This window comes from Lissotriton helveticus, chromosome 8 (assembly GCF_964261635.1).
Source record: "Lissotriton helveticus chromosome 8, aLisHel1.1, whole genome shotgun sequence".
In the NCBI taxonomy this organism is placed as follows: domain Eukaryota; kingdom Metazoa; phylum Chordata; class Amphibia; order Caudata; family Salamandridae; genus Lissotriton; species Lissotriton helveticus.
The window spans coordinates 956,654,843-956,799,021 of record NC_136069.1 but is presented as its reverse complement, the minus strand read 5'-3'; positions in this window follow the sequence as shown (position 1 = coordinate 956,799,021).

The following is a 144,179-nucleotide window of genomic DNA, read 5'->3' as shown; positions in this document are numbered from 1 at the left end:
GGGTCAGCCGAGAGGCAAATTTCTACTTAACCACCTGCTATCATGAGAGACCTCAGGGCTGCATGTTTTGAGCCCAGTACTGAGCCTGAAAAGCGTTTCCAACCCCACTTACAAGTAAAACTTGCTAGAATGTGCCTGGCTGCTCTTCACTGAAAAGCTGGTTCTGTGTACATTTTTGGCATACGTTTGCTCCTGTTGGGTCAGCCGAGCGGCGAATTTCTACTTAACCACCTGCTATCTTGAGAGATCAGGGCTGCTTCTTTTGAGCCCAGTACTGAGCCTGAAAAGCGTTTCCAATCCCACTTACAAGTAAAACTTGCTAGAATGTGCCTGGCTGCTCTTCACTGAAAAGCTCATTCTGCGTACATTTTTGGCATTCGTTTGCTCCTGCCGGGTCAGCCGAGCGTCAAATTTCTACGTACCCACCTCCTATCAAGAGAGAATTCAGGACTGCATCTTTTGAGCCCAGTACTGAGCCTGAAAAGCATTTCCAACCCAACTTACAAGTAAAACTTGCTAAAATGTCCCTGGCTGCTCATCACTGAAAAGCTGGTTCTGCGTACATTTTTGGCATTCGTTTGCTCCTGCCGAGTCAGCCGAGCGGCGAATTTCTACTTACCCACCGGCTATCATGAGAGAGCTCAGGGCTGCATGTTTTGAGCCCAGTACTGAGCCTGAAAAGCGTTTCCAACCCCACTTACAAGTAAAACTTGCTAGAATGTGCCTGGCTGCTCTTCACTGAAAAGCTCATTCTGCGTACATTTTTGGCATACATTTGCTTCTGCCGGGTAAGCCGAGAGGCAAATTTCTACTTAACCACCCGCTATCATGAGAGACCTCAGGGCTGCACGTTTTGAGCCCAGTACTGAGCCTGAAACGCGTTTCCAAACCCACTTACAAATAAAACTTGCTAGAATGTGCCTGGCTGATCTTCACTAAAAAGCTGGTACTGCGTACATTTTTGGCATACGTTTGCTCCTGCCGGGTCAGCCGAACGGCGAATTTCTACTTAACCACCTGCTATCTTGAGAGACCTCAGGGCTGCATCTTTTGAGCCAAGTACTGCTCCTGAAAAGCGTTTCCAACCCCACTTACAAGTAAAACTTGCTAGAATGTGCGATGCTGCTCTTCACTGAAAAGCTGTTTCTGCGTACATTTTTGGCATACGTTTGCTCCTGCTGGGTCAGCCGAGCATCGAATTTCTACTTACTTACCTGCTATCATGAGAGACCTCAGGGCTGCATGTTTTGAGCCCAGTACTGAGCCTGAAAAGCCTTTCCAACCCCACTTACAAGTAAAACTTGCTAGAATGTGCCTGGCTTCTCTTCACTGAAAAGCTGGTTCTGCGTACATTTTTGGAATACGTTTGCTCCTGCTGGGTCAGCCGAGCAGCAAATTTCTACTTAACCTCCTGCTATCATTAGAGACCTCAGGGCTGCATCTTTTGAGCCCAGTACTAAGCCTGAAAAGCCTTTCCAACCCCACTTACAAGTAAAACTTGCTAGAATGTGCCTGGCTTCTCTTCACTGAAAAGCTGGTTCTGCGTACATTTTTGGAATACGTTTGCTCCTGCTGGGTCAGCCGAGCAGCAAATTTCTACTTAACCTCCTGCTATCATTAGAGACCTCAGGGCTGCATCTTTTGAGCCCAGTACTAAGCCTGAAAAGTGTTTCCAACCCCATTTACAAGTAAAACTTGGCAGAATGTGCCTGGCTACTCTTCACTGAAAAGCTGGTTCTGCAAAAATTTTTGTCATACGTTTGCTCCTGCTGGGTCAGACGAGCGGCGAATTTCTACTTAACCACCTGCTATCTTGAGAGACCACAGGGCTGCATCTTTTGAGCCAAGTACTAAGCCTGAAAAGCGTTTCCAAACCCACTTACAAGTAAAACTTGCTAGAATGTGCCTGGCTGCTCTTCACTGAAAAGCTCATTCTGCGTACATTTTTGGCATACGTTTGCTCCTGCCGGGTCAGCCGAGAGGCAAATTTCTACTTAACCACCTGCTATCATGAGAGACCTCAGGGCTGCATGTTTTGAGCCCAGTACTGAGCCTGAAACGCGTTTCCAACCCCACTTATGAATAAAACTTGCTAGAATGTGCCTGGCTGATCTTCACTAAAAAGCTGGTTCTGCGTACATTTTTGGCATACGTTTGCTCCTGCTGGGTCAGCCGAGCGGCGAATGTCTACTTTCCCCCTTCTATCATGAGAGACCTCAGGGCTGAATCTTTTGAGCCCAGTACTGAGCCTGAAAAGCATTTCCAACCCCACTTACAAGTAAAACTTCTTAGAATGTCCCTGGCTGCTATTCATGAAAAGCTCATTCTGCGTACATTTTTGGCATAGTTTGCTCCTGCCGGGTCAGCCGAACGGCGAATTTCTACTTAACCACCTGCTATCTTGAGAGACATCAGGGCTGCATCTTTTGAGCCAAGTACTGATCCTGAAAAGCATTTCCAACCCCACTTACAAGTAAAACTTGCTAGAATGTGCGATGCTGCTCTTCACTGAAAAGCTGGTTCTGCGTACATTTTTGGCATACGTTTGCTCCTGCTGGGTCAGCCGAGTGTCGAATTTCTACTTACCCACCTGCTATCATGAGAGACCTCAGGGCTGCATGTTTTGAGCCCAGTACTGAGCCTGAAAAGCCTTTCCAACCCCACTTACAAGTAAAACTTGCTAGAATGTGCCTGGCTGTTCTTCACTGAAAAACTGGTTCTGCGTTCATTTTTGGCTTACGTTTGCTCCTGCTGGGTCAGCCGAGCAGCGAATTTCTACTTACCCACCTCCTATCATGAGAGACCTCAGGGCTGCATGTTTTGAGCCCAGTACCGAGCCTGAAAAGCCTTTCCAACCCCACTTACAAGTAAAACTTGCTAGAATGTGCCTGGCTTCTCTTCACTGAAAAGCTGGTTCTGCGTACATTTTTGGCATACGTTTGCTCCTGCTGGGTCAGCCGAGCGGCGAATTTCCACTTACCCGCCTCCTATCATGAGAGACCTCAGGGCTGTATGTTTTGAGCCCAGTACTGAGCCTGAACAGCGTGTCCAACCCCACTTACAAGTAAAACTTGCTAGAATGTGTCTGGCTGCTCTTCACTGAAAAGCTGGTTCTGCGTACATTTTTGACATATGTTTGCTCCTGCTGGGTCAGCCGAGCGTCGAATTTCTACTTACCCACCTCCTATCATGAGAGAATTCAGGACTGCATGTTTTGAGCCCAGTGCTGAGCCTGAAAAGCGTTTCCAAAATAACTTACAAGTAAAACTAGCTAGAATGTGCCTGGCTGCTCTTCACTGAAAAACTGGTAATGCGTACATTTTTGGCATACGTTTGCACCTGCTGGGTCAGCCAAGCGGCAAATTTCTACTTAACCACCTGCTATCTTGAGAGACCTCGGGGCTGCATCGTTTGAGCCCAGTACTGAGCATGAAAAGCGTTTCCAACCCCACTTACAAGTAAAACTTGCTAAAATGTGCCTGGCTGCTCTTCACTGAAAAGCTGGTTCTGCGTACATTTTTGGCATACGTTTGCTCCTGCTGGGTCAGCCGAGCGTCGAATTTCAACTTACCCACCTCCTATCATGAGAGAATTCAGGACTGCATGTTTTGATCCCACTACTGAGCCTGAAAAGCGTTTCCAACCCCACTTACAAGTAAAACTTGCTAGAATGTGCCTGGCTGCTCTTCACTGAAAAACTTGTTCTGCGTACATTTTTGGTATACGTTTGCACCTGCTGGGTCAGCTGAGCGGCGAATTTCTACTTACCAACCGGCTATCATGAGAGACCTCAGGGCTGCATGTTTTGAGCCCAGTACTGAGCCTGAAAAGCGTTTCCAACCCCACTTACAAGTAAAACTTGCTAGAATGTGCCTGGCTGCTCTTCACTGAAAAGCTGGCTCTGCGTACATTTTTGGCATACGTTTGCTCCTGCTGGGTCAGCCAAGCGTCGAATTTCTACTTACCCACCGGCTATCATGAGAGACCTCAGGGCTGCATGTTTTGAGGCCAGTACTGAGCCTGAAAAGCGTTTCCAACCCCACTTACAAGTAAAACTTGCTAGAATGTGCCTGGCTGCTCTTCACTGAAAAGCTGGTTATGTGTACATTTTTGGCATACGTTTGCTCCTGCTGGGTCAGCCAATCGGCAAATTTCTATTTAACCACCTGCTATCTTGAGAGACCTCAGAGATGCATCCTTTGAGCCAAGTACTGAGCATGAAAAGCGTTTCCAACCCCACTTACAAGTAAAACTTGCTATAATGTGCCTGGCTGCTCTTCACTGAAAAGTTCATTCTGCGTACAATTTTGGCATACGTTTGCTCCTGCCGGGTCAGCATGTAGTGTAGTTCCTATCTTCCCAATAGGCTCTGCGCATTGGAATAATACCTACAGCAGTAAAGGCCTAGGCCAGACGTTAACTAGGTCTACTACTGTCGATACTAGACTTAAGTTTTGGGTTTGCCAGCGTAGCTCAGAGTTCGCTAGAAACTTTCTCGAATGTTCAGGAAAGAATTAACTCCCCTGATTAGACAAGAAGGGATTTAGTTTCTGACAACCATAGAACATGACAACTTTGCTCTCCCCTAATCAAGAGTGTATCTCCAGAGTCGTGTGAGCACAAGGCAATTATTTTACTCAGTCAGTACGTGCATTCTTAGTCTCATCAGATTGTAGAGAAAAGGAAGAGACGGGCGTGTTCAATAAAAAGGTGTTATTTATTGATCAGTCTCTTTTCTCGTACAAGAGAAATGGATCGATATTATTGCAATACTTATAGTTAAGTAAAGTGCATACATTAAAAGCAATAGTATAAAATAATACTGTAAAAACATTGATATGGTTTCTGAGCCATATGATGTTTAAAATGATTAAAATATATTTACATACACATATACATTTGACTAAACGTACTCAACTGGTGTTTCTAAATACGCCTACCCCGTGTACCTGACCTAAGTCTAATGCGTGGGCGGGAATAGAAAGTTACAGTTTAAGTTAAGTTTGTTTTTGCCAAGTGAATAACTAAAGAATTCTCTGTGAGGGGTTATTCAGTTCTGTACCTGGAAGTTAGGATGAATGAGGAATGGTATCTCTTTCTTTGCTCTCGATATTCCAGGCTGCCTGCGAGGGCTGCCCGAAAGCGCCGGTGCTGGGTCTCTCGGTAGGAGATAGCAGCGCGTCTCTCAGCGTGTCAGGAAGGCGGGGCTGCTGCCAGCGGGGTCTGCTCTGCTTCTGGGCTTCGGCAAGTATGGCTGCTCCGTCTCGTCACCACGCGTGTGTTTGCATAGGGCAAGATCGGCAATATTTATACCTTAAAGGTGCCGAGATTGACGTAAGGATGGACATAGATACGTCAAAAAAGATGTCATACGACTTGCTCGTTAGCACATTCTTTTACTGAAGTTCTCTGTGAAATCAAAACAATGGCCGCACGGATTTTCCAGGTTGTCATAGGTTTGATTTGTTATGAGAACGTCGTATGCCTTATCAGGGGCTGGAGGAATGTCGCTTGTCTAATTAGATCTCAAGCGTTATGACCTAATCAGATAACACGTTCCTGTGCCGTAGTGTGACTGCGTCAGATAACGGTATCTGCATCATGGGGGCTTTTCTTGCCTCATGGGCTGACTGTTAGTTAACTTGATAGTTAGTTTACCAGAATAGGGTCAGGAATAGGGGGATCGATTCAGAACTTATAGGAATACATGACAAGCAGAGCGGCGAATTTCTACTTAACCACCTGCAATCTTGAGAGACCGCAGGGCTGCATCTTTTGAGCCAAGTACTGAGCCTGAAAAGCGTTTCCAACCCCACTTGCAAGTAAAACTTGCTAGAATGTGCCAGGCTGCTCTTCACTGAAAAGCTGGTTCTGCGTACATTTTTGGCATACATTTGCTCCTGTTGGGTCAGCCGAGCGTCGAATTTCTACTTACCCACCTCCTATCTTCAGAGACCTCAGGGCTGCATCTTTTGAGCCCAGTACTGAGCCTGAAAAGCGTTTCCAACCCCACTTACAAGTAAAACTTGCTAAAATGTGCCCGCCTGCTCTTCACTGAAAAGCTGCTTCTGTGTTCATTTTTGGCATATGTTTGTCCTGCTGGGTCAGCCGAGCGTCAAATTTCTTCTTACCCACCTCCTATCAAGAGAGAATTAAGGACTGCATCTTTTGAGCCCAGTACTGAGCCTGAAAAGCGTTTCCAACCCCACTTACAAGTAAAACTTGCTAAAATGTCCCTGGCTGCTCATCACTGAAAAGCTGGTTCTGCGTACATTTTTGGCATACGTTTGCTCCTGCCGGGTCAGCCTAGCGGCGAATTTCTACTTACCCACCGGCTATCATGAGAGACCTCAGGGCTGCATGTTTTGAGCCCAGTACTGTGCCTGAAAAGCGTTTCCAACCCCACATACAAGTAAAACTTGCTAGAATGTGCCTGGCTGCTCTTCACTGAAAAGCTGGCTCTGCGTACATTTTTGGCATACGTTTACTCCTGCTGGGTCTGCCGAGCGTCAAATTGCTACTTACCCACCGGCTATCATGAGAGACCTCAGGGCTGCATGTTTTGAGCCCAGTACTGAGCCTGAAAAGCGTTTCCAACCCCACTTACAAGTAAAACTTGCTAGAATGTGCGATGCTGCTCTTCACTGAAAAGCTGGTTCTGCGTACATTTTTGGCATATGTTTGCTCCTGCTGGGTCAGCCGAGCAGCGAATTTCTACTTAACCACCTGCTATCTTGAGAGATCAGGGCTGCATCTTTTGAGCCCAGTACTGAGCCTGAAAAGCGTTTCCAACCCCACTTACAAGTAAAACTTGCTAGAATGTCCCTGGCTGCTCTTCATGAAAAGCTGGTTCTGCGTACATTTTTGGCATACGTTTGCTCCTGCCGTGTCAGCCGAGCGGTGAATTTCTACATACCCACCTGCTATCATGAGAGACCTCAGGGCTGCATCTTTTGAGCCCAGTACTGAGCCTGAAAAGCGTTTCCAACCCCACTTACAAGTAAAACTTGCTAGAATGTTCCAGCCTGCTCTTCACTGAAAAGCTGGTTCTGCGTTCATTTTTGGCATACGTTTGCTCCTGCTGGGTCAGCAGAGCGTCGAATTTCTACTTACCCACCTCCTATCATGAGAGAATTCAGGACTGCATGTTTTGAGCCCAGTACTGAGCCTGAAAAGCGTTTCCAACCCCACTTGCAAGTAAAACTTGCTAGAATGTGCCTGGCTGCTCTTCACTGAAAAGCTGGCTCTGCGTACATTTTTGGCATACGTTTGCTCCTGCCGGGTCAGCCTAGCGGCAAATTTCTACTTACCCACCGGCTATCATGAGAGACCTCAGGGCTGCATGTTTTGAGCCCAGTACTGTGCCTGAAAAGCGTTTCCAACCCCACATACAAGTAAAACTTGCTAGAATGTGCGATGCTGCTCTTCACTGAAAAGCTGGTTCTGCGTACATTTTTGGCATACGTTTACTCCTGCTGGGTCTGCCGAGCGTCGAATTTCTACTTACCCACCTGCTATCATGAGAGACCTCAGGGCTGCATGTTTTGAGCCCAGTACTGAGCCTGAAAAGCATTTCCAACCCAACTTACAAGGAAAACTTGCTAAAATGTCCCTGGCTGCTCTTCACTGAAAAGCTGGTTCTGCGTTCATTTTTGGCATTCGTTTGCTCCTGCCGGGTCAGCCGAGCGGCAAATTTCTACTTACCCACCTGCTATCATGAGAGACCTCAGGGCTGCATGTTTTGAGCCCAGTACTGAGCCTGAAAAGCCTTTCCAACCCCACTTACAAGTAAAACTTGCTAGAATGTTCCTTGCTTCTCTTCACTGAAAAGCTGGTTCTGCGTACATTTTTGGCATACGTTTGCTCCTGCCGGGTCAGCCGAGAGGCAAATTTCTACTTAACCACCTGCTATCATGAGAGACCTCAGGGCTGCATGTTTTGAGCCCAGTACTGAGCCTGAAAAGCGTTTCCAACCCCACTTACAAGTAAAACTTGCTAGAATGTGCCTGGCTGCTCTTCACTGAAAAGCTGGTTCTGTGTACATTTTTGGCATACGTTTGCTCCTGTTGGGTCAGCCGAGCGGCGAATTTCTACTTAACCACCTGCTATCTTGAGAGATCAGGGCTGCTTCTTTTGAGCCCAGTACTGAGCCTGAAAAGCGTTTCCAATCCCACTTACAAGTAAAACTTGCTAGAATGTGCCTGGCTGCTCTTCACTGAAAAGCTCATTCTGCGTACATTTTTGGCATTCGTTTGCTCCTGCCGGGTCAGCCGAGCGTCAAATTTCTACGTACCCACCTCCTATCAAGAGAGAATTCAGGACTGCATCTTTTGAGCCCAGTACTGAGCCTGAAAAGCATTTCCAACCCAACTTACAAGTAAAACTTGCTAAAATGTCCCTGGCTGCTCATCACTGAAAAGCTGGTTCTGCGTACATTTTTGGCATTCGTTTGCTCCTGCCGAGTCAGCCGAGCGGCGAATTTCTACTTACCCACCGGCTATCATGAGAGAGCTCAGGGCTGCATGTTTTGAGCCCAGTACTGAGCCTGAAAAGCGTTTCCAACCCCACTTACAAGTAAAACTTGCTAGAATGTGCCTGGCTGCTCTTCACTGAAAAGCTCATTCTGCGTACATTTTTGGCATACATTTGCTTCTGCCGGGTAAGCCGAGAGGCAAATTTCTACTTAACCACCCGCTATCATGAGAGACCTCAGGGCTGCACGTTTTGAGCCCAGTACTGAGCCTGAAACGCGTTTCCAAACCCACTTACAAATAAAACTTGCTAGAATGTGCCTGGCTGATCTTCACTAAAAAGCTGGTACTGCGTACATTTTTGGCATACGTTTGCTCCTGCCGGGTCAGCCGAACGGCGAATTTCTACTTAACCACCTGCTATCTTGAGAGACCTCAGGGCTGCATCTTTTGAGCCAAGTACTGCTCCTGAAAAGCGTTTCCAACCCCACTTACAAGTAAAACTTGCTAGAATGTGCGATGCTGCTCTTCACTGAAAAGCTGTTTCTGCGTACATTTTTGGCATACGTTTGCTCCTGCTGGGTCAGCCGAGCATCGAATTTCTACTTACTTACCTGCTATCATGAGAGACCTCAGGGCTGCATGTTTTGAGCCCAGTACTGAGCCTGAAAAGCCTTTCCAACCCCACTTACAAGTAAAACTTGCTAGAATGTGCCTGGCTTCTCTTCACTGAAAAGCTGGTTCTGCGTACATTTTTGGAATACGTTTGCTCCTGCTGGGTCAGCCGAGCAGCAAATTTCTACTTAACCTCCTGCTATCATTAGAGACCTCAGGGCTGCATCTTTTGAGCCCAGTACTAAGCCTGAAAAGCCTTTCCAACCCCACTTACAAGTAAAACTTGCTAGAATGTGCCTGGCTTCTCTTCACTGAAAAGCTGGTTCTGCGTACATTTTTGGAATACGTTTGCTCCTGCTGGGTCAGCCGAGCAGCAAATTTCTACTTAACCTCCTGCTATCATTAGAGACCTCAGGGCTGCATCTTTTGAGCCCAGTACTAAGCCTGAAAAGTGTTTCCAACCCCATTTACAAGTAAAACTTGGCAGAATGTGCCTGGCTACTCTTCACTGAAAAGCTGGTTCTGCAAAAATTTTTGTCATACGTTTGCTCCTGCTGGGTCAGACGAGCGGCGAATTTCTACTTAACCACCTGCTATCTTGAGAGACCACAGGGCTGCATCTTTTGAGCCAAGTACTAAGCCTGAAAAGCGTTTCCAAACCCACTTACAAGTAAAACTTGCTAGAATGTGCCTGGCTGCTCTTCACTGAAAAGCTCATTCTGCGTACATTTTTGGCATACGTTTGCTCCTGCCGGGTCAGCCGAGAGGCAAATTTCTACTTAACCACCTGCTATCATGAGAGACCTCAGGGCTGCATGTTTTGAGCCCAGTACTGAGCCTGAAACGCGTTTCCAACCCCACTTATGAATAAAACTTGCTAGAATGTGCCTGGCTGATCTTCACTAAAAAGCTGGTTCTGCGTACATTTTTGGCATACGTTTGCTCCTGCTGGGTCAGCCGAGCGGCGAATGTCTACTTTCCCCCTTCTATCATGAGAGACCTCAGGGCTGAATCTTTTGAGCCCAGTACTGAGCCTGAAAAGCATTTCCAACCCCACTTACAAGTAAAACTTCTTAGAATGTCCCTGGCTGCTATTCATGAAAAGCTCATTCTGCGTACATTTTTGGCATAGTTTGCTCCTGCCGGGTCAGCCGAACGGCGAATTTCTACTTAACCACCTGCTATCTTGAGAGACATCAGGGCTGCATCTTTTGAGCCAAGTACTGATCCTGAAAAGCATTTCCAACCCCACTTACAAGTAAAACTTGCTAGAATGTGCGATGCTGCTCTTCACTGAAAAGCTGGTTCTGCGTACATTTTTGGCATACGTTTGCTCCTGCTGGGTCAGCCGAGTGTCGAATTTCTACTTACCCACCTGCTATCATGAGAGACCTCAGGGCTGCATGTTTTGAGCCCAGTACTGAGCCTGAAAAGCCTTTCCAACCCCACTTACAAGTAAAACTTGCTAGAATGTGCCTGGCTGTTCTTCACTGAAAAACTGGTTCTGCGTTCATTTTTGGCTTACGTTTGCTCCTGCTGGGTCAGCCGAGCAGCGAATTTCTACTTACCCACCTCCTATCATGAGAGACCTCAGGGCTGCATGTTTTGAGCCCAGTACCGAGCCTGAAAAGCCTTTCCAACCCCACTTACAAGTAAAACTTGCTAGAATGTGCCTGGCTTCTCTTCACTGAAAAGCTGGTTCTGCGTACATTTTTGGCATACGTTTGCTCCTGCTGGGTCAGCCGAGCAGCGAATTTCTACTTAACCACCTGCTATCTTGAGAGATCAGGGCTGCATCTTTTGAGCCCAGTACTGAGCCTGAAAAGCGTTTCCAACCCCACTTACAAGTAAAACTTGCTAGAATGTCCCTGGCTGCTCTTCATGAAAAGCTGGTTCTGCGTACATTTTTGGCATACGTTTGCTCCTGCCGTGTCAGCCGAGCGGTGAATTTCTACATACCCACCTGCTATCATGAGAGACCTCAGGGCTGCATCTTTTGAGCCCAGTACTGAGCCTGAAAAGCATTTCCAACCCCACTTACAAAAAAAATTTGCTAAAATGTGCCTGGCTGCTCTTCACTGAATAGCTGGTTCTGCGTACATTTTTGGAATACGTTTGCTCCTGCTGGGTCAGCCGAGCGGCGAATTTCTACTTAACCTCCTGCTATCAAGAGAGACCTCAGGGCTACATGTTTTAAGCCCAGTACTGAGCCTGAAAAGCATTTCCAACCCCACTTACAAGTAAAACTTGCTAAAATGTCCCTGGCTGCTCATCACTGAAAAGCTGGCTCTGCGTACATTTTTGGCATACGTTTGCTCCTGCCGGGTCAGCCTAGCGGCGAATTTCTACTTACCCACCGGCTATCATGAGAGACCTCAGGGCTGCATGTTTTGAGGCCAGTACTGAGCCTGAAAATCGTTTCCAACCCCACTTACAAGTAAAACTTGCTAGAATGTGCCTGGCTGCTCTTCACTGAAAAGCTGGCTCTGCGTACATTTTTGGCATACGTTTGCTCCTGCTGGGTCAGCCAAGCGTCGAATTTCTACTTAACCACCTGCTATCTTGAGAGACCTCAGGGCTGCATGTTTTGAGCCCAGTACTAAGCCTGAAAAGTGTTTCCAACCCCATTTGCAAGTAAAACTTCGCAGAATGTGCCTGGCTGCTCTTCACTGAAAAGCTGGTTCTGCAGACATTTCTGTCATACGTTTACTCCTGCTGGGTCAGCCGAGCGGCGAATTTCTACTTAACCTCCTGCTATCATGAGAGACCTCAGGGCTACATGTTTTAAGCCCAGTAATGAGCCTGAAAAGCGTTTCCAACCCCACTTACAAGTAAAACTTGCTAAAATGTGCCTGGCTGCTCTTCACTGAAAAGCTGGTTCTGTGTTCATTTTTGGCATACGTTTGCTCCTGCTGGGTCAGCCGAGCGTCAAATTTCTTCTTACCCACCTCCTATCAAGAGAGAATTCAGGACTGCATCTTTTGAGCCCAGTACTGAGCCTGAAAAGCATTTCCAACCCCACTTACAAGTAAAACTTGCTAAAATGTCCCTGGCTGCTCATCACTGAAAAGCTGGTTCTGCGTACATTTTTGGCATACGTTTGCTCCTGCCGGGTCAGCCTAGCGGCGAATTTCTACTTACCCACCGGCTATTATGAGAGACCTCAGGGCTGCATGTTTTGAGCCCAGTACTGAGCCTGAAAAGTGTTTCCAACCCCATTTACAAGTACAACTTGGCAGAATGTGCCTGGCTGCTCTTCAATGAAAAGCTGGTTCTGCAGAAATTGTTGTCATACGTTTGCTCCTGCTGGGTCAGCCGAGCGGCGAATTTCTACTTAACCACCTGCTATCTTGAGAGATCAGGGCTGCATCTTTTGAGCCCAGTACTGAGCCTGAAAAGCGTTTCCAACCCCACTTACAAGTAAAACTTGCTAGAATGTGCCTGGCTGCTCTTCATGAAAAGCTGGTTCTGCGTACATTTTTGGCATACGTTTGCTCCTGCCGTGTCAGCCGAGCGGTGAATTTCTACATACCCACCTGCTATCATGAGAGACCTCAGGGCTGCATCTCTTTTGAGCCCAGTACTGAGCCTGAAAAGCATTTCCAACCCCACTTACAAGTAAAACTTGCTAAAATGTGCCTGGCTGCTCTTCACTGAATAGCTGGTTCTGCGTACATTTTTGGAATACGTTTGCTCCTGCTGGGTCAGCCGAGCGGCGAATTTCTACTTAACCTCCTGCTATCATGAGAGACCTCAGGGCTACATGTTTTAAGCCCAGTAATGAGCCTGAAAAGCGTTTCCAACCCCACTTACAAGTAAAATTTGCTAAAATGTGCCTGGCTGCTCTTCACTGAAAAGCTGGTTCTGCGTACATTTTTGGCATACGTTTTCTCCTGCTGGGTCAGACGAGCGGCGAATTTCTACTTAACCACCTGCTATCTTGAGAGACCGCAGGGCTGCATCTTTTGAGCCAAGTTCTGAGCCTGAAAAGCGTTGACAACCCCACTTACAAGTAAAACTTGCTAGAATGTGCCTGGCTGCTCTTCACTGAAAAGCTGGTTCTGCGTTCATTTTCGGCATACGTTTGCTCCTGCTGGGTCAGCAGAGCGTCAAATTTCTACTTACCCACCTCCTATCAAGAGAAAATTCAGAACTGCATCTTTTGAGCCAGTACTGAGCCCGAAAAGCATTTCCAACCCGACTTACAAGTAAAACTTGCTAAAATGTCCCTGGCTGCTCATCGCTGAAAAGCTGGTTCTGCGTACATTTTTGGCATTCGTTTGCTCCTGCCGGGTCAGCTGAGCGGCGAATTTCTACTTACCAACCGGCTATCATGAGAGACCTCAGGGCTGCATGTTTTGAGCCCAGTACTGAGCCTGAAAAGCGTTTCCAACCCCACTTACAAGTAAAACTTGCTAGAATGTGCCTGGCTGCTCTTCACTGAAAAGCTGGCTCTGCGTACATTTTTGGCATACGTTTGCTCCTGCTGGGTCAGCCAAGCGTCGAATTTCTACTTACCCACCGGCTATCATGAGAGACCTCAGGGCTGCATGTTTTGAGGCCAGTACTGAGCCTGAAAAGCGTTTCCAACCCCACTTACAAGTAAAACTTGCTAGAATGTGCCTGGCTGCTCTTCACTGAAAAGCTGGTTATGTGTACATTTTTGGCATACGTTTGCTCCTGCTGGGTCAGCCAATCGGCAAATTTCTATTTAACCACCTGCTATCTTGAGAGACCTCAGAGATGCATCCTTTGAGCCAAGTACTGAGCATGAAAAGCGTTTCCAACCCCACTTACAAGTAAAACTTGCTATAATGTGCCTGGCTGCTCTTCACTGAAAAGTTCATTCTGCGTACAATTTTGGCATACGTTTGCTCCTGCCGGGTCAGCATGTAGTGTAGTTCCTATCTTCCCAATAGGCTCTGCGCATTGGAATAATACCTACAGCAGTAAAGGCCTAGGCCAGACGTTAACTAGGTCTACTACTGTCGATACTAGACTTAAGTTTTGGGTTTGCCAGCGTAGCTCAGAGTTCGCTAGAAACTTTCTCGAATGTTCAGGAAAGAATTAACTCCCCTGATTAGACAAGAAGGGATTTAGTTTCTGACAACCATAGAACATGACAACTTTGCTCTCCCCTAATCAAGAGTGTATCTCCAGAGTCGTGTGAGCACAAGGCAATTATTTTACTCAGTCAGTACGTGCATTCTTAGTCTCATCAGATTGTAGAGAAAAGGAAGAGACGGGCGTGTTCAATAAAAAGGTGTTATTTATTGATCAGTCTCTTTTCTCGTACAAGAGAAATGGATCGATATTATTGCAATACTTATAGTTAAGTAAAGTGCATACATTAAAAGCAATAGTATAAAATAATACTGTAAAAACATTGATATGGTTTCTGAGCCATATGATGTTTAAAATGATTAAAATATATTTACATACACATATACATTTGACTAAACGTACTCAACTGGTGTTTCTAAATACGCCTACCCCGTGTACCTGACCTAAGTCTAATGCGTGGGCGGGAATAGAAAGTTACAGTTTAAGTTAAGTTTGTTTTTGCCAAGTGAATAACTAAAGAATTCTCTGTGAGGGGTTATTCAGTTCTGTACCTGGAAGTTAGGATGAATGAGGAATGGTATCTCTTTCTTTGCTCTCGATATTCCAGGCTGCCTGCGAGGGCTGCCCGAAAGCGCCGGTGCTGGGTCTCTCGGTAGGAGATAGCAGCGCGTCTCTCAGCGTGTCAGGAAGGCGGGGCTGCTGCCAGCGGGGTCTGCTCTGCTTCTGGGCTTCGGCAAGTATGGCTGCTCCGTCTCGTCACCACGCGTGTGTTTGCATAGGGCAAGATCGGCAATATTTATACCTTAAAGGTGCCGAGATTGACGTAAGGATGGACATAGATACGTCAAAAAAGATGTCATACGACTTGCTCGTTAGCACATTCTTTTACTGAAGTTCTCTGTGAAATCAAAACAATGGCCGCACGGATTTTCCAGGTTGTCATAGGTTTGATTTGTTATGAGAACGTCGTATGCCTTATCAGGGGCTGGAGGAATGTCGCTTGTCTAATTAGATCTCAAGCGTTATGACCTAATCAGATAACACGTTCCTGTGCCGTAGTGTGACTGCGTCAGATAACGGTATCTGCATCATGGGGGCTTTTCTTGCCTCATGGGCTGACTGTTAGTTAACTTGATAGTTAGTTTACCAGAATAGGGTCAGGAATAGGGGGATCGATTCAGAACTTATAGGAATACATGACAAGCAGAGCGGCGAATTTCTACTTAACCACCTGCAATCTTGAGAGACCGCAGGGCTGCATCTTTTGAGCCAAGTACTGAGCCTGAAAAGCGTTTCCAACCCCACTTGCAAGTAAAACTTGCTAGAATGTGCCAGGCTGCTCTTCACTGAAAAGCTGGTTCTGCGTACATTTTTGGCATACATTTGCTCCTGTTGGGTCAGCCGAGCGTCGAATTTCTACTTACCCACCTCCTATCTTCAGAGACCTCAGGGCTGCATCTTTTGAGCCCAGTACTGAGCCTGAAAAGCGTTTCCAACCCCACTTACAAGTAAAACTTGCTAAAATGTGCCCGCCTGCTCTTCACTGAAAAGCTGCTTCTGTGTTCATTTTTGGCATATGTTTGTCCTGCTGGGTCAGCCGAGCGTCAAATTTCTTCTTACCCACCTCCTATCAAGAGAGAATTAAGGACTGCATCTTTTGAGCCCAGTACTGAGCCTGAAAAGCGTTTCCAACCCCACTTACAAGTAAAACTTGCTAAAATGTCCCTGGCTGCTCATCACTGAAAAGCTGGTTCTGCGTACATTTTTGGCATACGTTTGCTCCTGCCGGGTCAGCCTAGCGGCGAATTTCTACTTACCCACCGGCTATCATGAGAGACCTCAGGGCTGCATGTTTTGAGCCCAGTACTGTGCCTGAAAAGCGTTTCCAACCCCACATACAAGTAAAACTTGCTAGAATGTGCCTGGCTGCTCTTCACTGAAAAGCTGGCTCTGCGTACATTTTTGGCATACGTTTACTCCTGCTGGGTCTGCCGAGCGTCAAATTGCTACTTACCCACCGGCTATCATGAGAGACCTCAGGGCTGCATGTTTTGAGCCCAGTACTGAGCCTGAAAAGCGTTTCCAACCCCACTTACAAGTAAAACTTGCTAGAATGTGCGATGCTGCTCTTCACTGAAAAGCTGGTTCTGCGTACATTTTTGGCATATGTTTGCTCCTGCTGGGTCAGCCGAGCAGCGAATTTCTACTTAACCACCTGCTATCTTGAGAGATCAGGGCTGCATCTTTTGAGCCCAGTACTGAGCCTGAAAAGCGTTTCCAACCCCACTTACAAGTAAAACTTGCTAGAATGTCCCTGGCTGCTCTTCATGAAAAGCTGGTTCTGCGTACATTTTTGGCATACGTTTGCTCCTGCCGTGTCAGCCGAGCGGTGAATTTCTACATACCCACCTGCTATCATGAGAGACCTCAGGGCTGCATCTTTTGAGCCCAGTACTGAGCCTGAAAAGCGTTTCCAACCCCACTTACAAGTAAAACTTGCTAGAATGTTCCAGCCTGCTCTTCACTGAAAAGCTGGTTCTGCGTTCATTTTTGGCATACGTTTGCTCCTGCTGGGTCAGCAGAGCGTCGAATTTCTACTTACCCACCTCCTATCATGAGAGAATTCAGGACTGCATGTTTTGAGCCCAGTACTGAGCCTGAAAAGCGTTTCCAACCCCACTTGCAAGTAAAACTTGCTAGAATGTGCCTGGCTGCTCTTCACTGAAAAGCTGGCTCTGCGTACATTTTTGGCATACGTTTGCTCCTGCTGGGTCAGCCAAGCGTCGAATTTCTACTTACCCACCGGCTATCATGAGAGACCTCAGGGCTGCATGTTTTGAGGCCAGTACTGAGCCTGAAAAGCGTTTCCAACCCCACTTACAAGTAAAACTTGCTAGAATGTGCCTGGCTGCTCTTCACTGAAAAGCTGGTTCTGTGTACATTTTTGGCATACGTTTGCTCCTGCCGGGTCAGCCGAGCGGCGAATTTCTACCTAACCACCTGCTATCTTGAGAGACCTCAGGGCTGCATGTTTTGAGCCCAGTACTAAGCCTGAAAAGTGTTTCCAACCCCATTTGCAAGTAAAACTTCGCAGAATGTGCCTGGCTGCTCTTCACTGAAAAGCTCATTCTGCGTACATTTTTGGCATACATTTGCTTCTGCTGGGTAAGCCGAGAGGCAAATTTCTACTTAACCACCCGCTATCATGAGAGACCTCAGGGCTGCACGTTTTGAGCCCAGTACTGAGCCTGAAACGCGTTTCCAAACCCACTTACAAATAAAACTTGCTAGAATGTGCCTGGCTGATCTTCACTAAAAAGCTGGTACTGCGTACATTTTTGGCATACGTTTGCTCCTGCCGGGTCAGCCGAACGGCGAATTTCTACTTAACCACCTGCTATCTTGAGAGACCTCAGGGCTGCATCTTTTGAGCCAAGTACTGCTCCTGAAAAGCGTTTCCAACCCCACTACAAGTAAAACTTGCTAGAATGTGCGATGCTGCTCTTCACTGAAAAGCTGTTTCTGCGTACATTTTTGGCATACGTTTGCTCCTGCTGGGTCAGCCGAGCATCGAATTTCTACTTACTTACCTGCTATCATGAGAGACCTCAGGGCTGCATGTTTTGAGCCCAGTACTGAGCCTGAAAAGCCTTTCCAACCCCACTTACAAGTAAAACTTGCTAGAATGTGCCTGGCTTCTCTTCACTGAAAAGCTGGTTCTGCGTACATTTTTGGAATACGTTTGCTCCTGCTGGGTCAGCCGAGCAGCAAATTTCTACTTAACCTCCTGCTATCATTAGAGACCTCAGGGCTGCATCTTTTGAGGCCAGTACTGAGCCTGAAAAGCCTTTCCAACCCCACTTACAAGTAAAACTTGCTAAAATGTGCCTGGCTGCTCTTCACTGAATAGCTGGTTCTGCGTACATTTTTGGAATACGTTTGCTCCTGCTGGGTCAGCCGAGCGGCGAATTTCTACTTACCCACCTCCTATCAAGAGAGAATTCAGGACTGCATCTTTTGAGCCCAGTACTGAGCCTGAAAAGCATTTCCAACCCCACTTACAGTAAAACTTGCTAAAATGTCCCAGGCTGCTCATCACTGAAAAGCTGGTTCTGCGTACATTTTTGGCATACGTTTGCTCCTGCCGGGTCAGCCTAGCGGCGAATTTCTACTTACCCACCGGCTATCATGAGAGACCTCAGGGCTGCATGTTTTGAGCCCAGTACTGAGCCTGAAAAGCGTTTCCAACCCCATTTACAAGTAAAACTTGGCAGAATGTGCCTGGCTGCTCTTCAATGAAAAGCTGGTTCTGCAGAAATTGTTGTCATACGTTTGCTCCTGCTGGGTCAGACGAGCGGCGAATTTCTACTTAACCACCTGCTATCTTGAGAGACCGCAGGGCTGCATCTTTTGAGCCAAGTACTGGGCCTGAAAAGCGTTTCCAACCCCACTTACAAGTAAAACTTGCTAGAATGTGCCAGCCTGCTCTTCACTGAAAAGCTGGTTCTGCGTACAATTTTAGCATACGTTTGCTCCTGCTGGGTCAGCAGAGCGTCGAATTTCTACTTACCCACCTCCTATCATGAGAGAATTCAGGACTGCATGTTTTGAGCCCAGTACTGAGCCTGAAAAGCGTTTCCAACCCCACTTACAAGTAAAACTTGCTAGAATGTGCCTGGCTGCTCTTCACTGAAAAGCTGGCTCTGCGTACATTTTTGGCATACGTTTGCTCCTGCTGGGTCAGCCAAGCGGCAAATTTCTACTTACCCACCGGCTATCATGAGAGACCTCAGGGCTGCATGTTTTGAGGCCAGTACTGAGCCTGAAAAGTGTTTCCAACCCCACTTACAAGTAAAACTTGCTAGAATGTGCCTGGCTGCTCTTCACTGAAAAGCTGGTTCTGTGTACATTTTTGGCATACGTTTGCTCCTGCTGGGTCAGCCAAGCGGCAAATTTCTACTTAACCACCTGCTATCTTGAGAGACCTCAGAGCTGCATCCTTTGAGCCAAGTACTGAGCATGAAAAGCGTTTCCAACCCCACTTACAAGTAAAACTTGCTGGAATGTGCGATGCTGCTCTTCACTGAAAAGCTGGTTCTGCGTACATTTTTGGCATACGTTTGCTCCTGCTGGGTCAGCCGAGCGTCGAATTTCTACTTACCCACCTGCTATCATGAGAGACCTCAGGGCTGCATGTTTTGAGCCCAGTACTGAGCCTGAAAAGCCTTTCCAACCCCACTTACAAGTAAAACTTGCTAGAATGTGCCTGGCTGCTCTTCACTGAAAAGCTGGTTCTGTGTAAATTTTTGGCATACGTTTGCTCCTGCTGGGTCAGCCGAGCGTCGAATTTCTACTTACCCACCTCCTATCATGAGAGAATTCAGGACTGCATGTTTTGAGCCCAGTACTGAGCCTGAAAAGCGTTTCCAACCCCACTTACAAGTAAAACTTGCTAGAATGTGCCAGGCTGCTCTTCACTGAAAAGCTCATTCTGCGTACATTTTTGGCATACGTTTGCTCCTGCCGGGTCAGCCGAACGGCGAATTTCTACTTAACCACCTGCTATCATGAGAGACCTCAGGGCTGCATGTTTTGAGGCCAGTACTGAGCCTGAAAAGCCTTTCCAACCCCACTTACAAGTAAAACTTGCTAGAATGTGCCTGGCTTCTCTTCACTGAAAAGCTGGTTCTGCGTACATTTTTGGCATACGTTTGCTCATGCTGGGTCAGCCGAGCAGCGAATTTCTACTTAACCACCTGCTATCTTGAGAGACCTCAGGGCTGCATCTTTTGAGCCCAGTACTGAGCCTGAAAAGCGTTTCCAACCCCACTTACAAGTAAAACTTGCTAGAATGTCCCTGGCTGCTCTTCATGAAAAGCTGGTTCTGCGTACATTTTTGGCATACGTTTGCTCCTGCCGTGTCAGCCGAGCGGTGAATTTCTACATACCCACCTGCTATCATGAGAGACCTCAGGGCTGCATCTTTTGAGCCCAGTACTGAGCCTGAAAAGCATTTCCAACCCCACTTACAAGTAAAACTTGCTAAAATGTGCCTGGCTGCTCTTCACTGAATAGCTGGTTCTGCGTACATTTTTGGAATACGTTTGCTCCTGCTGGGTCAGCCGAGCGGCGAATTTCTACTTACCCACCTCCTATCAAGAGAGAATTCAGGACTGCATCTTTTGAGCCCAGTACTGAGCCTGAAAAGCATTTCCAACCCCACTTACAAGTAAAACTTGCTAAAATGTCCCAGGCTGCTCATCACTGAAAAGCTGGTTCTGCGTACATTTTTGGCATACGTTTGCTCCTGCCGGGTCAGCCTAGCGGCGAATTTCTACTTACCCACCGGCTATCATGAGAGACCTCAGGGCTGCATGTTTTGAGCCCAGTACTGAGCCTGAAAAGCGTTTCCAACCCCATTTACAAGTAAAACTTGGCAGAATGTGCCTGGCTGCTCTTCAATGAAAAGCTGGTTCTGCAGAAATTGTTGTCATACGTTTGCTCCTGCTGGGTCAGACGAGCGGCGAATTTCTACTTAACCACCTGCTATCTTGAGAGACATCAGGGCTGCATCTTTTGAGCCAAGTACTGATCCTGAAAAGCATTTCCAACCCCACTTACAAGTAAAACTTGCTAGAATGTGCAATGCTGCTCTTCACTGAAAAGCTGGTTCTGCGTACATTTTTGGCATACGTTTGCTCCTGCTGGGTCAGCCGAGCGTCGAATTTCTACTTACCCACCTGCTATCATGAGAGACCTCAGGGCTGCATGTTTTGAGCCCAGTACTGAGCCTGAAAAGCCTTTCCAACCCCACTTACAAGTAAAACTTGCTAGAATGTGCCTGGCTGTTCTTCACTGAAAAACTGGTTCTGCGTTCATTTTTGGCTTACGTTTGCTCCTGCTGGGTCAGCCGAGCGGCGAATTTCTACTTACCCACCTCCTATCATGAGAGACCTCAGGGCTGCATGTTTTGAGCCCAGTACTGAGCCTGAAAAGCCTTTCCAACCCCACTTACAAGTAAAACTTGCTACAATGTGCCTGGCTTCTCTTCACTGAAAAGCTGGTTCTGCGTACATTTTTGGCATACGTTTGCTCCTGCTGGGTCAGCCGAGCAGCGAATTTCTACTTACCACCTGCTATCTTGAGAGATCAGGGCTGCATCTTTTGAGCCCAGTACTGAGCCTGAAAAGCGTTTCCAACCCCACTTACAAGTAAAACTTGCTAGAATGTCCCTGGCTGCTCTTCATGAAAAGCTGGTTCTGCGTACATTTTTGGCATACGTTTGCTCCTGCCGTGTCAGCCGAGCGGTGAATTTCTACATACACACCTGCTATCATGAGAGACCTCAGGGCTGCATGTTTTGAGCCCAGTACTGAGCCTGAAAAGCCTTTCCAACCCCACTTACAAGTAAAACTTGCTAGAATGTGCCTGGCTGCTCTTCACTGAATAGCTGGTTCTGCGTTCATTTTTGGAATACGTTTGCTCCTGCTGGGTCAGCCGAGCGGCGAATTTCTACTTACCCACCTCCTATCAAGAGAGAATTCAGGACTGCATCTTTTGAGCCCAGTACTGAGCCTGAAAAGCATTTCCAACCCTACTTACAAGTAAAACTTGCTAAAATGTCCCAGGCTGCTCATCACTGAAAAGCTGGTTCTGCGTACATTTTTGGCATACGTTTGCTCCTGCTGGGTCAGCCAAGCGGCGAATTTCTACTTAACCACCTGCTATCTTGAGAGACCTCAGAGCTGCATCCTTTGAGCCAAGTACTGAGCATGAAAAGCGTTTCCAACCCCACTTACAAGTAAAACTTGCTATAATGTGCCTGGCTGCTCTTCACTGAAAAGTTCATTCTGCGTACAATTTTGGCATATGTTTGCTCCTGCCGGGTCAGCCGAGCGGCGAATTTCTACTTAACCACCTGCTATCTTGAGAGACCTCAGGGCTGCATGTTTTGAGGCCAGTACTGAGCCTGAAAAGCGTTTCCAACCCCACTTACAAGTAAAACTTGCTAGAATGTGCCTGGCTGCTCTTCACTGAAAAGCTGGTTATGTGTACATTTTTGGCATACGTTTGCTCCTGCTGGGTCAGCCAATCGGCAAATTTCTATTTAACCACCTGCTATCTTGAGAGACCTCAGAGATGCATCCTTTGAGCCAAGTACTGAGCATGAAAAGCGTTTCCAACCCCACTTACAAGTAAAACTTGCTATAATGTGCCTGGCTGCTCTTCACTGAAAAGTTCATTCTGCGTACAATTTTGGCATACGTTTGCTCCTGCCGGGTCAGCATGTAGTGTAGTTCCTATCTTCCCAATAGGCTCTGCGCATTGGAATAATACCTACAGCAGTAAAGGCCTAGGCCAGACGTTAACTAGGTCTACTACTGTCGATACTAGACTTAAGTTTTGGGTTTGCCAGCGTAGCTCAGAGTTCGCTAGAAACTTTCTCGAATGTTCAGGAAAGAATTAACTCCCCTGATTAGACAAGAAGGGATTTAGTTTCTGACAACCATAGAACATGACAACTTTGCTCTCCCCTAATCAAGAGTGTATCTCCAGAGTCGTGTGAGCACAAGGCAATTATTTTACTCAGTCAGTACGTGCATTCTTAGTCTCATCAGATTGTAGAGAAAAGGAAGAGACGGGCGTGTTCAATAAAAAGGTGTTATTTATTGATCAGTCTCTTTTCTCGTACAAGAGAAATGGATCGATATTATTGCAATACTTATAGTTAAGTAAAGTGCATACATTAAAAGCAATAGTATAAAATAATACTGTAAAAACATTGATATGGTTTCTGAGCCATATGATGTTTAAAATGATTAAAATATATTTACATACACATATACATTTGACTAAACGTACTCAACTGGTGTTTCTAAATACGCCTACCCCGTGTACCTGACCTAAGTCTAATGCGTGGGCGGGAATAGAAAGTTACAGTTTAAGTTAAGTTTGTTTTTGCCAAGTGAATAACTAAAGAATTCTCTGTGAGGGGTTATTCAGTTCTGTACCTGGAAGTTAGGATGAATGAGGAATGGTATCTCTTTCTTTGCTCTCGATATTCCAGGCTGCCTGCGAGGGCTGCCCGAAAGCGCCGGTGCTGGGTCTCTCGGTAGGAGATAGCAGCGCGTCTCTCAGCGTGTCAGGAAGGCGGGGCTGCTGCCAGCGGGGTCTGCTCTGCTTCTGGGCTTCGGCAAGTATGGCTGCTCCGTCTCGTCACCACGCGTGTGTTTGCATAGGGCAAGATCGGCAATATTTATACCTTAAAGGTGCCGAGATTGACGTAAGGATGGACATAGATACGTCAAAAAAGATGTCATACGACTTGCTCGTTAGCACATTCTTTTACTGAAGTTCTCTGTGAAATCAAAACAATGGCCGCACGGATTTTCCAGGTTGTCATAGGTTTGATTTGTTATGAGAACGTCGTATGCCTTATCAGGGGCTGGAGGAATGTCGCTTGTCTAATTAGATCTCAAGCGTTATGACCTAATCAGATAACACGTTCCTGTGCCGTAGTGTGACTGCGTCAGATAACGGTATCTGCATCATGGGGGCTTTTCTTGCCTCATGGGCTGACTGTTAGTTAACTTGATAGTTAGTTTACCAGAATAGGGTCAGGAATAGGGGGATCGATTCAGAACTTATAGGAATACATGACAAGCAGAGCGGCGAATTTCTACTTAACCACCTGCAATCTTGAGAGACCGCAGGGCTGCATCTTTTGAGCCAAGTACTGAGCCTGAAAAGCGTTTCCAACCCCACTTGCAAGTAAAACTTGCTAGAATGTGCCAGGCTGCTCTTCACTGAAAAGCTGGTTCTGCGTACATTTTTGGCATACATTTGCTCCTGTTGGGTCAGCCGAGCGTCGAATTTCTACTTACCCACCTCCTATCTTCAGAGACCTCAGGGCTGCATCTTTTGAGCCCAGTACTGAGCCTGAAAAGCGTTTCCAACCCCACTTACAAGTAAAACTTGCTAAAATGTGCCCGCCTGCTCTTCACTGAAAAGCTGCTTCTGTGTTCATTTTTGGCATATGTTTGTCCTGCTGGGTCAGCCGAGCGTCAAATTTCTTCTTACCCACCTCCTATCAAGAGAGAATTAAGGACTGCATCTTTTGAGCCCAGTACTGAGCCTGAAAAGCGTTTCCAACCCCACTTACAAGTAAAACTTGCTAAAATGTCCCTGGCTGCTCATCACTGAAAAGCTGGTTCTGCGTACATTTTTGGCATACGTTTGCTCCTGCCGGGTCAGCCTAGCGGCGAATTTCTACTTACCCACCGGCTATCATGAGAGACCTCAGGGCTGCATGTTTTGAGCCCAGTACTGTGCCTGAAAAGCGTTTCCAACCCCACATACAAGTAAAACTTGCTAGAATGTGCCTGGCTGCTCTTCACTGAAAAGCTGGCTCTGCGTACATTTTTGGCATACGTTTACTCCTGCTGGGTCTGCCGAGCGTCAAATTGCTACTTACCCACCGGCTATCATGAGAGACCTCAGGGCTGCATGTTTTGAGCCCAGTACTGAGCCTGAAAAGCGTTTCCAACCCCACTTACAAGTAAAACTTGCTAGAATGTGCGATGCTGCTCTTCACTGAAAAGCTGGTTCTGCGTACATTTTTGGCATATGTTTGCTCCTGCTGGGTCAGCCGAGCAGCGAATTTCTACTTAACCACCTGCTATCTTGAGAGATCAGGGCTGCATCTTTTGAGCCCAGTACTGAGCCTGAAAAGCGTTTCCAACCCCACTTACAAGTAAAACTTGCTAGAATGTCCCTGGCTGCTCTTCATGAAAAGCTGGTTCTGCGTACATTTTTGGCATACGTTTGCTCCTGCCGTGTCAGCCGAGCGGTGAATTTCTACATACCCACCTGCTATCATGAGAGACCTCAGGGCTGCATCTTTTGAGCCCAGTACTGAGCCTGAAAAGCGTTTCCAACCCCACTTACAAGTAAAACTTGCTAGAATGTTCCAGCCTGCTCTTCACTGAAAAGCTGGTTCTGCGTTCATTTTTGGCATACGTTTGCTCCTGCTGGGTCAGCAGAGCGTCGAATTTCTACTTACCCACCTCCTATCATGAGAGAATTCAGGACTGCATGTTTTGAGCCCAGTACTGAGCCTGAAAAGCGTTTCCAACCCCACTTGCAAGTAAAACTTGCTAGAATGTGCCTGGCTGCTCTTCACTGAAAAGCTGGCTCTGCGTACATTTTTGGCATACGTTTGCTCCTGCTGGGTCAGCCAAGCGTCGAATTTCTACTTACCCACCGGCTATCATGAGAGACCTCAGGGCTGCATGTTTTGAGGCCAGTACTGAGCCTGAAAAGCGTTTCCAACCCCACTTACAAGTAAAACTTGCTAGAATGTGCCTGGCTGCTCTTCACTGAAAAGCTGGTTCTGTGTACATTTTTGGCATACGTTTGCTCCTGCCGGGTCAGCCGAGCGGCGAATTTCTACCTAACCACCTGCTATCTTGAGAGACCTCAGGGCTGCATGTTTTGAGCCCAGTACTAAGCCTGAAAAGTGTTTCCAACCCCATTTGCAAGTAAAACTTCGCAGAATGTGCCTGGCTGCTCTTCACTGAAAAGCTCATTCTGCGTACATTTTTGGCATACATTTGCTTCTGCTGGGTAAGCCGAGAGGCAAATTTCTACTTAACCACCCGCTATCATGAGAGACCTCAGGGCTGCACGTTTTGAGCCCAGTACTGAGCCTGAAACGCGTTTCCAAACCCACTTACAAATAAAACTTGCTAGAATGTGCCTGGCTGATCTTCACTAAAAAGCTGGTACTGCGTACATTTTTGGCATACGTTTGCTCCTGCCGGGTCAGCCGAACGGCGAATTTCTACTTAACCACCTGCTATCTTGAGAGACCTCAGGGCTGCATCTTTTGAGCCAAGTACTGCTCCTGAAAAGCGTTTCCAACCCCACTACAAGTAAAACTTGCTAGAATGTGCGATGCTGCTCTTCACTGAAAAGCTGTTTCTGCGTACATTTTTGGCATACGTTTGCTCCTGCTGGGTCAGCCGAGCATCGAATTTCTACTTACTTACCTGCTATCATGAGAGACCTCAGGGCTGCATGTTTTGAGCCCAGTACTGAGCCTGAAAAGCCTTTCCAACCCCACTTACAAGTAAAACTTGCTAGAATGTGCCTGGCTTCTCTTCACTGAAAAGCTGGTTCTGCGTACATTTTTGGAATACGTTTGCTCCTGCTGGGTCAGCCGAGCAGCAAATTTCTACTTAACCTCCTGCTATCATTAGAGACCTCAGGGCTGCATCTTTTGAGGCCAGTACTGAGCCTGAAAAGCCTTTCCAACCCCACTTACAAGTAAAACTTGCTAAAATGTGCCTGGCTGCTCTTCACTGAATAGCTGGTTCTGCGTACATTTTTGGAATACGTTTGCTCCTGCTGGGTCAGCCGAGCGGCGAATTTCTACTTACCCACCTCCTATCAAGAGAGAATTCAGGACTGCATCTTTTGAGCCCAGTACTGAGCCTGAAAAGCATTTCCAACCCCACTTACAGTAAAACTTGCTAAAATGTCCCAGGCTGCTCATCACTGAAAAGCTGGTTCTGCGTACATTTTTGGCATACGTTTGCTCCTGCCGGGTCAGCCTAGCGGCGAATTTCTACTTACCCACCGGCTATCATGAGAGACCTCAGGGCTGCATGTTTTGAGCCCAGTACTGAGCCTGAAAAGCGTTTCCAACCCCATTTACAAGTAAAACTTGGCAGAATGTGCCTGGCTGCTCTTCAATGAAAAGCTGGTTCTGCAGAAATTGTTGTCATACGTTTGCTCCTGCTGGGTCAGACGAGCGGCGAATTTCTACTTAACCACCTGCTATCTTGAGAGACCGCAGGGCTGCATCTTTTGAGCCAAGTACTGGGCCTGAAAAGCGTTTCCAACCCCACTTACAAGTAAAACTTGCTAGAATGTGCCAGCCTGCTCTTCACTGAAAAGCTGGTTCTGCGTACAATTTTAGCATACGTTTGCTCCTGCTGGGTCAGCAGAGCGTCGAATTTCTACTTACCCACCTCCTATCATGAGAGAATTCAGGACTGCATGTTTTGAGCCCAGTACTGAGCCTGAAAAGCGTTTCCAACCCCACTTACAAGTAAAACTTGCTAGAATGTGCCTGGCTGCTCTTCACTGAAAAGCTGGCTCTGCGTACATTTTTGGCATACGTTTGCTCCTGCTGGGTCAGCCAAGCGGCAAATTTCTACTTACCCACCGGCTATCATGAGAGACCTCAGGGCTGCATGTTTTGAGGCCAGTACTGAGCCTGAAAAGTGTTTCCAACCCCACTTACAAGTAAAACTTGCTAGAATGTGCCTGGCTGCTCTTCACTGAAAAGCTGGTTCTGTGTACATTTTTGGCATACGTTTGCTCCTGCTGGGTCAGCCAAGCGGCAAATTTCTACTTAACCACCTGCTATCTTGAGAGACCTCAGAGCTGCATCCTTTGAGCCAAGTACTGAGCATGAAAAGCGTTTCCAACCCCACTTACAAGTAAAACTTGCTGGAATGTGCGATGCTGCTCTTCACTGAAAAGCTGGTTCTGCGTACATTTTTGGCATACGTTTGCTCCTGCTGGGTCAGCCGAGCGTCGAATTTCTACTTACCCACCTGCTATCATGAGAGACCTCAGGGCTGCATGTTTTGAGCCCAGTACTGAGCCTGAAAAGCCTTTCCAACCCCACTTACAAGTAAAACTTGCTAGAATGTGCCTGGCTGCTCTTCACTGAAAAGCTGGTTCTGTGTAAATTTTTGGCATACGTTTGCTCCTGCTGGGTCAGCCGAGCGTCGAATTTCTACTTACCCACCTCCTATCATGAGAGAATTCAGGACTGCATGTTTTGAGCCCAGTACTGAGCCTGAAAAGCGTTTCCAACCCCACTTACAAGTAAAACTTGCTAGAATGTGCCAGGCTGCTCTTCACTGAAAAGCTCATTCTGCGTACATTTTTGGCATACGTTTGCTCCTGCCGGGTCAGCCGAACGGCGAATTTCTACTTAACCACCTGCTATCATGAGAGACCTCAGGGCTGCATGTTTTGAGGCCAGTACTGAGCCTGAAAAGCCTTTCCAACCCCACTTACAAGTAAAACTTGCTAGAATGTGCCTGGCTTCTCTTCACTGAAAAGCTGGTTCTGCGTACATTTTTGGCATACGTTTGCTCATGCTGGGTCAGCCGAGCAGCGAATTTCTACTTAACCACCTGCTATCTTGAGAGACCTCAGGGCTGCATCTTTTGAGCCCAGTACTGAGCCTGAAAAGCGTTTCCAACCCCACTTACAAGTAAAACTTGCTAGAATGTCCCTGGCTGCTCTTCATGAAAAGCTGGTTCTGCGTACATTTTTGGCATACGTTTGCTCCTGCCGTGTCAGCCGAGCGGTGAATTTCTACATACCCACCTGCTATCATGAGAGACCTCAGGGCTGCATCTTTTGAGCCCAGTACTGAGCCTGAAAAGCATTTCCAACCCCACTTACAAGTAAAACTTGCTAAAATGTGCCTGGCTGCTCTTCACTGAATAGCTGGTTCTGCGTACATTTTTGGAATACGTTTGCTCCTGCTGGGTCAGCCGAGCGGCGAATTTCTACTTACCCACCTCCTATCAAGAGAGAATTCAGGACTGCATCTTTTGAGCCCAGTACTGAGCCTGAAAAGCATTTCCAACCCCACTTACAAGTAAAACTTGCTAAAATGTCCCAGGCTGCTCATCACTGAAAAGCTGGTTCTGCGTACATTTTTGGCATACGTTTGCTCCTGCCGGGTCAGCCTAGCGGCGAATTTCTACTTACCCACCGGCTATCATGAGAGACCTCAGGGCTGCATGTTTTGAGCCCAGTACTGAGCCTGAAAAGCGTTTCCAACCCCATTTACAAGTAAAACTTGGCAGAATGTGCCTGGCTGCTCTTCAATGAAAAGCTGGTTCTGCAGAAATTGTTGTCATACGTTTGCTCCTGCTGGGTCAGACGAGCGGCGAATTTCTACTTAACCACCTGCTATCTTGAGAGACATCAGGGCTGCATCTTTTGAGCCAAGTACTGATCCTGAAAAGCATTTCCAACCCCACTTACAAGTAAAACTTGCTAGAATGTGCAATGCTGCTCTTCACTGAAAAGCTGGTTCTGCGTACATTTTTGGCATACGTTTGCTCCTGCTGGGTCAGCCGAGCGTCGAATTTCTACTTACCCACCTGCTATCATGAGAGACCTCAGGGCTGCATGTTTTGAGCCCAGTACTGAGCCTGAAAAGCCTTTCCAACCCCACTTACAAGTAAAACTTGCTAGAATGTGCCTGGCTGTTCTTCACTGAAAAACTGGTTCTGCGTTCATTTTTGGCTTACGTTTGCTCCTGCTGGGTCAGCCGAGCGGCGAATTTCTACTTACCCACCTCCTATCATGAGAGACCTCAGGGCTGCATGTTTTGAGCCCAGTACTGAGCCTGAAAAGCCTTTCCAACCCCACTTACAAGTAAAACTTGCTACAATGTGCCTGGCTTCTCTTCACTGAAAAGCTGGTTCTGCGTACATTTTTGGCATACGTTTGCTCCTGCTGGGTCAGCCGAGCAGCGAATTTCTACTTACCACCTGCTATCTTGAGAGATCAGGGCTGCATCTTTTGAGCCCAGTACTGAGCCTGAAAAGCGTTTCCAACCCCACTTACAAGTAAAACTTGCTAGAATGTCCCTGGCTGCTCTTCATGAAAAGCTGGTTCTGCGTACATTTTTGGCATACGTTTGCTCCTGCCGTGTCAGCCGAGCGGTGAATTTCTACATACACACCTGCTATCATGAGAGACCTCAGGGCTGCATGTTTTGAGCCCAGTACTGAGCCTGAAAAGCCTTTCCAACCCCACTTACAAGTAAAACTTGCTAGAATGTGCCTGGCTGCTCTTCACTGAATAGCTGGTTCTGCGTTCATTTTTGGAATACGTTTGCTCCTGCTGGGTCAGCCGAGCGGCGAATTTCTACTTACCCACCTCCTATCAAGAGAGAATTCAGGACTGCATCTTTTGAGCCCAGTACTGAGCCTGAAAAGCATTTCCAACCCTACTTACAAGTAAAACTTGCTAAAATGTCCCAGGCTGCTCATCACTGAAAAGCTGGTTCTGCGTACATTTTTGGCATACGTTTGCTCCTGCTGGGTCAGCCAAGCGGCGAATTTCTACTTAACCACCTGCTATCTTGAGAGACCTCAGAGCTGCATCCTTTGAGCCAAGTACTGAGCATGAAAAGCGTTTCCAACCCCACTTACAAGTAAAACTTGCTATAATGTGCCTGGCTGCTCTTCACTGAAAAGTTCATTCTGCGTACAATTTTGGCATATGTTTGCTCCTGCCGGGTCAGCCGAGCGGCGAATTTCTACTTAACCACCTGCTATCTTGAGAGACCTCAGGGCTGCATGTTTTGAGCCCAGTACTAAGCCTGAAAAGTGTTTCCAACCCCATTTGCAAGTAAAACTTGCTAGAATGTGCCTGGCTGTTCTTCACTGAAAAACTGGTTCTGCGTTCATTTTTGGCTTACGTTTGCTCCTGCTGGGTCAGCCGAGCGGCTAATTTCTACTTACCCACCTCCTATCATGAGAGACCTCAGGGCTGCATGTTTTGAGCCCAGTACTGAGCCTGGAAAGCCTTTCCAACCCCACTTACAAGTAAAACTTGCTAGAATGTGCCTGGCTGCTCTTCACTGAAAAGCTGGCTCTGCGTACATTTTTGGCATACGTTTGCTCCTGCTGGGTCAGCCAAGCGTCGAATTTCTACTTACCCACCGGCTATCATGAGAGACCTCAACCTCAGGGCTGCATGTTTTGAGGCCAGTACTGAGCCTGAAAAGCCTTTCCAACCCCACTTACAAGTAAAACTTGCTAGAATGTGCCTGGCTTCTCTTCACTGAAAAGCTGGTTCTGCGTACATTTTTGGCATACGTTTGCTCATGCTGGGTCAGCCGAGCAGCGAATTTCTACAACCACCTGCTATCTTGAGAGACCTCAGGGCTGCATCTTTTGAGCCCAGTACTGAGCCTGAAAAGCGTTTCCAACCCCACTTACAAGTAAAACTTGCTAGAATGTCCCTGGCTGCTCTTCATGAAAAGCTGGTTCTGCGTACATTTTTGGCATACGTTTGCTCCTGCCGTGTCAGCCGAGCGGTGAATTTCTACATACCCACCTGCTATCATGAGAGACCTCAGGGCTGCATCTTTTGAGCCCAGTACTGAGCCTGAAAAGCATTTCCAACCCCACTTACAAGTAAAACTTGCTAAAATGTGCCTGGCTGCTCTTCACTGAATAGCTGGTTCTGCGTACATTTTTGGAATACGTTTGCTCCTGCTGGGTCAGCCGAGCGGCGAATTTCTACTTACCCACCTCCTATCAAGAGAGAATTCAGGACTGCATCTTTTGAGCCCAGTACTGAGCCTGAAAAGCATTTCCAACCCCACTTACAAGTAAAACTTGCTAAAATGTCCCAGGCTGCTCATCACTGAAAAGCTGGTTCTGCGTACATTTTTGGCATACGTTTGCTCCTGCCGGGTCAGCCTAGCGGCGAATTTCTACTTACCCACCGGCTATCATGAGAGACCTCAGGGCTGCATGTTTTGAGCCCAGTACTGAGCCTGAAAAGCGTTTCCAACCCCATTTACAAGTAAAACTTGGCAGAATGTGCCTGGCTGCTCTTCAATGAAAAGCTGGTTCTGCAGAAATTGTTGTCATACGTTTGCTCCTGCTGGGTCAGACGAGCGGCGAATTTCTACTTAACCACCTGCTATCTTGAGAGACATCAGGGCTGCATCTTTTGAGCCAAGTACTGATCCTGAAAAGCATTTCCAACCCCACTTACAAGTAAAACTTGCTAGAATGTGCCAGGCTGCTCTTCACTGAAAAGCTCATTCTGCGTACATTTTTGGCATACGTTTGCTCCTGCCGGGTCAGACGAGCGGCGAATTTCTACTTAACCACCTGCTATCTTGAGAGAATTCAGGACTGCATCTTTTGAGCCCAGTACTGAGCCTGAAAAGCATTTCCAACCCCACTTACAAGTAAAACTTGCTAAAATGTCCCAGGCTGCTCTTCACTGAAAAGCTGGTTCTGCGTAAATTTTTGGCATACGTTTGCTCCTGCCGGGTCAGCCTAGCGGCGAATTTCTACTTACCCACCGGCTATCATGAGAGACCTCAGGGCTGCATGTTTTGAGCCCAGTACTGAGCCTGAAAAGCGTTTCCAACCCCATTTACAAGTAAAACTTGGCAGAATGTGCCTGGCTGCTCTTCAATGAAAAGCTGGTTTTGCAGAAATTGTTGTCATACGTTTGCTCCTGCTGGGTCAGACGAGCGGCGAATTTCTACTTAACCACCAGCTATCTTGAGAGACCGCAGGGCTGCATCTTTTGAGCCAAGTACTGAGCCTGAAAACCATTTCCAACCCCACTTACAAGTAAAACTTGCTAGAATGTGCCAGGCTGCTCTTCACTGAAAAGCTCATTCTGCGTACATTTTTGGCATACGTTTGCTCCTGCCGGGTCAGCCGAACGGCGAATTTCTACTTAACCACCTGCTATCTTGAGAGACATCAGGGCTGCATCTTTTGAGCCAAGTACTGATCCTGAAAAGCATTTCCAACCCCACTTACAAGTAAAACTTGCTAGAATGTGCGATGCTGCTCTTCACTGAAAAGCTGGTTCTGCGTACATTTTTGGCATACGTTTGCTCCTGCTGGGTCAGCCGAGCGTCGAATTTCTACTTACCCACCTCCTATCATGAGAGAATTCAGGACTGCATGTTTTGAGCCCAGTACTGAGCCTGAAAAGCGTTTCCAACCCCACTTACAAGTAAAACTTGCTAGAATGTGCCTGGCTGCTCTTCACTGAAAAGCTGGCTCTGCGTACATTTTTGGCATACGTTTGCTCCTGCTGGGTCAGCCAAGCGTCGAATTTCTACTTACCCACCGGCTATCATGAGAGACCTCAGGGCTGCATGTTTTGAGGCCAGTACTGAGCCTGAAAAGCCTTTCCAACCCCACTTACAAGTAAAACTTGCTAGAATGTGCCTGGCTTCTCTTCACTGAAAAGCTGGTTCTGCGTACATTTTTGGCATACGTTTGCTCATGCTGGGTCAGCCGAGCAGCGAATTTCTACTTAACCACCTGCTATCTTGAGAGACCTCAGGGCTGCATCTTTTGAGCCCAGTACTGAGCCTGAAAAGCGTTTCCAGCCCCACTTACAAGCAAAACTTGCTAGAATGTCCCTGGCTGCTCTTCATGAAAAGCTGGTTCTGCGTACATTTTTGGCATACGTTTGCTCCTGCCGTGTCAGCCGAGCGGTGAATTTCTACATACCCACCTGCTATCATGAGAGACCTCAGGGCTGCATCTTTTGAGCCCAGTACTGAGCCTGAAAAGCATTTCCAACCCCACTTACAAGTAAAACTTGCTAAAATGTGCCTGGCTGCTCTTCACTGAATAGCTGGTTCTGCGTACATTTTTGGAATACGTTTGCTCCTGCTGGGTCAGCCGAGCGGCGAATTTCTACTTACCCACCTCCTATCAAGAGAGAATTCAGGACTGCATCTTTTGAGCCCAGTACTGAGCCTGAAAAGCATTTCCAACCCCACTTACAAGTAAAACTTGCTAAAATGTCCCAGGCTGCTCATCACTGAAAAGCTGGTTCTGCGTACATTTTTGGCATACGTTTGCTCCTGCCGGGTCAGCCTAGCGGCGAATTTCTACTTACCCACCGGCTATCATGAGAGACCTCAGGGCTGCATGTTTTGAGCCCAGTACTGAGCCTGAAAAGCGTTTCCAACCCCATTTACAAGTAAAACTTGGCAGAATGTGCCTGGCTGCTCTTCAATGAAAAGCTGGTTCTGCAGAAATTGTTGTCATACGTTTGCTCCTGCTGGGTCAGACGAGCGGCGAATTTCTACTTAACCACCTGCTATCTTGAGAGACATCAGGGCTGCATCTTTTGAGCCAAGTACTGATCCTGAAAAGCATTTCCAACCCCACTTACAAGTAAAACTTGCTAAAATGTCCCAGGCTGCTCATCACTGAAAAGCTGGTTCTGCGTACATTTTTGGCATACGTTTGCTCCTGCCGGGTCAGCCTAGCGGCGAATTTCTACTTACCCACCGGCTATCATGAGAGACCTCAGGGCTGCATGTTTTGAGCCCAGTACTGAGCCTGAAAAGCGTTTCCAACCCCATTTACAAGTAAAACTTGGCAGAATGTGCCTGGCTTCTCTTCACTGAAAAGCTGGTTCTGCGTACATTTTTGGCATACGTTTGCTCCTGCTGGGTCAGCCGAGCAGCGAATTTCTACTTAACCACCTGCTATCTTGAGAGATCAGGGCTGCATCTTTTGAGCCCAGTACTGAGCCTGAAAAGCGTTTCCAACCCCACTTACAAGTAAAACTTGCTAGAATGTCCCTGGCTGCTCTTCATGAAAAGCTGGTTCTGCGTACATTTTTGGCATACGTTTGCTCCTGCCGTGTCAGCCGAGCGGTGAATTTCTACATACACACCTGCTATCATGAGAGACCTCAGGGCTGCATCTTTTGAGCCCAGTACTGAGCCTGAAAAGCATTTCCAACCCCAGTAAAACTTGCTAAAATGTGCCTGGCTGCTCTTCACTGAATAGCTGGTTCTGCGTACATTTTTGGAATACGTTTGCTCCTGCTGGGTCAGCCGAGCGGCGAATTTCTACTTACCCACCTCCTATCAAGAGAGAATTCAGGGCTGCATCTTTTGAGCCCAGTACTGAGCCTGAAAAGCATTTCCAACCCCACTTACAAGTAAAACTTGCTAAAATGTGCCTGGCTGCTCTTCACTGAAAAGCTGGTTCTGCAGAAATTGTTGTCATACGTTTGCTCCTGCTGGGTCAGACGAGCGGCGAATTTCTACTTAACCACCTGCTATCTTGAGAGACCGCAGGGCTGCATCTTTTGAGCCAAGTACTGATCCTGAAAAGCATTTCCAACCCCACTTACAAGTAAAACTTGCTAGAATGTGCGATGCTGCTCTTCACTGAAAAGCTGGTTCTGCGTACATTTTTGGCATACGTTTGCTCCTGCTGGGTCAGCCGAGCGTCGAATTTCTACTTACCCACCTCCTATCATGAGAGAATTCAGGACTGCATGTTTTGAGCCCAGTACTGAGCCTGAAAAGCGTTTCCAACCCCACTTACAAGTAAAACTTGCTAGAATGTGCCTGGCTGCTCTTCACTGAAAAGCTGGCTCTGCGTACATTTTTGGCATACGTTTGCTCCTCCAGCCAAGCGTCGAATTTCTACTTACCCACCGGCTATCATGAGAGACCTCAGGGCTGCATCTTTTGAGCCCAGTACTGAGCCTGAAAAGCGTTTCCAACCCCACTTACAAGTAAAACTTGCTAAAATGTGCCTGGCTGCTCTTCACTGAATAGCTGGTTCTGCGTACATTTTTGGAATACGTTTGCTCCTGCTGGGTCAGCCGAGCGGCGAATTTCTACTTACCCACCTCCTATCAAGAGAGAATTCAGGACTGCATCTTTTGAGCCCAGTACTGAGCCTGAAAAGCATTTCCACCCCACTTACAAGTAAAACTTGCTAAAATGTCCCAGGCTGCTCATCACTGAAAAGCTGGTTCTGCGTACATTTTTGGCATACGTTTGCTCCTGCCGGGTCAGCCTAGCGGCGAATTTCTACTTACCCACCGGCTATCATGAGAGACCTCAGGGCTGCATGTTTTGAGCCCAGTACTGAGCCTGAAAAGCGTTTCCAACCCCATTTACAAGTAAAACTTGGCAGAATGTGCCTGGCTGCTCTTCAATGAAAAGCTGGTTCTGCAGAAATTGTTGTCATGTGTTTGCTCCTGCTGGGTCAGACGAGCGGCGAATTTCTACTTAACCACCTGCTATCTTGAGAGACATCAGGGCTGCATCTTTTGAGCCCAGTACTGAGCCTGAAAAGCGTTTCCAACCCCACTTACAAGTAAAACTTGCTAGAATGTCCCTGGCTGCTCTTCATGAAAAGCTGGTTCTGCGTACATTTTTGGCATACGTTTGCTCCTGCCGTGTCAGCCGAGCGGTGAATTTCTACATACTCACCTGCTATCATGAGAGACCTCAGGGCTGCATCTTTTGAGCCCAGTACTGAGCCTGAAAAGCATTTCCAACCCCACTTACAAGTAAAACTTGCTAAAATGTGCCTGGCTGCTCTTCACTGAATAGCTGGTTCTGCGTTCATTTTTGGCTTACGTTTGCTCCTGCTGGGTCAGCCGAGCGGCGAATTTCTACTTACCCACCTCCTATCATGAGAGACCTCAGGGCTGCATGTTTTGAGCCCAGTACTGAGCCTGAAAAGCCTTTCCAACCCCACTTACAAGTAAAACTTGCTAGAATGTGCCTGGCTTCTCTTCACTGAAAAGCTGGTTCTGCGTACATTTTTGGCATACGTTTGCTCCTGCTGGGTCAGCCGAGCGGTGAATTTCTACATACTCACCTGCTATCTTGAGAGATCAGGGCTGCATCTTTTGAGCCCAGTACTGAGCCTGAAAAGCATTTCCAACCCCACTTACAAGTAAAACTTGCTAAAATGTGCCTGGCTGCTCTTCACTGAATAGCTGGTTCTGCGTTCATTTTTGGCTTACGTTTGCTCCTGCTGGGTCAGCCGAGCGGCGAATTTCTACTTACCCACCTCCTATCATGAGAGACCTCAGGGCTGCATGTTTTGAGCCCAGTACTGAGCCTGAAAAGCCTTTCCAACCCCACTTACAAGTAAAACTTGCTAGAATGTGCCTGGCTTCTCTTCACTGAAAAGCTGGTTCTGCGTACATTTTTGGCATACGTTTGCTCCTGCTGGGTCAGCCGAGCAGCGAATTTCTACTTAACCACCTGCTATCTTGAGAGATCAGGGCTGCATCTTTTGAGCCCAGTACTGAGCCTGAAAAGCGTTTCCAACCCCACTTACAAGTAAAACTTGCTAGAATGTCCCTGGCTGCTGCTCTTCATGAAAAGCTGGTTCTGCGTACATTTTTGGCATACGTTTGCTCCTGCCGTGTCAGCCGAGCGGTGAATTTCTACATACACACCTGCTATCATGAGAGACCTCAGGGCTGCATCTTTTGAGCCCAGTACTGAGCCTGAAAAGCATTTCCAACCCCACTTACAAGTAAAACTTGCTAAAATGTGCCTGGCTGCTCTTCACTGAATAGCTGGTTCTGCGTACATTTTTGGAATACGTTTGCTCCTGCTGGGTCAGCCGAGCGGCGAATTTCTACTTACCCACCTCCTATCAAGAGAGAATTCAGGACTGCATCTTTTGAGCCCAGTACTGAGCCTGAAAAGCATTTCCAACCCCACTTACAAGTAAAACTTGCTAAAATGTCCCAGGCTGCTCATCACTGAAAAGCTGGTTCTGCGTACATTTTTGGCATACGTTTGCTCCTGCCGGGTCAGCCTAGGGCGAATTTCTACTTACCCACCGGCTATCATGAGAGACCTCAGGGCTGCATGTTTTGAGCCCAGTACTGAGCCTGAAAAGCGTTTCCAACCCCATTTACAAGTAAAACTTGGCAGAATGTGCCTGGCTGCTCTTCAATGAAAAGCTGGTTCTGCAGAAATTGTTGTCATACGTTTGCTCCTGCTGGGTCAGACGAGCGGCGAATTTCTACTTAACCACCTGCTATCTTGAGAGACCGCAGGGCTGCATCTTTTGAGCCAAGTACTGAGCCTGAAAACCATTTCCAACCCCACTTACAAGTAAAACTTGCTAGAATGTGCCAGGCTGCTCTTCACTGAAAAGCTGATTCTGCGTACATTTTTGGCATACGTTTGCTCCTGCTGGGTCAGCCGAGCGGCGAATTTCTACTTAACCACCTGCTATCTTGAGAGATCAGGGCTGCATCTTTTGAGCCCAGTAGTGAGCCTGAAAAGCGTTTCCAATCCCACTTACAAGTAAAAGTTGCTAGAATGTACCTGGCTGCTCTTCACTGAAAAGCTAATTCTGCGTACATTTTTGGGATACGTTTGCTCCTGCCGGGTCAGCCGAGCGGCGAATTTCTACTTAACCACCTGCTATCTTGAGAGACCTCAGGGCTGCATATTTTGAGCCCAGTACTAAGCCTGAAAAGCAATTCCAACCCCACTTACAAGTAAACCTTGCTAAAATGTGCCTGGCTGCTCTTCACTGAAAAGCTGGTTCTGCGTTCATTTTTGGCATACGTTTGCTCCTGCTGGGTCAGCCGAGCGTCAAATTTCTACTTACCCACCTCCTATCAAGAGAGAATTCAGGACTGCATCTTTTGAGCCCAGTACTGAGCCTGAAAAGCCTTTCCAACCCCACTTACAAGTAAAACTTGCTAGAATGTACCTGGCTGCTCTTCACTGAAAAGCTAATTCTGCGTACATTTTTGGGATACGTTTGCTCCTGCCGGGTCAGCCGAGCGGCGAATTTCTACTTAACCACCTGCTATCTTGAGAGACCTCAGGGCTGCATATTTTGAGCCCAGTACTAAGCCTGAAAAGCAATTCCAACCCCACTTACAAGTAAACCTTGCTAAAATGTGCCTGGCTGCTCTTCACTGAAAAGCTGGTTCTGCGTTCATTTTTGGCATACGTTTGCTCCTGCTGGGTCAGCCGAGCGTCAAATTTCTACTTACCCACCTCCTATCAAGAGAGAATTCAGGACTGCATCTTTTGAGCCCAGTACTGAGCCTGAAAAGCCTTTCCAACCCCACTTACAAGTAAAACTTGCTAGAATGTGCCTGGCTGCTCTTCACTGAAAAGCTCATTCTGTGTACATTTTTGGCATACGTTTGCTCCTGCCGGGTCAGCCGAACGGCGAATTTCTACTTAACCACCTGCTATCTTGAGAGACATCAGGGCTGCATCTTTTGAGCCAAGTACTGATCCTGAAAAGCATTTCCAACCCCACTTACAAGTAAAACTTGCTAGAATGTGCGATGCTGCTCTTCACTGAAAAGCTGGTTCTGCGTACATTTTTGGCATACGTTTGCTCCTGCTGGGTCAGCCGAGCGTCGAATTTCTACTTACCCACCTCCTATCATGAGAGAATTCAGGACTGCATGTTTTGAGCCCAGTACTGAGCCTGAAAAGCGTTTCCAACCCCACTTACAAGTAAAACTTGCTAGAATGTGCCTGGCTGCTCTTCACTGAAAAGCTGGCTCTGCGTACATTTTTGGCATACGTTTGCTCCTCCAGCCAAGCGTCGAATTTCTACTTACCCACCGGCTATCATGAGAGACCTCAGGGCTGCATCTTTTGAGCCCAGTACTGAGCCTGAAAAGCGTTTCCAACCCCACTTACAAGTAAAACTTGCTAAAATGTGCCTGGCTGCTCTTCACTGAATAGCTGGTTCTGCGTACATTTTTGGAATACGTTTGCTCCTGCTGGGTCAGCCGAGCGGCGAATTTCTACTTACCCACCTCCTATCAAGAGAGAATTCAGGACTGCATCTTTTGAGCCCAGTACTGAGCCTGAAAAGCATTTCCACCCCACTTACAAGTAAAACTTGCTAAAATGTCCCAGGCTGCTCATCACTGAAAAGCTGGTTCTGCGTACATTTTTGGCATACGTTTGCTCCTGCCGGGTCAGCCTAGCGGCGAATTTCTACTTACCCACCGGCTATCATGAGAGACCTCAGGGCTGCATGTTTTGAGCCCAGTACTGAGCCTGAAAAGCGTTTCCAACCCCATTTACAAGTAAAACTTGGCAGAATGTGCCTGGCTGCTCTTCAATGAAAAGCTGGTTCTGCAGAAATTGTTGTCATACGTTTGCTCCTGCTGGGTCAGACGAGCGGCGAATTTCTACTTAACCACCTGCTATCTTGAGAGACATCAGGGCTGCATCTTTTGAGCCAAGTACTGATCCTGAAAAGCATTTCCAACCCCACTTACAAGTAAAACTTGCTAGAATGTGCGATGCTGCTCTTCACTGAAAAGCTGGTTCTGCGTACATTTTTGGCATACGTTTGCTCCTGCTGGGTCAGCCGAGCGTCGAATTTCTACTTACCCACCTGCTATCATGAGAGACCTCAGGGCTGCATGTTTTGAGCCCAGTACTGAGCCTGAAAAGCCTTTCCAACCCCACTTACAAGTAAAACTTGCTAGAATGTGCCTGGCTGTTCTTCACTGAAAAACTGGTTCTGCGTTCATTTTTGGCTTACGTTTGCTCCTGCTGGGTCAGCCGAGCGGCGAATTTCTACTTACCCACCTCCTATCATGAGAGACCTCAGGGCTGCATGTTTTGAGCCCAGTACTGAGCCTGAAAAGCCTTTCCAACCCCACTTACAAGTAAAACTTGCTAGAATGTGCCTGGCTTCTCTTCACTGAAAAGCTGGTTCTGCGTACATTTTTGGCATACGTTTGCTCCTGCTGGGTCAGCCGAGCAGCGAATTTCTACTTAACCACCTGCTATCTTGAGAGATCAGGGCTGCATCTTTTGAGCCCAGTACTGAGCCTGAAAAGCGTTTCCAACCCCACTTACAAGTAAAACTTGCTAGAATGTGCCTGGCTGCTCTTCACTGAATAGCTGGTTCTGCGTACATTTTTGGAATACGTTTGCTCCTGCCGGGTCAGCCTAGCGGCGAATTTCTACTTACCCACCGGCTATCATGAGAGACCTCAGGGCTGCATGTTTTGAGCCCAGTACTGAGCCTGAAAAGCGTTTCCAACCCCATTTACAAGTAAAACTTGGCAGAATGTGCCTGGCTGCTCTTCAATGAAAAGCTGGTTCTGCAGAAATTGTTGTCATACGTTTGCTCCTGCTGGGTCAGACGAGCGGCGAATTTCTACTTAACCACCTGCTATCTTGAGAGACATCAGGGCTGCATCTTTTGAGCCAAGTACTGATCCTGAAAAGCATTTCCAACCCCACTTACAAGTAAAACTTGCTAGAATGTGCGATGCTGCTCTTCACTGAAAAGCTGGTTCTGCGTACATTTTTGGCATACGTTTGCTCCTGCTGGGTCAGCCGAGCGTCGAATTTCTACTTACCCACCTGCTATCATGAGAGACCTCAGGGCTGCATGTTTTGAGCCCAGTACTGAGCCTGAAAAGCCTTTCCAACCCCACTTACAAGTAAAACTTGCTAGAATGTGCCTGGCTGTTCTTCACTGAAAAACTGGTTCTGCGTTCATTTTTGGCTTACGTTTGCTCCTGCTGGGTCAGCCGAGCGGCGAATTTCTACTTACCCACCTCCTATCATGAGAGACCTCAGGGCTGCATGTTTTGAGCCCAGTACTGAGCCTGAAAAGCCTTTCCAACCCCACTTACAAGTAAAACTTGCTAGAATGTGCCTGGCTTCTCTTCACTGAAAAGCTGGTTCTGCGTACATTTTTGGCATACGTTTGCTCCTGCTGGGTCAGCCGAGCAGCGAATTTCTACTTAACCACCTGCTATCTTGAGAGATCAGGGCTGCATCTTTTGAGCCCAGTACTGAGCCTGAAAAGCGTTTCCAACCCCACTTACAAGTAAAACTTGCTAGAATGTGCCTGGCTGCTCTTCACTGATAGCTGGTTCTGCGTACATTTTTGGAATACGTTTGCTCCTGCTGGGTCAGCCGAGCGGCGAATTTCTACTTACCCACCTCCTATCAAGAGAGAATTCAGGACTGCATCTTTTGAGCCCAGTACTGAGCCTGAAAAGCATTTCCAACCCCACTTACAAGTAAAACTTGCTAAAATGTCCCAGGCTGCTCATCACTGAAAAGCTGGTTCTGCGTACATTTTTGGCATACGTTTGCTCCTGCCGGGTCAGCCTAGCGGCGAATTTCTACTTACCCACCGGCTATCATGAGAGACCTCAGGGCTGCATGTTTTGAGCCCACTACTGAGCCTGAAAAGCGTTTCCAACCCCATTTACAAGTAAAACTTGGCAGAATGTGCCTGGCTGCTCTTCAATGAAAAGCTGGTTCTGCAGAAATTGTTGTCATACGTTTGCTCCTGCTGGGTCAGACGAGCGGCGAATTTCTACTTAACCACCTGCTATCTTGAGAGACCGCAGGGCTGCATCTTTTGAGCCAAGTACTGAGCCTGAAAAGCGTTTCCAACCCCACTTACAAGTAAAACTTGCTAGAATGTGCCAGCCTGCTCTTCACTGAAAAGCTGGTTCTGCGTACAATTTTAGCATACGTTTGCTCCTGCTGGGTCAGCAGAGCGTCGAATTTCTACTTACCCACCTCCTATCATGAGAGAATTCAGGACTGCATGTTTTGAGCCCAGTACTGAGCCTGAAAAGCGTTTCCAACCCCACTTACAAGTAAAACTTGCTAGAATGTGCCTGGCTGCTCTTCACTGAAAAGCTGGCTCTGCGTACATTTTTGGCATACGTTTGCTCCTGCTGGGTCAGCCAAGCGTCGAATTTCTACTTACCCACCGGCTATCATGAGAGACCTCAGGGCTGCATGTTTTGAGGCCAGTACTGAGCCTGAAAAGCGTTTCCAACCCCATTTACAAGTAAAACTTGGCAGAATGTGCCTGGCTGCTCTTCAATGAAAAGCTGGTTCTGCAGAAATTGTTGTCATACGTTTGCTCCTGCTGGGTCAGACGAGCGGCGAATTTCTACTTAACCACCTGCTATCTTGAGAGACCGCAGGGCTGCATCTTTTGAGCCAAGTACTGAGCCTGAAAACCATTTCCAACCCCACTTACAAGTAAAACTTGCTAGAATGTGCCAGGCTGCTCTTCACTGAAAAGCTGATTCTGCGTACATTTTTGGCATACGTTTGCTCCTGCTGGGTCAGCCGAGCGGCGAATTTCTACTTAACCACCTGCTATCTTGAGAGATCAGGGCTGCATCTTTTGAGCCCAGTAGTGAGCCTGAAAAGCGTTTCCAATCCCACTTACAAGTAAAAGTTGCTAGAATGTACCTGGCTGCTCTTCACTGAAAAGCTAATTCTGCGTACATTTTTGGGATACGTTTGCTCCTGCCGGGTCAGCCGAGCGGCGAATTTCTACTTAACCACCTGCTATCTTGAGAGACCTCAGGGCTGCATATTTTGAGCCCAGTACTAAGCCTGAAAAGCAATTCCAACCCCACTTACAAGTAAACATTGCTAAAATGTGCCTGGCTGCTCTTCACTGAAAAGCTGGTTCTGCGTTCATTTTTGGCATACGTTTGCTCCTGCTGGGTCAGCCGAGCGTCAAATTTCTACTTACCCACCTCCTATCAAGAGAGAATTCAGGACTGCATCTTTTGAGCCCAGTACTGAGCCTGAAAAGCCTTTCCAACCCCACTTACAAGTAAAACTTGCTAGAATGTACCTGGCTGCTCTTCACTGAAAAGCTAATTCTGCGTACATTTTTGGGATACGTTTGCTCCTGCCGGGTCAGCCGAGCGGCGAATTTCTACTTAACCACCTGCTATCTTGAGAGACCTCAGGGCTGCATATTTTGAGCCCAGTACTAAGCCTGAAAAGCAATTCCAACCCCACTTACAAGTAAACCTTGCTAAAATGTGCCTGGCTGCTCTTCACTGAAAAGCTGGTTCTGCGTTCATTTTTGGCATACGTTTGCTCCTGCTGGGTCAGCCGAGCGTCAAATTTCTACTTACCCACCTCCTATCAAGAGAGAATTCAGGACTGCATCTTTTGAGCCCAGTACTGAGCCTGAAAAGCCTTTCCAACCCCACTTACAAGTAAAACTTGCTAGAATGTGCCTGGCTGCTCTTCACTGAAAAGCTCATTCTGTGTACATTTTTGGCATACGTTTGCTCCTGCCGGGTCAGCCGAACGGCGAATTTCTACTTAACCACCTGCTATCTTGAGAGACATCAGGGCTGCATCTTTTGAGCCAAGTACTGATCCTGAAAAGCATTTCCAACCCCACTTACAAGTAAAACTTGCTAGAATGTGCGATGCTGCTCTTCACTGAAAAGCTGGTTCTGCGTACATTTTTGGCATACGTTTGCTCCTGCTGGGTCAGCCGAGCGTCGAATTTCTACTTACCCACCTCCTATCATGGAGAATTCAGGACTGCATGTTTTGAGCCCAGTACTGAGCCTGAAAAGCGTTTCCAACCCCACTTACAAGTAAAACTTGCTAGAATGTGCCTGGCTGCTCTTCACTGAAAAGCTGGCTCTGCGTACATTTTTGGCATACGTTTGCTCCTCCAGCCAAGCGTCGAATTTCTACTTACCCACCGGCTATCATGAGAGACCTCAGGGCTGCATCTTTTGAGCCCAGTACTGAGCCTGAAAAGCGTTTCCAACCCCACTTACAAGTAAAACTTGCTAAAATGTGCCTGGCTGCTCTTCACTGAATAGCTGGTTCTGCGTACATTTTTGGAATACGTTTGCTCCTGCTGGGTCAGCCGAGCGGCGAATTTCTACTTACCCACCTCCTATCAAGAGAGAATTCAGGACTGCATCTTTTGAGCCCAGTACTGAGCCTGAAAAGCATTTCCACCCCACTTACAAGTAAAACTTGCTAAAATGTCCCAGGCTGCTCATCACTGAAAAGCTGGTTCTGCGTACATTTTTGGCATACGTTTGCTCCTGCCGGGTCAGCCTAGCGGCGAATTTCTACTTACCCACCGGCTATCATGAGAGACCTCAGGGCTGCATGTTTTGAGCCCAGTACTGAGCCTGAAAAGCATTTCCAACCCCATTTACAAGTAAAACTTGGCAGAATGTGCCTGGCTGCTCTTCAATGAAAAGCTGGTTCTGCAGAAATTGTTGTCATACGTTTGCTCCTGCTGGGTCAGACGAGCGGCGAATTTCTACTTAACCACCTGCTATCTTGAGAGACATCAGGGCTGCATCTTTTGAGCCAAGTACTGATCCTGAAAAGCATTTCCAACCCCACTAACAAGTAAAACTTGCTAGAATGTGCGATGCTGCTCTTCACTGAAAAGCTGGTTCTGCGTACATTTTTGGCATACCTTTGCTCCTGCTGGGTCAGCAGAGCGTCGAATTTCTACTTACCCACCGGCTATCATGAGAGACCTCAGGGCTGCATGTTTTGGGGCCAGTACTGAGCCTGAAAAGCGTTTCCAACCCCACTTACAAGTAAAACTTGCTAGAATGTGCCTGGCTGCTCTTCACTGAAAAGCTGGTTCTGTGTACATTTTTGGCATACGTTTGCTCCTGCTGGGTCAGCCGAGCAGCGAATTTCTACTTAACCACCTGCTATCTTGAGAGATCAGGGCTGCATCTTTTGAGCCCAGTACTGAGCCTGAAAAGCGTTTCCAACCCCACTTACAAGTAAAACTTGCTAGAATGTGCCTGGCTGCTCTTCACTGAATAGCTGGTTCTGCGTACATTTTTGGAATACGTTTGCTCCTGCTGGGTCAGCCGAGCGGCGAATTTCTACTTACCCACCTCCTATCAAGAGAGAATTCAGGACTGCATCTTTTGAGCCCAGTACTGAGCCTGAAAAGCATTTCCAACCCCACTTACAAGTAAAACTTGCTAAAATGTCCCAGGCTGCTCATCACTGAAAAGCTGGTTCTGCGTACATTTTTGGCATACGTTTGCTACTGCCGAGTCAGCCTAGCGGCGAATTTCTACTTACCCACCGGCTATCATGAGAGACCTCAGGGCTGCATGTTTTGAGCCCAGTACTGAGCCTGAAAAGCGTTTCCAACCCCATTTACAAGTACAACTTGGCAGAATGTGCCTGGCTGCTCTTCAATGAAAAGCTGGTTCTGCAGAAATTGTTGTCATACGTTTGCTCCTGCTGGGTCAGACGAGCGGCGAATTTCTACTTAACCACCTGCTATCTTGAGAGACCGCAGGGCTGCATCTTTTGAGCCAAGTACTGAGCCTGAAAAGCGTTTCCAACCCCACTTACAAGTAAAACTTGCTAGAATGTGCCAGCCTGCTCTTCACTGAAAAGCTGGTTCTGCGTACAATTTTAGCATACGTTTGCTCCTGCTGGGTCAGCCGAGCGTCGAATTTCTACTTACCCACCTGCTATCATGAGAGACCTCAGGGCTGCATGTTTTGAGCCCAGTACTTAGCCTGAAAAGCCTTTCCAACCCCACTTACAAGTAAAACTTGCTAGAATGTGCCTGGCTGCTCTTCACTGAAAAGCTGGTTCTGTGTACATTTTTGGCATACGTTTGCTCCTGCTGGGTCAGCCAAGCGGCAAATTTCTACTTAACCACCTGCTATCTTGAGAGACCTCAGAGCTGCATCCTTTGAGCCAAGTACTGAGCATGAAAAGCGTTTCCAACCCCACTTACAAGTAAAACTTGCTATAATGTGCCTGGCTGCTCTTCACTGAAAAGTTCATTCTGCGTACAATTTTGGCATATGTTTGCTCCTGCCGGGTCAGCCGAGCGGCGAATTTCTACTTAACCACCTGCTATCTTGAGAGACCTCAGGGCTGCATGTTTTGAGCCCAGTACTAAGCCTGAAAAGTGTTTCCAACCCCATTTGCAAGTAAAACTTGCTAGAATGTGCCTGGCTGTTCTTCACTGAAAAACTGGTTCTGCGTTCATTTTTGGCTTACGTTTGCTCCTGCTGGGTCAGACGAGCGGCGAATTTCTACTTAACCACCTGCTATCTTGAGAGACCGCAGGGCTGCATCTTTTGAGCCAAGTACTGAGCCTGAAAAGCGTTTCCAACTCCACTTACAAGTAAAACTTGCTAGAATGTGCCAGCCTGCTCTTCACTGAAAAGCTGGTTCTGCGTACAATTTTAGCATACGTTTGCTCCTGCTGGGTCAGCCAAGCGTCGAATTTCTACTTACCCACCTCCTATCATGAGAGAATTCAGGACTGCATGTTTTGAGCCCAGTACTGAGCCTGAAAAGCGTTTCCAACCCCACTTACAAGTAAAACTTGCTAGAATGTGCCTGGCTGCTCTTCACGGAAAAGCTGGCTCTGCGTACATTTTTGGCATACGTTTGCTCCTGCTGGGTCAGCCAAGCGTCGAATTTCTACTTACCCACCGGCTATCATGAGAGACCTCAGGGCTGCATGTTTTGAGGCCAGTACTGAGCCTGAAAAGCCTTTCCAACCCCACTTACAAGTAAAACTTGCTAGAATGTGCCTGGCTTCTTTTCACTGAAAAGCTGGTTCTGCGTACATTTTTGGCATACGTTTGCTCATGCCGGGTCAGCCGAGCAGCGAATTTCTACTTAACCACCTGCTATCTTGAGAGACCAGGGCTGCATCTTTTGAGCCCAGTACTGAGCCTGAAAAGCGTTTCCAACCCCACTTACAAGTAAAACTTGCTAAAATGTGCCTGGCTGCTCTTCACTGAATAGCTGGTTCTGCGTACATTTTTGGAATACGTTTGCTCCTGCTGGGTCAGCCGAGCGGCGAATTTCTACTTACCCACCTCCTATCCAGAGAGAATTCAGGACTGCATCTTTTGAGCCCAGTACTGAGCCTGAAAAGCATTTCCAACCCCACTTACAAGTAAAACTTGCTAAAATGTCCCAGGCTGCTCATCACTGAAAAGCTGGTTCTGCGTACATTTTTGGCATACGTTTGCTCCTGCCGGGTCAGCCTAGCGGCGAATTTCTACTTACCCACCGGCTATCATGAGAGACCTCAGGGCTGCATGTTTTGAGCCCAGTACTGAGCCTGAAAAGCGTTTCCAACCCCATTTACAAGTAAAACTTGGCAGAATGTGCCTGGCTGCTCTTCAATGAAAAACTGGTTCTGCGTACATTTTTGGCATACGTTTGCTCCTGCTGGGTCAGCCGAGCGTCAAATTTCTACTTACCCACCTCCTATCAAGAGAGAATTCAGGACTGCATCTTTTGAGCCCAGTACTGGGCCTGAAAAGCCTTTCCAACCCCACTTACAAGTAAAACTTGCTAGAATGTGCCTGGCTGCTCTTCACTGAAAAGCTCATTCTGTGTACATTTTTGGCATACGTTTGCTCCTGCCGGGTCAGCCGAACGGCGAATTTCTACTTAACCACCTGCTATCTTGAGAGACATCAGGGCTGCATCTTTTGAGCCAAGTACTGATCCTGAAAAGCATTTCCAACCCCACTTACAAGTAAAACTTGCTAGAATGTGCGATGCTGCTCTTCACTGAAAAGCTGGTTCTGCGTACATTTTTGGCATACGTTTGCTCCTGCTGGGTCAGCCGAGCGTCGAATTTCTACTTACCCACCTCCTATCATGAGAGAATTCAGGACTGCATGTTTTGAGCCCAGTACTGAGCCTGAAAAGCGTTTCCAACCCCACTTACAAGTAAAACTTGCTAGAATGTGCCTGGCTGCTCTTCACTGAAAAGCTGGCTCTGCGTACATTTTTGGCATACGTTTGCTCCTCCAGCCAAGCGTCGAATTTCTACTTACCCACCGGCTATCATGAGAGACCTCAGGGCTGCATCTTTTGAGCCCAGTACTGAGCCTGAAAAGCGTTTCCAACCCCACTTACAAGTAAAACTTGCTAAAATGTCCCAGGCTGCTCATCACTGAAAAGCTGGTTCTGCGTACATTTTTGGCATACGTTTGCTCCTGCCGGGTCAGCCTAGCGGCGAATTTCTACTTACCCACCGGCTATCATGAGAGACCTCAGGGCTGCATGTTTTGAGCCCAGTACTGAGCCTGAAAAGCGTTTCCAACCCCATTTACAAGTAAAACTTGGCAGAATGTGCCTGGCTGCTCTTCAATGAAAAGCTGGTTCTGCAGAAATTGTTGTCATACGTTTGCTCCTGCTGGGTCAGACGAGCGGCGAATTTCTACTTAACCACCTGCTATCTTGAGAGACATCAGGGCTGCATCTTTTGAGCCAAGTACTGATCCTGAAAAGCATTTCCAACCCCACTTACAAGTAAAACTTGCTAGAATGTGCGATGCTGCTCTTCACTGAAAAGCTGGTTCTGCGTACATTTTTGGCATACGTTTGCTCCTGCTGGGTCAGCCGAGCGTCGAATTTCTACTTACCCACCTGCTATCATGAGAGACCTCAGGGCTGCATGTTTTGAGCCCAGTACTGGGCCTGAAAAGCCTTTCCAACCCCACTTACAAGTAAAACTTGCTAGAATGTGCCTGGCTGTTCTTCACTGAAAAACTGGTTCTGCGTTCATTTTTGGCTTACGTTTGCTCCTGCTGGGTCAGCCGAGCGGCGAATTTCTACTTACCCACCTGCTATCTTGAGAGATCAGGGCTGCATGTTTTGAGCCCAGTACTGAGCCTGAAAAGCGTTTCCAACCCCACTTACAAGTAAAACTTGCTAGAATGTGCCTGGCTGCTCTTCACTGAATAGCTGGTTCTGCGTACATTTTTGGAATACGTTTGCTCCTGCTGGGTCAGCCGAGCGGCGAATTTCTACTTACCCACCTCCTATCAAGAGAGAATTCAGGACTGCATCTTTTGAGCCCAGTACTGAGCCTGAAAAGCATTTCCAACCCCACTTACAAGTAAAACTTGCTAAAATGTCCCAGGCTGCTCATCACTGAAAAGCTGGTTCTGCGTACATTTTTGGCATACGTTTGCTCCTGCCGGGTCAGCCTAGCGGCGAATTTCTACTTACCCACCGGCTATCATGAGAGACCTCAGGGCTGCATGTTTTGAGCCCAGTACTGAGCCTGAAAAGCGTTTCCAACCCCATTTACAAGTAAAACTTGGCAGAATGTGCCTGGCTGCTCTTCAATGAAAAGCTGGTTCTGCAGAAATTGTTGTCATACGTTTGCTCCTGCTGGGTCAGACGAGCGGCGAATTTCTACTTAACCACCTGCTATCTTGAGAGACATCAGGGCTGCATCTTTTGAGCCAAGTACTGATCCTGAAAAGCATTTCCAACCCCACTTACAAGTAAAACTTGCTAGAATGTGCGATGCTGCTCTTCACTGAAAAGCTGGTTCTGGGTACATTTTTGGCATACGTTTGCTCCTGCTGGGTCAGCCGAGCGGCGAATTTCTACTTAACCACCTGCTATCTTGAGAGACCTCAGGGCTGCATGTTTTGAGCCCAGTACTAAGCCTGAAAAGTGTTTCCAACCCCATTTGCAAGTAAAACTTGCTAGAATGTGCCTGGCTGTTCTTCACTGAAAAACTGGTTCTGCGTTCATTTTTGGCTTACGTTTGCTCCTGCTGGGTCAGCCGAGCGGCTAATTTCTACTTACCCACCTCCTATCATGAGAGACCTCAGGGCTGCATGTTTTGAGCCCAGTACTGAGCCTGAAAAGCCTTTCCAACCCCACTTACAAGTAAAACTTGCTAGAATGTGCCTGGCTTCTCTTCACTGAAAAGCTGGTTCTGCGTACATTTTTGGCATACGTTTGCTCCTGCCGGGTCAGCCGAGCAGCGAATTTCTACATACCCACCTGCTATCATGAGAGACCTCAGGGCTGCATCTTTTGAGCCCAGTACTGAGCCTGAAAAGCATTTCCAACCCCACTTACAATAAAACTTGCTAAAATGTGCCTGGCTGCTCTTCACTGAATAGCTGGTTCTGCGTACATTTTTGGAATACGTTTGCTCCTGCTGGGTCAGCCGAGCGGCGAATTTCGACTTACCCACCTCCTATCAAGAGAGAATTCAGGACTGCATCTTTTGAGCCCAGTACTGAGCCTGAAAAGCATTTCCAACCCCACTTACAAGTAAAACTTGCTAAAATGTCCCAGGCTGCTCATCACTGAAAAGCTGGTTCTGCGTACATTTTTGGCATACGTTTGCTACTGCCGGGTCAGCCTAGCGGCGAATTTCTACTTACCCACCGGCTATAATGAGAGACCTCAGGGCTGCATGTTTTGAGCCCAGTACTGAGCCTGAAAAGCGTTTCCAACCCCATTTACAAGTACAACTTGGCAGAATGTGCCTGGCTGCTCTTCAATGAAAAGCTGGTTCTGCAGAAATTGTTGTCATACGTTTGCTCCTGCTGGGTCAGACGAGCGGCGAATTTCTACTTAACCACCTGCTATTTTGAGAGACCGCAGGGCTGCATCTTTTGAGCCAAGTACTGAGCCTGAAAAGCGTTTCCAACCCCACTTACAAGTAAAACTTGCTAGAATGTGCCAGCCTGCTCTTCACTGAAAAGCTGGTTCTGCGTACAATTTTAGCATACCTTTGCTCCTGCTGGGTCAGCAGAGCGTCGAATTTCTACTTACCCACCTCCTATCATGAGAGAATTCAGGACTGCATGTTTTGAGCCCAGTACTGAGCCTGAAAAGCGTTTCCAACCCCACTTACAAGTAAAACTTGCTAGAATGTGCCTGGCTGCTCTTCACGGAAAAGCTGGCTCTGCGTACATTTTTGGCATACGTTTGCTCCTGCTGGATCAGCCAAGCGTCGAATTTCTACTTACCCACCGGCTATCATGAGAGACCTCAGGGCTGCATGTTTTGAGGCCAGTACTGAGCCTGAAAAGCCTTTCCAACCCCACTTACAAGTAAAACTTGCTAGAATGTGCCTGGCTTCTTTTCACTGAAAAGCTGGTTCTGCGTACATTTTTGGCATACGTTTGCTCATGCCGGGTCAGCCGAGCAGCGAATTTCTACTTAACCACCTGCTATCTTGAGAGACCTCAGGGCTGCATCTTTTGAGCCCAGTACTGAGCCTGAAAAGCGTTTCCAACCCCACTTACAAGTAAAACTTGCTAAAATGTGCCTGGCTGCTCTTCACTGAATAGCTGGTTCTGCGTACATTTTTGGAATACGTTTGCTCCTGCTGGGTCAGCCGAGCGGCGAATTTCTACTTACCCACCTCCTATCAAGAGAGAATTCAGGACTGCATCTTTTGAGCCAAGTACTGATCCTGAAAAGCATTTCCAACCCCACTTACAAGTAAAACTTGCTAGAATGTGCGATGCTGCTCTTCACTGAAAAGCTGGTTCTGCAGAAATTGTTGTCATGCGTTTGCTCCTGCTGGGTCAGACGAGCGGCGAATTTCTACTTACCCACCTGCTATCATGAGAGACCTCAGGGCTGCATGTTTTGAGCCCAGTACTGAGCCTGAAAAGCCTTTCCAACCCCACTTACAAGTAAAACTTGCTAGAATGTGCCTGGCTGTTCTTCACTGAAAAACTGGTTCTGCGTTCATTTTTGGCTTACGTTTGCTCCTGCTGGGTCAGCCGAGCGGCGAATTTCTACTTACCCACCTCCTATCATGAGAGACCTCAGGGCTGCATGTTTTGAGCCCAGTACTGAGCCTGAAAAGCCTTTCCAACCCCACTTACAAGTAAAACTTGCTAGAATGTGCCTGGCTTCTCTTCACTGAAAAGCTGGTTCTGCGTACATTTTTGGCATACGTTTGCTCCTGCTGGGTCAGCCGAGCAGCGAATTTCTACTTAACCACCTGCTATCTTGAGAGATCAGGGCTGCATCTTTTGAGCCCAGTACTGAGCCTGAAAAGCGTTTCCAACCCCACTTACAAGTAAAACTTGCTAGAATGTCCCTGGCTGCTCTTCATGAAAAGCTGGTTCTGCGTACATTTTTGGCATACGTTTGCTCCTGCCGTGTCAGCCGAGCGGTGAATTTCTACATACTCACCTGCTATCATGAGAGACCTCAGGGCTGCATCTTTTGAGCCCAGTACTGAGCCTGAAAAGCATTTCCAACCCCACTTACAAGTAAAACTTGCTAAAATGTGCCTGGCTGCTCTTCACTGAATAGCTGGTTCTGCGTTCATTTTTGGCTTACGTTTGCTCTTGCTGGGTCAGCCGAGCGGCGAATTTCTACATACACACCTGCTATCATGAGAGACCTCAGGGCTGCATCTTTTGAGCCCAGTACTGAGCCTGAAAAGCATTTCCAACCCCACTTACAAGTAAAACTTGCTAAAATGTGCCTGGCTGCTCTTCACTGAATAGCTGGTTCTGCGTTCATTTTTGGCTTACGTTTGCTCCTGCTGGGTCAGCCGAGCGGCGAATTTCTACATACACACCTGCTATCATGAGAGACCTCAGGGCTGCATCTTTTGAGCCCAGTACTGAGCCTGAAAAGCATTTCCAACCCCACTTACAAGTAAAACTTGCTAAAATGTGCCTGGCTGCTCTTCACTGAATAGCTGGTTCTGCGTACATTTTTGGAATACGTTTGCTCCTGCTGGGTCAGCCGAGCGGCGAATTTCTACTTACCCACCTCCTATCAAGAGAGAATTCAGGACTGCATCTTTTGAGCCCAGTACTGAGCCTGAAAAGCATTTCCAACCCCACTTACAAGTAAAACTTGCTAAAATGTCCCAGGCTGCTCATCACTGAAAAGCTGGTTCTGCGTACATTTTTGGCATACGTTTGCTCCTGCCGGGTCAGCCTAGGGCGAATTTCTACTTACCCACCGGCTATCATGAGAGACCTCAGGGCTGCATGTTTTGAGCCCAGTACTGAGCCTGAAAAGCGTTTCCAACCCCATTTACAAGTAAAACTTGGCAGAATGTGCCTGGCTGCTCTTCAATGAAAAGCTGGTTCTGCAGAAATTGTTGTCATACGTTTGCTCCTGCTGGGTCAGACGAGCGGCGAATTTCTACTTAACCACCTGCTATCTTGAGAGACCGCAGGGCTGCATCTTTTGAGCCAAGTACTGAGCCTGAAAACCATTTCCAACCCCACTTACAAGTAAAACTTGCTAGAATGTGCCAGGCTGCTCTTCACTGAAAAGCTGATTCTGCGTACATTTTTGGCATACGTTTGCTCCTGCTGGGTCAGCCGAGCGTCAAATTTCTACTTACCCACCTCCTATCAAGAGAGAATTCAGGACTGCATCTTTTGAGCCCAGTACTGAGCCTGAAAAGCCTTTCCAACCCCACTTACAAGTAAAACTTGCTAGAATGTACCTGGCTGCTCTTCACTGAAAAGCTAATTCTGCGTACATTTTTGGGATACGTTTGCTCCTGCCGGGTCAGCCGAGCGGCGAATTTCTACTTAACCACCTGCTATCTTGAGAGACCTCAGGGCTGCATATTTTGAGCCCAGTACTAAGCCTGAAAAGCAATTCCAACCCCACTTACAAGTAAACCTTGCTAAAATGTGCCTGGCTGCTCTTCACTGAAAAGCTGGTTCTGCGTTCATTTTTGGCATACGTTTGCTCCTGCTGGGTCAGCCGAGCGTCAAATTTCTACTTACCCACCTCCTATCAAGAGAGAATTCAGGACTGCATCTTTTGAGCCCAGTACTGAGCCTGAAAAGCCTTTCCAACCCCACTTACAAGTAAAACTTGCTAGAATGTACCTGGCTGCTCTTCACTGAAAAGCTAATTCTGCGTACATTTTTGGGATACGTTTGCTCCTGCCGGGTCAGCCGAGCGGCGAATTTCTACTTAACCACCTGCTATCTTGAGAGACCTCAGGGCTGCATATTTTGAGCCCAGTACTAAGCCTGAAAAGCAATTCCAACCCCAGTAAACCTTGCTAAAATGTGCCTGGCTGCTCTTCACTGAAAAGCTGGTTCTGCGTTCATTTTTGGCATACGTTTGCTCCTGCTGGGTCAGCCGAGCGTCAAATTTCTACTTACCCACCTCCTATCAAGAGAGAATTCAGGACTGCATCTTTTGAGCCCAGTACTGAGCCTGAAAAGCCTTTCCAACCCCACTTACAAGTAAAACTTGCTAGAATGTGCCTGGCTGCTCTTCACTGAAAAGCTCATTCTGTGTACATTTTTGGCATACGTTTGCTCCTGCCGGGTCAGCCGAACGGCGAATTTCTACTTAACCACCTGCTATCTTGAGAGACATCAGGGCTGCATCTTTTGAGCCAAGTACTGATCCTGAAAAGCATTTCCAACCCCACTTACAAGTAAAACTTGCTAGAATGTGCGATGCTGCTCTTCACTGAAAAGCTGGTTCTGCGTACATTTTTGGCATACGTTTGCTCCTGCTGGGTCAGCCGAGCGTCGAATTTCTACTTACCCACCTCCTATCATGAGAGAATTCAGGACTGCATGTTTTGAGCCCAGTACTGAGCCTGAAAAGCGTTTCCAACCCCACTTACAAGTAAAACTTGCTAAAATGTGCCTGGCTGCTCTTCACTGAATAGCTGGTTCTGCGTACATTTTTGGAATACGTTTGCTCCTGCTGGGTCAGCCGAGCGGCGAATTTCTACTTACCCACCTCCTATCAAGAGAGAATTCAGGACTGCATCTTTTGAGCCCAGTACTGAGCCTGAAAAGCATTTCCACCCCACTTACAAGTAAAACTTGCTAAAATGTCCCAGGCTGCTCATCACTGAAAAGCTGGTTCTGCGTACATTTTTGGCATACGTTTGCTCCTGCCGGGTCAGCCTAGCGGCGAATTTCTACTTACCCACCGGCTATCATGAGAGACCTCAGGGCTGCATGTTTTGAGCCCAGTACTGAGCCTGAAAAGCGTTTCCAACCCCATTTACAAGTAAAACTTGGCAGAATGTGCCTGGCTGCTCTTCAATGAAAAGCTGGTTCTGCAGAAATTGTTGTCATACGTTTGCTCCTGCTGGGTCAGACGAGCGGCGAATTTCTACTTAACCACCTGCTATCTTGAGAGACATCAGGGCTGCATCTTTTGAGCCAAGTACTGATCCTGAAAAGCATTTCCAACCCCACTTACAAGTAAAACTTGCTAGAATGTGCGATGCTGCTCTTCACTGAAAAGCTGGTTCTGCGTACATTTTTGGCATACGTTTGCTCCTGCTGGGTCAGCCGAGCGTCGAATTTCTACTTACCCACCTGCTATCATGAGAGACCTCAGGGCTGCATGTTTTGAGCCCAGTACTGAGCCTGAAAAGCCTTTCCAACCCCACTTACAAGTAAAACTTGCTAGAATGTGCCTGGCTGTTCTTCACTGAAAAACTGGTTCTGCGTTCATTTTTGGCTTACGTTTGCTCCTGCTGGGTCAGCCGAGCGGCGAATTTCTACTTACCCACCTCCTATCATGAGAGACCTCAGGGCTGCATGTTTTGAGCCCAGTACTGAGCCTGAAAAGCCTTTCCAACCCCACTTACAAGTAAAACTTGCTAGAATGTGCCTGGCTTCTCTTCACTGAAAAGCTGGTTCTGCGTACATTTTTGGCATACGTTTGCTCCTGCTGGGTCAGCCGAGCAGCGAATTTCTACTTAACCACCTGCTATCTTGAGAGATCAGGGCTGCATCTTTTGAGCCCAGTACTGAGCCTGAAAAGCGTTTCCAACCCCACTTACAAGTAAAACTTGCTAGAATGTCCCTGGCTGCTCTTCATGAAAAGCTGGTTCTGCGTACATTTTTGGCATACGTTTGCTCCTGCCGTGTCAGCCGAGCGGTGAATTTCTACATACTCACCTGCTATCATGAGAGACCTCAGGGCTGCATCTTTTGAGCCCAGTACTGAGCCTGAAAAGCATTTCCAACCCCACTTACAAGTAAAACTTGCTAAAATGTGCCTGGCTGCTCTTCACTGAATAGCTGGTTCTGCGTTCATTTTTGGCTTACGTTTGCTCCTGCTGGGTCAGCCGAGCGGCGAATTTCTACATACACACCTGCTATCATGAGAGACCTCAGGGCTGCATCTTTTGAGCCCAGTACTGAGCCTGAAAAGCATTTCCAACCCCACTTACAAGTAAAACTTGCTAAAATGTGCCTGGCTGCTCTTCACTGAATAGCTGGTTCTGCGTACATTTTTGGAATACGTTTGCTCCTGCTGGGTCAGCCGAGCGGCGAATTTCTACTTACCCACCTCCTATCAAGAGAGAATTCAGGACTGCATCTTTTGAGCCCAGTACTGAGCCTGAAAAGCATTTCCAACCCCACTTACAAGTAAAACTTGCTAAAATGTCCCAGGCTGCTCATCACTGAAAAGCTGGTTCTGCGTACATTTTTGGCATACGTTTGCTCCTGCCGGGTCAGCCTAGGGCGAATTTCTACTTACCCACCGGCTATCATGAGAGACCTCAGGGCTGCATGTTTTGAGCCCATTACTGAGCCTGAAAAGCGTTTCCAACCCCATTTACAAGTAAAACTTGGCAGAATGTGCCTGGCTGCTCTTCAATGAAAAGCTGGTTCTGCAGAAATTGTTGTCATACGTTTGCTCCTGCTGGGTCAGACGAGCGGCGAATTTCTACTTAACCACCTGCTATCTTGAGAGACCGCAGGGCTGCATCTTTTGAGCCAAGTACTGAGCCTGAAAACCATTTCCAACCCCACTTACAAGTAAAACTTGCTAGAATGTGCCAGGCTGCTCTTCACTGAAAAGCTGATTCTGCGTACATTTTTGGCATACGTTTGCTCCTGCTGGGTCAGCCGAGCGGCGAATTTCTACTTAACCACCTGCTATCTTGAGAGATCAGGGCTGCATCTTTTGAGCCCAGTAGTGAGCCTGAAAAGCGTTTCCAATCCCACTTACAAGTAAAAGTTGCTAGAATGTACCTGGCTGCTCTTCACTGAAAAGCTAATTCTGCGTACATTTTTGGGATACGTTTGCTCCTGCCGGGTCAGCCGAGCGGCGAATTTCTACTTAACCACCTGCTATCTTGAGAGACCTCAGGGCTGCATATTTTGAGCCCAGTACTAAGCCTGAAAAGCAATTCCAACCCCACTTACAAGTAAACCTTGCTAAAATGTGCCTGGCTGCTCTTCACTGAAAAGCTGGTTCTGCGTTCATTTTTGGCATACGTTTGCTCCTGCTGGGTCAGCCGAGCGTCAAATTTCTACTTACCCACCTCCTATCAAGAGAGAATTCAGGACTGCATCTTTTGAGCCCAGTACTGAGCCTGAAAAGCCTTTCCAACCCCACTTACAAGTAAAACTTGCTAGAATGTACCTGGCTGCTCTTCACTGAAAAGCTAATTCTGCGTACATTTTTGGGATACGTTTGCTCCTGCCGGGTCAGCCGAGCGGCGAATTTCTACTTAACCACCTGCTATCTTGAGAGACCTCAGGGCTGCATATTTTGAGCCCAGTACTAAGCCTGAAAAGCAATTCCAACCCCAGTAAACCTTGCTAAAATGTGCCTGGCTGCTCTTCACTGAAAAGCTGGTTCTGCGTTCATTTTTGGCATACGTTTGCTCCTGCTGGGTCAGCCGAGCGTCAAATTTCTACTTACCCACCTCCTATCAAGAGAGAATTCAGGACTGCATCTTTTGAGCCCAGTACTGAGCCTGAAAAGCCTTTCCAACCCCACTTACAAGTAAAACTTGCTAGAATGTGCCTGGCTGCTCTTCACTGAAAAGCTCATTCTGTGTACATTTTTGGCATACGTTTGCTCCTGCCGGGTCAGCCGAACGGCGAATTTCTACTTAACCACCTGCTATCTTGAGAGACATCAGGGCTGCATCTTTTGAGCCAAGTACTGATCCTGAAAAGCATTTCCAACCCCACTTACAAGTAAAACTTGCTAGAATGTGCGATGCTGCTCTTCACTGAAAAGCTGGTTCTGCGTACATTTTTGGCATACGTTTGCTCCTGCTGGGTCAGCCGAGCGTCGAATTTCTACTTACCCACCTCCTATCATGAGAGAATTCAGGACTGCATGTTTTGAGCCCAGTACTGAGCCTGAAAAGCGTTTCCAACCCCACTTACAAGTAAAACTTGCTAGAATGTGCCTGGCTGCTCTTCACTGAAAAGCTGGCTCTGCGTACATTTTTGGCATACGTTTGCTCCTCCAGCCAAGCGTCGAATTTCTACTTACCCACCGGCTATCATGAGAGACCTCAGGGCTGCATCTTTTGAGCCCAGTACTGAGCCTGAAAAGCGTTTCCAACCCCACTTACAAGTAAAACTTGCTAAAATGTGCCTGGCTGCTCTTCACTGAATAGCTGGTTCTGCGTACATTTTTGGAATACGTTTGCTCCTGCTGGGTCAGCCGAGCGGCGAATTTCTACTTACCCACCTCCTATCAAGAGAGAATTCAGGACTGCATCTTTTGAGCCCAGTACTGAGCCTGAAAAGCATTTCCACCCCACTTACAAGTAAAACTTGCTAAAATGTCCCAGGCTGCTCATCACTGAAAAGCTGGTTCTGCGTACATTTTTGGCATACGTTTGCTCCTGCCGGGTCAGCCTAGCGGCGAATTTCTACTTACCCACCGGCTATCATGAGAGACCTCAGGGCTGCATGTTTTGAGCCCAGTACTGAGCCTGAAAAGCGTTTCCAACCCCATTTACAAGTAAAACTTGGCAGAATGTGCCTGGCTGCTCTTCAATGAAAAGCTGGTTCTGCAGAAATTGTTGTCATACGTTTGCTCCTGCTGGGTCAGACGAGCGGCGAATTTCTACTTAACCACCTGCTATCTTGAGAGACATCAGGGCTGCATCTTTTGAGCCAAGTACTGATCCTGAAAAGCATTTCCAACCCCACTTACAAGTAAAACTTGCTAGAATGTGCGATGCTGCTCTTCACTGAAAAGCTGGTTCTGCGTACATTTTTGGCATACGTTTGCTCCTGCTGGGTCAGCCGAGCGTCGAATTTCTACTTACCCACCTGCTATCATGAGAGACCTCAGGGCTGCATGTTTTGAGCCCAGTACTGAGCCTGAAAAGCCTTTCCAACCCCACTTACAAGTAAAACTTGCTAGAATGTGCCTGGCTGTTCTTCACTGAAAAACTGGTTCTGCGTTCATTTTTGGCTTACGTTTGCTCCTGCTGGGTCAGCCGAGCGGCGAATTTCTACTTACCCACCTCCTATCATGAGAGACCTCAGGGCTGCATGTTTTGAGCCCAGTACTGAGCCTGAAAAGCCTTTCCAACCCCACTTACAAGTAAAACTTGCTAGAATGTGCCTGGCTTCTCTTCACTGAAAAGCTGGTTCTGCGTACATTTTTGGCATACGTTTGCTCCTGCTGGGTCAGCCGAGCAGCGAATTTCTACTTAACCACCTGCTATCTTGAGAGATCAGGGCTGCATCTTTTGAGCCCAGTACTGAGCCTGAAAAGCGTTTCCAACCCCACTTACAAGTAAAACTTGCTAGAATGTGCCTGGCTGCTCTTCACTGAATAGCTGGTTCTGCGTACATTTTTGGAATACGTTTGCTCCTGCTGGGTCAGCCGAGCGGCGAATTTCTACTTACCCACCTCCTATCAAGAGAGAATTCAGGACTGCATCTTTTGAGCCCAGTACTGAGCCTGAAAAGCATTTCCAACCCCACTTACAAGTAAAACTTGCTAAAATGTCCCAGGCTGCTCATCACTGAAAAGCTGGTTCTGCGTACATTTTTGGCATACGTTTGCTCCTGCCGGGTCAGCCTAGCGGCGAATTTCTACTTACCCACCGGCTATCATGAGAGACCTCAGGGCTGCATGTTTTGAGCCCAGTACTGAGCCTGAAAAGCGTTTCCAACCCCATTTACAAGTAAAACTTGGCAGAATGTGCCTGGCTGCTCTTCAATGAAAAGCTGGTTCTGCAGAAATTGTTGTCATACGTTTGCTCCTGCTGGGTCAGACGAGCGGCGAATTTCTACTTAACCACCTCCTATCATGAGAGAATTCAGGACTGCATGTTTTGAGCCCAGTACTGAGCCTGAAAAGCGTTTCCAACCCCACTTACAAGTAAAACTTGCTAGAATGTGCCTGGCTGCTCTTCACTGAAAAGCTGGCTCTGCGTACATTTTTGGCATACGTTTGCTCCTGCTGGGTCAGCCAAGCGGCGAATTTCTACTTAACCACCTGCTATCTTGAGAGACCGCAGGGCTGCATCTTTTGAGCCAAGTACTGAGCCTGAAAACCATTTCCAACCCCACTTACAAGTAAAACTTGCTAGAATGTGCCAGGCTGCTCTTCACTGAAAAGCTGATTCTGCGTACATTTTTGGCATACGTTTGCTCCTGCTGGGTCAGCCGAGCGGCGAATTTCTACTTAACCACCTGCTATCTTGAGAGATCAGGGCTGCATCTTTTGAGCCCAGTAGTGAGCCTGAAAAGCGTTTCCAATCCCACTTACAAGTAAAAGTTGCTAGAATGTACCTGGCTGCTCTTCACTGAAAAGCTAATTCTGCGTACATTTTTGGGATACGTTTGCTCCTGCCGGGTCAGCCGAGCGGCGAATTTCTACTTAACCACCTGCTATCTTGAGAGACCTCAGGGCTGCATATTTTGAGCCCAGTACTAAGCCTGAAAAGCAATTCCAACCCCACTTACAAGTAAACCTTGCTAAAATGTGCCTGGCTGCTCTTCACTGAAAAGCTGGTTCTGCGTTCATTTTTGGCATACGTTTGCTCCTGCTGGGTCAGCCGAGCGTCAAATTTCTACTTACCCACCTCCTATCAAGAGAGAATTCAGGGCTGCATCTTTTGAGCCAAGTACTGAGCCTGAAAACCATTTCCAACCCCACTTACAAGTAAAACTTGCTAGAATGTGCCAGGCTGCTCTTCACTGAAAAGCTGATTCTGCGTACATTTTTGGCATACGTTTGCTCCTGCTGGGTCAGCCGAGCGGCGAATTTCTACTTAACCACCTGCTATCTTGAGAGATCAGGGCTGCATCTTTTGAGCCCAGTAGTGAGCCTGAAAAGCGTTTCCAATCCCACTTACAAGTAAAAGTTGCTAGAATGTACCTGGCTGCTCTTCACTGAAAAGCTAATTCTGCGTACATTTTTGGGATACGTTTGCTCCTGCCGGGTCAGCCGAGCGGCGAATTTCTACTTAACCACCTGCTATCTTGAGAGACCTCAGGGCTGCATATTTTGAGCCCAGTACTAAGCCTGAAAAGCAATTCCAACCCCACTTACAAGTAAACCTTGCTAAAATGTGCCTGGCTGCTCTTCACTGAAAAGCTGGTTCTGCGTTCATTTTTGGCATACGTTTGCTACTGCTGGGTCAGCCGAGCGTCAAATTTCTACTTACCCACCTCCTATCAAGAGAGAATTCAGGACTGCATCTTTTGAGTCCAGTACTGAGCCTGAAAAGCCTTTCCAACCCCACTTACAAGTAAAACTTGCTAGAATGTACCTGGCTGCTCTTCACTGAAAAGCTAATTCTGCGTACATTTTTGGGATACGTTTGCTCCTGCCGGGTCAGCCGAGCGGCGAATTTCTACTTAACCACCTGCTATCTTGAGAGACCTCAGGGCTGCATATTTTGAGCCCAGTACTAAGCCTGAAAAGCAATTCCAACCCCACTTACAAGTAAACCTTGCTAAAATGTGCCTGGCTGCTCTTCACTGAAAAGCTGGTTCTGCGTTCATTTTTGGCATACGTTTGCTCCTGCTGGGTCAGCCGAGCGTCAAATTTCTACTTACCCACCTCCTATCAAGAGAGAATTCAGGACTGCATCTTTTGAGCCCAGTACTGAGCCTGAAAAGCCTTTCCAACCCCACTTACAAGTAAAACTTGCTAGAATGTGCCTGGCTGCTCTTCACTGAAAAGCTCATTCTGTGTACATTTTTGGCATACGTTTGCTCCTGCCGGGTCAGCCGAACGGCGAATTTCTACTTAACCACCTGCTATCTTGAGAGACATCAGGGCTGCATCTTTTGAGCCAAGTACTGATCCTGAAAAGCATTTCCAACCCCACTTACAAGTAAAACTTGCTAGAATGTGCGATGCTGCTCTTCACTGAAAAGCTGGTTCTGCGTACATTTTTGGCATACGTTTGCTCCTGCTGGGTCAGCCGAGCGTCGAATTTCTACTTACCCACCTCCTATCATGAGAGAATTCAGGACTGCATGTTTTGAGCCCAGTACTGAGCCTGAAAAGCGTTTCCAACCCCACTTACAAGTAAAACTTGCTAGAATGTGCCTGGCTGCTCTTCACTGAAAAGCTGGCTCTGCGTACATTTTTGGCATACGTTTGCTCCTCCAGCCAAGCGTCGAATTTCTACTTACCCACCGGCTATCATGAGAGACCTCAGGGCTGCATCTTTTGAGCCCAGTACTGAGCCTGAAAAGCGTTTCCAACCCCACTTACAAGTAAAACTTGCTAAAATGTGCCTGGCTGCTCTTCACTGAATAGCTGGTTCTGCGTACATTTTTGGAATACGTTTGCTCCTGCTGGGTCAGCCGAGCGGCGAATTTCTACTTACCCACCTCCTATCAAGAGAGAATTCAGGACTGCATCTTTTGAGCCCAGTACTGAGCCTGAAAAGCATTTCCACCCCACTTACAAGTAAAACTTGCTAAAATGTCCCAGGCCGCTCATCACTGAAAAGCTGGTTCTGCGTACATTTTTGGCATACGTTTGCTCCTGCCGGGTCAGCCTAGCGGCGAATTTCTACTTACCCACCGGCTATCATGAGAGACCTCAGGGCTGCATGTTTTGAGCCCAGTACTGAGCCTGAAAAGCGTTTCCAACCCCATTTACAAGTAAAACTTGGCAGAATGTGCCTGGCTGCTCTTCAATGAAAAGCTGGTTCTGCAGAAATTGTTGTCATACGTTTGCTCCTGCTGGGTCAGACGAGCGGCGAATTTCTACTTAACCACCTGCTATCTTGAGAGACATCAGGGCTGCATCTTTTGAGCCAAGTACTGATCCTGAAAAGCATTTCCAACCCCACTTACAAGTAAAACTTGCTAGAATGTGCGATGCTGCTCTTCACTGAAAAGCTGGTTCTGCGTACATTTTTGGCATACGTTTGCTCCTGCTGGGTCAGCCGAGCGTCGAATTTCTACTTACCCACCTGCTATCATGAGAGACCTCAGGGCTGCATGTTTTGAGCCCAGTACTGAGCCTGAAAAGCCTTTCCAACCCCACTTACAAGTAAAACTTGCTAGAATGTGCCTGGCTGTTCTTCACTGAAAAACTGGTTCTGCGTTCATTTTTGGCTTACGTTTGCTCCTGCTGGGTCAGCCGAGCGGCGAATTTCTACTTACCCACCTCCTATCATGAGAGACCTCAGGGCTGCATGTTTTGAGCCCAGTACTGAGCCTGAAAAGCCTTTCCAACCCCACTTACAAGTAAAACTTGCTAGAATGTGCCTGGCTTCTCTTCACTGAAAAGCTGGTTCTGCGTACATTTTTGGCATACGTTTGCTCCTGCTGGGTCAGCCGAGCAGCGAATTTCTACTTAACCACCTGCTATCTTGAGAGATCAGGGCTGCATCTTTTGAGCCCAGTACTGAGCCTGAAAAGCGTTTCCAACCCCACTTACAAGTAAAACTTGCTAGAATGTGCCTGGCTGCTCTTCACTGAATAGCTGGTTCTGCGTACATTTTTGGAATACGTTTGCTCCTGCTGGGTCAGCCGAGCGGCGAATTTCTACTTACCCACCTCCTATCAAGAGAGAATTCAGGACTGCATCTTTTGAGCCCAGTACTGAGCCTGAAAAGCATTTCCAACCCCACTTACAAGTAAAACTGGCTAAAATGTCCCAGGCTGCTCATCACTGAAAAGCTGGTTCTGCGTACATTTTTGGCATACGTTTGCTCCTGCCGGGTCAGCCTAGCGGCGAATTTCTACTTACCCACCGGCTATCATGAGAGACCTCAGGGCTGCATGTTTTGAGCCCAGTACTGAGCCTGAAAAGCGTTTCCAACCCCATTTACAAGTAAAACTTGGCAGAATGTGCCTGGCTGCTCTTCAATGAAAAGCTGGTTCTGCAGAAATTGTTGTCATACGTTTGCTCCTGCTGGGTCAGACGAGCGGCGAATTTCTACTTAACCACCTGCTATCTTGAGAGACATCAGGGCTGCATCTTTTGAGCCAAGTACTGATCCTGAAAAGCATTTCCAACCCCACTTACAAGTAAAACTTGCTAGAATGTGCGATGCTGCTCTTCACTGAAAAGCTGGTTCTGCGTACATTTTTGGCATACGTTTGCTCCTGCTGGGTCAGCCGAGCGTCGAATTTCTACTTACCCACCTCCTATCAAGAGAGAATTCAGGACTGCATCTTTTGAGCCCAGTACTGAGCCTGAAAAGCATTTCCAACCCCACTTACAAGTAAAACTTGCTAAAATGTCCCAGGCTGCTCATCACTGAAAAGCTGGTTCTGCGTACATTTTTGGCATACGTTTGCTCCTGCCGGGTCAGCCTAGCGGCGAATTTCTACTTACCCACCGGCTATCATGAGAGACCTCAGGGCTGCATGTTTTGAGCCCAGTACTGAGCCTGAAAAGCGTTTCCAACCCCATTTACAAGTAAAACTTGGCAGAATGTGCCTGGCTGCTCTTCAATGAAAAGCTGGTTCTGCAGAAATTGTTGTCATACGTTTGCTCCTGCTGGGTCAGACGAGCGGCGAATTTCTACTTAACCACCTGCTATCTTGAGAGACATCAGGGCTGCATCTTTTGAGCCAAGTACTGATCCTGAAAAGCATTTCCAACCCCACTTACAAGTAAAACTTGCTAGAATGTGCGATGCTGCTCTTCACTGAAAAGCTGGTTCTGCGTACATTTTTGGCATACGTTTGCTCCTGCTGGGTCAGCCGAGCGTCGAATTTCTACTTACCCACCTGCTATCATGAGAGACCTCAGGGCTGCATGTTTTGAGCCCAGTACTGAGCCTGAAAAGCGTTTCCAACCCCACTTACAAGTAAAACTTGCTAGAATGTGCCTGGCTGTTCTTCACTGAAAAACTGGTTCTGCGTTCATTTTTGGAATACGTTTGCTCCTGCTGGGTCAGCCGAGCGGCGAATTTCTACTTACCCACCTCCTATCAAGAGAGAATTCAGGACTGCATCTTTTGAGCCCAGTACTGAGCCTGAAAAGCATTTCCAACCCCACTTACAAGTAAAACTTGCTAAAATGTCCCAGGCTGCTCATCACTGAAAAGCTGGTTCTGCGTACATTTTTGGCATACGTTTGCTCCTGCCGGGTCAGCCTAGCGGCGAATTTCTACTTACCCACCGGCTATCATGAGAGACCTCAGGGCTGCATGTTTTGAGCCCAGTACTGAGCCTGAAAAGCGTTTCCAACCCCATTTACAAGTAAAACTTGGCAGAATGTGCCTGGCTGCTCTTCAATGAAAAGCTGGTTCTGCAGAAATTGTTGTCATACGTTTGCTCCTGCTGGGTCAGACGAGCGGCGAATTTCTACTTAACCACCTGCTATCTTGAGAGACCGCAGGGCTGCATCTTTTGAGCCAAGTACTGAGCCTGAAAAGCGTTTCCAACCCCACTTACAAGTAAAACTTGCTAGAATGTGCCAGCCTGCTCTTCACTGAAAAGCTGGTTCTGCGTACAATTTTAGCATACGTTTGCTCCTGCTGGGTCAGCAGAGCGTCGAATTTCTACTTACCCACCTCCTATCATGACAGAATTCAGGACTGCATGTTTTGAGCCCAGTACTGAGCCTGAAAAGCGTTTCCAACCCCACTTACAAGTAAAACTTGCTAGAATGTGCCTGGCTGCTCTTCACTGAAAAGCTGGCTCTGCATACATTTTTGGCATACGTTTGCTCCTGCTGGGTCAGCCAAGCGTCGAATTTCTACTTACCCACCGGCTATCATGAGAGACCTCAGGGCTGCATGTTTTGAGGCCAGTACTGAGCCTGAAAAGCGTTTCCAACCCCACTTACAAGTAAAACTTGCTATAATGTGCCTGGCTGCTCTTCACTGAAAAGTTCATTCTGCGTACAATTTTGGCATATGTTTGCTCCTGCCGGCACAGCCGAGCGGCGAATTTCTACTTAACCACCTGCTATCTTGAGAGACCTCAGGGCTGCATGTTTTGAGCCCAGTACTAAGCCTGAAAAGTGTTTCCAACCCCATTTGCAAGTAAAACTTGCTAGAATGTGCCTGGCTGTTCTTCACTGAAAAACTGGTTCTGCGTTCATTTTTGGCTTACGTTTGCTCCTGCTGGGTCAGCCGAGCGGCTAATTTCTACTTACCCACCTCCTATCATGAGAGACCTCAGGGCTGCATGTTTTGAGCCCAGTACTGAGCCTGAAAAGCCTTTCCAACCCCACTTACAAGTAAAACTTGCTAGAATGTGCCTGGCTTCTCTTCACTGAAAAGCTGGTTCTGCGTACATTTTTGGCATACGTTTGCTCCTGCCGGGTCAGCCGAGCAGCGAATTTCTACATACCCACCTGCTATCATGAGAGACCTCAGGGCTGCATCTTTTGAGCCCAGTACTGAGCCTGAAAAGCATTTCCAACCCCACTTACAAGTAAAACTTGCTAAAATGTGCCTGGCTGCTCTTCACTGAATAGCTGGTTCTGCGTACATTTTTGGAATACGTTTGCTCCTGCTGGGTCAGCCGAGCGGCGAATTTCTACTTACCCACCTCCTATCAAGAGAGAATTCAGGACTGCATCTTTTGAGCCCAGTACTGAGCCTGAAAAGCATTTCCAACCCCACTTACAAGTAAAACATGGTCTGTAGAGGAATTACATCTACAAGGCTATAAAACTTTTAACGTCCCAGCATTAACTAGTACGATGGGTAGACCAAAAGGTGGTCTTGTTACCTATATATCTAATTCCCTATCTTTTAAAAAGGTGGCTACACCCTCCCAGGACCCCAATCATCAAATTTTAACATTAACCCTTCCCAATAAGGACACAATTATTCTGGTTAATACATATAACAATTTGTCAGATGAAAATTTTATAACTCTTATCACTACCCTAACTGACAAAGTGAAACAACTTCTTTACCAGAGCCCCAAAAATAGGACAACCAATATAATTTGGGGAGGCGATTTTAATTTCCACCCCTGTACAGCTCCTAATTTGGAGTGTTGTGGGATAGTGGACGAATTTAATGTCCCACTATCTCACCTCGCGCACTCCAAACCAGGAAACATAATTAATACCGCTTTATCAGATTTGGATCTTCAAATTGCCAACCGTCCTAATGCAGACTCGAACGAATTTCTCCCGACATATGTGGGCAGAGGTCACATGACCACAGTAGATTTTATATTTCTTTCCCAAAATCTGATGACGAAGCTGAAGGAATTTGAGGTTATAGCTACCCCCCTCAGCGATCACGCAGCCATAGTAATAACTTTATCCGTGCCGGCTAATGCCTCCCATAAATCGGAAATGGCGATCACCCTTAAGCAGAATAGGATTCAGGTTGGGAACTATAACGGACTGACCATTAAATGGGCTAAAATCAACCCAGCAGATATACTGAAAAAATTAATTACTCGGTCCTATTCTAATATAGTGAAATGCCTGGATCTTACAACCAGTCACAAGGAAGTTCTTAGAAATTTTAACCTAATATTAGAGGTCATAAAGGACTTACTCACCTTTCAACCTAAGTCAAATTGTGATAATAAACCAAAGTGGTTTAATCACAACTGCACAGTGGCCCTATCTAAGCTAAAATCCGCGCTTAAAAACAACCCCCGAGATGTGCCCTTGATTCAGCTCCTGAGGCGCCAATATATAGGGGAAAGAAAGATGAGAATGGCCCAACTTAAACAAAAACTATGGGACGATCTCCATCAAGGCGCAGTCACAAAAAACAGCGACCTGTTCTGGCGTACAGTCAGATCCCCATTCCTGACAGAGAAGGATACCCCGAAGATAGAGGTCGCCATTGATGAAAACACATGGGTTTCTCACTTTGGTGGAATCTTTAAAAATACTCTTCCATCAGAATCCCTATCCCCTAAGGTGAACTATCCTATTTTGGTTCCCTTTGACATTCCAGACCTCATAGATGCCTTGCAGAGTAGTAAGGCAGGTAAGGCACCAGGTCCCGATGGGGTCCCTGTGGACCTTTTTAAAAGCAACCAAGATCTATGGGCTCCCATCTTAACTAGAGTTTGTATAGCAGCGGCGAGTGAGGGAATTCTAACTTCCTGGACAAAATCTATAATGGTCCCCATCTTCAAAAAGGGGGATCGGCAAGATGTAAAATGCTACCGCCCCATTTCACTGCTGGACTCGCTCGGGAAGGCAGTGGGGAGAGTGATACTCGAGCGTCTCCAGCAGTGGACTGAGGACAGGGGTATTATCTCGGAGATTCAATTTGGCTTCCGAGAAGGTTTCGGGACTCAGGAACAGGTCCTCAACCTCACTCTAATAATGGGAAAATATACACAGGCCACTCCCACCAAAATATACATGGCCTTCGTAGACCTTTCCGCAGCTTTTGACTGTGTTTCACACTCAAAGCTGTGGAAGGTCCTAGCACAATTAGGGATAGACCCCCCCCTGCTGGATTTCCTTAGAGAACTCTATACTGGGGCCACGGCCAGAGTACGTTTTGGCGTTAATGGTGAGCTGACGTCCCCGTTTAGTGTGGAGCGCGGGGTCAGGCAGGGGTGCGTCCTGGCCCCCTTCCTCTTCTCTCTCTACACCAATGGATTGGAGGGGGAGATGTTGAGGGGGGCCCAGGACCTCCCACGCATAAATCACCGCCTGATCCCCGCTCTGCTCTATGCGGACGACGCGGTTATTTTAGCTCGAACCCCTGGTGAACTCCAGAAAGCAGTGAGCAGATACACGTCCTTTATGGGCAACTTAGATTTAAAGGTTAACGTGAAAAAAACGTTCATCATGACAGCTGGCAGAGGACGTAAACGAACATATCCTATTCTCCTGAATAACCAAAAGCTAGAATCAACACCCCATTATCCCTACTTGGGGGTCATGGTAGATGACCAGCTTAGTTGGAAGCAAGCAACTAACACTAGGGCACTCTTATTTAGGAGATCAATTGCCGCATTAACATCTTTCTCCCAGAGGCTAGGAAAAAGACCAATAGGAGAACTCCTTAAGATATACAAGGCTAAATGCCAGGCAATTGCAACATACGGTGCAGGAGTCTGGGGGCACACAGACACCAGTACTATTCAGAAGGCGGAAAATACATTCTTAAGATTTTTGTTAGCTACCCCCAAAGGCACCTCAATTTACGCAATGCACCAAGAATTAGCCACTCCCTACCTGGAAGATCTAATCAAAATAGAACCCCTGATGTTGTGGCGCCGCATCTGGTTGTCAAATAAAAATGCTTTGTCACAAGCTATCATCGCAGACGCAATGAGTCTGGATAACTCTTTGAAAATAAAGTGGCTCTTATATGTCAGGAATTTTTTCAAGGATTTAGGCCTTGAGAACTATTATCTTGACCCGGCTTCCATTATGGACATCTCAAAAAAAGATTTGAAACAGAAAGCACTAAGTCACCTTGAATTGCTAAGACTTGTTTCTAATTCTTCGAAAAAGGCAGTGATCCACGCAAACATGATTCAAGTGTCCTTTGTCATTCATCCGTATCTTGAACTACAACTAACAACTTACGAGAGAATGTTAATTACGAGATTTAGGCTGAACATGTTCTTCAGAATGGTTACCTTTCCGACACAAAATTGTTGGGACGCCAGTTTACAGCCTTGTTCTTGTGATGGAATTTCAGTGCAGTCGAATCTGCATGTGATCCTGCTTTGTAAATACCATCAAGCCCACAGAAAGATCTGGCTTTTACCAATACTTAAATCTTGGGGAATGAGACAGTGTCGACCTGCCCTTCTAAGACTACAAATGTTAGAAACAGTGAACGTCTGTTATTTTGTTAGTAGCTTCCTAAAGTGTATCGTGAAACACAGGAAAAACCTCTAGGCAAAAGTCGTATTTATTTGCAATCGGCACCTTGCACACACTGAATAACTTTTTTTTTCTTGCTATTTCGCTTCCTATATGAAATCAATTTTTAATTGAACTATTTGTAATTTGTGTATTTTATGAATGCATGTTATTCTGTGTTCTTTTATGGTTTTTCCATTGTGACTAAACCGAATAAAGATTTATATTATTATTATTACCCACCTCCTATCAAGAGAGAATTCAGGACTGCATGTTTTGAGCCCAGTACTGAGCCTGAAAAGCATTTCCAACCCCACTTACAAGTAAAACTTGGCAGAATGTGCCTGGCTGCTCTTCAATGAAAAGCTGGTTCTGCAGAAATTGTTGTCATACGTTTGCTCCTGCTGGGTCAGACGAGCGGCGAATTTCTACTTAACCACCTGCTATCTTGAGAGACATCAGGGCTGCATCTTTTGAGCCAAGTACTGATCCTGAAAAGCATTTCCAACCCCACTTACAAGTAAAACTTGCTAGAATGTGCGATGCTGCTCTTCACTGAAAAGCTGGTTCTGCGTACATTTTTGGCATACGTTTGCTCCTGCTGGGTCAGCCGAGCGTCGAATTTCTACTTACCCACCTGCTATCATGAGAGACCTCAGGGCTGCATGTTTTGAGCCCAGTACTGAGCCTGAAAAGCCTTTCCAACCCCACTTACAAGTAAAACTTGCTAGAATGTGCCTGGCTGTTCTTCACTGAAAAACTGGTTCTGCGTTCATTTTTGGCTTACGTTTGCTCCTGCTGGGTCAGCCGAGCGGCGAATTTCTACTTACCCACCTCCTATCATGAGAGACCTCAGGGCTGCATGTTTTGAGCCCAGTACTGAGCCTGAAAAGCCTTTCCAACCCCACTTACAAGTAAAACTTGCTAGAATGTGCCTGGCTTCTCTTCACTGAAAAGCTGGTTCTGCGTACATTTTTGGCATACGTTTGCTCCTGCTGGGTCAGCCGAGCAGCGAATTTCTACTTAACCACCTGCTATCTTGAGAGATCAGGGCTGCATCTTTTGAGCCCAGTACTGAGCCTGAAAAGCGTTTCCAACCCCACTTACAAGTAAAACTTGCTAGAATGTGCCTGGCTGCTCTTCACTGAATAGCTGGTTCTGCGTACATTTTTGGAATACGTTTGCTCCTGCTGGGTCAGCCGAGCGGCGAATTTCTACTTACCCACCTCCTATCAAGAGAGAATTCAGGACTGCATCTTTTGAGCCCAGTACTGAGCCTGAAAAGCATTTCCAACCCCACTTACAAGTAAAACTTGCTAAAATGTCCCAGGCTGCTCATCACTGAAAAGCTGGTTCTGCGTACATTTTTGGCATACGTTTGCTCCTGCCGGGTCAGCCTAGCGGCGAATTTCTACTTACCCACCGGCTATCATGAGAGACCTCAGGGCTGCATGTTTTGAGCCCAGTACTGAGCCTGAAAAGCGTTTCCAACCCCATTTACAAGTAAAACTTGGCAGAATGTGCCTGGCTGCTCTTCAATGAAAAGCTGGTTCTGCAGAAATTGTTGTCATACGTTTGCTCCTGCTGGGTCAGACGAGCGGCGAATTTCTACTTAACCACCTGCTATCTTGAGAGACCGCAGGGCTGCATCTTTTGAGCCAAGTACTGAGCCTGAAAAGCGTTTCCAACCCCACTTACAAGTAAAACTTGCTAGAATGTGCCTGGCTGCTCTTCACTGAAAAGCTGGCTCTGCGTACATTTTTGGCATACGTTTGCTCCTCCAGCCAAGCGTCGAATTTCTACTTACCCACCGGCTATCATGAGAGACCTCAGGGCTGCATCTTTTGAGCCCAGTACTGAGCCTGAAAAGCGTTTCCAACCCCACTTACAAGTAAAACTTGCTAAAATGTGCCTGGCTTCTCTTCACTGAAAAGCTGGTTCTGCGTACATTTTTGGCATACGTTTGCTCCTGCTGGGTCAGCCGAGCAGCGAATTTCTACTTAACCACCTGCTATCTTGAGAGATCAGGGCTGCATCTTTTGAGCCCAGTACTGAGCCTGAAAAGCGTTTCCAACCCCACTTACAAGTAAAACTTGCTAGAATGTGCCTGGCTGCTCTTCACTGAATAGCTGGTTCTGCGTACATTTTTGGAATACGTTTGCTCCTGCTGGGTCAGCCGAGCGGCGAATTTCTACTTACCCACCTCCTATCAAGAGAGAATTCAGGACTGCATCTTTTGAGCCCAGTACTGAGCCTGAAAAGCATTTCCAACCCCACTTACAAGTAAAACTTGCTAAAATGTCCCAGGCTGCTCATCACTGAAAAGCTGGTTCTGCGTACATTTTTGGCATACGTTTGCTCCTGCCGGGTCAGCCTAGCGGCGAATTTCTACTTACCCACCGGCTATCATGAGAGACCTCAGGGCTGCATGTTTTGAGCCCAGTACTGAGCCTGAAAAGCGTTTCCAACCCCATTTACAAGTAAAACTTGGCAGAATGTGCCTGGCTGCTCTTCAATGAAAAGCTGGTTCTGCAGAAATTGTTGTCATACGTTTGCTCCTGCTGGGTCAGACGAGCGGCGAATTTCTACTTAACCACCTGCTATCTTGAGAGACCGCAGGGCTGCATCTTTTGAGCCAAGTACTGAGCCTGAAAAGCGTTTCCAACCCCACTTACAAGTAAAACTTGCTAGAATGTGCCTGGCTGCTCTTCACTGAAAAGCTGGCTCTGCGTACATTTTTGGCATACGTTTGCTCCTCCAGCCAAGCGTCGAATTTCTACTTACCCACCGGCTATCATGAGAGACCTCAGGGCTGCATCTTTTGAGCCCAGTACTGAGCCTGAAAAGCGTTTCCAACCCCACTTACAAGTAAAACTTGCTAAAATGTGCCTGGCTGCTCTTCACTGAATAGCTGGTTCTGCGTACATTTTTGGAATACGTTTGCTCCTGCTGGGTCAGCCGAGCGGCGAATTTCTACTTACCCACCTCCTATCAAGAGAGAATTCAGGACTGCATCTTTTGAGCCCAGTACTGAGCCTGAAAAGCATTTCCACCCCACTTACAAGTAAAACTTGCTAAAATGTCCCAGGCTGCTCATCACTGAAAAGCTGGTTCTGCGTACATTTTTGGCATACGTTTGCTCCTGCCGGGTCAGCCTAGCGGCGAATTTCTACTTACCCACCGGCTATCATGAGAGACCTCAGGGCTGCATGTTTTGAGCCCAGTACTGAGCCTGAAAAGCGTTTCCAACCCCATTTACAAGTAAAACTTGGCAGAATGTGCCTGGCTGCTCTTCAATGAAAAGCTGGTTCTGCAGAAATTGTTGTCATACGTTTGCTCCTGCTGGGTCAGACGAGCGGCGAATTTCTACTTAACCACCTGCTATCTTGAGAGACATCAGGGCTGCATCTTTTGAGCCAAGTACGATCCTGAAAAGCATTTCCAACCCCACTTACAAGTAAAACTTGCTAGAATGTGCGATGCTGCTCTTCACTGAAAAGCTGGTTCTGCGTACATTTTTGGCATACGTTTGCTCCTGCTGGGTCAGCCGAGCGTCGAATTTCTACTTACCCACCTGCTATCATGAGAGACCTCAGGGCTGCATGTTTTGAGCCCAGTACTGAGCCTGAAAAGCCTTTCCAACCCCACTTACAAGTAAAACTTGCTAGAATGTGCCTGGCTGTTCTTCACTGAAAAACTGGTTCTGCGTTCATTTTTGGCTTACGTTTGCTCCTGCTGGGTCAGCCGAGCGGCGAATTTCTACTTACCCACCTCCTATCATGAGAGACCTCAGGGCTGCATGTTTTGAGCCCAGTACTGAGCCTGAAAAGCCTTTCCAACCCCACTTACAAGTAAAACTTGCTAGAATGTGCCTGGCTTCTCTTCACTGAAAAGCTGGTTCTGCGTACATTTTTGGCATACGTTTGCTCCTGCTGGGTCAGCCGAGCAGCGAATTTCTACTTAACCACCTGCTATCTTGAGAGATCAGGGCTGCATCTTTTGAGCCCAGTACTGAGCCTGAAAAGCGTTTCCAACCCCACTTACAAGTAAAACTTGCTAGAATGTGCCTGGCTGCTCTTCACTGAATAGCTGGTTCTGCGTACATTTTTGGAATACGTTTGCTCCTGCTGGGTCAGCCGAGCGGCGAATTTCTACTTACCCACCTCCTATCAAGAGAGAATTCAGGACTGCATCTTTTGAGCCCAGTACTGAGCCTGAAAAGCATTTCCAACCCCACTTACAAGTAAAACTTGCTAAAATGTCCCAGGCTGCTCATCACTGAAAAGCTGGTTCTGCGTACATTTTTGGCATACGTTTGCTCCTGCCGGGTCAGCCTAGCGGCGAATTTCTACTTACCCACCGGCTATCATGAGAGACCTCAGGGCTGCATGTTTTGAGCCCAGTACTGAGCCTGAAAAGCGTTTCCAACCCCATTTACAAGTAAAACTTGGCAGAATGTGCCTGGCTGCTCTTCAATGAAAAGCTGGTTCTGCAGAAATTGTTGTCATACGTTTGCTCCTGCTGGGTCAGACGAGCGGCGAATTTCTACTTAACCACCTGCTATCTTGAGAGACCGCAGGGCTGCATCTTTTGAGCCAAGTACTGAGCCTGAAAAGCGTTTCCAACCCCACTTACAAGTAAAACTTGCTAGAATGTGCCAGCCTGCTCTTCACTGAAAAGCTGGTTCTGCGTACAATTTTAGCATACGTTTGCTCCTGCTGGGTCAGCAGAGCGTCGAATTTCTACTTACCCACCTCCTATCATGAGAGAATTCAGGACTGCATGTTTTGAGCCCAGTACTGAGCCTGAAAAGCGTTTCCAACCCCACTTACAAGTAAAACTTGTTAGAATGTGCCTGGCTGCTCTTCACTGAAAAGCTGGTTCTGCGTACATTTTTGGCATATGTTTGCTCCTGCTGGGTCAGCCGAGCGGCGAATTTCCACTTACCCACCTCCTATCATAAGAGACCTCAGGTCTGCATGTTTTGAGCCCAGTACTGAGCCTGAACAGCGTTTCCAACCCCACTTACAAGTAAAACTTGCTAGAATGTGCCTGGCTGCTCTTCACTGAAAAGCTGGTTCTGCGTACATTTTTGGAATACGTTTGCTGCTGCTGGGTCAGCCGAGCGGCAAATTTCTACTTAACCTCCTACTATCATGAGAGACCTCAGGGCTGCATCTTTTGAGCCCAGTACTAAGCCTGAAAAGTGTTTCCAACCCCATTTACAAGTAAAACTTGGCAGAATGTGCCTGGCTGCTCTTCACTGAAAAGCTGGTTCTGCAGAAATTTTTGTCATACGTTTGCTCCTGCTGGGTCAGACGAGCGGTGAATTTCTACTTAACCACCTGCTATCTTGAGAGACCGCAGGGCTGCATCTTTTGAGCCAAGTTCTGAGCCTGAAAAGCGTTTCGACCCCACTTACAAGTAAAACTTGGCAGAATGTGCCTGGCTGCTCTTCACTGAAAAGCTGGTTCTGCGTACATTTTTGGCATATGTTTGCTCCTGCTGGGTCAGCCGAGCGTCGAATTTCTACGTACCCACCTCCTATCATGAGAGAATTCAGGACTGCATGTTTTGAGCCCAGTGCTGAGCCTGAAAAGCGTTTCGTACCCCACTTACAAGTAAAACTAGCTAGAATGTGCCTGGCTGCTCTTGACTGAAAATCTGGTTCTGCGTACATTTTTGGCATACGTTTGCTCCTGCTGGGTCAGCCAAGCGGCAAATTTCTACTTAACCACCTGCTATCTTGAGAGACCTTGGGGCTGCATCTTTTTAGCCCAGTACTAAGCCTGAAAAGTGTTTCCAACCCCATTTACAAGTAAAACTTGGCAGAATGTGCCTGGCTGCTCTTCACTGAAAAGCTGGTTCTGCAGAAATTTTTGTCATACGTTTGCTCCTGCTGGGTCAGATGAGCGGCGAATTTCTACTTAACCACTTGCTATCTTGAGAGACCGCAGGGCTGCATCTTTTGAGCCAAGTTCTGAGCCTGAAAAGCGTTTCGACCCCACTTACAAGTAAAACTTGCTAGAATGTGCCTGGCTGATCTTCACTAAAAAGCTGGTCTGCGTACATTTTTGGCATACGTTTACTCCTGCTGGGTCAGCCGAGCGGCGAATTTCCACTTACCCACCTCCTATCATGAGAGACCTCAGGGCTGTATGTTTTGAGCCCAGTACTGAGCCTGAACAGCGTTTCCAACCCCACTTACAAGTAAAACTTGCTAGAATGTGCCTGGCTGCTCTTCACTGAAAAGCTGGTTCTGCGTACATTTTTGGAATACGTTTGCTGCTGCTGGGTCAGCCGAGCGGCAAATTTCTACTTAACCTCCTACTATCATGAGAGACCTCAGGGCTGCATCTTTTGAGCCCAGTACTAAGCCTGAAAAGTGTTTCCAACCCGATTTACAAGTAAAACTTGGCAGAATGTGCCTGGCTGCTCTTCACTGAAAAGCTGGTTCTGCGTACATTTTTGGCATATGTTTGCTCCTGCTGGGTCAGCCGAGCGTCGAATTTCTACTTACCCACCTCCTATCATGAGAGAATTCAGGACTGCATGTTTTGAGCCCAGTGCTGAGCCTGAAAAGCGTTTCGTACCCCACTTACAAGTAAAACTAGCTAGAATGTGCCTGGCTGCTCTTCACTGAAAATCTGGTTCTGCGTACATTTTTGGCATACGTTTGCTCCTGCTGGGTCAGCCAAGCGGCAAATTTCTACTTAACCACCTGCTATCTTGAGAGACCTTGGGGCTGCATCTTTTTAGCCCAGTACTAAGCCTGAAAAGTGTTTCCAACCCCATTTACAAGTAAAACTTGGCAGAATGTGCCTGGCTGCTCTTCACTGAAAAGCTGGTTCTGCAGAAATTTTTGTCATACGTTTGCTCCTGCTGGGTCAGACGAGCGGTGAATTTCTACTTAACCACCTGCTATCTTGAGAGACCGCAGGGCTGCATCTGTTGAGCCAAGTACTGAGGCTGAAAAGCGTTTCCAACCCCACTTACAAGTAAAACTTGTTAGAATGTGCCTGGCTGATCTTCACTAAAAAGCTTGTTCTGCGTACATTTTTGGCATACGTTTGCTCCTGCTGGGTCAGCCGAGCGGCGAATTTCTACTTACCCACCTCCTCATGAGAGACCTCAGGGCTGTATGTTTTGAGCCCAGTACTGAGCCTGAAAAGCGTTTCCAAACCCACTTACAAGTAAAACTTGCTAGAATGTGCCTGGCTGCTCTTCACTGAAAAGCTGGTTCTGCGTACATTTTTGGAATACGTTTGCTCCTGCTGGGTCAGCCGAGCGGCGAATTTCTACTTAACCTCCTGCTATCATGAGAGACCTCAGGGCTGCATCTTTTGAGCCCAGTACTAAGCCTGAAAAGTGTTTCCAACCCCATTTACAAGTAAAACTTGGCAGAATGTGCCTGGCTGCTCTTCACTGAAAAGCTGGTTCTGCAGAAATTTTTGTCATACGTTTGCTCCTGCTGGGTCAGCCGAGCGGCGAATTTCTACTTACCCACCTCCTATCATGAGAGAATTCAGGACTACATGTTTTGAGCCCAGTACTGAGCCTGAAAAGCATTTCCAACCCCACTTACAAGTAAAACTTGCTAAAATGTGCCTGGCTGCTCTTCACTGAAAAGCTGGTTCTGCGTACATTTTTGGCATACGTTTGCTCCTGCTGGGTCAGCCGAGCGGCGAATTTCTACTTAACCACCTGCTATCTTGAGAGACCTCAGGGCTGCATCTTTTGAGCCCAGTACTAAGCCTGAAAAGTGTTTTTAACCCCATTTACAAGTAAAACTTGGCAGAATGTGCCTGGCTGCTCTTCACTGAAAAGCTGGTTCTGCAGAACTTTTTGTCATACGTTTGCTCCTGCTGGGTCAGACGAGCGGCAAATTTCTACTTAACCACCTGCTATCTTGAGAGACCTCAGGGCTGCATCTTTTGAGCCCAGTACTAAGCCTGAAAAGTGTTTTTAACCCCATTTACAAGTAAAACTTGGCAGAATGTGCCAGGCTGCTCTTCACTGAAAAGCTGGTTCTGCGTACATTTTTGGCATACGTTTGCTCCTGCTGGGTCAGCCGAGCGTCGAACTTCTACTTACCCACCTTAATCATGAGAGAATTCAGGACTGCATGTTTTGAGCCCAGTACTGAGCCTGAAAAGCATTTCCAACCCCACTTACAAGTAAAACTTGCTAGAATGTGCCTGGCTGCTCTTCACTGAAAAGCTGGTTCTGCGTACATTTTTGGCATACGTTTGCTCCTGCCGGGTCAGCCTAGAGGCGAATTTATTCTTACCCACCGGCTATCATGAGAGACCTCGGGCTGCATGTTTTGAGCCCAGTACTGAGCCTGAAAAGCATTTCCAACCCCACTTACAAGTAAAACTTGCTAAAATGTGCCTTGCTGCTCTTCACTGAAAAGCTGGTTCTGCAGAAATTTTTGTCATACGTTTGCTCCTGCTGGGTCAGCCGAGCGGCGAATTTCTACTTAACCTCCTGCTATCATGAGAGACCTCAGGGTTACATGTTTTAAGCCCAGTATTGAGCCTGAAAAGCGTTTCCAACCCCACTTACATGTAAAACTTGCTAAAATGTGCCTGGCTGCTCTTCACTGAAAAGCTGGTTCTGCGTACATTTTTGGCAGACGTTTGCTCCTGCTGGGTCAGCCGAGCGGTGAATTTCTACTTTACCTCCTGCTATCATGAGAGACCTCCGGGCTGCATGTTTTAAGCCCAGTACTGAGCCTGAAAAGCGTTTCCAACCCCACTTACAAGTAAAACTTGCTAGAATGTGACTGTCTGCTCTTCACTGAAAAGCTGGTTCTGCGTACATTTTTGGAATACGTTTGCTCCTGCTGGGTCAGCCGAGCGGCGAATTTCTACCTAACCACCTGCTATCTTGAGAGACCTCAGGGCTGCATCTTTTGAGCCCAGTACTAAGCCTGAAAAGTGTTTCCAACCCCATTTACAAGAAAAACTTGGCAGAATGTGCCTGGCTGCTCTTCACTGAAAAGCTGGTTCTGCAGAAATTTTTGTCATACGTTTGCTCCTACTGGGTCAGACGAGCGGCGAATTTCTACTTAACCACCTGCTATCTTGAGAGACCGCAGGGCTGCATCTTTTCAGCGCAGTACTGAGCCTGAAAAGCGTTTCCAACCCCACTTACAAGTAAAACTTGCTAGAATGTGCCAGGCTGCTCTTCACTTAAAAGCTGTATCTGCGTACATTTTTGGCATACGTTTGCTACTGATGGGTCAGCCGAGCGTCGAATTTCTACTTACCCACCTGCTATCATGAGAGACCTCGGGGCTGCATCTTTTGAGCGCAGTACTGAGCCTGAAAAGCGTTTCCAACCCCACTTACAAGTAAAACTTGCTAGAATGTGCCAGGCTGCTCTTCACTGAAAAGCTGGTTCTGCGTACATTTTTGGCATACGTTTGCTCCTACTGGGTCAGCCGAGTGTCGAATTTCTACTTAACCACCTGCTATCTTGAGAGACCTCAGGGCTGCATCTTTTGAGCCCAGTACTGAGCCTGAAAAGCGTTTCTAACCCCACTTACATGTAAAACTTGCTAGAATGTCTGTGGCTGCTATTCATGAAAATCTCATTCTGCGTACATTTTTAGCATACGTTTGCTCCTGCCGGGTAAGGCCAAGCGGCGAATTTCTACTAACCCACCTCCTATCGTGAGAGACCTCAGGGCTGCATGTTTTGAGCCCAGTACTGAGCCTCAAAAGCGTTTCCAACCCCACTTACAAGTAAAACCTGCTAGAATGTCCCTGGCTGCTCATGACTGAAAAGTTGGTTCTGCTTTCATTTTTGACATACGTTTGCTCCTGCTGGGTCAGCCGAGCGGCGAATTTCTACTTAACCACCTGCTATCATGAGAGACCTCAGGGCTGCATGTTTTGAGCCCAGTACTGAGCCTGAAAAGCGTTTCCAACCCCACTTACAAGTAAAACTTGCTAAAATGTGCCTGGCTGCTGTTCACTGAAAAGCTGGTTCTGCGTACATTTTTGGAATACGTTTGCTCCTGCTGGGTCAGCCGAGCGGCGAATTTCTACTTAACCTCCTGCTATCATGAGAGACCTCGGGGTTACATGTTTTAAGCCCAGTAATGAGCCTGAAAAGCTTTTCCAACCCCACTTACATGTAAAACTTGCTAAAATGTGCCTGGCTTCTCTTCACTGAAAAGCTGGTTCTGCGTACATTTTTGGCATACGTTTGCTCCTGCTGGGTCAGCCGAGCGGCGAATTTCTACTTAACCACCTGCTATCTTGAGAGACCTCAGGGCTGCATCTTTTGAGCCCAGTACTAAGCCTGAAAAGTGTTTTTAACCCCATTTACAAGTAAAACTTGGCAGAATGTGCCTGGCTGCTCTTCACTGAAAAGCTGGTTCTGCAGAACTTTTTGTCATACGTTTGCTCCTGCTGGGTCAGACGAGCGGCAAATTTCTACTTAACCACCTGCTATCTTGAGAGACCTCAGGGCTGCATCTTTTGAGCCCAGTACTAAGCCTGAAAAGTGTTTTTAACCCCATTTACAAGTAAAACTTGGCAGAATGTGCCAGGCTGCTCTTCACTGAAAAGCTGGTTCTGCGTACATTTTTGGCATACGTTTGCTCCTGCTGGGTCAGCCGAGCGTCGAACTTCTACTTACCCACCTTAATCATGAGAGAATTCAGGACTGCATGTTTTGAGCCCAGTACTGAGCCTGAAAAGCATTTCCAACCCCACTTACAAGTAAAACTTGCTAGAATGTGCCTGGCTGCTCTTCACTGAAAAGCTGGTTCTGCGTACATTTTTGGCATACGTTTGCTCCTGCCGGGTCAGCCTAGAGGCGAATTTATTCTTACCCACCGGCTATCATGAGAGACCTCGGGCTGCATGTTTTGAGCCCAGTACTGAGCCTGAAAAGCATTTCCAACCCCACTTACAAGTAAAACTTGCTAAAATGTGCCTTGCTGCTCTTCACTGAAAAGCTGGTTCTGCAGAAATTTTTGTCATACGTTTGCTCCTGCTGGGTCAGCCGAGCGGCGAATTTCTACTTAACCTCCTGCTATCATGAGAGACCTCAGGGTTACATGTTTTAAGCCCAGTATTGAGCCTGAAAAGCGTTTCCAACCCCACTTACATGTAAAACTTGCTAAAATGTGCCTGGCTGCTCTTCACTGAAAAGCTGGTTCTGCGTACATTTTTGGCAGACGTTTGCTCCTGCTGGGTCAGCCGAGCGGTGAATTTCTACTTTACCTCCTGCTATCATGAGAGACCTCCGGGCTGCATGTTTTAAGCCCAGTACTGAGCCTGAAAAGCGTTTCCAACCCCACTTACAAGTAAAACTTGCTAGAATGTGACTGTCTGCTCTTCACTGAAAAGCTGGTTCTGCGTACATTTTTGGAATACGTTTGCTCCTGCTGGGTCAGCCGAGCGGCGAATTTCTACCTAACCACCTGCTATCTTGAGAGACCTCAGGGCTGCATCTTTTGAGCCCAGTACTAAGCCTGAAAAGTGTTTCCAACCCCATTTACAAGAAAAACTTGGCAGAATGTGCCTGGCTGCTCTTCACTGAAAAGCTGGTTCTGCAGAAATTTTTGTCATACGTTTGCTCCTACTGGGTCAGACGAGCGGCGAATTTCTACTTAACCACCTGCTATCTTGAGAGACCGCAGGGCTGCATCTTTTCAGCGCAGTACTGAGCCTGAAAAGCGTTTCCAACCCCACTTACAAGTAAAACTTGCTAGAATGTGCCAGGCTGCTCTTCACTTAAAAGCTGTATCTGCGTACATTTTTGGCATACGTTTGCTACTGATGGGTCAGCCGAGCGTCGAATTTCTACTTACCCACCTGCTATCATGAGAGACCTCGGGGCTGCATCTTTTGAGCGCAGTACTGAGCCTGAAAAGCGTTTCCAACCCCACTTACAAGTAAAACTTGCTAGAATGTGCCAGGCTGCTCTTCACTGAAAAGCTGGTTCTGCGTACATTTTTGGCATACGTTTGCTCCTACTGGGTCAGCCGAGTGTCGAATTTCTACTTAACCACCTGCTATCTTGAGAGACCTCAGGGCTGCATCTTTTGAGCCCAGTACTGAGCCTGAAAAGCGTTTCTAACCCCACTTACATGTAAAACTTGCTAGAATGTCTGTGGCTGCTATTCATGAAAATCTCATTCTGCGTACATTTTTAGCATACGTTTGCTCCTGCCGGGTAAGGCCAAGCGGCGAATTTCTACTAACCCACCTCCTATCGTGAGAGACCTCAGGGCTGCATGTTTTGAGCCCAGTACTGAGCCTCAAAAGCGTTTCCAACCCCACTTACAAGTAAAACCTGCTAGAATGTCCCTGGCTGCTCATGACTGAAAAGTTGGTTCTGCTTTCATTTTTGACATACGTTTGCTCCTGCTGGGTCAGCCGAGCGGCGAATTTCTACTTAACCACCTGCTATCATGAGAGACCTCAGGGCTGCATGTTTTGAGCCCAGTACTGAGCCTGAAAAGCGTTTCCAACCCCACTTACAAGTAAAACTTGCTAAAATGTGCCTGGCTGCTGTTCACTGAAAAGCTGGTTCTGCGTACATTTTTGGAATACGTTTGCTCCTGCTGGGTCAGCCGAGCGGCGAATTTCTACTTAACCTCCTGCTATCATGAGAGACCTCGGGGTTACATGTTTTAAGCCCAGTAATGAGCCTGAAAAGCTTTTCCAACCCCACTTACATGTAAAACTTGCTAAAATGTGCCTGGCTTCTCTTCACTGAAAAGCTGGTTCTGCGTACATTTTTGGCATACGTTTGCTCCTGCTGGGTCAGCCGAGCGGCGAATTTCTACCTAACCACCTGCTATCTTGAGAGACCTCAGGGCTGTATCTTTTGAGCCCAGTACTAAGCCTGAAAAGTGTTTCCAACCCCACTTACAAGTAAAACTTGCTAAAATGTGCCTGGCTGCTCTTCACTGAAAAGCTGGTTCTGCGTTCATTTTTGGCATACGTTTGCTCCTGCTGGGTCAGCCGAGCGTCAAATTTCTACTTACCATCTCCTATCAAGAGAGAATTCAGGACTGCATCTTTTGAGCCCAGTACTGAGCCTGAAAAGCATTTCCAACCCCACTACAAGTAAAACTCGATAAAATGTCCCTGGCTGCTCATGACTGAAAAGTTGGTTCTGTGTACATTTTTGGCATAATTTTGCTCCTGCCTGGTCAGCTGAGCGGTGAATTTCTACGTACCCACCGGCTATCATGAGAGACCTCAGGGCTGCATGTTTTGAGCCCATTACTGAGCCTGAAAAGCGTTTCCAACCCCACTTACAAGTAAAACTTGCTAAAATGTGCCTTGCTGCTCTTCACTGAAAAGCTGGTTCTGCGTACATTTTTGGAATACGTTTGCTCCTGCTGGGTCAGCCGAGCGGCGAATTTCTACTTAACCTCCTGCTATCATGAGAGACCTCGGGGTTACATGTTTTAAGCCCAGTAATGAGCCTGAAAAGCTTTTCCAACCCCACTTACATGTAAAACTTGCTAAAATGTGCCTGGCTTCTCTTCACTGAAAAGCTGGTTCTGCGTACATTTTTGGCATACGTTTGCTCCTGCTGGGTCAGCCGAGCGGCGAATTTCTACCTAACCACCTGCTATCTTGAGAGACCTCAGGGCTGTATCTTTTCAGCCCAGTACTAAGCCTGAAAAGTGTTTCCAACCCCACTTACAAGTAAAACTTGCTAGAGAATGTGCCAGGCTGCTCTTCACTGAAAAGCTGGTTCTGCGTACATTTTTGGCATACGTTTGCTCCTGATGGGTCAGCCGAGCATCGAATTTCTACTTACCCACCTGCTATCATGAGAGACCTCAGGGCTGCATCTTTTGAGCGCCGTACTGAGCCTGAAAAGCGTTTTCAACCCCACTTACAAGTAAAACTTGCTAGAATTTCCCTGGCTGCTATTCATGAAAAGCTCATTCTGCGTTCATTTTTGGCATATGTTTGCTCCTGCTGGGTCAGCCGAGTGTCAAATTTCTTCTTACCCACCTCCTATCAAGAGAGAATTCAGGACTGCATCTTTTGAGCCCAGTACTGAGCCTGAAAAGCATTTCCAACCCCACTACAAGTAAAACTCGATAAAATGTCCCTGGCTGCTCATGACTGAAAAGTTGGTTCTGTGTACATTTTTGGCATAATTTTGCTCCTGCCTGGTCAGCTGAGCGGTGAATTTCTACGTACCCACCGGCTATCATGAGAGACCTCAGGGCTGCATGTTTTGAGCCCATTACTGAGCCTGAAAAGCGTTTCCAACCCCACTTACAAGTAAAACTTGCTAAAATGTGCCTTGCTGCTCTTCACTGAAAAGCTGGTTCTGCGTACATTTTTGGAATACGTTTGCTCCTGCTGGGTCAGCCGAGCGGCGAATTTCTACTTAACCTCCTGCTATCATGAGAGACCTCGGGGTTACATGTTTTAAGCCCAGTAATGAGCCTGAAAAGCTTTTCCAACCCCACTTACATGTAAAACTTGCTAAAATGTGCCTGGCTTCTCTTCACTGAAAAGCTGGTTCTGCGTACATTTTTGGCATACGTTTGCTCCTGCTGGGTCAGCCGAGCGGCGAATTTCTACCTAACCACCTGCTATCTTGAGAGACCTCAGGGCTGTATCTTTTGAGCCCAGTACTAAGCCTGAAAAGTGTTTCCAACCCCACTTACAAGTAAAACTTGCTAGAATGTGCCAGGCTGCTCTTCACTGAAAAGCTGGTTCTGCGTACATTTTTGGCATACGTTTGCTCCTGATGGGTCAGCCGAGCATCGAATTTCTACTTACCCACCTGCTATCATGAGAGACCTCAGGGCTGCATCTTTTGAGCGCCGTACTGAGCCTGAAAAGCGTTTTCAACCCCACTTACAAGTAAAACTTGCTAGAATTTCCCTGGCTGCTATTCATGAAAAGCTCATTCTGCGTTCATTTTTGGCATATGTTTGCTCCTGCTGGGTCAGCCGAGTGTCAAATTTCTTCTTACCCACCTCCTATCAAGAGATAATTCAGGACTGCATCTTTTGAGCCCAGTACTGAGCCTGAAAAGCATTTCCAACCCCACTTACAAGAAAACTTGCTAAAATGTCCCTGGCTGCTCATCACTGAAAAGCTGGTTCTGCGTACATTTTTGGCATACGTTTGCTCCTACTGGGTCAGCCGAGCGTCGAATTTCTACTTAACCACCTGCTATCTTGAGAGACCTCAGGGCTGCATCTTTTGAGCCCAGTACTGAGCCTGAAAAGCGTTTCTACAAGTAAAACTTGCAAGAATGTCCGTGGCTGCTATTGATGAAAATCTCATTCTGCGTACATTTTTAGCATACGTTTGCTCCTGCCGGGTAGGCCAAGCGGCGAATTTCTACTAAGCCACCTCCTATCGTGAGAGACCTCAGGGCTGTATGTTATGAGCCCAGTACTGAGCCTGAAAAGCGATTCCAACCCCATTTACAAGTAAAACTTGCTAGAATGTGCCTGGCTGCTCTTCACTGAAAAGCTCATTCTGCGTACATTTTTGGCATACGCTTGCTCCTGCCGGGTCAGCCGAGCGGCGAATTTCTACTTAACCACCTGCTATCTTGAATGACCTCAGGGCTGCATCTTTTGAGCCAAGTACTGAGCCTGAAAAGCGTTTCCAACCCCACTTACAAGTAAAACTTGCTAAAATGTGCCTGGCTGCTCTTCACTGAAAAGCTGGTTCTGCGTTCATTTTTGGCATACGTTTGCTCCTGCTGGGTCAGCCGAGCGTCAAATTTCTACTTACCCATCTCCTATCAAGAGAGAATTCAGGACTGCATCTTTTGAGCCCCGTACTGAGCCTGAAAAGCGTTTCCAACCCCACTTACAAGTAAAACTTGCTAGAATTTCCCTGGCTGCTATTCATGAAAAGGTGGTTCTGCGTTCATTTTTGGAATACGTTTGCTCCTGCTGGGTCAGCCGAGTGTCAAATTTCTTTATACCCAACTCCTATCAAGAGATAATTCAGGACTGCATCTTTTGAGCCCAGTACTGAGCCTGAAAAGCATTTCCAACCCCACTTACAAGTAAAACTTGCTAAAATGTCCCTGGCTGCTCATCCCTGAAAAGCTAGTTCTGCATAAATTTTTGACATACGTTTGCTCCTAGCGGCGAATTTCTTCTTACCCACCGGCTATCATGAGAGACCTCAGGCTGCATGTTTTGAGCCCAGTACTGAGCCTGAAAAGCGTTTCCAACCCCACTTACAAGTAAAACTTGCTCAAATGTGCCTTGCTGCTCTTCACTGAAAAGCTGGTTCTGCGTACATTTTTGGAATACGTTTGCTCCTGCTGGGTCAGCCGAGCGGCGAATTTCTATTTAACCTCCTGCTATCTTGAGAGACCTCAGGGCTGCATCTTTTGAGCCCAGTACTAAGCCTGAAAAGTGTTTCCAACCCCATTTACAAGTAAAACTTGCTAGAATGTGCCAGGCTGCTCTTCACTGAAAAGCTGGTTCTGCAGATATTTTTGTCATACGTTTGCTCCTACTGGGTCAGACGAGCGGCGAATTTCTACTTAACCACCTGCTATCTTGAGATACCGCAGGGCTGCATCTTTTCAGCGCAGTACTGAGCCTGAAAAGCGTTTCCAACCCCACTTACAAGTAAAACTTGCTAGAATGTGCCAGGCTGCTCTTCACTTAAAAGCTGTATCTGCGTACATTTTTTGCATACGTTTGCTACTGATGGGTCAGCCGAGCGTCGAATTTCTACTTACCCACCTGCTATCATGAGAGACCTCAGGGCTGCATCTTTTGAGCGCAGTACTGAGCCTGAAAAGCGTTTCCAACCCCACTTACAAGTAAAACTTGCTACAATGTGCCAGGCTGCTCTTCACTGAAAAGCTGGTTCTGCGTACATTTTTGGCATACGTTTGCTCCTACTGGGTCAGCCGAGTGTCGAATTTCTACTTAACCACCTGCTATCTTGAGAGACCTCAGGGCTGCATCTTTTGAGCCCAGTACTGAGCCTGAAAAGCGTTTCTAACCCCACTTACATGTAAAACTTGCTAGAATGTCCTTGGCTGCTATTCATGAAAATCTCATTCTGCGTACATTTTTAGCATACGTTTGCTCCTGCCGGGTAGGCCAAGCGGCGAATTTCTACTAACCCACCTCCTATCGTGAGAGACCTCAGGGCTGCATGTTTTGAGCCCAGTACTGAGCCTGAAAAGCGTTTCCAACCCCACTTACAAGTAAAACTTGCTAAAATGTGCCTGGCTGCTGTTGACTGAAAAGCTGGTTCTGCGTTCATTTTTGACATACGTTTGCTCCTGCTGGGTCAGCCGAGCGGCGAATTTCTACTTAACCACCTGCTATCTTGAGAGATCAGGGCTGCATGTTTTGAGCCCAGTACTGAGCCTGAAAAGCGTTTCCAACCCCACTTACAAGTAAAACTTGCTAAAATGTGCCTGGCTGCTGTTGACTGAAAAGCTGGTTCTGCGTTCATTTTTGACATACGTTTGCTCCTGCTGGGTCAGCCGAGCGGCGAATTTCTACTTAACCACCTGCTATCTTGAGAGATCAGGGCTGCATGTTTTGAGCCCAGTACTGAGCCTGAAAAGCGTTTCCAACCCCACTTACAAGTAAAACTTGCTAAAATGTGCCTGGCTGCTGTTGACTGAAAAGCTGGTTCTGCGTTCATTTTTGACATACGTTTGCTCCTGCTGGGTCAGCCGAGCGGCGAATTTCTACTTAACCACCTGCTATCTTGAGAGATCAAGGCTGCATCTTTTGAGCCCAGTACTGAGCCTGAAAAGCGTTTCCAACACCCCACTTACAGGTAAAACTTGCTAAAATGTGCCTGGCTGCTCTTCACTGAAAAGCTGGTTCTGCGTTCATTTTTGGCATACGTTTGCTCCTGCTGGGTCAGCCGAGCGTCAAATTTCTACTTACCATCTCCTATCAAGAGAGAATTCAGGACTGCATCTTTTGAGCCCAGTACTGAGCCTGAAAAGCATTTCCAACCCCACTACAAGTAAAACTCGATAAAATGTCCCTGGCTGCTCATGACTGAAAAGTTGGTTCTGCGTACATTTTTGGCATAATTTTGCTCCTGCCTGGTCAGCTGAGCGGTGAATTTCTACGTACCCACCGGCTATCATGAGAGACCTCAGGGCTGCATGTTTTGAGCCCATTACTGAGCCTGAAAAGCGTTTCCAACCCCACTTACAAGTAAAACTTGCTAAAATGTGCCTTGCTGCTCTTCACTGAAAAGCTGGTTCTGCGTACATTTTTGGAATACGTTTGCTCCTGCTGGGTCAGCCGAGCGGCGAATTTCTACTTAACCTCCTGCTATCATGAGAGACCTCGGGGTTACATGTTTTAAGCCCAGTAATGAGCCTGAAAAGCTTTTCCAACCCCACTTACATGTAAAACTTGCTAAAATGTGCCTGGCTTCTCTTCACTGAAAAGCTGGTTCTGCGTACATTTTTGGCATACGTTTGCTCCTGCTGGGTCAGCCGAGCGGCGAATTTCTACCTAACCACCTGCTATCTTGAGAGACCTCAGGGCTGTATCTTTTGAGCCCAGTACTAAGCCTGAAAAGTGTTTCCAACCCCACTTACAAGTAAAACTTGCTAGAATGTGCCAGGCTGCTCTTCACTGAAAAGCTGGTTCTGCGTACATTTTTGGCATACGTTTGCTCCTGATGGGTCAGCCGAGCATCGAATTTCTACTTACCCACCTGCTATCAGAGAGACCTCAGGGCTGCATCTTTTGAGCGCCGTACTGAGCCTGAAAAGCGTTTTCAACCCCACTTACAAGTAAAACTTGCTAGAATTTCCCTGGCTGCTATTCATGAAAAGCTCATTCTGCGTTCATTTTTGGCATACGTTTGCTGCTGGGTCAGCCGAGTGTCAAATTTCTTCTTACCCACCTCCTATCAAGAGATAATTCAGGACTGCATCTTTTGAGCCCAGTACTGAGCCTGAAAAGCATTTCCAACCCCACTTACAAGAAAACTTGCTAAAATGTCCCTGGCTGCTCATCACTGAAAAGCTAGTTCTGCGTACATTTTTGGCATACGTTTGCTCCTGCCGGGTCAGCCTAACGGCGAATTTCTACTTTCCCACGGGCTATCATGAGAGACCTCAGGGCTGCATGTTTTGAGCCCAGTACTGAGACTGAAAAGCGTTTCCAACCCCACTTACAAGTAAAACTTGCTAAAATGTGCCTTGCTGCTCTTCACTGAAAAGCTGGTTCTGCGTACATTTTTGGAATACGTTTGCTCCTGCTGGGTCAGCCGAGCGGCGAATTTCTACTTAACCTCCTGCTATCATGAGAGACCTCAGGGCTACATGTTTTAAGCCCAGTAATGAGCCTGAAAAGCGTTTCCAACCCCACTTACAAGTAAAACTTGCTAAAATGTGCCTGGCTGCTCTTCACTGAATAGCTGGTTCTGCGTACATTTTTGGAATACGTTTGCTCCTGCTGGGTCAGCCGAGCGGCGAATTTCTACTTAACCTCCTGCTATCATGAGAGACCTCAGGGCTACATGTTTTAAGCCCAGTAATGAGCCTGAAAAGCGTTTCCAACCCCACTTACAAGTAAAACTTGCTAAAATGTGCCTGGCTGCTCTTCACTGAAAAGCTGGTTCTGCGTACATTTTTGGCATACGTTTGCTCCTGCTGGGTCAGCCGAGCCGGGAATTTCTACTTAACCAGCTGCTATCTTGAGAGACCTCAGGACTGCATCTTTTCTGCCCAGTACTAAGCCTGAAAAGTGTTTCCAATCCCATTTACAAGTAAAACTTTGCAGAATGTGCCTGGCTGCTCTTCACTGAAAAGCTGGTTCTGCAGAAATTTTTGTCATACGTTTGCTCCTGCTGGGTCAGCCGAGCGGCGAATTTCTACTTAACCTCCTGCTATCATGAGAGACCTCGGGGTTACATGTTTTAAGCCCAGTAATGAGCCTGAAAAGCTTTTCCAACCCCACTTACATGTAAAACTTGCTAAAATGTGCCTGGCTTCTCTTCACTGAAAAGCTGGTTCTGCGTACATTTTTGGCATACGTTTGCTCCTGCTGGGTCAGCCGAGCGGCGAATTTCTACCTAACCACCTGCTATCTTGAGAGACCTCAGGGCTGTATCTTTTGAGCCCAGTACTAAGCCTGAAAAGTGTTTTCAACCCCACTTACAAGTAAAACTTGCTAGAATGTGCCAGGCTGCTCTTCACTGAAAAGCTGGTTCTGCGTACATTTTTGGCATACGTTTGCTCCTGATGGGTCAGCCGAGCATCGAATTTCTACTTACCCACCTGCTATCATGAGAGACCTCAGGGCTGCATCTTTTGAGCGCCGTACTGAGCCTGAAAAGCGTTTTCAACCCCACTTACAAGTAAAACTTGCTAGAATTTCCCTGGCTGCTATTCATGAAAAGCTCATTCTGCGTTCATTTTTGGCATACGTTTGCTGCTGGGTCAGCCGAGTGTCAAATTTCTTCTTACCCACCTCCTATCAAGAGATAATTCAGGACTGCATCTTTTGAGCCCAGTACTGAGCCTGAAAAGCATTTCCAACCCCACTTACAAGAAAACTTGCTAAAATGTCCCTGGCTGCTCATCACTGAAAAGCTAGTTCTGCGTACATTTTTGGCATACGTTTGCTCCTGCCGGGTCAGCCTAACGGCGAATTTCTACTTTCCCACGGGCTATCATGAGAGACCTCAGGGCTGCATGTTTTGAGCCCAGTACTGAGACTGAAAAGCGTTTCCAACCCCACTTACAAGTAAAACTTGCTAAAATGTGCCTTGCTGCTCTTCACTGAAAAGCTGGTTCTGCGTACATTTTTGGAATACGTTTGCTCCTGCTGGGTCAGCCGAGCGGCGAATTTCTACTTAACCTCCTGCTATCATGAGAGACCTCAGGGCTACATGTTTTAAGCCCAGTAATGAGCCTGAAAAGCGTTTCCAACCCCACTTACAAGTAAAACTTGCTAAAATGTGCCTGGCTGCTCTTCACTGAATAGCTGGTTCTGCGTACATTTTTGGAATACGTTTGCTCCTGCTGGGTCAGCCGAGCGGCGAATTTCTACTTAACCTCCTGCTATCATGAGAGACCTCAGGGCTACATGTTTTAAGCCCAGTAATGAGCCTGAAAAGCGTTTCCAACCCCACTTACAAGTAAAACTTGCTCAAATGTGCCTTGCTGCTCTTCACTGAAAAGCTGGTTCTGCGTACATTTTTGGAATACGTTTGCTCCTGCTGGGTCAGCCGAGCGGCGAATTTCTATTTAACCTCCTGCTATCTTGAGAGACCTCAGGGCTGCATCTTTTGAGCCCAGTACTAAGCCTGAAAAGTGTTTCCAACCCCATTTACAAGTAAAACTTGCTAGAATGTGCCAGGCTGCTCTTCACTGAAAAGCTGGTTCTGCAGATATTTTTGTCATACGTTTGCTCCTACTGGGTCAGACGAGCGGCGAATTTCTACTTAACCACCTGCTATCTTGAGATACCGCAGGGCTGCATCTTTTCAGCGCAGTACTGAGCCTGAAAAGCGTTTCCAACCCCACTTACAAGTAAAACTTGCTAGAATGTGCCAGGCTGCTCTTCACTTAAAAGCTGTATCTGCGTACATTTTTTGCATACGTTTGCTACTGATGGGTCAGCCGAGCGTCGAATTTCTACTTACCCACCTGCTATCATGAGAGACCTCAGGGCTGCATCTTTTGAGCGCAGTACTGAGCCTGAAAAGCGTTTCCAACCCCACTTACAAGTAAAACTTGCTACAATGTGCCAGGCTGCTCTTCACTGAAAAGCTGGTTCTGCGTACATTTTTGGCATACGTTTGCTCCTACTGGGTCAGCCGAGTGTCGAATTTCTACTTAACCACCTGCTATCTTGAGAGACCTCAGGGCTGCATCTTTTGAGCCCAGTACTGAGCCTGAAAAGCGTTTCTAACCCCACTTACATGTAAAACTTGCTAGAATGTCCTTGGCTGCTATTCATGAAAATCTCATTCTGCGTACATTTTTAGCATACGTTTGCTCCTGCCGGGTAGGCCAAGCGGCGAATTTCTACTAACCCACCTCCTATCGTGAGAGACCTCAGGGCTGCATGTTTTGAGCCCAGTACTGAGCCTGAAAAGCGTTTCCAACCCCACTTACAAGTAAAACTTGCTAAAATGTGCCTGGCTGCTGTTGACTGAAAAGCTGGTTCTGCGTTCATTTTTGACATACGTTTGCTCCTGCTGGGTCAGCCGAGCGGCGAATTTCTACTTAACCACCTGCTATCTTGAGAGATCAGGGCTGCATGTTTTGAGCCCAGTACTGAGCCTGAAAAGCGTTTCCAACCCCACTTACAAGTAAAACTTGCTAAAATGTGCCTGGCTGCTGTTGACTGAAAAGCTGGTTCTGCGTTCATTTTTGACATACGTTTGCTCCTGCTGGGTCAGCCGAGCGGCGAATTTCTACTTAACCACCTGCTATCTTGAGAGATCAGGGCTGCATGTTTTGAGCCCAGTACTGAGCCTGAAAAGCGTTTCCAACCCCACTTACAAGTAAAACTTGCTAAAATGTGCCTGGCTGCTGTTGACTGAAAAGCTGGTTCTGCGTTCATTTTTGACATACGTTTGCTCCTGCTGGGTCAGCCGAGCGGCGAATTTCTACTTAACCACCTGCTATCTTGAGAGATCAAGGCTGCATCTTTTGAGCCCAGTACTGAGCCTGAAAAGCGTTTCCAACACCCCACTTACAGGTAAAACTTGCTAAAATGTGCCTGGCTGCTCTTCACTGAAAAGCTGGTTCTGCGTTCATTTTTGGCATACGTTTGCTCCTGCTGGGTCAGCCGAGCGTCAAATTTCTACTTACCATCTCCTATCAAGAGAGAATTCAGGACTGCATCTTTTGAGCCCAGTACTGAGCCTGAAAAGCATTTCCAACCCCACTACAAGTAAAACTCGATAAAATGTCCCTGGCTGCTCATGACTGAAAAGTTGGTTCTGCGTACATTTTTGGCATAATTTTGCTCCTGCCTGGTCAGCTGAGCGGTGAATTTCTACGTACCCACCGGCTATCATGAGAGACCTCAGGGCTGCATGTTTTGAGCCCATTACTGAGCCTGAAAAGCGTTTCCAACCCCACTTACAAGTAAAACTTGCTAAAATGTGCCTTGCTGCTCTTCACTGAAAAGCTGGTTCTGCGTACATTTTTGGAATACGTTTGCTCCTGCTGGGTCAGCCGAGCGGCGAATTTCTACTTAACCTCCTGCTATCATGAGAGACCTCGGGGTTACATGTTTTAAGCCCAGTAATGAGCCTGAAAAGCTTTTCCAACCCCACTTACATGTAAAACTTGCTAAAATGTGCCTGGCTTCTCTTCACTGAAAAGCTGGTTCTGCGTACATTTTTGGCATACGTTTGCTCCTGCTGGGTCAGCCGAGCGGCGAATTTCTACCTAACCACCTGCTATCTTGAGAGACCTCAGGGCTGTATCTTTTGAGCCCAGTACTAAGCCTGAAAAGTGTTTCCAACCCCACTTACAAGTAAAACTTGCTAGAATGTGCCAGGCTGCTCTTCACTGAAAAGCTGGTTCTGCGTACATTTTTGGCATACGTTTGCTCCTGATGGGTCAGCCGAGCATCGAATTTCTACTTACCCACCTGCTATCAGAGAGACCTCAGGGCTGCATCTTTTGAGCGCCGTACTGAGCCTGAAAAGCGTTTTCAACCCCACTTACAAGTAAAACTTGCTAGAATTTCCCTGGCTGCTATTCATGAAAAGCTCATTCTGCGTTCATTTTTGGCATACGTTTGCTGCTGGGTCAGCCGAGTGTCAAATTTCTTCTTACCCACCTCCTATCAAGAGATAATTCAGGACTGCATCTTTTGAGCCCAGTACTGAGCCTGAAAAGCATTTCCAACCCCACTTACAAGAAAACTTGCTAAAATGTCCCTGGCTGCTCATCACTGAAAAGCTAGTTCTGCGTACATTTTTGGCATACGTTTGCTCCTGCCGGGTCAGCCTAACGGCGAATTTCTACTTTCCCACGGGCTATCATGAGAGACCTCAGGGCTGCATGTTTTGAGCCCAGTACTGAGACTGAAAAGCGTTTCCAACCCCACTTACAAGTAAAACTTGCTAAAATGTGCCTTGCTGCTCTTCACTGAAAAGCTGGTTCTGCGTACATTTTTGGAATACGTTTGCTCCTGCTGGGTCAGCCGAGCGGCGAATTTCTACTTAACCTCCTGCTATCATGAGAGACCTCAGGGCTACATGTTTTAAGCCCAGTAATGAGCCTGAAAAGCGTTTCCAACCCCACTTACAAGTAAAACTTGCTAAAATGTGCCTGGCTGCTCTTCACTGAATAGCTGGTTCTGCGTACATTTTTGGAATACGTTTGCTCCTGCTGGGTCAGCCGAGCGGCGAATTTCTACTTAACCTCCTGCTATCATGAGAGACCTCAGGGCTACATGTTTTAAGCCCAGTAATGAGCCTGAAAAGCGTTTCCAACCCCACTTACAAGTAAAACTTGCTAAAATGTGCCTGGCTGCTCTTCACTGAAAAGCTGGTTCTGCGTACATTTTTGGCATACGTTTGCTCCTGCTGGGTCAGCCGAGCCGGGAATTTCTACTTAACCAGCTGCTATCTTGAGAGACCTCAGGACTGCATCTTTTCTGCCCAGTACTAAGCCTGAAAAGTGTTTCCAATCCCATTTACAAGTAAAACTTTGCAGAATGTGCCTGGCTGCTCTTCACTGAAAAGCTGGTTCTGCAGAAATTTTTGTCATACGTTTGCTCCTGCTGGGTCAGCAGAGCGTCAAATTTCTACTTACCCACCTCCTATCAAGAGAAAATTCAGGACTGCATCTTTTGAGCCAGTACTGAGCCCGAAAAGCATTTCCAACCCGACTTACAAGTAAAACTTGCTAAAATGTCCCTGGCTGCTCATCGCTGAAAAGCTGGTTCTGCGTACATTTTTGGCATTCGTTTGCTCCTGCCGGGTCAGCTGAGCGGCGAATTTCTACTTACCCACCGGCTATCATGAGAGACCTCAGAGCTGCATGTTTTGAGCCCAGTACTGAGCCTGAAAAGCGTTTCCAACCCCACTTACAAGTAAAACTTGCTAGAATGTGCCTGGCTGCTCTTCACTGAAAAGCTGGCTCTGCGTACATTTTTGGCATACGTTTGCTCCTGCTGGGTCAGCCAAGCGTCGAATTTCTACTTACCCACCGGCTATCATGAGAGACCTCAGGGCTGCATGTTTTGAGGCCAGTACTGAGCCTGAAAAGCGTTTCCAACCCCACTTACAAGTTAAACTTGCTAGAATGTGCCTGGCTGCTCTTCACTGAAAAGCTGGTTATGTGTACATTTTTGGCATACGTTTGCTCCTGCTGGGTCAGCCAATCGGCAAATTTCTATTTAACCACCTGCTATCTTGAGAGACCTCAGAGCTGCATCCTTTGAGCCAAGTACTGAGCATGAAAAGCGTTTCCAACCCCACTTACAAGTAAAACTTGCTATAATGTGCCTGGCTGCTCTTCACTGAAAAGTTCATTCTGCGTACAATTTTGGCATACGTTTGCTCCTGCCGGGTCAGCATGTAGTGTAGTTCCTATCTTCCCAATAGGCTCTGCGCATTGGAATAATACCTACAGCAGTAAAGGCCTAGGCCAGACGTTAACTAGGTCTACTACTGTCGATACTAGACTTAAGTTTTGGGTTTGCCAGCGTAGCTCAGAGTTCGCTAGAAACTTTCTCGAATGTTCAGGAAAGAATTAACTCCCCTGATTAGACAAGAAGGGATTTAGTTTCTGACAACCATAGAACATGACAACTTTGCTCTCCCCTAATCAAGAGTGTATCTCCAGAGTCGTGTGAGCACAAGGCAATTATTTTACTCAGTCAGTACGTGCATTCTTAGTCTCATCAGATTGTAGAGAAAAGGAAGAGACGGGCGTGTTCAATAAAAAGGTGTTATTTATTGATCAGTCTCTTTTCTCGTACAAGAGAAATAGATCGATATTATTGCAATACTTATAGTTAAGTAAAGTGCATACATTAAAAGCAATAGTATAAAATAATACTGTAAAAACATTGATATGGTTTCTGAGCCATATGATGTTTAAAATGATTAAAATATATTTACATACACATATACATTTGACTAAACGTACTCAACTGGTGTTTCTAAATACGCCTACCCCGTGTACCTGACCTAAGTCTAATGCGTGGGCGGGAATAGAAAGTTACAGTTTAAGTTAAGTTTGTTTTTGCCAAGTGAATAACTAAAGAATTCTCTGTGAGGGGTTATTCAGTTCTGTACCTGGAAGTTAGGATGAATGAGGAATGGTATCTCTTTCTTTGCTCTCGATATTCCAGGCTGCCTGCGAGGGCTGCCCGAAAGCGCCGGTGCTGGGTCTCTCGGTAGGAGATAGCAGCGCGTCTCTCAGCGTGTCAGGAAGGCGGGGCTGCTGCCAGCGGGGTCTGCTCTGCTTCTGGGCTTCGGCAAGTATGGCTGCTCCGTCTCGTCACCACGCGTGTGTTTGCATAGGGCAAGATCGGCAATATTTATACCTTAAAGGTGCCGAGATTGACGTAAGGATGGACATAGATACGTCAATAAAGATGTCATACGACTTGCTCGTTAGCACATTCTTTTACTGAAGTTCTCTGTGAAATCAAAACAATGGCCGCACGGATTTTCCAGGTTGTCATAGGTTTGATTTGTTATGAGAACGTCGTATGCCTTATCAGGGGCTGGAGGAATGTCGCTTGTCTAATTAGATCTCAAGCGTTATGACCTAATCAGATAACACGTTCCTGTGCCGTAGTGTGACTGCGTCAGATAACGGTATCTGCATCATGGGGGCTTGTCTTGCCTCATGGGCTGACTGTTAGTTAACTTGATAGTTAGTTTACCAGAATAGGGTCAGGAATAGGGGGATCGATTCAGAACTTATAGGAATACATGACAAGCAGAGCGGCGAATTTCTACTTAACCACCTGCAATCTTGAGAGACCGCAGGGCTGCATCTTTTGAGCCAAGTACTGAGCCTGAAAAGCGTTTCCAACCCGACTTACAAGTAAAACTTGCTAGAATGTGCCAGGCTGCTCTTCACTGAAAAGCTGGTTCTGCGTACATTTTTGGCATACATTTGCTCCTGTTGGGTCAGCCGAGCGTCGAATTTCTACTTACCCACCTCCTATCTTCAGAGACCTCAGGGCTGCATCTTTTGAGCCCAGTACTGAGCCTGAAAAGCGTTTCCAACCCCACTTACAAGTAAAACTTGCTAAAATGTGCCCGCCTGCTCTTCACTGAAAAGCTGCTTCTGTGTTCATTTTTGGCATATGTTTGCTCCTGCTGGGTCAGCCGAGCGTCAAATTTCTTCTTACCCACCTCCTATCAAGAGAGAATTAAGGACTGCATCTTTTGAGCCCAGTACTGAGCCTGAAAAGCGTTTCCAACCCCACTTACAAGTAAAACTTGCTAAAATGTCCCTGGCTGCTCATCACTGAAAAGCTGGCTCTGCGTACATTTTTGGCATACGTTTACTCCTGCTGGGTCTGCCGAGCGTCAAATTGCTACTTACCCACCGGCTATCATGAGAGACCTCAGGGCTGCATGTTTTGAGCCCAGTACTGAGCCTGAAAAGCGTTTCCAACCCCACTTACAAGTAAAACTTGCTAGAATGTGCGATGCTGCTCTTCACTGAAAAGCTGGTTCTGCGTACATTTTTGGCATATGTTTGCTCCTGCTGGGTCAGCCAAGCGTCGAATTTCTACTTACCCACCTGCTATCATGAGAGACCTCAGGGCTGCATGTTTTGAGCCCAGTACTGAGCCTGAAAAGCATTTCCAACCCAACTTACAAGTAAAACTTGCTAAAATGTCCCTGGCTGCTCTTCACTGAAAAGCTGGTTCTGCGTTCATTTTTGGCATTCGTTTGCTCCTGCCGGGTCAGCCGAGGGGCAAATTTCTACTTACCCACCTGCTATCATGAGAGACCTCAGGGCTGCATGTTTTGAGCCCAGTACTGAGCCTGAAAAGCCTTTCCAACCCCACTTACAAGTAAAACTTGCTAGAATGTTCCTTGCTTCTCTTCACTGAAAAGCTGGCTCTGCGTACATTTTTGGCATACGTTTGCTCCTGCTGGGTCAGCCGAGCAGCGAATTTCTACTTAACCACCTGCTATCTTGAGAGATCAGGGCTGCATCTTTTGAGCCCAGTACTGAGCCTGAAAAGCGTTTCCAACCCCACTTACAAGTAAAACTTGCTAGAATGTCCCTGGCTGCTCTTCATGAAAAGCTGGTTCTGCGTACATTTTTGGCATACGTTTGCTCCTGCCGTGTCAGCCGAGCGGTGAATTTCTACATACCCACCTGCTATCATGAGAGACCTCAGGGCTGCATCTTTTGAGCCCAGTACTGAGCCTGAAAAGCGTTTCCAACCCCACTTACAAGTAAAACTTGCTAGAATGTTCCAGCCTGCTCTTCACTGAAAAGCTGGTTCTGCGTTCATTTTTGGCATACGTTTGCTCCTGCTGGGTCAGCAGAGCGTCGAATTTCTACTTACCCACCTCCTATCATGAGAGAATTCAGGACTGCATCTTTTGAGCCAGTACTGAGCCCGAAAAGCATTTCCAACCCGACTTACAAGTAAAACTTGCTAAAATGTCCCTGGCTGCTCATCGCTGAAAAGCTGGTTCTGCGTACATTTTTGGCATTCGTTTGCTCCTGCCGGGTCAGCTGAGCGGCGAATTTCTACTTACCCACCGGCTATCATGAGAGACCTCAGGGCTGCATGTTTTGAGCCCAGTACTGAGCCTGAAAAGCGTTTCCAACCCCACTTACAAGTAAAACTTGCTAGAATGTGCCTGGCTGCTCTTCACTGAAAAGCTGGTTCTGTGTACATTTTTGGCATACGTTTGCTCCTGCCGGGTCAGCCGAGCGGCGAATTTCTACCTAACCACCTGCTATCTTGAGAGACCTCAGGGCTGCATGTTTTGAGCCCAGTACTAAGCCTGAAAAGTGTTTCCAACCCCATTTGCAAGTAAAACTTCGCAGAATGTGCCTGGCTGCTCTTCACTGAAAAGCTGGTTCTGCAGACATTTCTGTCATACGTTTACTCCTGCTTGGTCAGCCGAGCGGCGAATTTCTACTTAACCACCTACTATCTTGAGAGACCTCAGAGCTGCATCTTTTGAGCCTAGTACTGAGCCTGAAAAGCGTTTCCAACCCCACTTACAAGTAAAACTTGCTAAAATGTCCCTGGCTGCTCATCACTGAAAAGCTGGTTCTGCGTACATTTTTGGCATACGTTTGCTCCTGCCGGGTCAGCCTAGCGGCAAATTTCTACTTACCCACCGGCTATCATGAGAGACCTCAGGGCTGCATGTTTTGAGCCCAGTACTGTGCCTGAAAAGCGTTTCCAACCCCACATACAAGTAAAACTTGCTAGAATGTGCGATGCTGCTCTTCACTGAAAAGCTGGTTCTGCGTACATTTTTGGCATACGTTTACTCCTGCTGGGTCTGCCGAGCGTCGAATTTCTACTTACCCACCTGCTATCATGAGAGACCTCAGGGCTGCATGTTTTGAGCCCAGTACTGAGCCTGAAAAGCATTTCCAACCCAACTTACAAGGAAAACTTGCTAAAATGTCCCTGGCTGCTCTTCACTGAAAAGCTGGTTCTGCGTTCATTTTTGGCATTCGTTTGCTCCTGCCGGGTCAGCCGAGCGGCAAATTTCTACTTACCCACCTGCTATCATGAGAGACCTCAGGGCTGCATGTTTTGAGCCCAGTACTGAGCCTGAAAAGCCTTTCCAACCCCACTTACAAGTAAAACTTGCTAGAATGTTCCTTGCTTCTCTTCACTGAAAAGCTGGTTCTGCGTACATTTTTGGCATACGTTTGCTCCTGCCGGGTCAGCCGAGAGGCAAATTTCTACTTAACCACCTGCTATCATGAGAGACCTCAGGGCTGCATGTTTTGAGCCCAGTACTGAGCCTGAAAAGCGTTTCCAACCCCACTTACAAGTAAAACTTGCTAGAATGTGCCTGGCTGCTCTTCACTGAAAAGCTGGTTCTGTGTACATTTTTGGCATACGTTTGCTCCTGTTGGGTCAGCCGAGCGGCGAATTTCTACTTAACCACCTGCTATCTTGAGAGATCAGGGCTGCTTCTTTTGAGCCCAGTACTGAGCCTGAAAAGCGTTTCCAATCCCACTTACAAGTAAAACTTGCTAGAATGTGCCTGGCTGCTCTTCACTGAAAAGCTCATTCTGCGTACATTTTTGGCATTCGTTTGCTCCTGCCGGGTCAGCCGAGCGTCAAATTTCTACGTACCCACCTCCTATCAAGAGAGAATTCAGGACTGCATCTTTTGAGCCCAGTACTGAGCCTGAAAAGCATTTCCAACCCAACTTACAAGTAAAACTTGCTAAAATGTCCCTGGCTGCTCATCACTGAAAAGCTGGTTCTGCGTACATTTTTGGCATTCGTTTGCTCCTGCCGAGTCAGCCGAGCGGCGAATTTCTACTTACCCACCGGCTATCATGAGAGAGCTCAGGGCTGCATGTTTTGAGCCCAGTACTGAGCCTGAAAAGCGTTTCCAACCCCACTTACAAGTAAAACTTGCTAGAATGTGCCTGGCTGCTCTTCACTGAAAAGCTCATTCTGCGTACATTTTTGGCATACATTTGCTTCTGCCGGGTAAGCCGAGAGGCAAATTTCTACTTAACCACCCGCTATCATGAGAGACCTCAGGGCTGCACGTTTTGAGCCCAGTACTGAGCCTGAAACGCGTTTCCAAACCCACTTACAAATAAAACTTGCTAGAATGTGCCTGGCTGATCTTCACTAAAAAGCTGGTACTGCGTACATTTTTGGCATACGTTTGCTCCTGCCGGGTCAGCCGAACGGCGAATTTCTACTTAACCACCTGCTATCTTGAGAGACCTCAGGGCTGCATCTTTTGAGCCAAGTACTGCTCCTGAAAAGCGTTTCCAACCCCACTTACAAGTAAAACTTGCTAGAATGTGCGATGCTGCTCTTCACTGAAAAGCTGTTTCTGCGTACATTTTTGGCATACGTTTGCTCCTGCTGGGTCAGCCGAGCATCGAATTTCTACTTACTTACCTGCTATCATGAGAGACCTCAGGGCTGCATGTTTTGAGCCCAGTACTGAGCCTGAAAAGCCTTTCCAACCCCACTTACAAGTAAAACTTGCTAGAATGTGCCTGGCTTCTCTTCACTGAAAAGCTGGTTCTGCGTACATTTTTGGAATACGTTTGCTCCTGCTGGGTCAGCCGAGCAGCAAATTTCTACTTAACCTCCTGCTATCATTAGAGACCTCAGGGCTGCATCTTTTGAGCCCAGTACTAAGCCTGAAAAGCCTTTCCAACCCCACTTACAAGTAAAACTTGCTAGAATGTGCCTGGCTTCTCTTCACTGAAAAGCTGGTTCTGCGTACATTTTTGGAATACGTTTGCTCCTGCTGGGTCAGCCGAGCAGCAAATTTCTACTTAACCTCCTGCTATCATTAGAGACCTCAGGGCTGCATCTTTTGAGCCCAGTACTAAGCCTGAAAAGTGTTTCCAACCCCATTTACAAGTAAAACTTGGCAGAATGTGCCTGGCTACTCTTCACTGAAAAGCTGGTTCTGCAAAAATTTTTGTCATACGTTTGCTCCTGCTGGGTCAGACGAGCGGCGAATTTCTACTTAACCACCTGCTATCTTGAGAGACCACAGGGCTGCATCTTTTGAGCCAAGTACTAAGCCTGAAAAGCGTTTCCAAACCCACTTACAAGTAAAACTTGCTAGAATGTGCCTGGCTGCTCTTCACTGAAAAGCTCATTCTGCGTACATTTTTGGCATACGTTTGCTCCTGCCGGGTCAGCCGAGAGGCAAATTTCTACTTAACCACCTGCTATCATGAGAGACCTCAGGGCTGCATGTTTTGAGCCCAGTACTGAGCCTGAAACGCGTTTCCAACCCCACTTATGAATAAAACTTGCTAGAATGTGCCTGGCTGATCTTCACTAAAAAGCTGGTTCTGCGTACATTTTTGGCATACGTTTGCTCCTGCTGGGTCAGCCGAGCGGCGAATGTCTACTTTCCCCCTTCTATCATGAGAGACCTCAGGGCTGAATCTTTTGAGCCCAGTACTGAGCCTGAAAAGCATTTCCAACCCCACTTACAAGTAAAACTTCTTAGAATGTCCCTGGCTGCTATTCATGAAAAGCTCATTCTGCGTACATTTTTGGCATAGTTTGCTCCTGCCGGGTCAGCCGAACGGCGAATTTCTACTTAACCACCTGCTATCTTGAGAGACATCAGGGCTGCATCTTTTGAGCCAAGTACTGATCCTGAAAAGCATTTCCAACCCCACTTACAAGTAAAACTTGCTAGAATGTGCGATGCTGCTCTTCACTGAAAAGCTGGTTCTGCGTACATTTTTGGCATACGTTTGCTCCTGCTGGGTCAGCCGAGTGTCGAATTTCTACTTACCCACCTGCTATCATGAGAGACCTCAGGGCTGCATGTTTTGAGCCCAGTACTGAGCCTGAAAAGCCTTTCCAACCCCACTTACAAGTAAAACTTGCTAGAATGTGCCTGGCTGCTCTTCACTGAAAAGCTCATTCTGCGTACATTTTTGGCATACGTTTGCTCCTGCCGGGTCAGCCGAGAGGCAAATTTCTACTTAACCACCTGCTATCATGAGAGACCTCAGGGCTGCATGTTTTGAGCCCAGTACTGAGCCTGAAACGCGTTTCCAACCCCACTTATGAATAAAACTTGCTAGAATGTGCCTGGCTGATCTTCACTAAAAAGCTGGTTCTGCGTACATTTTTGGCATACGTTTGCTCCTGCTGGGTCAGCCGAGCGGCGAATGTCTACTTTCCCCCTTCTATCATGAGAGACCTCAGGGCTGAATCTTTTGAGCCCAGTACTGAGCCTGAAAAGCATTTCCAACCCCACTTACAAGTAAAACTTCTTAGAATGTCCCTGGCTGCTATTCATGAAAAGCTCATTCTGCGTACATTTTTGGCATAGTTTGCTCCTGCCGGGTCAGCCGAACGGCGAATTTCTACTTAACCACCTGCTATCTTGAGAGACATCAGGGCTGCATCTTTTGAGCCAAGTACTGATCCTGAAAAGCATTTCCAACCCCACTTACAAGTAAAACTTGCTAGAATGTGCGATGCTGCTCTTCACTGAAAAGCTGGTTCTGCGTACATTTTTGGCATACGTTTGCTCCTGCTGGGTCAGCCGAGTGTCGAATTTCTACTTACCCACCTGCTATCATGAGAGACCTCAGGGCTGCATGTTTTGAGCCCAGTACTGAGCCTGAAAAGCCTTTCCAACCCCACTTACAAGTAAAACTTGCTAGAATGTGCCTGGCTGTTCTTCACTGAAAAACTGGTTCTGCGTTCATTTTTGGCTTACGTTTGCTCCTGCTGGGTCAGCCGAGCAGCGAATTTCTACTTACCCACCTCCTATCATGAGAGACCTCAGGGCTGCATGTTTTGAGCCCAGTACTGAGCCTGAAAAGCGTTTCCAACCCCACTTACAAGTAAAACTTGCTAGAATGTCCCTGGCTGCTCTTCATGAAAAGCTGGTTCTGCGTACATTTTTGGCATACGTTTGCTCCTGCCGTGTCAGCCGAGCGGTGAATTTCTACATACCCACCTGCTATCATGAGAGACCTCAGGGCTGCATCTTTTGAGCCCAGTACTGAGCCTGAAAAGCATTTCCAACCCCACTTACAAAAAAAATTTGCTAAAATGTGCCTGGCTGCTCTTCACTGAATAGCTGGTTCTGCGTACATTTTTGGAATACGTTTGCTCCTGCTGGGTCAGCCGAGCGGCGAATTTCTACTTAACCTCCTGCTATCAAGAGAGACCTCAGGGCTACATGTTTTAAGCCCAGTACTGAGCCTGAAAAGCATTTCCAACCCCACTTACAAGTAAAACTTGCTAAAATGTCCCTGGCTGCTCATCACTGAAAAGCTGGCTCTGCGTACATTTTTGGCATACGTTTGCTCCTGCCGGGTCAGCCTAGCGGCGAATTTCTACTTACCCACCGGCTATCATGAGAGACCTCAGGGCTGCATGTTTTGAGGCCAGTACTGAGCCTGAAAATCGTTTCCAACCCCACTTACAAGTAAAACTTGCTAGAATGTGCCTGGCTGCTCTTCACTGAAAAGCTGGCTCTGCGTACATTTTTGGCATACGTTTGCTCCTGCTGGGTCAGCCAAGCGTCGAATTTCTACTTAACCACCTGCTATCTTGAGAGACCTCAGGGCTGCATGTTTTGAGCCCAGTACTAAGCCTGAAAAGTGTTTCCAACCCCATTTGCAAGTAAAACTTCGCAGAATGTGCCTGGCTGCTCTTCACTGAAAAGCTGGTTCTGCAGACATTTCTGTCATACGTTTACTCCTGCTGGGTCAGCCGAGCGGCGAATTTCTACTTAACCTCCTGCTATCATGAGAGACCTCAGGGCTACATGTTTTAAGCCCAGTAATGAGCCTGAAAAGCGTTTCCAACCCCACTTACAAGTAAAACTTGCTAAAATGTGCCTGGCTGCTCTTCACTGAAAAGCTGGTTCTGTGTTCATTTTTGGCATACGTTTGCTCCTGCTGGGTCAGCCGAGCGTCAAATTTCTTCTTACCCACCTCCTATCAAGAGAGAATTCAGGACTGCATCTTTTGAGCCCAGTACTGAGCCTGAAAAGCATTTCCAACCCCACTTACAAGTAAAACTTGCTAAAATGTCCCTGGCTGCTCATCACTGAAAAGCTGGTTCTGCGTACATTTTTGGCATACGTTTGCTCCTGCCGGGTCAGCCTAGCGGCGAATTTCTACTTACCCACCGGCTATCATGAGAGACCTCAGGGCTGCATGTTTTGAGCCCAGTACTGAGCCTGAAAAGTGTTTCCAACCCCATTTACAAGTACAACTTGGCAGAATGTGCCTGGCTGCTCTTCAATGAAAAGCTGGTTCTGCAGAAATTGTTGTCATACGTTTGCTCCTGCTGGGTCAGCCGAGCGGCGAATTTCTACTTAACCACCTGCTATCTTGAGAGATCAGGGCTGCATCTTTTGAGCCCAGTACTGAGCCTGAAAAGCGTTTCCAACCCCACTTACAAGTAAAACTTGCTAGAATGTGCCTGGCTGCTCTTCATGAAAAGCTGGTTCTGCGTACATTTTTGGCATACGTTTGCTCCTGCCGTGTCAGCCGAGCGGTGAATTTCTACATACCCACCTGCTATCATGAGAGACCTCAGGGCTGCATCTCTTTTGAGCCCAGTACTGAGCCTGAAAAGCATTTCCAACCCCACTTACAAGTAAAACTTGCTAAAATGTGCCTGGCTGCTCTTCACTGAATAGCTGGTTCTGCGTACATTTTTGGAATACGTTTGCTCCTGCTGGGTCAGCCGAGCGGCGAATTTCTACTTAACCTCCTGCTATCATGAGAGACCTCAGGGCTACATGTTTTAAGCCCAGTAATGAGCCTGAAAAGCGTTTCCAACCCCACTTACAAGTAAAATTTGCTAAAATGTGCCTGGCTGCTCTTCACTGAAAAGCTGGTTCTGCGTACATTTTTGGCATACGTTTTCTCCTGCTGGGTCAGACGAGCGGCGAATTTCTACTTAATCACCTGCTATCTTGAGAGACCGCAGGGCTGCATCTTTTGAGCCAAGTTCTGAGCCTGAAAAGCGTTGACAACCCCACTTACAAGTAAAACTTGCTAGAATGTGCCTGGCTGCTCTTCACTGAAAAGCTGGTTCTGCGTTCATTTTCGGCATACGTTTGCTCCTGCTGGGTCAGCAGAGCGTCAAATTTCTACTTACCCACCTCCTATCAAGAGAAAATTCAGAACTGCATCTTTTGAGCCAGTACTGAGCCCGAAAAGCATTTCCAACCCGACTTACAAGTAAAACTTGCTAAAATGTCCCTGGCTGCTCATCGCTGAAAAGCTGGTTCTGCGTACATTTTTGGCATTCGTTTGCTCCTGCCGGGTCAGCTGAGCGGCGAATTTCTACTTACCAACCGGCTATCATGAGAGACCTCAGGGCTGCATGTTTTGAGCCCAGTACTGAGCCTGAAAAGCGTTTCCAACCCCACTTACAAGTAAAACTTGCTAGAATGTGCCTGGCTGCTCTTCACTGAAAAGCTGGCTCTGCGTACATTTTTGGCATACGTTTGCTCCTGCTGGGTCAGCCAAGCGTCGAATTTCTACTTACCCACCGGCTATCATGAGAGACCTCAGGGCTGCATGTTTTGAGGCCAGTACTGAGCCTGAAAAGCGTTTCCAACCCCACTTACAAGTAAAACTTGCTAGAATGTGCCTGGCTGCTCTTCACTGAAAAGCTGGTTATGTGTACATTTTTGGCATACGTTTGCTCCTGCTGGGTCAGCCAATCGGCAAATTTCTATTTAACCACCTGCTATCTTGAGAGACCTCAGAGATGCATCCTTTGAGCCAAGTACTGAGCATGAAAAGCGTTTCCAACCCCACTTACAAGTAAAACTTGCTATAATGTGCCTGGCTGCTCTTCACTGAAAAGTTCATTCTGCGTACAATTTTGGCATACGTTTGCTCCTGCCGGGTCAGCATGTAGTGTAGTTCCTATCTTCCCAATAGGCTCTGCGCATTGGAATAATACCTACAGCAGTAAAGGCCTAGGCCAGACGTTAACTAGGTCTACTACTGTCGATACTAGACTTAAGTTTTGGGTTTGCCAGCGTAGCTCAGAGTTCGCTAGAAACTTTCTCGAATGTTCAGGAAAGAATTAACTCCCCTGATTAGACAAGAAGGGATTTAGTTTCTGACAACCATAGAACATGACAACTTTGCTCTCCCCTAATCAAGAGTGTATCTCCAGAGTCGTGTGAGCACAAGGCAATTATTTTACTCAGTCAGTACGTGCATTCTTAGTCTCATCAGATTGTAGAGAAAAGGAAGAGACGGGCGTGTTCAATAAAAAGGTGTTATTTATTGATCAGTCTCTTTTCTCGTACAAGAGAAATGGATCGATATTATTGCAATACTTATAGTTAAGTAAAGTGCATACATTAAAAGCAATAGTATAAAATAATACTGTAAAAACATTGATATGGTTTCTGAGCCATATGATGTTTAAAATGATTAAAATATATTTACATACACATATACATTTGACTAAACGTACTCAACTGGTGTTTCTAAATACGCCTACCCCGTGTACCTGACCTAAGTCTAATGCGTGGGCGGGAATAGAAAGTTACAGTTTAAGTTAAGTTTGTTTTTGCCAAGTGAATAACTAAAGAATTCTCTGTGAGGGGTTATTCAGTTCTGTACCTGGAAGTTAGGATGAATGAGGAATGGTATCTCTTTCTTTGCTCTCGATATTCCAGGCTGCCTGCGAGGGCTGCCCGAAAGCGCCGGTGCTGGGTCTCTCGGTAGGAGATAGCAGCGCGTCTCTCAGCGTGTCAGGAAGGCGGGGCTGCTGCCAGCGGGGTCTGCTCTGCTTCTGGGCTTCGGCAAGTATGGCTGCTCCGTCTCGTCACCACGCGTGTGTTTGCATAGGGCAAGATCGGCAATATTTATACCTTAAAGGTGCCGAGATTGACGTAAGGATGGACATAGATACGTCAAAAAAGATGTCATACGACTTGCTCGTTAGCACATTCTTTTACTGAAGTTCTCTGTGAAATCAAAACAATGGCCGCACGGATTTTCCAGGTTGTCATAGGTTTGATTTGTTATGAGAACGTCGTATGCCTTATCAGGGGCTGGAGGAATGTCGCTTGTCTAATTAGATCTCAAGCGTTATGACCTAATCAGATAACACGTTCCTGTGCCGTAGTGTGACTGCGTCAGATAACGGTATCTGCATCATGGGGGCTTTTCTTGCCTCATGGGCTGACTGTTAGTTAACTTGATAGTTAGTTTACCAGAATAGGGTCAGGAATAGGGGGATCGATTCAGAACTTATAGGAATACATGACAAGCAGAGCGGCGAATTTCTACTTAACCACCTGCAATCTTGAGAGACCGCAGGGCTGCATCTTTTGAGCCAAGTACTGAGCCTGAAAAGCGTTTCCAACCCGACTTACAAGTAAAACTTGCTAGAATGTGCCAGGCTGCTCTTCACTGAAAAGCTGGTTCTGCGTACATTTTTGGCATACATTTGCTCCTGTTGGGTCAGCCGAGCGTCGAATTTCTACTTACCCACCTCCTATCTTCAGAGACCTCAGGGCTGCATCTTTTGAGCCCAGTACTGAGCCTGAAAAGCGTTTCCAACCCCACTTACAAGTAAAACTTGCTAAAATGTGCCCGCCTGCTCTTCACTGAAAAGCTGCTTCTGTGTTCATTTTTGGCATATGTTTGTCCTGCTGGGTCAGCCGAGCGTCAAATTTCTTCTTACCCACCTCCTATCAAGAGAGAATTAAGGACTGCATCTTTTGAGCCCAGTACTGAGCCTGAAAAGCGTTTCCAACCCCACTTACAAGTAAAACTTGCTAAAATGTCCCTGGCTGCTCATCACTGAAAAGCTGGTTCTGCGTACATTTTTGGCATACGTTTGCTCCTGCCGGGTCAGCCTAGCGGCGAATTTCTACTTACCCACCGGCTATCATGAGAGACCTCAGGGCTGCATGTTTTGAGCCCAGTACTGTGCCTGAAAAGCGTTTCCAACCCCACATACAAGTAAAACTTGCTAGAATGTGCCTGGCTGCTCTTCACTGAAAAGCTGGCTCTGCGTACATTTTTGGCATACGTTTACTCCTGCTGGGTCTGCCGAGCGTCAAATTGCTACTTACCCACCGGCTATCATGAGAGACCTCAGGGCTGCATGTTTTGAGCCCAGTACTGAGCCTGAAAAGCGTTTCCAACCCCACTTACAAGTAAAACTTGCTAGAATGTGCGATGCTGCTCTTCACTGAAAAGCTGGTTCTGCGTACATTTTTGGCATATGTTTGCTCCTGCTGGGTCAGCCGAGCAGCGAATTTCTACTTAACCACCTGCTATCTTGAGAGATCAGGGCTGCATCTTTTGAGCCCAGTACTGAGCCTGAAAAGCGTTTCCAACCCCACTTACAAGTAAAACTTGCTAGAATGTCCCTGGCTGCTCTTCATGAAAAGCTGGTTCTGCGTACATTTTTGGCATACGTTTGCTCCTGCCGTGTCAGCCGAGCGGTGAATTTCTACATACCCACCTGCTATCATGAGAGACCTCAGGGCTGCATCTTTTGAGCCCAGTACTGAGCCTGAAAAGCGTTTCCAACCCCACTTACAAGTAAAACTTGCTAGAATGTTCCAGCCTGCTCTTCACTGAAAAGCTGGTTCTGCGTTCATTTTTGGCATACGTTTGCTCCTGCTGGGTCAGCAGAGCGTCGAATTTCTACTTACCCACCTCCTATCATGAGAGAATTCAGGACTGCATGTTTTGAGCCCAGTACTGAGCCTGAAAAGCGTTTCCAACCCCACTTGCAAGTAAAACTTGCTAGAATGTGCCTGGCTGCTCTTCACTGAAAAGCTGGCTCTGCGTACATTTTTGGCATACGTTTGCTCCTGCTGGGTCAGCCAAGCGTCGAATTTCTACTTACCCACCGGCTATCATGAGAGACCTCAGGGCTGCATGTTTTGAGGCCAGTACTGAGCCTGAAAAGCGTTTCCAACCCCACTTACAAGTAAAACTTGCTAGAATGTGCCTGGCTGCTCTTCACTGAAAAGCTGGTTCTGTGTACATTTTTGGCATACGTTTGCTCCTGCCGGGTCAGCCGAGCGGCGAATTTCTACCTAACCACCTGCTATCTTGAGAGACCTCAGGGCTGCATGTTTTGAGCCCAGTACTAAGCCTGAAAAGTGTTTCCAACCCCATTTGCAAGTAAAACTTCGCAGAATGTGCCTGGCTGCTCTTCACTGAAAAGCTCATTCTGCGTACATTTTTGGCATACATTTGCTTCTGCTGGGTAAGCCGAGAGGCAAATTTCTACTTAACCACCCGCTATCATGAGAGACCTCAGGGCTGCACGTTTTGAGCCCAGTACTGAGCCTGAAACGCGTTTCCAAACCCACTTACAAATAAAACTTGCTAGAATGTGCCTGGCTGATCTTCACTAAAAAGCTGGTACTGCGTACATTTTTGGCATACGTTTGCTCCTGCCGGGTCAGCCGAACGGCGAATTTCTACTTAACCACCTGCTATCTTGAGAGACCTCAGGGCTGCATCTTTTGAGCCAAGTACTGCTCCTGAAAAGCGTTTCCAACCCCACTACAAGTAAAACTTGCTAGAATGTGCGATGCTGCTCTTCACTGAAAAGCTGTTTCTGCGTACATTTTTGGCATACGTTTGCTCCTGCTGGGTCAGCCGAGCATCGAATTTCTACTTACTTACCTGCTATCATGAGAGACCTCAGGGCTGCATGTTTTGAGCCCAGTACTGAGCCTGAAAAGCCTTTCCAACCCCACTTACAAGTAAAACTTGCTAGAATGTGCCTGGCTTCTCTTCACTGAAAAGCTAGTTCTGCGTACATTTTTGGAATACGTTTGCTCCTGCTGGGTCAGCCGAGCAGCAAATTTCTACTTAACCTCCTGCTATCATTAGAGACCTCAGGGCTGCATCTTTTGAGGCCAGTACTGAGCCTGAAAAGCCTTTCCAACCCCACTTACAAGTAAAACTTGCTAAAATGTGCCTGGCTGCTCTTCACTGAATAGCTGGTTCTGCGTACATTTTTGGAATACGTTTGCTCCTGCTGGGTCAGCCGAGCGGCGAATTTCTACTTACCCACCTCCTATCAAGAGAGAATTCAGGACTGCATCTTTTGAGCCCAGTACTGAGCCTGAAAAGCATTTCCAACCCCACTTACAGTAAAACTTGCTAAAATGTCCCAGGCTGCTCATCACTGAAAAGCTGGTTCTGCGTACATTTTTGGCATACGTTTGCTCCTGCCGGGTCAGCCTAGCGGCGAATTTCTACTTACCCACCGGCTATCATGAGAGACCTCAGGGCTGCATGTTTTGAGCCCAGTACTGAGCCTGAAAAGCGTTTCCAACCCCATTTACAAGTAAAACTTGGCAGAATGTGCCTGGCTGCTCTTCAATGAAAAGCTGGTTCTGCAGAAATTGTTGTCATACGTTTGCTCCTGCTGGGTCAGACGAGCGGCGAATTTCTACTTAACCACCTGCTATCTTGAGAGACCGCAGGGCTGCATCTTTTGAGCCAAGTACTGGGCCTGAAAAGCGTTTCCAACCCCACTTACAAGTAAAACTTGCTAGAATGTGCCAGCCTGCTCTTCACTGAAAAGCTGGTTCTGCGTACAATTTTAGCATACGTTTGCTCCTGCTGGGTCAGCAGAGCGTCGAATTTCTACTTACCCACCTCCTATCATGAGAGAATTCAGGACTGCATGTTTTGAGCCCAGTACTGAGCCTGAAAAGCGTTTCCAACCCCACTTACAAGTAAAACTTGCTAGAATGTGCCTGGCTGCTCTTCACTGAAAAGCTGGCTCTGCGTACATTTTTGGCATACGTTTGCTCCTGCTGGGTCAGCCAAGCGGCAAATTTCTACTTACCCACCGGCTATCATGAGAGACCTCAGGGCTGCATGTTTTGAGGCCAGTACTGAGCCTGAAAAGTGTTTCCAACCCCACTTACAAGTAAAACTTGCTAGAATGTGCCTGGCTGCTCTTCACTGAAAAGCTGGTTCTGTGTACATTTTTGGCATACGTTTGCTCCTGCTGGGTCAGCCAAGCGGCAAATTTCTACTTAACCACCTGCTATCTTGAGAGACCTCAGAGCTGCATCCTTTGAGCCAAGTACTGAGCATGAAAAGCGTTTCCAACCCCACTTACAAGTAAAACTTGCTGGAATGTGCGATGCTGCTCTTCACTGAAAAGCTGGTTCTGCGTACATTTTTGGCATACGTTTGCTCCTGCTGGGTCAGCCGAGCGTCGAATTTCTACTTACCCACCTGCTATCATGAGAGACCTCAGGGCTGCATGTTTTGAGCCCAGTACTGAGCCTGAAAAGCCTTTCCAACCCCACTTACAAGTAAAACTTGCTAGAATGTGCCTGGCTGCTCTTCACTGAAAAGCTGGTTCTGTGTAAATTTTTGGCATACGTTTGCTAATGCTGGGTCAGCCGAGTGGCAAATTTCTACTTAACCACCTGCTATCTTGAGAGACCTCAGGGCTGCATGTTTTGAGCCCAGTACTGAGCCTGAAAAGCATTTCCAACCCCACTTACAAGTAAAACTTGCTAAAATGTGCCTGGCTTCTCTTCACTGAAAAGCTGGTTCTGCGTACAATTTTAGCATACGTTTGCTCCTGCTGGGTCAGCCGAGCGTCGAATTTCTACTTACCCACCTCCTATCATGAGAGAATTCAGGACTGCATGTTTTGAGCCCAGTACTGAGCCTGAAAAGCGTTTCCAACCCCACTTACAAGTAAAACTTGCTAGAATGTGCCAGGCTGCTCTTCACTGAAAAGCTCATTCTGCGTACATTTTTGGCATACGTTTGCTCCTGCCGGGTCAGCCGAACGGCGAATTTCTACTTAACCACCTGCTATCATGAGAGACCTCAGGGCTGCATCTTTTGAGCCCAGTACTGAGCCTGAAAAGCGTTTCCAACCCCACTTACAAGTAAAACTTGCTAGAATGTCCCTGGCTGCTCTTCATGAAAAGCTGGTTCTGCGTACATTTTTGGCATACGTTTGCTCCTGCCGTGTCAGCCGAGCGGTGAATTTCTACATACCCACCTGCTATCATGAGAGACCTCAGGGCTGCATCTTTTGAGCCCAGTACTGAGCCTGAAAAGCATTTCCAACCCCACTTACAAGTAAAACTTGCTAAAATGTGCCTGGCTGCTCTTCACTGAATAGCTGGTTCTGCGTACATTTTTGGAATACGTTTGCTCCTGCTGGGTCAGCCGAGCGGCGAATTTCTACTTACCCACCTCCTATCAAGAGAGAATTCAGGACTGCATCTTTTGAGCCCAGTACTGAGCCTGAAAAGCATTTCCAACCCCACTTACAAGTAAAACTTGCTAAAATGTCCCAGGCTGCTCATCACTGAAAAGCTGGTTCTGCGTACATTTTTGGCATACGTTTGCTCCTGCCGGGTCAGCCTAGCGGCGAATTTCTACTTACCCACCGGCTATCATGAGAGACCTCAGGGCTGCATGTTTTGAGCCCAGTACTGAGCCTGAAAAGCGTTTCCAACCCCATTTACAAGTAAAACTTGGCAGAATGTGCCTGGCTGCTCTTCAATGAAAAGCTGGTTCTGCAGAAATTGTTGTCATACGTTTGCTCCTGCTGGGTCAGACGAGCGGCGAATTTCTACTTAACCACCTGCTATCTTGAGAGACATCACTTTTGAGCCAAGTACTGATCCTGAAAAGCATTTCCAACCCCACTTACAAGTAAAACTTGCTAGAATGTGCAATGCTGCTCTTCACTGAAAAGCTGGTTCTGCGTACATTTTTGGCATACGTTTGCTCCTGCTGGGTCAGCCGAGCGTCGAATTTCTACTTACCCACCTGCTATCATGAGAGACCTCAGGGCTGCATGTTTTGAGCCCAGTACTGAGCCTGAAAAGCCTTTCCAACCCCACTTACAAGTAAAACTTGCTAGAATGTGCCTGGCTGTTCTTCACTGAAAAACTGGTTCTGCGTTCATTTTTGGCTTACGTTTGCTCCTGCTGGGTCAGCCGAGCGGCGAATTTCTACTTACCCACCTCCTATCATGAGAGACCTCAGGGCTGCATGTTTTGAGCCCAGTACTGAGCCTGAAAAGCCTTTCCAACCCCACTTACAAGTAAAACTTGCTACAATGTGCCTGGCTTCTCTTCACTGAAAAGCTGGTTCTGCGTACATTTTTGGCATACGTTTGCTCCTGCTGGGTCAGCCGAGCAGCGAATTTCTACTTACCACCTGCTATCTTGAGAGATCAGGGCTGCATCTTTTGAGCCCAGTACTGAGCCTGAAAAGCGTTTCCAACCCCACTTACAAGTAAAACTTGCTAGAATGTCCCTGGCTGCTCTTCATGAAAAGCTGGTTCTGCGTACATTTTTGGCATACGTTTGCTCCTGCCGTGTCAGCCGAGCGGTGAATTTCTACATACACACCTGCTATCATGAGAGACCTCAGGGCTGCATGTTTTGAGCCCAGTACTGAGCCTGAAAAGCCTTTCCAACCCCACTTACAAGTAAAACTTGCTAGAATGTGCCTGGCTGCTCTTCACTGAATAGCTGGTTCTGCGTTCATTTTTGGAATACGTTTGCTCCTGCTGGGTCAGCCGAGCGGCGAATTTCTACTTACCCACCTCCTATCAAGAGAGAATTCAGGACTGCATCTTTTGAGCCCAGTACTGAGCCTGAAAAGCATTTCCAACCCTACTTACAAGTAAAACTTGCTAAAATGTCCCAGGCTGCTCATCACTGAAAAGCTGGTTCTGCGTACATTTTTGGCATACGTTTGCTCCTGCTGGGTCAGCCAAGCGGCGAATTTCTACTTAACCACCTGCTATCTTGAGAGACCTCAGAGCTGCATCCTTTGAGCCAAGTACTGAGCATGAAAAGCGTTTCCAACCCCACTTACAAGTAAAACTTGCTATAATGTGCCTGGCTGCTCTTCACTGAAAAGTTCATTCTGCGTACAATTTTGGCATATGTTTGCTCCTGCCGGGTCAGCCGAGCGGCGAATTTCTACTTAACCACCTGCTATCTTGAGAGACCTCAGGGCTGCATGTTTTGAGCCCAGTACTAAGCCTGAAAAGTGTTTCCAACCCCATTTGCAAGTAAAACTTGCTAGAATGTGCCTGGCTGTTCTTCACTGAAAAACTGGTTCTGCGTTCATTTTTGGCTTACGTTTGCTCCTGCTGGGTCAGCCGAGCGGCTAATTTCTACTTACCCACCTCCTATCATGAGAGACCTCAGGGCTGCATGTTTTGAGCCCAGTACTGAGCCTGGAAAGCCTTTCCAACCCCACTTACAAGTAAAACTTGCTAGAATGTGCCTGGCTGCTCTTCACTGAAAAGCTGGCTCTGCGTACATTTTTGGCATACGTTTGCTCCTGCTGGGTCAGCCAAGCGTCGAATTTCTACTTACCCACCGGCTATCATGAGAGACCTCAACCTCAGGGCTGCATGTTTTGAGGCCAGTACTGAGCCTGAAAAGCCTTTCCAACCCCACTTACAAGTAAAACTTGCTAGAATGTGCCTGGCTTCTCTTCACTGAAAAGCTGGTTCTGCGTACATTTTTGGCATACGTTTGCTCATGCTGGGTCAGCCGAGCAGCGAATTTCTACAACCACCTGCTATCTTGAGAGACCTCAGGGCTGCATCTTTTGAGCCCAGTACTGAGCCTGAAAAGCGTTTCCAACCCCACTTACAAGTAAAACTTGCTAGAATGTCCCTGGCTGCTCTTCATGAAAAGCTGGTTCTGCGTACATTTTTGGCATACGTTTGCTCCTGCCGTGTCAGCCGAGCGGTGAATTTCTACATACCCACCTGCTATCATGAGAGACCTCAGGGCTGCATCTTTTGAGCCCAGTACTGAGCCTGAAAAGCATTTCCAACCCCACTTACAAGTAAAACTTGCTAAAATGTGCCTGGCTGCTCTTCACTGAATAGCTGGTTCTGCGTACATTTTTGGAATACGTTTGCTCCTGCTGGGTCAGCCGAGCGGCGAATTTCTACTTACCCACCTCCTATCAAGAGAGAATTCAGGACTGCATCTTTTGAGCCCAGTACTGAGCCTGAAAAGCATTTCCAACCCCACTTACAAGTAAAACTTGCTAAAATGTCCCAGGCTGCTCATCACTGAAAAGCTGGTTCTGCGTACATTTTTGGCATACGTTTGCTCCTGCCGGGTCAGCCTAGCGGCGAATTTCTACTTACCCACCGGCTATCATGAGAGACCTCAGGGCTGCATGTTTTGAGCCCAGTACTGAGCCTGAAAAGCGTTTCCAACCCCATTTACAAGTAAAACTTGGCAGAATGTGCCTGGCTGCTCTTCAATGAAAAGCTGGTTCTGCAGAAATTGTTGTCATACGTTTGCTCCTGCTGGGTCAGACGAGCGGCGAATTTCTACTTAACCACCTGCTATCTTGAGAGACATCAGGGCTGCATCTTTTGAGCCAAGTACTGATCCTGAAAAGCATTTCCAACCCCACTTACAAGTAAAACTTGCTAGAATGTGCCAGGCTGCTCTTCACTGAAAAGCTCATTCTGCGTACATTTTTGGCATACGTTTGCTCCTGCCGGGTCAGACGAGCGGCGAATTTCTACTTAACCACCTGCTATCTTGAGAGAATTCAGGACTGCATCTTTTGAGCCCAGTACTGAGCCTGAAAAGCATTTCCAACCCCACTTACAAGTAAAACTTGCTAAAATGTCCCAGGCTGCTCTTCACTGAAAAGCTGGTTCTGCGTAAATTTTTGGCATACGTTTGCTCCTGCCGGGTCAGCCTAGCGGCGAATTTCTACTTACCCACCGGCTATCATGAGAGACCTCAGGGCTGCATGTTTTGAGCCCAGTACTGAGCCTGAAAAGCGTTTCCAACCCCATTTACAAGTAAAACTTGGCAGAATGTGCCTGGCTGCTCTTCAATGAAAAGCTGGTTCTGCAGAAATTGTTGTCATACGTTTGCTCCTGCTGGGTCAGACGAGCGGCGAATTTCTACTTAACCACCAGCTATCTTGAGAGACCGCAGGGCTGCATCTTTTGAGCCAAGTACTGAGCCTGAAAACCATTTCCAACCCCACTTACAAGTAAAACTTGCTAGAATGTGCCAGGCTGCTCTTCACTGAAAAGCTCATTCTGCGTACATTTTTGGCATACGTTTGCTCCTGCCGGGTCAGCCGAACGGCGAATTTCTACTTAACCACCTGCTATCTTGAGAGACATCAGGGCTGCATCTTTTGAGCCAAGTACTGATCCTGAAAAGCATTTCCAACCCCACTTACAAGTAAAACTTGCTAGAATGTGCGATGCTGCTCTTCACTGAAAAGCTGGCTCTGCGTACATTTTTGGCATACGTTTGCTCCTGCTGGGTCAGCCAAGCGTCGAATTTCTACTTACCCACCGGCTATCATGAGAGACCTCAGGGCTGCATGTTTTGAGGCCAGTACTGAGCCTGAAAAGCCTTTCCAACCCCACTTACAAGTAAAACTTGCTAGAATGTGCCTGGCTTCTCTTCACTGAAAAGCTGGTTCTGCGTACATTTTTGGCATACGTTTGCTCATGCTGGGTCAGCCGAGCAGCGAATTTCTACTTAACCACCTGCTATCTTGAGAGACCTCAGGGCTGCATCTTTTGAGCCCAGTACTGAGCCTGAAAAGCGTTTCCAGCCCCACTTACAAGCAAAACTTGCTAGAATGTCCCTGGCTGCTCTTCATGAAAAGCTGGTTCTGCGTACATTTTTGGCATACGTTTGCTCCTGCCGTGTCAGCCGAGCGGTGAATTTCTACATACCCACCTGCTATCATGAGAGACCTCAGGGCTGCATCTTTTGAGCCCAGTACTGAGCCTGAAAAGCATTTCCAACCCCACTTACAAGTAAAACTTGCTAAAATGTGCCTGGCTGCTCTTCACTGAATAGCTGGTTCTGCGTACATTTTTGGAATACGTTTGCTCCTGCTGGGTCAGCCGAGCGGCGAATTTCTACTTACCCACCTCCTATCAAGAGAGAATTCAGGACTGCATCTTTTGAGCCCAGTACTGAGCCTGAAAAGCATTTCCAACCCCACTTACAAGTAAAACTTGCTAAAATGTCCCAGGCTGCTCATCACTGAAAAGCTGGTTCTGCGTACATTTTTGGCATACGTTTGCTCCTGCCGGGTCAGCCTAGCGGCGAATTTCTACTTACCCACCGGCTATCATGAGAGACCTCAGGGCTGCATGTTTTGAGCCCAGTACTGAGCCTGAAAAGCGTTTCCAACCCCATTTACAAGTAAAACTTGGCAGAATGTGCCTGGCTGCTCTTCAATGAAAAGCTGGTTCTGCAGAAATTGTTGTCATACGTTTGCTCCTGCTGGGTCAGACGAGCGGCGAATTTCTACTTAACCACCTGCTATCTTGAGAGACATCAGGGCTGCATCTTTTGAGCCAAGTACTGATCCTGAAAAGCATTTCCAACCCCACTTACAAGTAAAACTTGCTAAAATGTCCCAGGCTGCTCATCACTGAAAAGCTGGTTCTGCGTACATTTTTGGCATACGTTTGCTCCTGCCGGGTCAGCCTAGCGGCGAATTTCTACTTACCCACCGGCTATCATGAGAGACCTCAGGGCTGCATGTTTTGAGCCCAGTACTGAGCCTGAAAAGCGTTTCCAACCCCATTTACAAGTAAAACTTGGCAGAATGTGCCTGGCTTCTCTTCACTGAAAAGCTGGTTCTGCGTACATTTTTGGCATACGTTTGCTCCTGCTGGGTCAGCCGAGCAGCGAATTTCTACTTAACCACCTGCTATCTTGAGAGATCAGGGCTGCATCTTTTGAGCCCAGTACTGAGCCTGAAAAGCGTTTCCAACCCCACTTACAAGTAAAACTTGCTAGAATGTCCCTGGCTGCTCTTCATGAAAAGCTGGTTCTGCGTACATTTTTGGCATACGTTTGCTCCTGCCGTGTCAGCCGAGCGGTGAATTTCTACATACACACCTGCTATCATGAGAGACCTCAGGGCTGCATCTTTTGAGCCCAGTACTGAGCCTGAAAAGCATTTCCAACCCCAGTAAAACTTGCTAAAATGTGCCTGGCTGCTCTTCACTGAATAGCTGGTTCTGCGTACATTTTTGGAATACGTTTGCTCCTGCTGGGTCAGCCGAGCGGCGAATTTCTACTTACCCACCTCCTATCAAGAGAGAATTCAGGGCTGCATCTTTTGAGCCCAGTACTGAGCCTGAAAAGCATTTCCAACCCCACTTACAAGTAAAACTTGCTAAAATGTGCCTGGCTGCTCTTCACTGAAAAGCTGGTTCTGCAGAAATTGTTGTCATACGTTTGCTCCTGCTGGGTCAGACGAGCGGCGAATTTCTACTTAACCACCTGCTATCTTGAGAGACCGCAGGGCTGCATCTTTTGAGCCAAGTACTGATCCTGAAAAGCATTTCCAACCCCACTTACAAGTAAAACTTGCTAGAATGTGCGATGCTGCTCTTCACTGAAAAGCTGGTTCTGCGTACATTTTTGGCATACGTTTGCTCCTGCTGGGTCAGCCGAGCGTCGAATTTCTACTTACCCACCTCCTATCATGAGAGAATTCAGGACTGCATGTTTTGAGCCCAGTACTGAGCCTGAAAAGCGTTTCCAACCCCACTTACAAGTAAAACTTGCTAGAATGTGCCTGGCTGCTCTTCACTGAAAAGCTGGCTCTGCGTACATTTTTGGCATACGTTTGCTCCTCCAGCCAAGCGTCGAATTTCTACTTACCCACCGGCTATCATGAGAGACCTCAGGGCTGCATCTTTTGAGCCCAGTACTGAGCCGAAAAGCGTTTCCAACCCCACTTACAAGTAAAACTTGCTAAAATGTGCCTGGCTGCTCTTCACTGAATAGCTGGTTCTGCGTACATTTTTGGAATACGTTTGCTCCTGCTGGGTCAGCCGAGCGGCGAATTTCTACTTACCCACCTCCTATCAAGAGAGAATTCAGGACTGCATCTTTTGAGCCCAGTACTGAGCCTGAAAAGCATTTCCACCCCACTTACAAGTAAAACTTGCTAAAATGTCCCAGGCTGCTCATCACTGAAAAGCTGGTTCTGCGTACATTTTTGGCATACGTTTGCTCCTGCCGGGTCAGCCTAGCGGCGAATTTCTACTTACCCACCGGCTATCATGAGAGACCTCAGGGCTGCATGTTTTGAGCCCAGTACTGAGCCTGAAAAGCGTTTCCAACCCCATTTACAAGTAAAACTTGGCAGAATGTGCCTGGCTGCTCTTCAATGAAAAGCTGGTTCTGCAGAAATTGTTGTCATGTGTTTGCTCCTGCTGGGTCAGACGAGCGGCGAATTTCTACTTAACCACCTGCTATCTTGAGAGACATCAGGGCTGCATCTTTTGAGCCCAGTACTGAGCCTGAAAAGCGTTTCCAACCCCACTTACAAGTAAAACTTGCTAGAATGTCCCTGGCTGCTCTTCATGAAAAGCTGGTTCTGCGTACATTTTTGGCATACGTTTGCTCCTGCCGTGTCAGCCGAGCGGTGAATTTCTACATACTCACCTGCTATCATGAGAGACCTCAGGGCTGCATCTTTTGAGCCCAGTACTGAGCCTGAAAAGCATTTCCAACCCCACTTACAAGTAAAACTTGCTAAAATGTGCCTGGCTGCTCTTCACTGAATAGCTGGTTCTGCGTTCATTTTTGGCTTACGTTTTCTCCTGCTGGGTCAGCCGAGCGGCGAATTTCTACTTACCCACCTCCTATCATGAGAGACCTCAGGGCTGCATGTTTTGAGCCCAGTACTGAGCCTGAAAAGCCTTTCCAACCCCACTTACAAGTAAAACTTGCTAGAATGTGCCTGGCTTCTCTTCACTGAAAAGCTGGTTCTGCGTACATTTTTGGCATACGTTTGCTCCTGCTGGGTCAGCCGAGCGGTGAATTTCTACATACTCACCTGCTATCTTGAGAGATCAGGGCTGCATCTTTTGAGCCCAGTACTGAGCCTGAAAAGCATTTCCAACCCCACTTACAAGTAAAACTTGCTAAAATGTGCCTGGCTGCTCTTCACTGAATAGCTGGTTCTGCGTTCATTTTTGGCTTACGTTTGCTCCTGCTGGGTCAGCCGAGCGGCGAATTTCTACTTACCCACCTCCTATCATGAGAGACCTCAGGGCTGCATGTTTTGAGCCCAGTACTGAGCCTGAAAAGCCTTTCCAACCCCACTTACAAGTAAAACTTGCTAGAATGTGCCTGGCTTCTCTTCACTGAAAAGCTGGTTCTGCGTACATTTTTGGCATACGTTTGCTCCTGCTGGGTCAGCCGAGCAGCGAATTTCTACTTAACCACCTGCTATCTTGAGAGATCAGGGCTGCATCTTTTGAGCCCAGTACTGAGCCTGAAAAGCGTTTCCAACCCCACTTACAAGTAAAACTTGCTAGAATGTCCCTGGCTGCTGCTCTTCATGAAAAGCTGGTTCTGCGTACATTTTTGGCATACGTTTGCTCCTGCCGTGTCAGCCGAGCGGTGAATTTCTACATACACACCTGCTATCATGAGAGACCTCAGGGCTGCATCTTTTGAGCCCAGTACTGAGCCTGAAAAGCATTTCCAACCCCACTTACAAGTAAAACTTGCTAAAATGTGCCTGGCTGCTCTTCACTGAATAGCTGGTTCTGCGTACATTTTTGGAATACGTTTGCTCCTGCTGGGTCAGCCGAGCGGCGAATTTCTACTTACCCACCTCCTATCAAGAGAGAATTCAGGACTGCATCTTTTGAGCCCAGTACTGAGCCTGAAAAGCATTTCCAACCCCACTTACAAGTAAAACTTGCTAAAATGTCCCAGGCTGCTCATCACTGAAAAGCTGGTTCTGCGTACATTTTTGGCATACGTTTGCTCCTGCCGGGTCAGCCTAGGGCGAATTTCTACTTACCCACCGGCTATCATGAGAGACCTCAGGGCTGCATGTTTTGAGCCCAGTACTGAGCCTGAAAAGCGTTTCCAACCCCATTTACAAGTAAAACTTGGCAGAATGTGCCTGGCTGCTCTTCAATGAAAAGCTGGTTCTGCAGAAATTGTTGTCATACGTTTGCTCCTGCTGGGTCAGACGAGCGGCGAATTTCTACTTAACCACCTGCTATCTTGAGAGACCGCAGGGCTGCATCTTTTGAGCCAAGTACTGAGCCTGAAAACCATTTCCAACCCCACTTACAAGTAAAACTTGCTAGAATGTGCCAGGCTGCTCTTCACTGAAAAGCTGATTCTGCGTACATTTTTGGCATACGTTTGCTCCTGCTGGGTCAGCCGAGCGGCGAATTTCTACTTAACCACCTGCTATCTTGAGAGATCAGGGCTGCATCTTTTGAGCCCAGTAGTGAGCCTGAAAAGCGTTTCCAATCCCACTTACAAGTAAAAGTTGCTAGAATGTACCTGGCTGCTCTTCACTGAAAAGCTAATTCTGCGTACATTTTTGGGATACGTTTGCTCCTGCCGGGTCAGCCGAGCGGCGAATTTCTACTTAACCACCTGCTATCTTGAGAGACCTCAGGGCTGCATATTTTGAGCCCAGTACTAAGCCTGAAAAGCAATTCCAACCCCACTTACAAGTAAACCTTGCTAAAATGTGCCTGGCTGCTCTTCACTGAAAAGCTGGTTCTGCGTTCATTTTTGGCATACGTTTGCTCCTGCTGGGTCAGCCGAGCGTCAAATTTCTACTTACCCACCTCCTATCAAGAGAGAATTCAGGACTGCATCTTTTGAGCCCAGTACTGAGCCTGAAAAGCCTTTCCAACCCCACTTACAAGTAAAACTTGCTAGAATGTACCTGGCTGCTCTTCACTGAAAAGCTAATTCTGCGTACATTTTTGGGATACGTTTGCTCCTGCCGGGTCAGCCGAGCGGCGAATTTCTACTTAACCACCTGCTATCTTGAGAGACCTCAGGGCTGCATATTTTGAGCCCAGTACTAAGCCTGAAAAGCAATTCCAACCCCACTTACAAGTAAACCTTGCTAAAATGTGCCTGGCTGCTCTTCACTGAAAAGCTGGTTCTGCGTTCATTTTTGGCATACGTTTGCTCCTGCTGGGTCAGCCGAGCGTCAAATTTCTACTTACCCACCTCCTATCAAGAGAGAATTCAGGACTGCATCTTTTGAGCCCAGTACTGAGCCTGAAAAGCCTTTCCAACCCCACTTACAAGTAAAACTTGCTAGAATGTGCCTGGCTGCTCTTCACTGAAAAGCTCATTCTGTGTACATTTTTGGCATACGTTTGCTCCTGCCGGGTCAGCCGAACGGCGAATTTCTACTTAACCACCTGCTATCTTGAGAGACATCAGGGCTGCATCTTTTGAGCCAAGTACTGATCCTGAAAAGCATTTCCAACCCCACTTACAAGTAAAACTTGCTAGAATGTGCGATGCTGCTCTTCACTGAAAAGCTGGTTCTGCGTACATTTTTGGCATACGTTTGCTCCTGCTGGGTCAGCCGAGCGTCGAATTTCTACTTACCCACCTCCTATCATGAGAGAATTCAGGACTGCATGTTTTGAGCCCAGTACTGAGCCTGAAAAGCGTTTCCAACCCCACTTACAAGTAAAACTTGCTAGAATGTGCCTGGCTGCTCTTCACTGAAAAGCTGGCTCTGCGTACATTTTTGGCATACGTTTGCTCCTCCAGCCAAGCGTCGAATTTCTACTTACCCACCGGCTATCATGAGAGACCTCAGGGCTGCATCTTTTGAGCCCAGTACTGAGCCTGAAAAGCGTTTCCAACCCCACTTACAAGTAAAACTTGCTAAAATGTGCCTGGCTGCTCTTCACTGAATAGCTGGTTCTGCGTACATTTTTGGAATACGTTTGCTCCTGCTGGGTCAGCCGAGCGGCGAATTTCTACTTACCCACCTCCTATCAAGAGAGAATTCAGGACTGCATCTTTTGAGCCCAGTACTGAGCCTGAAAAGCATTTCCACCCCACTTACAAGTAAAACTTGCTAAAATGTCCCAGGCTGCTCATCACTGAAAAGCTGGTTCTGCGTACATTTTTGGCATACGTTTGCTCCTGCCGGGTCAGCCTAGCGGCGAATTTCTACTTACCCACCGGCTATCATGAGAGACCTCAGGGCTGCATGTTTTGAGCCCAGTACTGAGCCTGAAAAGCGTTTCCAACCCCATTTACAAGTAAAACTTGGCAGAATGTGCCTGGCTGCTCTTCAATGAAAAGCTGGTTCTGCAGAAATTGTTGTCATACGTTTGCTCCTGCTGGGTCAGACGAGCGGCGAATTTCTACTTAACCACCTGCTATCTTGAGAGACATCAGGGCTGCATCTTTTGAGCCAAGTACTGATCCTGAAAAGCATTTCCAACCCCACTTACAAGTAAAACTTGCTAGAATGTGCGATGCTGCTCTTCACTGAAAAGCTGGTTCTGCGTACATTTTTGGCATACGTTTGCTCCTGCTGGGTCAGCCGAGCGTCGAATTTCTACTTACCCACCTGCTATCATGAGAGACCTCAGGGCTGCATGTTTTGAGCCCAGTACTGAGCCTGAAAAGCCTTTCCAACCCCACTTACAAGTAAAACTTGCTAGAATGTGCCTGGCTGTTCTTCACTGAAAAACTGGTTCTGCGTTCATTTTTGGCTTACGTTTGCTCCTGCTGGGTCAGCCGAGCGGCGAATTTCTACTTACCCACCTCCTATCATGAGAGACCTCAGGGCTGCATGTTTTGAGCCCAGTACTGAGCCTGAAAAGCCTTTCCAACCCCACTTACAAGTAAAACTTGCTAGAATGTGCCTGGCTTCTCTTCACTGAAAAGCTGGTTCTGCGTACATTTTTGGCATACGTTTGCTCCTGCTGGGTCAGCCGAGCAGCGAATTTCTACTTAACCACCTGCTATCTTGAGAGATCAGGGCTGCATCTTTTGAGCCCAGTACTGAGCCTGAAAAGCGTTTCCAACCCCACTTACAAGTAAAACTTGCTAGAATGTGCCTGGCTGCTCTTCACTGATAGCTGGTTCTGCGTACATTTTTGGAATACGTTTGCTCCTGCTGGGTCAGCCGAGCGGCGAATTTCTACTTACCCACCTCCTATCAAGAGAGAATTCAGGACTGCATCTTTTGAGCCCAGTACTGAGCCTGAAAAGCATTTCCAACCCCACTTACAAGTAAAACTTGCTAAAATGTCCCAGGCTGCTCATCACTGAAAAGCTGGTTCTGCGTACATTTTTGGCATACGTTTGCTCCTGCCGGGTCAGCCTAGCGGCGAATTTCTACTTACCCACCGGCTATCATGAGAGACCTCAGGGCTGCATGTTTTGAGCCCAGTACTGAGCCTGAAAAGCGTTTCCAACCCCATTTACAAGTAAAACTTGGCAGAATGTGCCTGGCTGCTCTTCAATGAAAAGCTGGTTCTGCAGAAATTGTTGTCATACGTTTGCTCCTGCTGGGTCAGACGAGCGGCGAATTTCTACTTAACCACCTGCTATCTTGAGAGACCGCAGGGCTGCATCTTTTGAGCCAAGTACTGAGCCTGAAAAGCGTTTCCAACCCCACTTACAAGTAAAACTTGCTAGAATGTGCCAGCCTGCTCTTCACTGAAAAGCTGGTTCTGCGTACAATTTTAGCATACGTTTGCTCCTGCTGGGTCAGCAGAGCGTCGAATTTCTACTTACCCACCTCCTATCATGAGAGAATTCAGGACTGCATGTTTTGAGCCCAGTACTGAGCCTGAAAAGCGTTTCCAACCCCACTTACAAGTAAAACTTGCTAGAATGTGCCTGGCTGCTCTTCACTGAAAAGCTGGCTCTGCGTACATTTTTGGCATACGTTTGCTCCTGCTGGGTCAGCCAAGCGTCGAATTTCTACTTACCCACCGGCTATCATGAGAGACCTCAGGGCTGCATGTTTTGAGGCCAGTACTGAGCCTGAAAAGCGTTTCCAACCCCATTTACAAGTAAAACTTGGCAGAATGTGCCTGGCTGCTCTTCAATGAAAAGCTGGTTCTGCAGAAATTGTTGTCATACGTTTGCTCCTGCTGGGTCAGACGAGCGGCGAATTTCTACTTAACCACCTGCTATCTTGAGAGACCGCAGGGCTGCATCTTTTGAGCCAAGTACTGAGCCTGAAAACCATTTCCAACCCCACTTACAAGTAAAACTTGCTAGAATGTGCCAGGCTGCTCTTCACTGAAAAGCTGATTCTGCGTACATTTTTGGCATACGTTTGCTCCTGCTGGGTCAGCCGAGCGGCGAATTTCTACTTAACCACCTGCTATCTTGAGAGATCAGGGCTGCATCTTTTGAGCCCAGTAGTGAGCCTGAAAAGCGTTTCCAATCCCACTTACAAGTAAAAGTTGCTAGAATGTACCTGGCTGCTCTTCACTGAAAAGCTAATTCTGCGTACATTTTTGGGATACGTTTGCTCCTGCCGGGTCAGCCGAGCGGCGAATTTCTACTTAACCACCTGCTATCTTGAGAGACCTCAGGGCTGCATATTTTGAGCCCAGTACTAAGCCTGAAAAGCAATTCCAACCCCACTTACAAGTAAACCTTGCTAAAATGTGCCTGGCTGCTCTTCACTGAAAAGCTGGTTCTGCGTTCATTTTTGGCATACGTTTGCTCCTGCTGGGTCAGCCGAGCGTCAAATTTCTACTTACCCACCTCCTATCAAGAGAGAATTCAGGACTGCATCTTTTGAGCCCAGTACTGAGCCTGAAAAGCCTTTCCAACCCCACTTACAAGTAAAACTTGCTAGAATGTACCTGGCTGCTCTTCACTGAAAAGCTAATTCTGCGTACATTTTTGGGATACGTTTGCTCCTGCCGGGTCAGCCGAGCGGCGAATTTCTACTTAACCACCTGCTATCTTGAGAGACCTCAGGGCTGCATATTTTGAGCCCAGTACTAAGCCTGAAAAGCAATTCCAACCCCACTTACAAGTAAACCTTGCTAAAATGTGCCTGGCTGCTCTTCACTGAAAAGCTGGTTCTGCGTTCATTTTTGGCATACGTTTGCTCCTGCTGGGTCAGCCGAGCGTCAAATTTCTACTTACCCACCTCCTATCAAGAGAGAATTCAGGACTGCATCTTTTGAGCCCAGTACTGAGCCTGAAAAGCCTTTCCAACCCCACTTACAAGTAAAACTTGCTAGAATGTGCCTGGCTGCTCTTCACTGAAAAGCTCATTCTGTGTACATTTTTGGCATACGTTTGCTCCTGCCGGGTCAGCCGAACGGCGAATTTCTACTTAACCACCTGCTATCTTGAGAGACATCAGGGCTGCATCTTTTGAGCCAAGTACTGATCCTGAAAAGCATTTCCAACCCCACTTACAAGTAAAACTTGCTAGAATGTGCGATGCTGCTCTTCACTGAAAAGCTGGTTCTGCGTACATTTTTGGCATACGTTTGCTCCTGCTGGGTCAGCCGAGCGTCGAATTTCTACTTACCCACCTCCTATCATGGAGAATTCAGGACTGCATGTTTTGAGCCCAGTACTGAGCCTGAAAAGCGTTTCCAACCCCACTTACAAGTAAAACTTGCTAGAATGTGCCTGGCTGCTCTTCACTGAAAAGCTGGCTCTGCGTACATTTTTGGCATACGTTTGCTCCTCCAGCCAAGCGTCGAATTTCTACTTACCCACCGGCTATCATGAGAGACCTCAGGGCTGCATCTTTTGAGCCCAGTACTGAGCCTGAAAAGCGTTTCCAACCCCACTTACAAGTAAAACTTGCTAAAATGTGCCTGGCTGCTCATCACTGAAAAGCTGGTTCTGCGTACATTTTTGGCATACGTTTGCTCCTGCCGGGTCAGCCTAGCGGCGAATTTCTACTTACCCACCGGCTATCATGAGAGACCTCAGGGCTGCATGTTTTGAGCCCAGTACTGAGCCTGAAAAGCATTTCCAACCCCATTTACAAGTAAAACTTGGCAGAATGTGCCTGGCTGCTCTTCAATGAAAAGCTGGTTCTGCAGAAATTGTTGTCATACGTTTGCTCCTGCTGGGTCAGACGAGCGGCGAATTTCTACTTAACCACCTGCTATCTTGAGAGACATCAGGGCTGCATCTTTTGAGCCAAGTACTGATCCTGAAAAGCATTTCCAACCCCACTTACAAGTAAAACTTGCTAGAATGTGCGATGCTGCTCTTCACTGAAAAGCTGGTTCTGCGTACATTTTTGGCATACGTTTGCTCCTGCTGGGTCAGCCGAGCGTCGAATTTCTACTTACCCACCTGCTATCATGAGAGACCTCAGGGCTGCATGTTTTGAGCCCAGTACTGAGCCTGAAAAGCCTTTCCAACCCCACTTACAAGTAAAACTTGCTAGAATGTGCCTGGCTGTTCTTCACTGAAAAACTGGTTCTGCGTTCATTTTTGGCTTACGTTTGCTCCTGCTGGGTCAGCCGAGCGGCGAATTTCTACTTACCCACCTCCTATCATGAGAGACCTCAGGGCTGCATGTTTTGAGCCCAGTACTTAGCCTGAAAAGCCTTTCCAACCCCACTTACAAGTAAAACTTGCTAGAATGTGCCTGGCTTCTCTTCACTGAAAAGCTGGTTCTGCGTACATTTTTGGCATACGTTTGCTCCTGCTGGGTCAGCCGAGCAGCGAATTTCTACTTAACCACCTGCTATCTTGAGAGATCAGGGCTGCATCTTTTGAGCCCAGTACTGAGCCTGAAAAGCGTTTCCAACCCCACTTACAAGTAAAACTTGCTAGAATGTGCCTGGCTGCTCTTCACTGAATAGCTGGTTCTGCGTACATTTTTGGAATACGTTTGCTCCTGCTGGGTCAGCCGAGCGGCGAATTTCTACTTACCCACCTCCTATCAAGAGAGAATTCAGGACTGCATCTTTTGAGCCCAGTACTGAGCCTGAAAAGCATTTCCAACCCCACTTACAAGTAAAACTTGCTAAAATGTCCCAGGCTGCTCATCACTGAAAAGCTGGTTCTGCGTACATTTTTGGCATACGTTTGCTCCTGCCGGGTCAGCCTAGCGGCGAATTTCTACTTACCCACCGGCTATCATGAGAGACCTCAGGGCTGCATGTTTTGAGCCCAGTACTGAGCCTGAAAAGCGTTTCCAACCCCATTTACAAGTAAAACTTGGCAGAATGTGCCTGGCTGCTCTTCAATGAAAAGCTGGTTCTGCAGAAATTGTTGTCATACGTTTGCTCCTGCTGGGTCAGACGAGCGGCGAATTTCTACTTAACCACCTGCTATCTTGAGAGACCGCAGGGCTGCATCTTTTGAGCCAAGTACTGAGCCTGAAAAGCGTTTCCAACTCCACTTACAAGTAAAACTTGCTAGAATGTGCCAGCCTGCTCTTCACTGAAAAGCTGGTTCTGCGTACAATTTTAGCATACGTTTGCTCCTGCTGGGTCAGCCAAGCGTCGAATTTCTACTTACCCACCGGCTATCATGAGAGACCTCAGGGCTGCATGTTTTGGGGCCAGTACTGAGCCTGAAAAGCGTTTCCAACCCCACTTACAAGTAAAACTTGCTAGAATGTGCCTGGCTGCTCTTCACTGAAAAGCTGGTTCTGTGTACATTTTTGGCATACGTTTGCTCCTGCTGGGTCAGCCAAGCGGCAAATTTCTACTTAACCACCTGCTATCTTGAGAGACCTCAGAGCTGCATCCTTTGAGCCAAGTACTGAGCATGAAAAGCGTTTCCAACCCCACTTACAAGTAAAACTTGCTATAATGTGCCTGGCTGCTCTTCACTGAAAAGTTCATTCTGCGTACAATTTTGGCATATGTTTGCTCCTGCCGGGTCAGCCGAGCGGCGAATTTCTACTTAACCACCTGCTATCTTGAGAGACCTCAGGGCTGCATGTTTTGAGCCCAGTACTAAGCCTGAAAAGTGTTTCCAACCCCATTTGCAAGTAAAACTTGCTAGAATGTGCCTGGCTGTTCTTCACTGAAAAACTGGTTCTGCGTTCATTTTTGGCTTACGTTTGCTCCTGCTGGGTCAGCCGAGCGGCTAATTTCTACTTACCCACCTCCTATCATGAGAGACCTCAGGGCTGCATGTTTTGAGCCCAGTACTGAGCCTGAAAAGCCTTTCCAACCCCACTTACAAGTAAAACTTGCTAGAATGTGCCTGGCTTCTCTTCACTGAAAAGCTGGTTCTGCGTACATTTTTGGCATACGTTTGCTCCTGCCGGGTCAGCCGAGCAGCGAATTTCTACATACCCACCTGCTATCATGAGAGACCTCAGGGCTGCATCTTTTGAGCCCAGTACTGAGCCTGAAAAGCATTTCCAACCCCACTTACAAGTAAAACTTGCTAAAATGTGCCTGGCTGCTCTTCACTGAATAGCTGGTTCTGCGTACATTTTTGGAATACGTTTGCTCCTGCTGGGTCAGCCGAGCGGCGAATTTCTACTTACCCACCGGCTATCATGAGAGACCTCAGGGCTGCATGTTTTGAGGCCAGTACTGAGCCTGAAAAGCCTTTCCAACCCCACTTACAAGTAAAACTTGCTAGAATGTGCCTGGCTTCTTTTCACTGAAAAGCTGGTTCTGCGTACATTTTTGGCATACGTTTGCTCATGCCGGGTCAGCCGAGCAGCGAATTTCTACTTAACCACCTGCTATCTTGAGAGACCAGGGCTGCATCTTTTGAGCCCAGTACTGAGCCTGAAAAGCGTTTCCAACCCCACTTACAAGTAAAACTTGCTAAAATGTGCCTGGCTGCTCTTCACTGAATAGCTGGTTCTGCGTACATTTTTGGAATACGTTTGCTCCTGCTGGGTCAGCCGAGCGGCGAATTTCTACTTACCCACCTCCTATCCAGAGAGAATTCAGGACTGCATCTTTTGAGCCCAGTACTGAGCCTGAAAAGCATTTCCAACCCCACTTACAAGTAAAACTTGCTAAAATGTCCCAGGCTGCTCATCACTGAAAAGCTGGTTCTGCGTACATTTTTGGCATACGTTTGCTCCTGCCGGGTCAGCCTAGCGGCGAATTTCTACTTACCCACCGGCTATCATGAGAGACCTCAGGGCTGCATGTTTTGAGCCCAGTACTGAGCCTGAAAAGCGTTTCCAACCCCATTTACAAGTAAAACTTGGCAGAATGTGCCTGGCTGCTCTTCAATGAAAAACTGGTTCTGCGTACATTTTTGGCATACGTTTGCTCCTGCTGGGTCAGCCGAGCGTCAAATTTCTACTTACCCACCTCCTATCAAGAGAGAATTCAGGACTGCATCTTTTGAGCCCAGTACTGGGCCTGAAAAGCCTTTCCAACCCCACTTACAAGTAAAACTTGCTAGAATGTGCCTGGCTGCTCTTCACTGAAAAGCTCATTCTGTGTACATTTTTGGCATACGTTTGCTCCTGCCGGGTCAGCCGAACGGCAAATTTCTACTTAACCACCTGCTATCTTGAGAGACATCAGGGCTGCATCTTTTGAGCCAAGTACTGATCCTGAAAAGCATTTCCAACCCCACTTACAAGTAAAACTTGCTAGAATGTGCGATGCTGCTCTTCACTGAAAAGCTGGTTCTGCGTACATTTTTGGCATACGTTTGCTCCTGCTGGGTCAGCCGAGCGTCGAATTTCTACTTACCCACCTCCTATCATGAGAGAATTCAGGACTGCATGTTTTGAGCCCAGTACTGAGCCTGAAAAGCGTTTCCAACCCCACTTACAAGTAAAACTTGCTAGAATGTGCCTGGCTGCTCTTCACTGAAAAGCTGGCTCTGCGTACATTTTTGGCATACGTTTGCTCCTCCAGCCAAGCGTCGAATTTCTACTTACCCACCGGCTATCATGAGAGACCTCAGGGCTGCATCTTTTGAGCCCAGTACTGAGCCTGAAAAGCGTTTCCAACCCCACTTACAAGTAAAACTTGCTAAAATGTCCCAGGCTGCTCATCACTGAAAAGCTGGTTCTGCGTACATTTTTGGCATACGTTTGCTCCTGCCGGGTCAGCCTAGCGGCGAATTTCTACTTACCCACCGGCTATCATGAGAGACCTCAGGGCTGCATGTTTTGAGCCCAGTACTGAGCCTGAAAAGCGTTTCCAACCCCATTTACAAGTAAAACTTGGCAGAATGTGCCTGGCTGCTCTTCAATGAAAAGCTGGTTCTGCAGAAATTGTTGTCATACGTTTGCTCCTGCTGGGTCAGACGAGCGGCGAATTTCTACTTAACCACCTGCTATCTTGAGAGACATCAGGGCTGCATCTTTTGAGCCAAGTACTGATCCTGAAAAGCATTTCCAACCCCACTTACAAGTAAAACTTGCTAGAATGTGCGATGCTGCTCTTCACTGAAAAGCTGGTTCTGCGTACATTTTTGGCATACGTTTGCTCCTGCTGGGTCAGCCGAGCGTCGAATTTCTACTTACCCACCTGCTATCATGAGAGACCTCAGGGCTGCATGTTTTGAGCCCAGTACTGGGCCTGAAAAGCCTTTCCAACCCCACTTACAAGTAAAACTTGCTAGAATGTGCCTGGCTGTTCTTCACTGAAAAACTGGTTCTGCGTTCATTTTTGGCTTACGTTTGCTCCTGCTGGGTCAGCCGAGCGGCGAATTTCTACTTACCCACCTGCTATCTTGAGAGATCAGGGCTGCATGTTTTGAGCCCAGTACTGAGCCTGAAAAGCGTTTCCAACCCCACTTACAAGTAAAACTTGCTAGAATGTGCCTGGCTGCTCTTCACTGAATAGCTGGTTCTGCGTACATTTTTGGAATACGTTTGCTCCTGCTGGGTCAGCCGAGCGGCGAATTTCTACTTACCCACCTCCTATCAAGAGAGAATTCAGGACTGCATCTTTTGAGCCCAGTACTGAGCCTGAAAAGCATTTCCAACCCCACTTACAAGTAAAACTTGCTAAAATGTCCCAGGCTGCTCATCACTGAAAAGCTGGTTCTGCGTACATTTTTGGCATACGTTTGCTCCTGCCGGGTCAGCCTAGCGGCGAATTTCTACTTACCCACCGGCTATCATGAGAGACCTCAGGGCTGCATGTTTTGAGCCCAGTACTGAGCCTGAAAAGCGTTTCCAACCCCATTTACAAGTAAAACTTGGCAGAATGTGCCTGGCTGCTCTTCAATGAAAAGCTGGTTCTGCAGAAATTGTTGTCATACGTTTGCTCCTGCTGGGTCAGACGAGCGGCGAATTTCTACTTAACCACCTGCTATCTTGAGAGACATCAGGGCTGCATCTTTTGAGCCAAGTACTGATCCTGAAAAGCATTTCCAACCCCACTTACAAGTAAAACTTGCTAGAATGTGCGATGCTGCTCTTCACTGAAAAGCTGGTTCTGCGTACATTTTTGGCATACGTTTGCTCCTGCTGGGTCAGCCGAGCGGCGAATTTCTACTTAACCACCTGCTATCTTGAGAGACCTCAGGGCTGCATGTTTTGAGCCCAGTACTAAGCCTGAAAAGTGTTTCCAACCCCATTTGCAAGTAAAACTTGCTAGAATGTGCCTGGCTGTTCTTCACTGAAAAACTGGTTCTGCGTTCATTTTTGGCTTACGTTTGCTCCTGCTGGGTCAGCCGAGCGGCTAATTTCTACTTACCCACCTCCTATCATGAGAGACCTCAGGGCTGCATGTTTTGAGCCCAGTACTGAGCCTGAAAAGCCTTTCCAACCCCACTTACAAGTAAAACTTGCTAGAATGTGCCTGGCTTCTCTTCACTGAAAAGCTGGTTCTGCGTACATTTTTGGCATACGTTTGCTCCTGCCGGGTCAGCCGAGCAGCGAATTTCTACATACCCACCTGCTATCATGAGAGACCTCAGGGCTGCATCTTTTGAGCCCAGTACTGAGCCTGAAAAGCATTTCCAACCCCACTTACAATAAAACTTGCTAAAATGTGCCTGGCTGCTCTTCACTGAATAGCTGGTTCTGCGTACATTTTTGGAATACGTTTGCTCCTGCTGGGTCAGCCGAGCGGCGAATTTCGACTTACCCACCTCCTATCAAGAGAGAATTCAGGACTGCATCTTTTGAGCCCAGTACTGAGCCTGAAAAGCATTTCCAACCCCACTTACAAGTAAAACTTGCTAAAATGTCCCAGGCTGCTCATCACTGAAAAGCTGGTTCTGCGTACATTTTTGGCATACGTTTGCTACTGCCGGGTCAGCCTAGCGGCGAATTTCTACTTACCCACCGGCTATAATGAGAGACCTCAGGGCTGCATGTTTTGAGCCCAGTACTGAGCCTGAAAAGCGTTTCCAACCCCATTTACAAGTACAACTTGGCAGAATGTGCCTGGCTGCTCTTCAATGAAAAGCTGGTTCTGCAGAAATTGTTGTCATACGTTTGCTCCTGCTGGGTCAGACGAGCGGCGAATTTCTACTTAACCACCTGCTATTTTGAGAGACCGCAGGGCTGCATCTTTTGAGCCAAGTACTGAGCCTGAAAAGCGTTTCCAACCCCACTTACAAGTAAAACTTGCTAGAATGTGCCAGCCTGCTCTTCACTGAAAAGCTGGTTCTGCGTACAATTTTAGCATACCTTTGCTCCTGCTGGGTCAGCAGAGCGTCGAATTTCTACTTACCCACCTCCTATCATGAGAGAATTCAGGACTGCATGTTTTGAGCCCAGTACTGAGCCTGAAAAGCGTTTCCAACCCCACTTACAAGTAAAACTTGCTAGAATGTGCCAGCCTGCTCTTCACTGAAAAGCTGGTTCTGCGTACAATTTTAGCATACCTTTGCTCCTGCTGGGTCAGCAGAGCGTCGAATTTCTACTTACCCACCTCCTATCATGAGAGAATTCAGGACTGCATGTTTTGAGCCCAGTACTGAGCCTGAAAAGCGTTTCCAACCCCACTTACAAGTAAAACTTGCTAGAATGTGCCTGGCTGCTCTTCACGGAAAAGCTGGCTCTGCGTACATTTTTGGCATACGTTTGCTCCTGCTGGATCAGCCAAGCGTCGAATTTCTACTTACCCACCGGCTATCATGAGAGACCTCAGGGCTGCATGTTTTGAGGCCAGTACTGAGCCTGAAAAGCCTTTCCAACCCCACTTACAAGTAAAACTTGCTAGAATGTGCCTGGCTTCTTTTCACTGAAAAGCTGGTTCTGCGTACATTTTTGGCATACGTTTGCTCATGCCGGGTCAGCCGAGCAGCGAATTTCTACTTAACCACCTGCTATCTTGAGAGACCTCAGGGCTGCATCTTTTGAGCCCAGTACTGAGCCTGAAAAGCGTTTCCAACCCCACTTACAAGTAAAACTTGCTAAAATGTGCCTGGCTGCTCTTCACTGAATAGCTGGTTCTGCGTACATTTTTGGAATACGTTTGCTCCTGCTGGGTCAGCCGAGCGGCGAATTTCTACTTACCCACCTCCTATCAAGAGAGAATTCAGGACTGCATCTTTTGAGCCCAGTACTGAGCCTGAAAAGCATTTCCAACCCCACTTACAAGTAAAACTTGGCAGAATGTGCCTGGCTGCTCTTCAATGAAAAGCTGGTTCTGCAGAAATTGTTGTCATGTGTTTGCTCCTGCTGGGTCAGACGAGCGGCGAATTTCTACTTAACCACCTGCTATCTTGAGAGACATCAGGGCTGCATCTTTTGAGCCAAGTACTGATCCTGAAAAGCATTTCCAACCCCACTTACAAGTAAAACTTGCTAGAATGTGCGATGCTGCTCTTCACTGAAAAGCTGGTTCTGCGTACATTTTTGGCATACGTTTGCTCCTGCTGGGTCAGCCGAGCGTCGAATTTCTACTTACCCACCTGCTATCATGAGAGACCTCAGGGCTGCATGTTTTGAGCCCAGTACTGAGCCTGAAAAGCCTTTCCAACCCCACTTACAAGTAAAACTTGCTAGAATGTGCCTGGCTGTTCTTCACTGAAAAACTGGTTCTGCGTTCATTTTTGGCTTACGTTTGCTCCTGCTGGGTCAGCCGAGCGGCGAATTTCTACTTACCCACCTCCTATCATGAGAGACCTCAGGGCTGCATGTTTTGAGCCCAGTACTGAGCCTGAAAAGCCTTTCCAACCCCACTTACAAGTAAAACTTGCTAGAATGTGCCTGGCTTCTCTTCACTGAAAAGCTGGTTCTGCGTACATTTTTGGCATACGTTTGCTCCTGCTGGGTCAGCCGAGCAGCGAATTTCTACTTAACCACCTGCTATCTTGAGAGATCAGGGCTGCATCTTTTGAGCCCAGTACTGAGCCTGAAAAGCGTTTCCAACCCCACTTACAAGTAAAACTTGCTAGAATGTCCCTGGCTGCTCTTCATGAAAAGCTGGTTCTGCGTACATTTTTGGCATACGTTTGCTCCTGCCGTGTCAGCCGAGCGGTGAATTTCTACATACTCACCTGCTATCATGAGAGACCTCAGGGCTGCATCTTTTGAGCCCAGTACTGAGCCTGAAAAGCATTAACAACCCCACTTACAAGTAAAACTTGCTAAAATGTGCCTGGCTGCTCTTCACTGAATAGCTGGTTCTGCGTTCATTTTTGGCTTACGTTTGCTCCTGCTGGGTCAGCCGAGCGGCGAATTTCTACATACACACCTGCTATCATGAGAGACCTCAGGGCTGCATCTTTTGAGCCCAGTACTGAGCCTGAAAAGCATTTCCAACCCCACTTACAAGTAAAACTTGCTAAAATGTGCCTGGCTGCTCTTCACTGAATAGCTGGTTCTGCGTACATTTTTGGAATACGTTTGCTCCTGCTGGGTCAGCCGAGCGGCGAATTTCTACTTACCCACCTCCTATCAAGAGAGAATTCAGGACTGCATCTTTTGAGCCCAGTACTGAGCCTGAAAAGCATTTCCAACCCCACTTACAAGTAAAACTTGCTAAAATGTCCCAGGCTGCTCATCACTGAAAAGCTGGTTCTGCGTACATTTTTGGCATACGTTTGCTCCTGCCGGGTCAGCCTAGGGCGAATTTCTACTTACCCACCGGCTATCATGAGAGACCTCAGGGCTGCATGTTTTGAGCCCAGTACTGAGCCTGAAAAGCGTTTCCAACCCCATTTACAAGTAAAACTTGGCAGAATGTGCCTGGCTGCTCTTCAATGAAAAGCTGGTTCTGCAGAAATTGTTGTCATACGTTTGCTCCTGCTGGGTCAGACGAGCGGCGAATTTCTACTTAACCACCTGCTATCTTGAGAGACCGCAGGGCTGCATCTTTTGAGCCAAGTACTGAGCCTGAAAACCATTTCCAACCCCACTTACAAGTAAAACTTGCTAGAATGTGCCAGGCTGCTCTTCACTGAAAAGCTGATTCTGCGTACATTTTTGGCATACGTTTGCTCCTGCTGGGTCAGCCGAGCGGCGAATTTCTACTTAACCACCTGCTATCTTGAGAGATCAGGGCTGCATCTTTTGAGCCCAGTAGTGAGCCTGAAAAGCGTTTCCAATCCCACTTACAAGTAAAAGTTGCTAGAATGTACCTGGCTGCTCTTCACTGAAAAGCTAATTCTGCGTACATTTTTGGGATACGTTTGCTCCTGCCGGGTCAGCCGAGCGGCGAATTTCTACTTAACCACCTGCTATCTTGAGAGACCTCAGGGCTGCATATTTTGAGCCCAGTACTAAGCCTGAAAAGCAATTCCAACCCCACTTACAAGTAAACCTTGCTAAAATGTGCCTGGCTGCTCTTCACTGAAAAGCTGGTTCTGCGTTCATTTTTGGCATACGTTTGCTCCTGCTGGGTCAGCCGAGCGTCAAATTTCTACTTACCCACCTCCTATCAAGAGAGAATTCAGGACTGCATCTTTTGAGCCCAGTACTGAGCCTGAAAAGCCTTTCCAACCCCACTTACAAGTAAAACTTGCTAGAATGTACCTGGCTGCTCTTCACTGAAAAGCTAATTCTGCGTACATTTTTGGGATACGTTTGCTCCTGCCGGGTCAGCCGAGCGGCGAATTTCTACTTAACCACCTGCTATCTTGAGAGACCTCAGGGCTGCATATTTTGAGCCCAGTACTAAGCCTGAAAAGCAATTCCAACCCCAGTAAACCTTGCTAAAATGTGCCTGGCTGCTCTTCACTGAAAAGCTGGTTCTGCGTTCATTTTTGGCATACGTTTGCTCCTGCTGGGTCAGCCGAGCGTCAAATTTCTACTTACCCACCTCCTATCAAGAGAGAATTCAGGACTGCATCTTTTGAGCCCAGTACTGAGCCTGAAAAGCCTTTCCAACCCCACTTACAAGTAAAACTTGCTAGAATGTGCCTGGCTGCTCTTCACTGAAAAGCTCATTCTGTGTACATTTTTGGCATACGTTTGCTCCTGCCGGGTCAGCCGAACGGCGAATTTCTACTTAACCACCTGCTATCTTGAGAGACATCAGGGCTGCATCTTTTGAGCCAAGTACTGATCCTGAAAAGCATTTCCAACCCCACTTACAAGTAAAACTTGCTAGAATGTGCGATGCTGCTCTTCACTGAAAAGCTGGTTCTGCGTACATTTTTGGCATACGTTTGCTCCTGCTGGGTCAGCCGAGCGTCGAATTTCTACTTACCCACCTCCTATCATGAGAGAATTCAGGACTGCATGTTTTGAGCCCAGTACTGAGCCTGAAAAGCGTTTCCAACCCCACTTACAAGTAAAACTTGCTAGAATGTGCCTGGCTGCTCTTCACTGAAAAGCTGGCTCTGCGTACATTTTTGGCATACGTTTGCTCCTCCAGCCAAGCGTCGAATTTCTACTTACCCACCGGCTATCATGAGAGACCTCAGGGCTGCATCTTTTGAGCCCAGTACTGAGCCTGAAAAGCGTTTCCAACCCCACTTACAAGTAAAACTTGCTAAAATGTGCCTGGCTGCTCTTCACTGAATAGCTGGTTCTGCGTACATTTTTGGAATACGTTTGCTCCTGCTGGGTCAGCCGAGCGGCGAATTTCTACTTACCCACCTCCTATCAAGAGAGAATTCAGGACTGCATCTTTTGAGCCCAGTACTGAGCCTGAAAAGCATTTCCACCCCACTTACAAGTAAAACTTGCTAAAATGTCCCAGGCTGCTCATCACTGAAAAGCTGGTTCTGCGTACATTTTTGGCATACGTTTGCTCCTGCCGGGTCAGCCTAGCGGCGAATTTCTACTTACCCACCGGCTATCATGAGAGACCTCAGGGCTGCATGTTTTGAGCCCAGTACTGAGCCTGAAAAGCGTTTCCAACCCCATTTACAAGTAAAACTTGGCAGAATGTGCCTGGCTGCTCTTCAATGAAAAGCTGGTTCTGCAGAAATTGTTGTCATACGTTTGCTCCTGCTGGGTCAGACGAGCGGCGAATTTCTACTTAACCACCTGCTATCTTGAGAGACATCAGGGCTGCATCTTTTGAGCCAAGTACTGATCCTGAAAAGCATTTCCAACCCCACTTACAAGTAAAACTTGCTAGAATGTGCGATGCTGCTCTTCACTGAAAAGCTGGTTCTGCGTACATTTTTGGCATACGTTTGCTCCTGCTGGGTCAGCCGAGCGTCGAATTTCTACTTACCCACCTGCTATCATGAGAGACCTCAGGGCTGCATGTTTTGAGCCCAGTACTGAGCCTGAAAAGCCTTTCCAACCCCACTTACAAGTAAAACTTGCTAGAATGTGCCTGGCTGTTCTTCACTGAAAAACTGGTTCTGCGTTCATTTTTGGCTTACGTTTGCTCCTGCTGGGTCAGCCGAGCGGCGAATTTCTACTTACCCACCTCCTATCATGAGAGACCTCAGGGCTGCATGTTTTGAGCCCAGTACTGAGCCTGAAAAGCCTTTCCAACCCCACTTACAAGTAAAACTTGCTAGAATGTGCCTGGCTTCTCTTCACTGAAAAGCTGGTTCTGCGTACATTTTTGGCATACGTTTGCTCCTGCTGGGTCAGCCGAGCAGCGAATTTCTACTTAACCACCTGCTATCTTGAGAGATCAGGGCTGCATCTTTTGAGCCCAGTACTGAGCCTGAAAAGCGTTTCCAACCCCACTTACAAGTAAAACTTGCTAGAATGTCCCTGGCTGCTCTTCATGAAAAGCTGGTTCTGCGTACATTTTTGGCATACGTTTGCTCCTGCCGTGTCAGCCGAGCGGTGAATTTCTACATACTCACCTGCTATCATGAGAGACCTCAGGGCTGCATCTTTTGAGCCCAGTACTGAGCCTGAAAAGCATTTCCAACCCCACTTACAAGTAAAACTTGCTAAAATGTGCCTGGCTGCTCTTCACTGAATAGCTGGTTCTGCGTTCATTTTTGGCTTACGTTTGCTCCTGCTGGGTCAGCCGAGCGGCGAATTTCTACATACACACCTGCTATCATGAGAGACCTCAGGGCTGCATCTTTTGAGCCCAGTACTGAGCCTGAAAAGCATTTCCAACCCCACTTACAAGTAAAACTTGCTAAAATGTGCCTGGCTGCTCTTCACTGAATAGCTGGTTCTGCGTACATTTTTGGAATACGTTTGCTCCTGCTGGGTCAGCCGAGCGGCGAATTTCTACTTACCCACCTCCTATCAAGAGAGAATTCAGGACTGCATCTTTTGAGCCCAGTACTGAGCCTGAAAAGCATTTCCAACCCCACTTACAAGTAAAACTTGCTAAAATGTCCCAGGCTGCTCATCACTGAAAAGCTGGTTCTGCGTACATTTTTGGCATACGTTTGCTCCTGCCGGGTCAGCCTAGGGCGAATTTCTACTTACCCACCGGCTATCATGAGAGACCTCAGGGCTGCATGTTTTGAGCCCAGTACTGAGCCTGAAAAGCGTTTCCAACCCCATTTACAAGTAAAACTTGGCAGAATGTGCCTGGCTGCTCTTCAATGAAAAGCTGGTTCTGCAGAAATTGTTGTCATACGTTTGCTCCTGCTGGGTCAGACGAGCGGCGAATTTCTACTTAACCACCTGCTATCTTGAGAGACCGCAGGGCTGCATCTTTTGAGCCAAGTACTGAGCCTGAAAACCATTTCCAACCCCACTTACAAGTAAAACTTGCTAGAATGTGCCAGGCTGCTCTTCACTGAAAAGCTGATTCTGCGTACATTTTTGGCATACGTTTGCTCCTGCTGGGTCAGCCGAGCGGCGAATTTCTACTTAACCACCTGCTATCTTGAGAGATCAGGGCTGCATCTTTTGAGCCCAGTAGTGAGCCTGAAAAGCGTTTCCAATCCCACTTACAAGTAAAAGTTGCTAGAATGTACCTGGCTGCTCTTCACTGAAAAGCTAATTCTGCGTACATTTTTGGGATACGTTTGCTCCTGCCGGGTCAGCCGAGCGGCGAATTTCTACTTAACCACCTGCTATCTTGAGAGACCTCAGGGCTGCATATTTTGAGCCCAGTACTAAGCCTGAAAAGCAATTCCAACCCCACTTACAAGTAAACCTTGCTAAAATGTGCCTGGCTGCTCTTCACTGAAAAGCTGGTTCTGCGTTCATTTTTGGCATACGTTTGCTCCTGCTGGGTCAGCCGAGCGTCAAATTTCTACTTACCCACCTCCTATCAAGAGAGAATTCAGGACTGCATCTTTTGAGCCCAGTACTGAGCCTGAAAAGCCTTTCCAACCCCACTTACAAGTAAAACTTGCTAGAATGTACCTGGCTGCTCTTCACTGAAAAGCTAATTCTGCGTACATTTTTGGGATACGTTTGCTCCTGCCGGGTCAGCCGAGCGGCGAATTTCTACTTAACCACCTGCTATCTTGAGAGACCTCAGGGCTGCATATTTTGAGCCCAGTACTAAGCCTGAAAAGCAATTCCAACCCCAGTAAACCTTGCTAAAATGTGCCTGGCTGCTCTTCACTGAAAAGCTGGTTCTGCGTTCATTTTTGGCATACGTTTGCTCCTGCTGGGTCAGCCGAGCGTCAAATTTCTACTTACCCACCTCCTATCAAGAGAGAATTCAGGACTGCATCTTTTGAGCCCAGTACTGAGCCTGAAAAGCCTTTCCAACCCCACTTACAAGTAAAACTTGCTAGAATGTGCCTGGCTGCTCTTCACTGAAAAGCTCATTCTGTGTACATTTTTGGCATACGTTTGCTCCTGCCGGGTCAGCCGAACGGCGAATTTCTACTTAACCACCTGCTATCTTGAGAGACATCAGGGCTGCATCTTTTGAGCCAAGTACTGATCCTGAAAAGCATTTCCAACCCCACTTACAAGTAAAACTTGCTAGAATGTGCGATGCTGCTCTTCACTGAAAAGCTGGTTCTGCGTACATTTTTGGCATACGTTTGCTCCTGCTGGGTCAGCCGAGCGTCGAATTTCTACTTACCCACCTCCTATCATGAGAGAATTCAGGACTGCATGTTTTGAGCCCAGTACTGAGCCTGAAAAGCGTTTCCAACCCCACTTACAAGTAAAACTTGCTAGAATGTGCCTGGCTGCTCTTCACTGAAAAGCTGGCTCTGCGTACATTTTTGGCATACGTTTGCTCCTCCAGCCAAGCGTCGAATTTCTACTTACCCACCGGCTATCATGAGAGACCTCAGGGCTGCATCTTTTGAGCCCAGTACTGAGCCTGAAAAGCGTTTCCAACCCCACTTACAAGTAAAACTTGCTAAAATGTGCCTGGCTGCTCTTCACTGAATAGCTGGTTCTGCGTACATTTTTGGAATACGTTTGCTCCTGCTGGGTCAGCCGAGCGGCGAATTTCTACTTACCCACCTCCTATCAAGAGAGAATTCAGGACTGCATCTTTTGAGCCCAGTACTGAGCCTGAAAAGCATTTCCACCCCACTTACAAGTAAAACTTGCTAAAATGTCCCAGGCTGCTCATCACTGAAAAGCTGGTTCTGCGTACATTTTTGGCATACGTTTGCTCCTGCCGGGTCAGCCTAGCGGCGAATTTCTACTTACCCACCGGCTATCATGAGAGACCTCAGGGCTGCATGTTTTGAGCCCAGTACTGAGCCTGAAAAGCGTTTCCAACCCCATTTACAAGTAAAACTTGGCAGAATGTGCCTGGCTGCTCTTCAATGAAAAGCTGGTTCTGCAGAAATTGTTGTCATACGTTTGCTCCTGCTGGGTCAGACGAGCGGCGAATTTCTACTTAACCACCTGCTATCTTGAGAGACATCAGGGCTGCATCTTTTGAGCCAAGTACTGATCCTGAAAAGCATTTCCAACCCCACTTACAAGTAAAACTTGCTAGAATGTGCGATGCTGCTCTTCACTGAAAAGCTGGTTCTGCGTACATTTTTGGCATACGTTTGCTCCTGCTGGGTCAGCCGAGCGTCGAATTTCTACTTACCCACCTGCTATCATGAGAGACCTCAGGGCTGCATGTTTTGAGCCCAGTACTGAGCCTGAAAAGCCTTTCCAACCCCACTTACAAGTAAAACTTGCTAGAATGTGCCTGGCTGTTCTTCACTGAAAAACTGGTTCTGCGTTCATTTTTGGCTTACGTTTGCTCCTGCTGGGTCAGCCGAGCGGCGAATTTCTACTTACCCACCTCCTATCATGAGAGACCTCAGGGCTGCATGTTTTGAGCCCAGTACTGAGCCTGAAAAGCCTTTCCAACCCCACTTACAAGTAAAACTTGCTAGAATGTGCCTGGCTTCTCTTCACTGAAAAGCTGGTTCTGCGTACATTTTTGGCATACGTTTGCTCCTGCTGGGTCAGCCGAGCAGCGAATTTCTACTTAACCACCTGCTATCTTGAGAGATCAGGGCTGCATCTTTTGAGCCCAGTACTGAGCCTGAAAAGCGTTTCCAACCCCACTTACAAGTAAAACTTGCTAGAATGTGCCTGGCTGCTCTTCACTGAATAGCTGGTTCTGCGTACATTTTTGGAATACGTTTGCTCCTGCTGGGTCAGCCGAGCGGCGAATTTCTACTTACCCACCTCCTATCAAGAGAGAATTCAGGACTGCATCTTTTGAGCCCAGTACTGAGCCTGAAAAGCATTTCCAACCCCACTTACAAGTAAAACTTGCTAAAATGTCCCAGGCTGCTCATCACTGAAAAGCTGGTTCTGCGTACATTTTTGGCATACGTTTGCTCCTGCCGGGTCAGCCTAGCGGCGAATTTCTACTTACCCACCGGCTATCATGAGAGACCTCAGGGCTGCATGTTTTGAGCCCAGTACTGAGCCTGAAAAGCGTTTCCAACCCCATTTACAAGTAAAACTTGGCAGAATGTGCCTGGCTGCTCTTCAATGAAAAGCTGGTTCTGCAGAAATTGTTGTCATACGTTTGCTCCTGCTGGGTCAGACGAGCGGCGAATTTCTACTTAACCACCTCCTATCATGAGAGAATTCAGGACTGCATGTTTTGAGCCCAGTACTGAGCCTGAAAAGCGTTTCCAACCCCACTTACAAGTAAAACTTGCTAGAATGTGCCTGGCTGCTCTTCACTGAAAAGCTGGCTCTGCGTACATTTTTGGCATACG